Source organism: Manis javanica, chromosome X (assembly GCF_040802235.1).
Source record: "Manis javanica isolate MJ-LG chromosome X, MJ_LKY, whole genome shotgun sequence".
NCBI lineage: Eukaryota > Metazoa > Chordata > Mammalia > Pholidota > Manidae > Manis > Manis javanica.
This window is the reverse complement of record NC_133174.1, coordinates 106,909,255-107,051,471: the sequence shown is the minus strand read 5'-3', so window position 1 is coordinate 107,051,471 and position 142,217 is coordinate 106,909,255. Positions and strand designations below refer to the sequence as shown.

The 142,217-nt window shown below is 41.8% G+C and overlaps 4 protein-coding genes across 7 annotated transcripts; 2 read left to right on the top strand and 2 right to left on the bottom strand.

Moving 5' to 3' along the window:
• Window positions 1–50,628: 50,628 nt before the first annotated feature.
• On the top strand, window positions 50,629–66,237 carry LOC140847434 (A-kinase anchor protein 14-like). Its single transcript, XM_073227745.1, has 7 exons — window positions 50,629–51,214; window positions 52,642–52,711; window positions 53,835–53,997; window positions 54,089–54,180; window positions 63,008–63,184; window positions 65,508–65,560; window positions 66,100–66,237. The coding sequence occupies exons 1-7, from the start codon at window positions 51,087–51,089 to the stop codon at window positions 66,182–66,184; spliced, it is 768 nt and encodes a 255-aa protein (XP_073083846.1). The 5' UTR covers window positions 50,629–51,086; the 3' UTR covers window positions 66,185–66,237.
• A 27-nt stretch (window positions 66,238–66,264) lies between these two features.
• Window positions 66,265–96,762, bottom strand: LOC118973376 (NF-kappa-B-activating protein-like). 2 transcript variants are annotated; one of them, XM_073227740.1, is made up of 9 exons: window positions 96,257–96,762; window positions 93,853–93,933; window positions 85,524–85,594; window positions 85,186–85,335; window positions 83,631–83,694; window positions 74,415–74,524; window positions 74,245–74,320; window positions 72,570–72,719; window positions 66,265–69,267 (listed from the first exon to the last, which is right to left on the bottom strand). In XM_073227740.1, the coding sequence occupies exons 1-9, from the start codon at window positions 96,625–96,627 to the stop codon at window positions 69,093–69,095; spliced, it is 1,248 nt and encodes a 415-aa protein (XP_073083841.1). In that variant the 5' UTR covers window positions 96,628–96,762; the 3' UTR covers window positions 66,265–69,092. The 2 variants fall into 2 exon arrangements, with proteins under 2 accessions (XP_073083841.1, XP_073083840.1); XM_073227739.1 differs by lacking the exon at window positions 83,631–83,694 and adding an exon at window positions 75,725–75,788 and having other exon boundaries at window positions 96,257–96,760.
• Window positions 96,763–96,907: 145 nt separating this feature from the next.
• On the top strand, window positions 96,908–120,348 carry LOC108389686 (NF-kappa-B-activating protein-like). The gene is made up of 9 exons (XM_037003423.2): window positions 96,908–97,839; window positions 100,163–100,243; window positions 108,489–108,559; window positions 108,748–108,897; window positions 110,389–110,452; window positions 112,089–112,198; window positions 112,293–112,368; window positions 113,894–114,043; window positions 117,346–120,348. The coding sequence occupies exons 1-9, from the start codon at window positions 97,223–97,225 to the stop codon at window positions 117,518–117,520; spliced, it is 1,494 nt and encodes a 497-aa protein (XP_036859318.2). The 5' UTR covers window positions 96,908–97,222; the 3' UTR covers window positions 117,521–120,348.
• Window positions 120,349–120,375: 27 nt separating this feature from the next.
• LOC140847433 (A-kinase anchor protein 14-like) lies at window positions 120,376–141,917 on the bottom strand. 3 transcript variants are annotated; one of them, XM_073227742.1, is made up of 8 exons: window positions 138,386–139,253; window positions 135,396–137,774; window positions 133,899–133,968; window positions 132,612–132,774; window positions 132,429–132,520; window positions 123,429–123,605; window positions 121,053–121,105; window positions 120,376–120,513 (listed from the first exon to the last, which is right to left on the bottom strand). In XM_073227742.1, exons 2-8 carry the CDS (start codon window positions 135,521–135,523, stop codon window positions 120,429–120,431), a joined length of 768 nt encoding a protein of 255 aa, XP_073083843.1. In that variant the 5' UTR covers window positions 135,524–137,774; window positions 138,386–139,253; the 3' UTR covers window positions 120,376–120,428. The 3 variants fall into 3 exon arrangements, with proteins under 3 accessions (XP_073083843.1, XP_073083844.1, XP_073083842.1); XM_073227743.1 differs by lacking the exons at window positions 135,396–137,774; window positions 138,386–139,253 and adding an exon at window positions 141,643–141,917 and having other exon boundaries at window positions 133,899–133,972; XM_073227741.1 differs by having other exon boundaries at window positions 135,396–139,253.
• Window positions 141,918–142,217: the final 300 nt, after the last annotated feature.

The window sequence follows — 142,217 nt, the reverse complement described above, 5'->3', positions numbered from 1 at the left end:
GGCACAGCATGGGTTGACCTGGTTACCTAATGACCTTACATAACAAGATGTCTATAGGAAAACTTCCTCTAAATGCTAAACCACCACCTCACAAACAAATGTTAGGGATGAAAATTACCTCTAGACTAGGTTTAGCCTCAAAGATGTTGTGATTATCTGAACTGTTGCTTAAACTTCCAGTGAGGTCAGCAGCTTGACTTTCCTTTGAGGCAGGCAGTATCAGGGATAGGCCAAGAACACACCAGCAGTCTAGCTCTCAAGAAGCTGTGACAGAATTGTTCATTTGCTCTGGTCTGACCTGGATCTGTGGTAGTCCGAGGCAGGCTAATCATCGCATTGCTTGGAATGAATTTTTATTAAATATTTCTTAAACATATATTAAGTTAAAGGTTGAGTATTACTCAGGAGAAAGGTCTAAAGGAAGGTCAAAAGTACCGTCCCAGTTTGTACGCTCAATCACAAAATTAAAAGCCTTGCAATTAACTGAATATACTTTCTTTAGAAGGTACTTTATGACCTATCACTTGCTTACTTTAAGTAGCATAAAAGTGGCCCGTGGCAAGAGCCAAAGAATGTACTCTTGGCATTGTATGTGCATAATTGGCCCTTCCTCCTGGTCTGGGTAGGTCCCTGTCTTTGGGCCTTTGGATGATCAAGGAGCCCCCTGCTGGAGGTAACAGGCCTATATTCCATTTCCCTGAGGGTGGTAAAGGGGAAATCAAACAGACTGTAATTAGTTATTGATTTCTTTCTGAAGATTTTACCAAGATTCAATTTAAAAAACCAGGTCTTTTAAACCTAAATTAGTCTTCAGAAAATCCCATGAAAAGCTGTAGGCACAATAAGGGTACCTCGAGCCAAGTAATTTTCAATGGCCCCATTCCAAGTGCTGTTAGGGTGTTTCAGTACAGTGGAGAGCTCCCTCTGTTAAACTCAAAGAAATAGAAGCCAAATGCCATGATTCTCAAACTTTAGCTTGCACCAGACTCAGCTGGACTGTTTATTAAAATACAGATTGCTGGGCCCCATTCGCAGAGTTTTCAATTCAGCTGGTGTGGGATAGAATCTGAGAAATGGCATTTAGAGCAAGCTCCCATGTGATACTGATTAAGACTGCATTTTTCTCTGCCGCCTATTAATATTTTAATATTTCCCTGCCTCCTTTTAATATTTGTCTTCCTCTTTAAGATGTGAGTCTCCTGAGGGAAAGAACTGAATATGTTTTGTTCATTACAATAACCCTAGTGCAGGGGAAAATGGAAGTTCCTATGACCAGAATCCTCACCTGACCCTAAACTACTTGATGATGTAATTGGCCTACTGCTAGGCTAGTGCTTCCACACTTGTAAGCAATGAGCTGTTGTGGACTGAGTTATATATAAAGAGCTCCACCCAGTGATCTGGGTGGAGGTAGAGATGGAGGATTACAGACCAGCAGACTGCAGGATGTAGATATGTCTGGATAAAATGAGAGTTCCTGTGACCAGGATTCTCACCTGGCCCTGGTTGACTAGCTCACTGCACACCTGTGGGCAATACATGGCTGTTGACTCTATATAAAGAGCTCCACCCAGTGCTCTGGGAGCCACATGGTGGCACGGCTGCAAGACTGCAGGAGAGCAGAGCAGAGGCTGGAGTGGTGGCAGCACCGAGGACAGAGGCTCAGAGGACGGCTGTGCGGGAAGACTGTGTGGGATGTCTGTGCGTGCAGGCAGAGAGGCCCAGAGAATGGCTGTGTGGACAGAGGGGCCCAGAGGCAGAGACTGGCTTGCTGCATGCAGACCCCCTCTGAGTGAATGGGATTTTAATGACTGACCTGCCACCCATGGAAAAGCATAACCCTTTCACCCCAAGAACGTTTCACTGTCAATTTCTTTGGTCACATTGAATCCATAGCAGACTTTTCCGGGGCTGAAACCCATTAGCAAGACAATATGATTCTAGTGCTCGACCTGCCAGTGTGAGAATAAAGCCAGGTATAAACTCTTTTACCCCAAGAATGTTCCACTGACATTTGTTGGTCTCACCAAATCCATAGTGAACTTGCCCAGGGCTGAAACCCTCAGGCAAGACAACTAGTTACTTACAGTGTCTCAAATATCTGTTAAATGAATAAATACTGTGATATTTGTTACTTTTCTGTTTGCTTCCATCTCTCTCAAAATCTCTCTCTTAATAAGAATAGTAGTTAAAATAACAAGGGCAAGGGCTGATGTTCATTAAGTGCTTAAAACATACTAAAAATTGTGCCAAGTGCTGACATGCATAATCTCTTTTAATTATCGCAACAGTCTTCCAAAGATTTTATATTATTTTCCCCTACCTTTCGTAATTGAAAAAACTGAAATATGGAGAGATTAAGTAATTTGAGACAGGTTATATTAGTAGTTATTGCAGATCCAGGATTTAAACCAGGAAGTCTGATTCCAGGTTCCTAACCACTGTATCCCTGTACTTTCCTCATACCTCCCTGTAAAAAATCACCATTTGCTGTTTATTATGATCTGCTCCTGCCTTCTTTTTTACCCATTCCTTTACCTCCACACCCAATAGCCCAGACATATAATGCTGTTTTACCAAGCATTTTTGACTTTTAATGGTTTTCCCTCTTTATGGGTCTGGAAAAACTCAACTTTCAAGACTCAACTCAAACATCTCTAATTCTATCTACAAAGCTTTTTCTGATGGCTCTGGATAGAGCCATTATCACTGGATGGAGCTCTTTATGTAGTGACTCAAGCCAGTGGATAGGCTTGACCACTCCCACTTATATACCCTATGGAGGGAAAATGGAGGTTCATATGGCAGGATCCTCACCTGACCCTAATCTACTTGCCCATTATGTACATGCAATGATGTGACTGGCCTACTGCATAGGCACGTGCTTACACACATGTTGGCAATGAGCCATTATCGTCAGTGTTACTGTATAAAGAATTGCTCCCAGTGCTCTGCCTGGAGGTGGAGAGGTGCAACTGATGGAGTTGGATTGCAGACTTGCCAGATTTGGATGGGGTTCTAGCACTCGATTGGCCACCATGAACAAAGCTTGGTATAAGACCTTTTACCCCCAATGTTCATTGTTGTTATTTGGTGTCAGGAAATCCAGAGTGAACTTGTCCAGAGCTGGAAACCTCCAACACAACATCTTAACTGTAACCTAGTCTGTGACAACACTTTATTGCTATTTTTGTGCTACTCTGGTCTGCCCTAGAATATGAGCTCAAAAAGGTCAGGGCCTACATCTTAACTGGGTTTTGTATCTCCAGAACTTAATATAGATTTTCATAGTGGACATTAATAAATATTGCATAAAATACCCTCATTCTCAAAATATTTATTATTATTGTATGAAATAAAAACATCTATTTCTGATGTATAACCTCTCATCATACTAATACTTATCCTTTTAAGCATTTACAAATTTTAATCTTTATGATTTTCATTCCCAGAAATTCTGTTTAATTCTTTCAAAAATAGTCTCATATTTATTATGTTCAAGACTTGGATTAGCTAGTTTTCATTTGTTTTTATGTCTTGACTCTCCTTCATGGTGATTCGTTTCCTCACGCGGTTTGTAATTTTTTAATTTGTGAAACTCGCTACGTTTCCCTGGAGATCCTAATTGCTCTGAATGTGGGAGAAAAAAGTAAAGCACTTTTGAGGCCCTTTTGGATGTGTTTCACTGTGTATTTTAAGCCATTTGATAGTCCAAAATCAGCTTCTAATGCTAATTTCATGGTTTAAGTTTTCTGTACCACCCTGGTAGATTAAATTCAACTCTACGCCAACATTTGGCACAACTCACATGTGGCTTTAAATTTCTCATAAGCAACTCTACCCTTTCCCTAGGGCATTGGACAAATAGTAAGTTTATTTCTGTTTTTCTGAGCTGATAGGGAAACTTTTTCTAAATTTCTGACAAACAGAGCAGCTACTTTAAGACTCCAAGCTCTATGCACAGAGTTCTTTTTCAGCCCCAGCCTCACACAGATGCAAGACCATGTCTCTGTTCCCCAACCTCTGGATTCCAGGTTTATTTCTGATCTGAAGCGCACTTGGGAAAGTGATATCAGCTCCTACTTATTGTTCTGGTTTTGCTTTCTCAGTTGTTGCCACTTGGGATTTCCTTTGCATGTCTTGAATGAACATATGCATTAAATAATTGCCAGAGAAATATTTTTCCAGCATGTGAATTTGCATCCTTGTCTTCAGTCTTCCATGTTGTTGAAAGTTCCACTTTAGATTTTTAGGGTATTTTCATATGCTTTCTCATGTGATCCACCTAAGAAATCTCAAGAAAGATTAGTCACGTAGCAGGTCCTCTTAGATTAGGTGACTCTGTAGATTAAAATAGTTTAAGAGACTTACCTGAGTGCTCATGGGTAGTAAGTTGCCTTGCCAGTTTGAAGACTCAGGTCTTCTACTTTGAGTCTAATGCAGTGCAAACTGAGGCCCAAGGAATCAATCAACACCTGGTGAAGGCGAAGAGGGCCTTTTGGCAGGTAGTCCTAAAAACTTGCTCTTTTGTGGGCTCTACACTAGGTTTATTCCCTTGGACCCTATCTTGCTCCACTCCTCCCTCCCATATCTCCATCCTTTCTCCTTAGTATTTAAAGGAATATCGACCATTCTAAAATACACTAAGTGATATTTTCCACTAAGCTGTATTCTAAGCCATCTCTCAAGCCTCAGGAATTTACCCAAAGCTGCCTTTGTCCATAGGAATCACTCTCCCTTGCCTAATTGCAGTGAAGATGCCCATGTCCACACTACATCTTTCTGCCTCATCTCCATCCTTTTGTGCTCATACATCATTCCCCACACATGCAGTGAATGGGGGAAATTAGGAAGATGAGACAAATTTAAACTGCAAGAAAATGACTTAAAGACCTGTGGGTCTATGAAGAATTCTATGTCCATCACAGAAATTCTGTCTTTGTCAACCCATATTATTATACTGTAGGCTTTCCACAGGGTGAAAACTGTCCCTAAGTGCAGGTGCTGAGACCTTTGGGTCCCATATGAAAATAATAAAGCCCACATATGGAAGACAGTCATGTCACCCACTTGGAATTGGCCCCTTCCAATTCACCCAGCCAAGGGGCCTTAGGTGCCCTTAAAAAGCAAGAGTGAAGATCTTATCAGAGAGTTCACGTGCCTCACCTACCTTTCTCCACTCAGATATTTTCTCATTTTCTGAAATGATTTGAATTGAACCCTCTTAATTTCTGAAATATTTGGTTTTGCATCAAACATTTAGCTGTTTTTCTCTTAGACTTGTTAGACTCTCTTAGATTTGGTGAGTTGCTTCCAATTGTTTTCTTTGGTCCTGACTACAATCCCTTTGAGAAGACGTTCTGGAAACATTTTTTATCACCTTGAATAACTCAAGTGAGAATAAGAAACACTCTGTCAGCTGGACCTCAAATGACTCCCTCCCCATCTTCCACATAGGAAGGGAGATCAAACCCTTTTAATCCTTGAACACCAATGCAATACTGACGGAATAGATAGTGCAGATGTATATATAAATCCCACACTAAATGTTTTATAATGCATCCTGAATAAACTAAGAGCAAATGTCAGATCCTCACATTAGACGGAAGGAAATTTTGCACCACCAAAAAGCCCTCCTAAAGCCAATCAAAAGTCTTGCTAAAGCCAATCAAAAATATTTACAAGTGAAAATCAGAAAGATAGGTGCCCCTGAGTATTACTTTGAAAACACCTTGTTAATTAGCCTTTGGTGTTCCTTGCCTTAGGTCAGTGTATGCAAGGGAAATCTACATAGAAGCACTTGTTTTTCTCGGGTTACTCATTGCTGATAAAAGATGTCTGTGCCAAAATGGAATGTTAAGGTTATTTTCTTGTTGAAGATGACACTTGTCACAGCATGATTGCCAGCAACAAGAAGGAGTTGATGGAAAGAGTTTAATATTACCATGTCTGAGATGTATTCAATTAGTGTCACAGTGTGTTGGGTTAAATACATTCTTCTAGCATGTTATATCTCTATTGTCCCTTCATGCTTATGGGCTGCTGCACCAGAAAGAATAAAAGGGTTACCTAGCTGTGACCTGAAGAAATGTTAGGTAGGAAGCTATTCTTTTAACTTACTATCATTATTATTATTATCAGCAAAAAGCACTCAGACAGCTTAGATTAAGCAATCGGTTACTCAGCTTTTGACTATGTACGTCCTCAGGGGCAGAGGTGGCTTACATGATTCTACCCTACTGCCACAATCTCCCTGAAGTTCTCATGTAGCTCCTTCAGATGGACAGTGTTAGGGAAACCAGCTTGGGGCGTAAAGGTTGTTTTTCTTTCCCTTTGGCTCTTCTACAGAACTATTGCCTCCTGAAAATTTGACTGCTTTGGGGGCTGACTCTGGCCAGTCAGTGCAGCCTGAGAACCTGACATTTGTGTGGAGAGAGAACTGAATGTCACAGAACATGACAATCTTGTCCAGCAGGAGTCCACGTATGTGAATCTACTGGAGGCGGCAAAGAATGTTGTTGATGAATGTTAGTGCGGCTGCCGCTGAAATGACATGCTTTCTTAGGGGTATAATATTGCTTTATTCTGGGGCTCTGCAGGGTTTCTGTGGCATTGGGCTTTGTTTGAAAATTCAAAGAATTCTTCTGTGGCAAGCGTGGCTATTCTAAAAAATAATCAATTAAAAGCCCAAGTGCTTTAGACACTATAAAAGCAAGTCACAAGTGTCCCTGGTTTGCATCTGAAAAAAAGAAGAGAAATTGAATGTTATTTTAGTATCAAGGACAGCTGTCACCTAATGGGGTGAATTCTTTCCACAAAGAAACTATAAGCAATGGAAACGCCAAGGTCCACCATTGTGCTAGCACATTAAACTAAATAATACGTTCTAAATATTTCATTGTGCAAATGGCTTGATTTTATTGCTTTTTTAGGGGTGTAGCAATGTGGAGGGAAAGGTGACTGCCTTTTTTCAGGTACCATAGTCCTACCAGGTATACGTTAGTATTTTTTCCACTTGGTCCCACTGATTTCCCAAAGAGGTTTTCCCCAAGTGTAATATGTTTTGTTCTTATGCATTTGGATATATCATCCTCATCTAGCTGTCTTATTTTTCACTGCACCAGCTTTATCAGTATCTGGCAACAGCATGACCCACACCACACAGTCAGATTTCTGTCGTCTGCTCTGGATGAGAACTGTCAGACACATTCTTCCTGGCAAATCTCCGTGGGAAATAAGCATGGAATAAATATATCACCTCAGATAGCCTGGAAAGTGGAAGGGAGGGGAAAGGCCGTGAGCTGTACATTTGAATCAAGTCTTGCTCTTGCCAGGAGAGGTGAGGATGTTGTGGAACCCCAGGAAGATTACAGCTCTTGCCTGGAGCAGGAAATGTGGCTCCAGAGCTCCAGAAAGGAGGGTCTCTGACGAGGCAGAGAGGAAGGTCAACACTAATAATAGCTGACATTTATCAAGTGCTCAATACCAAGCATTTTAAGTGCTGCATGTATATTAGCCCATCTAATCCTCACAACAACCTGTCTGTGGACGGAGCAACTGAGGCAGAGAAAAGTGTAGACACGTGTCCAAGGCTGCAGAGTTGGCAGCAGGGTATTTGAGTTCAAGCAGTACGCCCCATGCTCATTACTTGTCAAATCGTATTTAATCTGCTTTGAATGTCATTATCAGTGCAGAACATAGGTACTAAAAGGAAGGGGGGGGGGGTCACAGATTGAGCTAGTATTTTGAAAACACACCCCAAATACTAGACGCCACAACAAACAGAGACGCCGAAGAAAAAGAAAGACTTTGATCTCTAAGAGCAGCTGTCTAACAGAACACATCGGGCAGGCTAGAGTACTACTGTCAAGATTGTTGCTGGCAATGGTGGTGGTGGTTGGAGGCGGTGTGTGTGTGTGTGTGTTTAAGTGAGAAAGACAATGCTGGCAATGGTGGTGGTGGTTGGAGGCGGTGTGTGTGTGTGTGTGTGTGTGTGTGTGTGTGTGTGTGTTTAAGTGAGAAAGACATAGTCCAGTGCTCGTCAGTTCTGTTTTCCAGTAGAGTCCCAGCTTCTCCTTCACAATGGGCCCTTAAGTGCAGATGGCAGTTAACATTTCAATCAGTTGTATACTCACAGGAGATCTTTCCTGTCCCCTTCCACTTAGTGTGCATACATATTCATAAGTGATGAACATGTGCCTCTTCCTTAGACCCAATTATTTTGTAATCCCTGTTGATTCTCTTATCACCCTTTAATCACTTTCTTTCAAAGTGCTTGTTTCCGTCTCTTCCCCTCAGACCATCTCTTGGTTGCGGCTGCTAGACAACTCTGCAGCCACTATCAGGAAAGCCTTTTTCAGGCCATGCTTAACATTTGAGCTCAGAATTTAGGTCCACAGGTCCTTAGCTGCCAGGTCCACTGTCTCTGCCGTTAAATCCCCGAGCTCGGTCACCCCTGACAACCTGATCGGGATGAACCTGCTGGAGGAGGGCAGGATGAGACGAAGTCCAGGTGAGCAGTTCTAGGAGGAGAAAGACTGAGGTCAAAGACCAAGAAGAAGAACATGCTGGAGAAATGTCACTCGGCGCTCTAGGAGACCCAGAGGAGCTTCGGGCAGAAAGGCGGCACGACGGGGCAAAGTTCCTAGGGTGGAAGAGGCCTGCCGCATCCTCTTCCTCGAATAATGGTAAACACCAAGGGCCCAGCCCCATCCCTTTGACTTCGCATGGGGCCCCCAGTCCTGCAAATAGAAGGAAGAAGCAACTCCTACCGAGGAAGCAGGACTGATGATGTAACTGTGGTGCCAGGTGCAAAGTGAAAATGCAGTCCACTTGTTACAGAGTCATTCAGAGTTTCAAGACTGTGACAGCAAAGGGTTAAACCAAGTGTATGGGACCCTGTGTGACTCCACAGGTCATGGGCCCGTGGACAAGTCCCCAGTGGGAAGGGGGCTGTTTATTTCACAATTAGTAATTGGGTTTTGCCTGTGGGCCTGATAAAGAAGATGCGTGATGATGACAGAAACACTGCTGGAGAACTTGAGGAAAAATAGAAATTTCACAAGCAACTGTCAGAGATAAAAAAAATTCTGCGATGAAGTCATATGAGCAGTTAATAATCTCCCCAGCAGCAGAAAGCTATCCTGTCCATGTGGGTATTTGGAGATAACTTCAAATTGAAAGAGACTGCCCTTGAGGCCACTGAGTTAAATTGAAAGGTAGTAGAAAAAAGGAAAAAAGAAAGGCATAATTTTGAAAGGCTAGATGAAAAGGAAGAGAGAGCTGGTAGAAAAATGGGAAAGAAAGGGTGCGGATGTGTTTGTATCTTGTGCACATGGGTGTTGTGGGAGAGGGAGAAAGAGAAAACTGTGAAAAATGCAGATGTATAAGCAAGTGAGAAATTACTATTAGTTAAGGAATCAAAACAAATATTTAGCTGCAAATGACATTCTTATGAAGAAAAATGCTTGATCAGTGGAATGCCTGGGGGATGCGCTGGAAGAACTCTGATTAATCAGCTTAGAATTCCTTAAATTAGTAACTAATGAAAAACAAATTTGCTTTTTCTCTCCTCATTAATTTGTATTATGTGAAGGAAATTACATTGACAATAAAACTTAAGTAAAGAACCAAACATTTTGTTAAAACGAAAGATACAACTGTATTATTAAATAAATGCACAGCAGTCCCTCTCCACTTAGTTCCTATTTATAAAAGTACAGTGAAATTCTTAGATGAAGGGTGCTATAAAATTGTGTATTATTTAGATCTGATTACTGGTAAAATGACCACAAATGAAAGGGTACACATGTTACATAGGAATGTGTGAGAAAGATGTCTCGTAAAGAAAAAAAATGATACTGATGATTGTTTCCTGATTCAAAGGGTCTGAAAAATCTCCACTGGAAAAATGACAAATGCATATGCTAGTTCTGCACAGTGCACCTCTATGGACTGTGTTCTGGGGTCAGTGAGGGCCAGAAGGGGTCAGAGGGAACTGGTTAACAACTGCTTTTCACTTTGGAATTTGTCTACCTCCTGCCCCAGTACCTGAATCTGACAGGATCGGATAAATGCACCAAGAGGATAAGACAGTTTGTCAGTGTCACTGGGCTGCTCATCACCTAGGAGGCTCAAAAGGGCAACTCCTGTAGATTCCTGGAAACTGGGCCTTGAAAGACCTTGGAAAGAATCTGGTGCTTGGAAAGGCTGAGTCTTCCTGGATGAGCTATAAGAGTAAACCTCCAAAAATAAAGTAGCCAGAAAAGCAAGATGAGTGGGGTGTAGAAAACAGATGCAGGCAGATGGGAGAGACCCCTGGAGCAGGTGGACACAAACGCATTTTTGCCTTTGCAGAAAGCTATGATTTAGGGGTTGTGTGTGTGTGTGTGTGTGTGTGCACGCGCACACGCGCACACATGCGTGTGGCATGTCCTGTGAGTTGTGGGATTTGGGCAGGAACTTGCCTTCCTTGGGAACTTGGCCTAAGGACAACATGAGAGGAGATGTGGCCTATTTGTTTCATGAAAAAATAAAAAATGGAAACCAAGTAATGACCTCATAAAGTTGAATGTGGAGTGGGAGGCAACTCTGGACATTTGTAGAGCAAGGCATTGAGCAGTTGTCGTCATCCAAGACAAGGAATCGATAATCAGGACTTTAAAAAGCCTGAATAATTTTACACCCATAGCTTCAGGGTCACACGGCGATGTGAAGTCATTGGTTCACATGGTTGCCCCACCCCCACCCCTTTCTCTTTGCGTTTGGGCAACACGATGCCCTTTTGGCTGGCCTGAGCCCATGCCGTTTGTGCGCCAGAAAATACGGTCACAGTGATCAAAAATTGCTTCGTTTTGGATTAACACTAGCATGGCTCTAAGCACAGCCACCAGGTATTGGCGGGCTACAGTCTGCACCCGCAGGCTGGCCTCTCACGAACGGTTGTTCCCAGGGCTTTGCAGTGAATAGTGGGCCGGCCTTTGGGTGTCCTCTGGGTACCAAGAAACAGAAATGACTCCTTGGTGCAATCTGGTGACCAAACAGAATATGTAAAGGAAGAGGCTATTAGAAGTGGAATTGGGAGAAGGAGTCAGGGCAAAGTATATAGGGTCCTGAGAGGCAATGAATGGAGGCGGAGATGGGCCATGCACCCTGTTATCCACAGGCCCTTTTACTCTGAGATTTCATAATGCCATGATTTCCTGGGGAATAGGGAGAAAAATTAAAAAGTGTGTGAGGAAAGCAAAGCAAAAAATAATGTGAAATTTAAAATTAGCTAAACTTTAAATTGCATGTTCTATAAACTAGGCACTAGGCTAAGAATTTTACATGATTTTTTTCTTGAATTCTTACCACTACCCCAGGAGAGTGGATCTATCTCCAGTAATAAAGTAACCATGAGAGGCAACTGGTGCTCAAAAGAGGTAAGTAACTCAGCCCAGCATGTACAGCTGGACAAAATACCCGAGTCTGTCTAACTCTGTAGTCTTCACCACACCACTGCACTGTCTCCTCCAAATACTGACTGGAAAAGAGACTGAAGGGTCGCATGAATCAAAGCACCAGAGAGAAAAGGATCAGGGGGAGAATGTTCTCAGCCTCTGAGAGTTTTAGAAGAGACTGAAGGTAGGAGATAAAGTAAAATGTTATTTATTAGTAAGAAAGGACCTCATCATTGTCCAAACAAACCATCAGGGAAAATGTTTTCCAGCTCAGGATCTGTTCCCCCCAAAGTGGAAATAACCAGCTTTGTAGGCTGATACCTTTCCTGAAGGTTTAAGGGAGTATAAGCAGGTAAAATTGTGTCCTCACAACTTGAGAGGCGGCCATTGATGGAAATATGTATGGTCTTTCTTTAAATACTGTTCCCTCTTGAGTCATCCCCCTGTGGATCACAGAGCTCCATCTTTAGAAAACTAAATGTAGCGCATAGTCCACTTTCCTGGTAGTATGCGACTCCCATGATGGCTGTTAATCACTTTTTATTTTTTACTGTCTATGCTTTGAAATGGAGAAGAGTATGTTAAGTACTTGACAAAATGCCTAAAGCAGAGAGGCCTTAAGCAACGTTGGATTACCTACTCTGCTTTCCCTCAGCCATTCTTCTGATCCAGGGGTCTCTAAAGATTTTTAAATAGCACTCTCATCAGTTAAAAAAGGCAAAAAAGGAGGAAGAGAGGAAGAAAGAGTGCAAAATCCAAGAGTGTGTCATTGTAGCAGATACTGTGATGCTCCACTTAAATCCCCTCTTCAGGGCTGATCCACATAATCCTCTGCTGCTGGAAATACGCCTGCTGCACCCTTCACTGGGAACTGCCCTCAGCTTGAGCCTGGCTCAAGGTACTGTCCTCCCAGAGGGTGGCCCAGGGCTAATGACTACCAGTGGGGAGGTAGGGAGGCCCAGCCCCCTTAACCTCAATTCAGAAAGACTCTGAAAGGCCTTCTCAGGTCCACAGCTCACACTAGGATCTGCTGAGGCATCAGCTGCAAACACCTTGCCAGTCCCCTTCTCCCTCCACCCTACCTGACAGGTGAATCTCCCAGGAGACCGCCCAATCAACCTTCTGAATGCAGCTCTTTCTCTCAGAGCCTGATTCTAGTGAATACAATCAAAGACAATTCTCAGTAATAAATAAATATGCCCAAAGATTGTCATAACAGGAAGGACTAAAATATGATTGGAGTTTCTGAGAACCCTGGCTGGATTGCCTGTAAATAATTTGTAGGCTGTTAAATTATTTGTAAATGGCTGAGACAACAAAAACGTGTTGGTACTTGTCTTCATGCACTTTTGGCAAACTCTCCACACATTTCTGAAAGAAGGCAGGATGCAGGCAGGGAGGGCTAAGAGAAAGATTAGAGTGTTCCAGATGTGTGGCCCCAAAGGCACAAAAAAAAACAATGTAGTCATGAGCTGGAGAGACAGGGAATAGAATGAATGGCATCACACTGATTCCAGCTGAAGAATCTATCTTGGTTATGAACTTGAAGGAACTTGAGAGGCAATGAGTCACCACATCCCATTTCACATGCACAGAAAACTTGGAACAAAATCAATTCCGTGCTGGAAACTAGCCAGTTACCTGGAGAATGTCGAAGGAATGTTTCTTATTCAAAAAGCAACTGAGGTTATGCTCCAAAAGCCAGACACAGACAAGGAAAGGCAATTAAATCTCTCTGTGCCCTCTGGACACTCCTGTGGACTCTGGCTAACTTAGTCCCATAATTTGCTGCAACTGCTGCTAATATATTTCACTCGTAACTGAACAAAGATAGCATAGCTCCGACAGTGCGCATTATTTGAAGCCCACACAGGCACACTGACACACACCAGCTTGCATCCACATAGATAACCCATGCTCACCAGAAGTATGCTAGGAATATGCTTTGGGAAGGTGGAGCAGAAATTGGGACCACACAGAAAGGAGACAGGACAAGGAACTTCCCTCCTTTCCGTCACACCATATCTCTTCTTCCCATTCAAGTTGCATCTCCTATGCCTCCCCTAATGTGGCCTAAGGAAGTGGTTTGGTGAAGTGTGCGAGTGTCTAGAGGATCTTCCTGATTTATGCCCAGCCACAGGTTTGGTGACCGGCCTACTCATACCAATGTAGAAATGCTCCTGAAGAGAGAGAAATCCAGCCACCATCCTCCCCCACTTCCTCCGCTCCAAAGCAGCACAGCCGATCCTGCCCTGAGACACAGAGACACATATACTGAATCTAATACTATCTTGATTGGGCAAAGAACTCATGACTTTTATCCCTGGCAACCTTGGCAAGTCCTGGGGCCAGGAAAGGAGCCATTCCCAATATTATAGCATACTTTCCTGACTGTCACTTGGGTCCCAAGGACCTGGGACAGAAATACTTCAAACAACATCTATAACAAAGATGTCCTGTCTTGGAAAAAGTAGTGGTAATTAACAACAACAGTAATTCCACTCAGAGTAATAGCCAAAGTCCGTATAATAGCCTACGGTGCCCTATAAGAACAGTCCCTTGGCCCAGCCACAGCCCCTCACACGATCTGCCCCGACCACACGGGCCTCCTTGCTGCATTGCCCTTTGAGCTCACGGAGCACATTTGGTCCAGCCCAGTTTCTTCTTACTGAAACTCTCTTTCCTCAGATATCCACTAAACTCCCTTGCCTCCTTCAAGCTGTTACTCAAATTTTACCTTCTCAGTAAGGCCCACCCTGGTCACCTTATTTGTGTCAGCTGTCTGGCCCCTGTGGGCACCCTGGCCACGCTTAGCTTACTTTGCATGTGACTTTTCCATAGTTCCCATCATCTTCGAGCATATTATATACATGACTTATTGATTTTGTTTATTGTTCAAATAAATAACAATATAAGCAAATTTGCTAGAATATAAGTAAATTCCATTAGGGCAGGAATCTTTGTTTTCTCTACTGATGTATTCCAGTGTTTATATATTCCCAAACAACACATAGTAGGTGTTCAATAAATATTAGTCAAATAGATGAAAGTGCCTAACTTGATGCCAGGTACAGTTCAAAAAGCATTGCATTTCATTTAACTCTCATAATAACTTGTATGATTATTTTTTTGGAGCTTAGAGATGAGGAAGTTGAGGCACAGAGAGGTTAATAACTAGCTCAAGGCCACCCTACTTCTAAGTAATGGAGCCAGCATTCAAAGCTATGCAGAGTGATTCCAGAACCCACACTGAACTGCCTTTCAGGAAGCCCACATTGGGAGCCCAGGACTAAAAGAAAAAGGTTCTCTCCAAAAAGAGAGGTGATATTTTCTTGCTTCCTCTATGGCAGAAGGATCTTAAACACTCACAGAGAATCTGTTACTGCATTGGGATTTTAATAATGCTTTCAGAGTCTTGTAGCTAGGATGAAACTGAATATGTTAATCGCTGTAAATAGTAGTTTCATTTACTAAGCATATTAGTGAGTCTCTACATTCAACAGGTATTAAAATATGTTAATACGGTTACTGAAGAAATTGTTGACCCCAGAGGATTCAGTTTGGAGCAGCAAACCAACTATCTCAACCAAAAGTTACCTGCAATCACTCTGGATGCTTTTTGATATGTTGATGACTTAAAATGTGAACCATCCATTTATTAATTTCTGCTTGTTACACTTGAAAAGTCTGTGCCATATTATTTTTAATTGCATCGATTAAAACGAGAGTCACATACATACCGTGGATGTCATTATATGTATGTAATTAATCAGATGCTGAGGGAAAAAAAAGGCCATGAAGATATTACCATTATAAAATGAATTAGGGAATACTGTGGGTTTTTGACCTTCAGATGGTAAAAATAACAAATAATAAAGGATAACAAATATTCTTATATATATAACCACCTAACTATCTAGATCATGTTTAAGAAGAAAACCCAAATTAGCTGCTCCTTATTTTTTGAATTATAGTACAAGGTATCTCATTTTTCATTTATTATGTAGTTTATACCTTAGGCTGCATGTTATTGCCCACACTTACAATATACCATCAATACTATGATGTAGGAATCCAGTGAATTTAATCCATTGGTGTATAGGTTTGTGTCTGGCTCCTTAAGCTCAATGTTATGTTCGCAAGATGCTACCATGTATGGTTAGTGATCATTCACTCATTCACTTTGAGGTACAGTATTCTATTTTGTGAGTATATCAACACGTATTTATCCATCTTATGGTTAATGGACATTTGGGTTTTTTCCAGCTCGGAGCATTATGAATAAACATCTATTGTCATTTCTGTACATGTTATTGGGCATACATATAAATGCATTTCATTGTATATATGCTTAGGAGAGGAATTGATGGGTCACAGTTTATACATATGGTTAGATTTAGTTGATGATGCCTGTGCCGCAAAATCGGTCCCCAAGGCAAAGACTTGAATGCCAATAGTTTCTTTAGGCAGCAATTCTAGGAAGCACTCATAGTGGAAATGCAGCATAGGAAATGAAATAAAGTCCTTAAAGAGTGCATTATCAACCAAGTTACTACTGTGAACAACTGGAGCTTAATAGGACATGTCTGAGTTATCCCAAATGAGGGGTGAGGAAAGTAGGGTATTTTTCTACCAAATTTCTATCAGTCATTGGTTAACAGGTACATTACAAGGTCATTAATTCTCTGGCATTCCTAGCTTGCCCTGCCTGTAAGCTGAGTGTGCTCACATCCAATATAAAGCTCTCAGGCAGAGACTCAGAGGTAAGGGTAATAGATAGCTTTCCACACTGTTTCACCTGAGGGTTTCAGCCCTGGACAAGTTCCCTCTGAATTCAGTGAGACAAAAAAATGACAATGGAACATTTTTTAGGTAAAAGGTATTACACCATACTTTATTCTCATGATGGCAGGTCAAGTGCTAAAATTATGTCTACCTCCAGGACAATCTGCATGCAGTAAGTCCATCTCTGCTTCAGGGCCTCTCTTCAGCCGCAGCCATAGAGCACTGGGGAGGAGCACTTTATGTAGAGTCGGTAATAGCTCATTGCCAACACGTCTACAAGCATGTGCCTGTGAGCACTGCATGTGTGCAGTGGGCGAGCAGACCAAGGTCAGGTGAGGCTCCTGGCCATGAACTCCTGCTTTCCCTATGTACATGTGGAGCTAATGCTAAGAAGGTAAGGGCCAACAGAATCTACTATAATAGCTGAGCTCAAAATAGAAATTAAAATCTCTGTCTGGCAGAAAAGAGAAATCAAAGCCAAAGCAGTAACTAGGAGTGAATTACTGCCCAAATGAGTTTCAGATTACATAAGGGCTCTAAAGTTTAGGGGCTGGGGACAAAAGACATGAATTTGGGCCCGTATGAGGCTGCAGATGAATTCCTAGTATGGAGCCCTTAGGCAGAAAATCTGCCTTATTCTTAGGATGGTGTGTGGAAAATGGAAGTTCCTATGGCCAGGATCCTCACCTGACTCTAAACTATTTGATGATGTAACTGGCCTGCTGCTAAGCTAATGTTTCCACACCCATTAGCAATGAGTTATTATGGATTGAGTCACTACGGAAAGAGCTCTGCCCAATGCTCCGGGTGGAGGCAGAGACAGAGGCAGATTACTGACCTGCAGACTGCTGGATTCTATTGCTCTAGATGTGATTCCAGTGCTCAACCTACTGCCAGGAGAATAAATCCAGGTATAAACCTTTTTACCCCAAGAACGTTCTGTTGTTTCTATGTCTCACCAAGTCCATAGTGAACTTGCCCAGGGCTGAAACCCTCAGGCAAGACAGATGGGATCTAAAAAACTATAGCTACTAGCTGAGAGAAACAAAAGGAAGCCTGCTGTTTGTCCTGGGCTTTAGCTGACGAAGGGGCCGAGTTGTCCGTGAGAAATTAAAACCCCAGGCTTGTGCCACATGTAGATGTGTCTGGATTAATAGTATATGATACAGGAATATTAAGCCAAAAAATTCACATCAGAACCTGACCCCTTGGAGCCCCTGGCAGAAATGAGTTCAAAATCATGCTAGAATTATGGGGAAGATTCTTTCTGAAGATAACTGAGCCTCTATCCCACTATGAAACTCTGGGAGGTAGTGTTGGACAAACCTCAGAGTTATCCCAACTGAGGGGTGAGGGCTAGGGATATTTATCTATTAACCCCCAACAGTCATTTATTGAGACCATTTCCCAAGGAATATCAATTCTCCAGCTCTTTAGGCATATTCTATGTGCAGGCCAAACCAGTTCTGGTACCCAAAGGGAGCCTTTAGGCAAAGTTACCTACTTTGTTGCCTGCCTTTCACACTTTTAATGGAAGCATTTGAACAGCTGTTCTTAACTTTAATTTAGTATAATTAATCAATTATTTCCTTTATGGTTGGCACATTTTGTATCCTGTTTACAAAATATTTACCTAGTCAAAGGTCATGAAATTATTTTCCTTTCATATTTATATCTGTCACTAACCTGGAATTGACTTTTATATTTGATATGAGGAAGGGGTCAAAATTTACTTTTTTCAATGTAGGCATCCAATTGTCCCAGTACCATTTACTGAAAGGATCATATTTTCCTCCACTGCATGCCCTATATTTTTAAGAAATTCTGGCTGGCAGTTATTTTCCTTCAGTACATTACTCATATCTTTCCACTGTCTTCTGGATTTCATCTTTCCTACTGGAAGGTAATGCCAAGTTTTATATGTTACAGTCTTCAAGGCAATGTGTCTTCTTTTTCTCTAGCTGTCGTTAATAATTGTCTCTGTCTTTGGTTCCCAGCACTCTTACTGTGATCTGCTTAAGTGCAGTTTTCTTCTATTTACTTTATGTGGACACTGCAAGCCTAGATAATGTTATCTGTATCTGGTGAGGATGGTTCTTTAGCTTTTGGTAGCATAGCAGGAGACAATCACCTTAATCCAGTCAGGGACAGTGCTAATGGAGGCAGGATTTTACCCATCATGAGGCTTGGTCCGTTTCCAGTTTGGCCATCCTCATAGGTCATATTCCTTCAGGGACAACTGAAAGCCTGGGTGGTTTTCCAGGACTCCTTGTAAAACTGCTGAAGTTCTACTTAAATTCCCTGTCCCTTAGCAGCTACTTTCTGTTTATCCTCCATTCCTTCCACCAGTGCCACTTAAGAATCAGAAAATTCCTAAAGGGGAAAACAATGCAGATGTTGAATTCACCTGGAGCTTCCCTTTCCTCCTAAGTCCTGGCTACATGGTAACTTTCTGGTGACTTTCAAATAGATTTAAAAATTTTTTTAATCCAGCTTTTCTACTTGTTCTTGGTGGAAGACTTGATCTCCTGTAAGCTAGTTCTTCATAGCCAGAGGCAAAAGTTACACTGGTATTTCATACAGCAGACTTTGTTAACAGACATTTTTAACCAGTACTGTCATACAGTTTCAATATAATGGCTGATGTTCATAATACCAACGTTCTAACATTCTGATCCTAATGTGTCTTGTGAATCATAACAGATTAAATGAAAATAAGTATAATTTTAGTGTTTAAGATATTTAATGACTTCACAGGTAATCTGGGAGTAGTGTGTATGAGGATTTGCCTTCAAAATATTCCTGTCGAGGTCTTTTTTTTCTTTTGCCTAATGTGACACAACCCTGAAGCATCAAGTCTGCCATATAAGCATTTGAATAAGTCTAAAGATGCTTAAGAAATGTCTTGATCCTTCTCTCTGTTCTCCAGAACTTTTTTTGCAGAAGAGGGATATTTTCCATCTGGCTAAGCAAGAATTCATGGCAAAAATTTAATTTTTATGCAAAGATATCATTTATGTTAACAAGATCCTTGGAATCTAAAGTGTGGGACTCACCTAGTCTTGAATTGTTTGCTTTAGAGTTCTCTCTAAAACCCAGCTGAGACAACTGATATTCAGGAAAAATTATCTAAGGACATCATACCAGTCATTTATTTCTAACTGCATGGTAGAGTTCATATATATATACATGTATATGCATATACATGTATATATATATATGTGTGTGTGTGTGTATATATATATATGTATATATATACATATATATATATATGCAGGTGTGTGTGTGTGTATATATAATGTAATAATGTATGCTGTATACACACACACACACTCTATAAACTTGGGCCCCTCTCCCAGATTAACTAAATAAGAACATCATCTTGGAATTTCAGAAGGATTTGTGGTGATTCTAATGGCAACTGGATATTTTAAAATACTTTTAGATGACCAAAAATCATATATCCAAACTATATTACTTTAGAGAATTCTGGAAAGTTGGTAGAGTCAGAAGACCTAAATTCACCACCTCCCATGGAAATGCCAAGATTACAACTACATATAGAGCAAGTCTCTCTGAGGACACCCTAAAGTCTAACAAAGCAGCTCTTCCATAGCTAAAGACATAAACACAAAGGCACATTGAGAAAGACAGGAGGGGCAGAGATGAGGTCTGGTTGGGAATCAAGCCTCTAGTGCAGTGACCCACCAGTGGGAGTGATATCACAAGTGCAGAGGTCTTCCCCAAGGACTGAAATGTTCAGGGTTCACATTAGAAACTCCCTGGCTATCTGCACTGGGAAGACAAGGCTCTGTAACTTCTGGCTTTGAAAATCATCAGGGCATAACTCTGGGAGAGCCTGAGGGCCAAAGGAAACTGAGACTCTTCTTAAAGAGCCCAGGCACAATGTCACTTGCTCTGAGACCCAGCACAGAGGCAGCAGCTTGAAAAGTGCTTCGGCCATACATGAAGGAGATTTATTAACTAATTGTAGGGCATGTGCCAGAGTGGCAGGATTTTATAGGAAATTTCTCTGAGAATGGAGGCACTTGAGGGGATTGTGCTTCTGGGCCACACAGGATGCCTTCTACATATGGCTACTGCCTTCAAGACTAGGAGATTTAGCTGACCTACCTAAAACATAGAAACAAACCCAGAGAGTCAGACCAAATGAGGAGTAATATGTTCCCAATGAAAGAACAATACAAAACCTCAGAAAAAGACTAAACAAAGTGAAGATAAATCATCTACCTGATAAAGAGTTCAAAGTAATGGTCATAAAGAGGCTCTCAGAACTTGGGAGAAGAGTGGATAAACTCAATGAAAACCTCAACAAAGTGATAGGAAATATAAAAAAAACCAATCAGAACTAAAAAATGACATAACTGAGATGAAAAATACCCTAGAGGGAACCCACAGCAGATTAGAAGATGCAGAATGGATTAGCGACCAGAAAGATCTGGAACAACATCAAGCCTACTGACATTTGCATTATAGGGGTCTCAGACATAGAAGAAAGAGAGAAAAGGGCAGAAAACTTATTTAAAGAAATAATAACTGAAAACTTCCCTAACCTGGGGAAGAAAACAGACATCCAGGTCCAGGATGCAGAAAGAATCCCAAACAAGATGAACCCAAAGAAGTCAATACAAAAGACACATAATAATTAAAATGTCAAAAATTAAAGACAAAGAGAAAATCTTAAAAGCAGAACGAGAAAAAGCAACAAGTTATATACAATGGAACATCCAAAAGTCTTTCAGCTGATCTTCAGCAGAACTCTGCAGGCCAGAAGGGAGTGGCACAATGTATTCAAAGCGCTGAGAAGAAAAAAACTTACAACGCAAAATATTCTACTTGGCAAAGGTATCATTCAGTATTGAAGGAGAGATAGAGTCTCCCAGATAAACAAAAGTTAAAGAAGTTCATCACCATGAAACTGGCTTTACAAGAAACATAAAAAGGACTTTTCAAAGTGGAAAAGAAAAGGCCATAACTAGAAGTAAGAAAATTATGAAAAAATTTTCACTGGTATAAGTAAACATATGTAAAGGTAGTAGATCAATAATCACTTATAAATGAACATTGAAGGTTAAGGATACACAAAATATAAAAATGTAGACTGTGACATCAATATAAAAAATCTGTTGCATTTCTATACACAAAAATGAACTATCAAAAAGAAAAACAAAGGAAACAATCTTATTTACAATTGCATCAGAAAGAATAAAATACCTAGAAATAATTTAACCAAGGAGAGGAGAGACCTGTACTCTGAAAACTACCAGATATTGATGAAAGAAATTGAAGATGGTGCTAATAAATGGAAAGATATATCATACTCAAGGACTGGAAGAATTAATGTCATTTAAAATGTGTATACTACCCAAAGCAAACTACAGATTCAGTGCAATTCCTACCATAATATCAATAGCATTTTTCACAGAACTAGAACAAATAATCCTAAAATTTGTGTGGAATACAAAAGACTCTGAGTAGCCAAAGCAATCTTGAGAAAGAACAAAGCTGGAGGTATCACACTCTCAGATTTCAAACTATACTACGAAGCTTACTAATCAAAACAGTATAGTACTGGCACAAAAATAAACACATTGATCAATGTCACAGAATAGAGGGTCCATAAATAAACCCACACTTACATGGTCAATTAATCTACAACAAAGGAGGCAAGAATAGACAATGGGGAAGAGTCTCTTCAGTAAACGGTTTTGGGCAGATTAGACAGCTACATGCAAAAGAATGAAACTGAACCACTTTCTTACAACATATACAAAAGTCAACACAAAGTGGGTTAAAGACCTAAATTTAAGACCAGAAACCATAAAACTGTAAAAGAAAACATAGGCAGTGCAATTCCTATCATAATATCAATAGCACCCAATAGAGGAGCACCAATATATGTAAAAGAAATACTAACAGAATTAAAGGAGGAAATAGAATGCAATGCATTTGTTCTAGGAGATTTCAATGTATCACTCACTTCAAAGGACAGATCCACCAGAAAGAAAATAAATAAGGACACAGAGGCACTGAACAACACCCTAGAACAGATGTACTTAATAAACATCTACAGAACTCTACACCCAAAGCAGCAGGACACACATTCTTCTCAAGTGCACATGGAACATTTTCCAGAATAGTCACATACTAGGCCACAAAAAGAGCCTCAGTAAATTCAAAAAGATTGAAATGATACCAACAACTTCTCAGAACACAAAGGTATAAAACTAGAAATAAATTGTACAAAGAAAACAAAAAGGCTTACAAACACATGGAGGCTTAACAACATTCTCCTAAATAATCAATGGATCAATGACCAAATTAAAATAGAGATCAAGCAATATATAGAGACAAATGACAACAACAGCACAACGCCCCAACTTCTGTGGGATGCAGTGAAGGCAGTTCTAAGAGGAAAGTACATAGCAATCCAGGCTTATTTAAAGAAGGAAGAACAATCCCAAATAAATAGTCTAAAGTCACAATTATTGAGATTGGAAATAGAAGAACAAATGACACCCAAAGTCAGCAGAAGGAGGGACATAATAAAAATCAGAGAAGAAATAAATAAAATTGAGAAAAATAAAACAATAGAAAAAAATCAATGAAACCAAGGGCTGGTTCTTTGAGAAAATAAACAGAATAGATGAGCCCCTAGCCAGACTTATTAAGAGAAAAAGAGAATCTACACACATCAACAGAATCAGAAACAAGAAAGGAAAAGTCACGACGGACCCCACAGAAATACAAAGAATTATTAGAAAATACTATGAGAATCTATATGCTAACAAACTGGAAAACCTAGAAGAAATGGGCAACTTCCTAGAAAAATACAACCTTCCAAGACTGACCCAGAAAGAAACAGAAAATCTAAACAGACCAATTACCAGCAATGAAATTGAATCAGTAATCAAAAAACTACCCAAGAACAAAACCCCCAGGTCAGATGGATTTACCATGGAATTTTACCAGACATATAGAGAAGACATAATACCCATCCTCCTTAAAGTTTTCCAAAAAATAGAGGAGGAGGGAATACTTCCAAACTCATTCTATGAAGCCAGCATCACTCAAATACCAAAACCAGGCAAAGACCCCACAAAAAAAGAAAATTACAGACCAATATCCCTGATGAATATAAATGCAAAAATACTTAACAAAATATTATCAAACTGAATTCAAAAATACATCAAGAAGATCATACACCATGATCAAGTGGGATTCATCTCAGGGATGCAAGGATAGTACAACATTAGAAAATCAATCAACATCATCCACCACATCAACAAAAAAAGGGACAAAAACCACACGATCATTTCCATAGATGCTGAAAAAGCATTCGACAAAATTCAACATCCATTCACGATAAAAACTCTCAACAAAATGGGCATAGAGGGCAAGTACCCCAACATAATAAAGGCCATATATGACAAACCCACACCCAACATCATCCTTAACAGTGAGAAGCTGAAAGCCTTTCGTCTAAGATCGGAAACAAAACAGGGATGCCCACTCTCCCCACTGTTATTCAACATAGTTCTGGAGGTGCTAGCCATGGCAATCAGACAAAACAAAGAAATACAAGGCATCCAGACTGGTAAAGAAGAAGTCAAACTGTCACTATTTGCAGATGACATGGTATTCTACATAAAAAACCCTAAAGACTCCACTCCAAAACTACTAGAACAAATATCTGAATTCAGCAAAGTTGCAGGGTACAAAATTAATACACAGAAATCTGTTGCTTTCCTATACACTAACAATGAACTAGCTGAAAGAGAAATCAGGAAAAAAATTCTATTCACAATTGCATCAAAAAGAATAAAATACCTAGGAATAGACTTAACTAAGGAAGTGAAAGGCCTATACCCTGAAAACTACAAGACACTCTTAAGAGAAACTAAAGAGGACACTAACAAATGGAAATTCATCCCACTCTCTTGGCTAGGAAGAACTAATATTGTCAAAATGGCCATCCTGCCTAAAGCAATCTACAGATTCAATGCAATCCCTACCAAAATACCAACAGCACTCTTCAACAAACTGAGACAAATAGTCGTAAAATTTATATGGAACCACGGAAGACCTCAAATAGCCAAAGCAATCCTGAGAAGGAAGAATAAAGCAGGGAGGATCTCGCTTCCCAACTTCAAACTCTAGTACAAAGCCACAGTAATCAAGACAATTTGGTACTTGCACAAGAACAGACCCACAGACCAGTGGAACAGGATAGAGAGTCCCGATATTAACCCAAATATATATGGTCAGTCAATATACAATAAAGGAGCCATGGACATACAATGGGGAAATGACAGCCTCTTCAATAGCTGGTGTTGGCAAAACTGGACAGCTACATGTAAGAGAATGAAACTGGATCATTCTCTAACCTCATACACAAAAGTAAATTTTCAATGGATTGAAGACCTGAATGTAAGTCATGAAACCATAAAACTCTTAGAAAAAAAACACAGGCAAAAATCTCTTGGACATAAACATGAGCAACTTCTTCGTGAACACATGTCCCTGGGCAAGGGTAACAAAACCAAGAACAAGCAAGTGGGACTATATCAAGCTGAAAAGCTTCTGTACAGCAAAGGACACCACCAATAGAACAAAAAGGCATCTTACAATATGAGAGAATATATTCATAAATGACAGATCCGATAAAGGGTTGACATCCAAAATATATAAAGAGCTCATGCACCTCAACAAACAAAAACCAAATAATCCAATTAAATAGTGGTCAGAGGAGCTGAACACAGTTCTCCAAAGAAGAAACTCAGATGGCCAACAGAGACATGAAAAGATACTCCGCATCGCTAGTCATCAGAGAAATGCAAATTAAAACCACAATGAGATATCACCTGACACCAGTAACGATTGCCACCATCCAAAAGACAAACAACAACAAACGTTGGTGAGAATGTGGAGAAAGGGGAACCCTCCTACACTGCTGGTGGGAATGTAAATTCATTCCACCATTGTGGAAAGCTGTATGGAGGTTCCTCAAAAAGCTCAAAATAGAAATACCATTTGACCCAGGAATTCCACTCCTAGGAATTTACCCTAAGAATGCAGCAGCCCAGTTTGAAAAAGACAGATGCACCCCTATGTTTATTGCAGCACTATTTACAATAGCCAAGAAATGGAAGCGACCTAAGTGTCCATCAGTAGATGAATGGATAAAGAAGAGGTGGTACATATACACAATGGAATATTACTCAGCCATAAGAAGAAAACAAATCCTACCATTTGCAACAACATGGATGGAGCTAGAGGGTATTATGCTCAGTGAAATAAGCCAGGTGGAGAAAGACAAGTGCCAAATGATTTCACTCATATGTGGAGTGTAAGAACAAAGCAAAAACTGAAGAAACAAAACAGCAGCAGGATCACAGAACCCAAGAATGGACTAAGTTACCAAAGGGAAAGGACTGGGGAGGATGGGTGGGAAGGGAGGGATAAGGGGGGGAAGAAAGGGGGCATTAAGATTAGGATGTATAGTGTGGGGGGAGCACAGGGAGGGCTGTGCAACACAGAGAAGACGAGTAGTGACTCTATAGCATCTTACTACACTGATGGACAGAGACTGTAATGGGGTATGTGGGGAGACTTGGTGATGGCTGGTGTCTAGTAAACATAATGTTCCTCATGTAATTGTAGATTTATGATACCAAAATAAAACAAAAATTAAAAAAAATTAGAATAAGGGATGGGATTGGCACCTCCTGGTTGAGTAGCAGCACCTAGGATAACCTGCCATGCTGGACAACAGTGGCTGTGGTCCAGGATCCTGGGACTGTAGCCAGAGCAGAGTGGGCTGACCTGGTCCTGAGCCCAGGAAGGTTTGAAGGGTGGGGCAGGTTGGAGCATGCAGAATTGACAACAGTGACCACGGTGTGCCTTGAGATGGTCTCGACTTTCCTTAATGCTGCAGATTACAAGAATCAAGGCAGTGCCCAAGATGTCAGCAGCTCTCAGGTCCCAGTTAGACAAGCCACACACTCCTTAGGACCCTATGACTAGGCCTCCCTAAAAAGGGGCTTCTCAAATAGGGAGCTATTCCACTCAATACGACTTTAAGTAGGGCCCACTAATTACAATGCCCAAATTCCCCCGTACACAAGCTGACACTATCCCTAGTGAGGAAGGGGCAAGAGTAGCTGGACAGCTGATGATCCACGGTCGGGATACAGGCCTTTCTTTATCCTGTTATCAGGCATGGGATCAACAGCAAGGATTGGTCCACTTTATAAGCTAGACTTCCATCCAAAACCTGGAAAAAACACTAGAATATTAAAATTGGGAGCACAGAGACAAAGTAATAAACCTATTCTAGAGCTTGGCACATAGCTGGAGCTGAGGGTGAGCTGGAGGGAGGGGGTGTGGTGCTAACTTTGCAGAGTTATTTTAGCAATAATTAAATAGTTTCTCCTGATGCAGTTTGAAATTCGAATGGCAGATATAAAGTTGCGTGCTGTGTTTTTTCTATGATGGCATCAACTGTTTCATATACTAAACCAATCCTATTTTCCCTCTGATTATAGATGTGGTTTAAGAATCAGAGGGCCAAGCGCAAGCAAAATCAGAGGGCCTCATGCCCAGGAATGCACCAGCTGACCCAGACCACCCTGCCATCGTAATGATGGAGGGGCCCTAGAATCCTAGTTCTGGAGCTGGAACAGAGATGGATGCCTCTGGTGCCATGGACCCATGGGTCACCCATGCTGCCCATGCCACCCTTATCCCCTCCACACTTGTGTTATCAGTAAAGATAACTGATACATTATCAATATATCTGTCTCTGTGTACCACATGGGGCAAGTAAGGGAAGGAGAGTAAGGTACTGTCATGCAACCCCAGTTGATGGATTGTTCTTTTATTAAAAGTTGTGATAATTTGTTCATTAGACTCTTTGCATTAATTTTTTTTAAATAGTGCATTAAAATTATTTTTCTTGAATACTGAGTTGTCAGTGCCACCTTAAATTTTGAGGGAAAGCCATCTAAAAAGGAAGCCTGGGGCTGTAAATGACAGAAAAGTTTACTTTAGCAAACAGACAATACTCAGCCCACCTTGGGGGCCCTGCAGGTGGTCTTGTTTGATATGCTCCCAGTTCAAGACACCGGTATCTCAGGGAAAAATCAGATCAGTAAATTTCTTGTGTTAAGTTAATTTTAAATATTCAGGGACCATTTAACAAGCCCTTTATCACATTCCCAACTGCCTATAAAACCCCTAGACAACGCACCACTACGGGCTCTCTTGTCCCCTCCTGACGTGAGCCAGGAGCTCTGTCCTCTCACTTTATCTCTAAATAAAAGCCTCTCCCTGGCTCTCCTACCTTGAGTGTTTGCTAAGTTCATTCTTCAACTCTGCAAACAGGAACTCCGGCATCACAGACAAGATATTTTCCAAAAACAGGCAAAATGAGGTATATGTGTCATTCTGGAACACAAAGTGGGTAGGTGTCTGGAGCTCAAAGACTAGGAAAGCAATTCACAGGAAGGTGGAAAGAGTAAATGTTTGGTAAACAAATGTTTGTTGGGTCAACCAAAAATAACCAGCAGAGAAAGGACTTTGATCAAACAGACCTAGGTCATATTATATCATAGTTCAATCTATGGTGATAGCTCCTTTCCTGGAGCAAGTCCCCTACCTAAATTCTTTTAGGCAGTTATGAGGAAGTTCAGAGGTTCTTCTTGAGACTTCTGCTTCTTAAAAACAAGCAGCTCAAAACAATCCATATGCCAGAGACACATTTTGGGGCAGCCAATTCTGCCTCCCTACCCTGGCCTCCAGAAAAAAAGTATATTAGGCCTAGAAGGAAAGATATGTGCTGAATAAAACGCAATACCAATATTGGTTCAGTAATTGTAACAAAGGAACCACACAAATGCAAGATATTAATAACAGGGCTACAAGGAAACAAAATTTGCCACCCCAAAGTGTGTCTCTTTGGCATGAGGATTAATTTAGGCTGATTATTTTTAAGGAAATAAAAATTCTTTACAAAATTAAAACTGAAGTTTTTCTTTTTACCTCCCCCTTAACTGCCTAAAAGAATTTAGATGGGGTACCTGCTCTAGGAAGGGAGCCATGACCATAAATGACTACAGTATAACATGAACTAGGTGTGGTAGACAGGAGGCACCTAGCAAAGTTTTGTTTGTTAAAATTCCTGTGTCCCATTGTTTCTGTGGGGCCCAGCAAACATTTGTTTACTGAACATGTACTCCTTTTCATCTTCCTGTGAATTGTCTTCCTTCCCTTTGAAGTTCCAGACCCTACCCCCTTCTCCTTACTTCTGGAGGGTATGTAAGCCTCAACTGCCTGACTGCCTAGGTTCTTATATTTGGAACTACCTTACATACATAATTAAATTTGATTTTCTTTTGATAATCTGTCTCACATCAATTTAATTCTTAGGCCAGCTGAAGGAACCTTGAAGGGTAGAGGAAAATATTTCCTCTCCAACAGTTTACAGAGTGATCAGGTAGAACATTTAAAATAATAATATGATTTCTATTATGAGTCCAATGAACTGCATTCTGAAAGGCAGTAGGTGGAAGGTAGGGAATGCAATGAGAACATGGAGCATCACTTCAACAAGAAAACAACATGGTTTTTACTGTGTTTAAGAGTTTCTTTGATAGATTGTGTGCATCCTGCTGTGTGCCACCTCCCACATGGCTGCCTAGGGGAGAGGTTTATTTTGGGACTCCCCACCACCAGATCTGAAGCCCATTTCCACCGCTGTACTCATACATGCTCTCTGCAGCAAAGCTAATAAACCCATTCTGGTTTTTCATTTTCCTTCCTTCCTCCCTTCCTCCCTTCCTCTCTTCCCCCTCTTCTTCCCTTCCCTTCCTCCTTCCCTTTCCTTCCTTCTTCCTTCTTTCTTTTTTTTTTTTTGTCCCAAATCATCCTTTGTTACAACTTAGGCTTTCCTATGGTCTCAAAAAAATCACTTCTTCATCCATTTGTTAGGCAGAAAGACAGAAATAATGAGCAGGATGAAAAGGAGAAAGGGCCCCCCAAAGATGACTCAGGGAGTTGATCAAATAGAACCAGAAAGCCAGAAATGACTCAGAGTTAATCAGATGAAGCCACAGGGTCCAAGAGTGACTCAAGAAATGTCCAGGGTCCCCCCAGGTAAGAAACATCAGAGGCACAAGCACAGCACAGCCCCTGTCCCCATTTCACCACTCAGAACAAGCCTAGAGAGTTGACAGCTGTCAATCAAGGACCTCTCTGTCCTGCCAAAAACCAAATAAAAGAAGCCTCAGAATGAGCATCCACGCCTGCCTGTCTTATCTTAGGCAGGCCTGCTCTGTTACTCTATGCAGAGTGCATTAAAACTTAGTTTGCTTTCTTGACTTTGGTCTCTCATCCCCCTATATCTGACTTCCCTGCAACACCGAGCCGAGTCCTTCCCTTCCCAACATATTGTGGTGCCGTGCCTCGGAGAAAGCAGTGGTAAGTCACTCTTACTTTCACTTTCTGTTGGGCAGTCATTCTGGCCAAAAGTGGGCATGGGTCAGCCACCCTAAAATGCCACGAGGGCAGACTTCCATGAGAAGTCTCCCATGACAGGGTAAGGTGGTCACAGATCAGGGACAGAGCATTAGGCTCCCCACCACCCGCAAGACAACATCTGCGCAACCAGGCACACAGTAAGTCACACCCAAGTCCAACCCCTGGCCATCTTCCCAATAGTTTTTTTTTGCTGCCTGATACTATCTCCTTTCCAGTTTCTGTTTGGTTGAGCCACCTCTGGCTCCCACAAAGACCTTCTGCCAGCCTTGATTTCCACTGTCTCCAGCTCTTGGGATCACCTCAGATCACGGTGAGCCCCCTTCAACCCTTCACTAGGAAGCCACAATACTAGTTCTCCATATCCCACTTGGAGACATCTGAGGCGGGATGCGTTAAAGTCCTGGGCAGCTGGTTGTGCCAGGACCTCTGGGACAGACTCTGGGACGCTGGGCTCTCTAACCCATTCCACAGGATTTGTCTTTCAGTCCTCTGTCCTGTTGCTGAAGACGTCCAAAACAGGAATAGATTTACAGGTCTTGGGACGCTGAGACCTCCGGGATAGACCCTGGGATGCTAGGCTCTCTAACCCATTCATTTCTTCCTAGATGAGCAACCAGGAACTATTCCAGCTACCACGCCATTGGGATGTATCCTTTCTCATTGGTCCCAAATAGATGCAGATACACTTAAAAAGAAAAGATTAATATTCTTTTGCAACACAGCCTGGCCCCAATATCAACTAGGGGACCAGGAACAGCAGCCAATTAACGGAACTCTTAACCCAAACACCCTCATACAGCTTGACCTTTTCTGCAAAAAGCTGGGTAAATGGACAGAGATCGCATATGTTCAGGCTTTCTTCTATCTCAAAAGCCGAGAGGATCTCTGCCAAACTTGTAAATTAAAAAGTCCTCCCAGCCTTCTCTCTGCTCCACTGCCTGCTTTACCTCCACCCCAGTACCCAGGACCACCCAAGGGCAAAGTGTGACTGCCAGCCCCACAGGGCCCTCAAGAACAGAGTCCTGGGTACTCAAATCTGCTCTCAAAGGCACCTGCTAAAGTTCTGCCATTAGTAGAAATGGCAGGTGGAGAATTTGGCACAGTAACTGAATTAAAGCACCTTAAAGCTGATCTTGGCAGCTAACTACCAATCCAGATAACCATATTGATCAATTCCAGCACATCAGCCTAGCTTATGACTTCCCTGAACAGATATCATGATAATCCTGGGACAGACACTCTCTGACCGTGAACAAGAGAGAGTTATTAAAGAAGCCTGTAAATTTTCCAGTAGCCTACACTTGTCAGACACTAAATTTCCCACTGGGGAAACAGCTGTCTCCTCTACAGACCCTAATTGGATTATAATAATAAAGATGATGTGTGGGGAAGAAACCACTTCCTCTTTTGCATAAAGACAGGGCTAAAAAAAGGCCAGGCAAAAAGTTATTAACTAGTCAAAGGTCGCTGCCATTAGCCAGAGGCCAGAGGAAAATCCTGTCACTTTCTTAGAAAGACTGAGAGACACCCTCACTAAATACACTAATCTAGATTTAGACACATATGAGGAACAAGTAATTCTGAGAGATAAATCCCTCTCACAGTGGACATCTGACATCAGAAAAAAATTACAAAAACAGATCCAGACAAACCCTAACGGCAGTATAGATGAACTCCTGACCACAGCCAATACTGTGTTCTATGGCTGTGATGAAGAAGAAGAGGCTGGGGCTCAGGAAAAGGAAAAGAGGAAGGAGACCCGACATACTCAGCTATTAGCTGCCCTTGCGGCTCAGTCCATGTCCAGAGGCTCACCAGGTCCTGACAAGAATTCTAAGATAGATAGTAAGTGTAACATCTGTCATTAGATAGGGCACTGGGCTAAGAGCTGTCCTAATAGAGATAAGCCTCCACAATCTCCCTGCTACAAATGCAAAGAAATGGGTCACTGAGCTGCCCTTTGCCCCATGGGCCGCAGGGCCCCTGGGCCATCGGAGCCACCCATGGTCCTTGAGCTCCTTTCACAAGAATAAAGAGGCCCTGGCCGGCCGGTCCCAATCCATGACATCAACATCACTGGACTAGAGCCTAGGGTAACCATGGGTATGGCAGGTAGGAAAATTTTCTTTTTAATTGACATCAGGGCCTTCTACTCTGTCCTTAATTCCTATTCTGGACCCCTATCCTCTCAAACTTGTACAGTACTCAGAGTGACAGGGACCCCTACTACTCGGCCCTTCACTCCACCCTTAGGTGTCTCCTCCATAGCCATTATTTTTCACATCCATTTTTAGTTGTAAAAGAATGCCCTATTTCCCTCCTGGGACAAGAAATACTAGAAAAATTACACACCAGGATAATTTTCAGCTTTCTGCCAGCCAGTCCGAATCCTCTCCAATTTCTGGTTTTTCCCAAACCCCTCTTGTCAGCTTTTCAGGACTGGGAACAGTCTATTAATCCTGATGTTTGGGATAAGGGAATCCTAGGAAAGGCTAAATATGTCACCCCACTAGTCATCCAGCTCAAAGATTCAGCTAAGTTTCCCAGCCAAAAACAATATCTTATGATGCCCGAGGCTCATAAAGGCCTCCAGCCTCTAATTTCCAAATATCTTAAACATGGGCTGCTAGTTCCAACTAATTCACTTTACAATACTCCAATCTTGGCCATCAAAAAGAAAGACCAGACTTATCGTCTAGTCCAGGATCTAGGAATTATCAATGAGGTCGTTGTGTCTCTCCACCCAGTGGTCCCTAACCCACATACACTATTAGGAGCTATTCCACCTGACACCTCATGATTTACAACTCTAGATCTCAAAGATGCTTTCTTCTGCATCCCCTTAGGAAAACAGTCACAGTCACTATTTGCTTTTGAATGGACCACTCCAGAAAACACCTCTGGCCAACTAACTTGGACTGCTCTCCCCAAGGAGTTTAGAGCCAGTCCTCATCTATTTGGACAAGCCTTGTCCCAAGACCTAGCCCACCTGCACCTGAACGAAGGGGGCACACTCATACAATAGGCAGATTATCTTTTAATCTGTTCCACCACAAAACAAGACTCCATCAATCACACCATTCAAATCCTTAATTTCTTAGCTGAGCGAGGATATAAAGTTTCAAGGGCCATAGCTCCCTTAGTACAACAAAAGGTCACTTACCTGGGAATAATCCTTACCCAAGGAAAGAGAGGCCTTCCTCCAGACTGAGTTCAGGCCATTATTTCTCTACCCCAGCTTACTACCCACAAACAACTCAGGCTTCCCTAGGACTAACAGGATACTGCAGGTTATGGATCCCAAATTATGGACTCATTGCACAGCCTTCCTATGAAGTCCTAAAAGGCAAAGATGACTCTAAACCTTTAGACTGGGGACCATCACAACAAAGAGCTGTAGATCTGCTTAAGGCCCTGTTAACACAGGCCCCTGCCTTAGGACTCCCAAACCCAGCCAGGCCATTCCAATTGTACTCACATGAAAGACAAGGAGTAGCCCTCGGAGTTCTAACTCAAAAATTAGGCCTAACTCACGAACCTATGGACTATCTGTCAAAATGACTCGACTGCACAGTGCAAGGATAGCCTTCCTGTTTTGGGGCCCTTACTCTTTTCCTAGAAGAAACCCTCAGACTAACCCCAGGGGCTCTCATTCAGGTTTATACCTCTCACAATATCCCTAACCTCTTACAGTATAATGGATTCCCATGGCTGTCTGACAAAAGACTTCTCAAATGTCAAGTCATGCTGTTAGGAAACCCTGATATCTCAATAGCTACATGATCAACTCTTAATCCAGCTACCTTGCTCCCAGATACCCAGAAAGAGCCCATCCATTCATGTCAGGAAGCACTATTGCTCTCTTTTGGCCCTAGGCCTGACCTTACAGACCAACCATTAGATAACCCAGATCTCATCTGGTTCACTTATGGGAGCAATTTAGTTCTTAATAGGCAATGAAAAGCTGGGAATGCTATTGTCTCCCTACATTAAATAATAGAGGCCCAGCCTGTGTCTCCCAGGACTTCAGCTCAACTAGCCGAGCTCATTGCTCTATCTCAGGCCTTAGAACTGGCATAAGGGAAAAAGCTTACTCTCTACACTAACTCCAAGTAGGGATTTCTTGTTCTCCATGCCCATGTGGACATCTGGAGAGATGGAGGATATTTAACTACTAAAGACAGCCCTATTAAATATAAAGATCAGATCTTGAGGCTGCTTGAAGAAGTACATGTCCCCCAACAGGTGGTTGTAGTACAATGCAAGGGACACCAGAAGGGAAATGCTGAAATAGCAAAAGGAAACCATCTAGCTGACCAGGCAGCCAAACAGGCAGCTATTTGAGATCCCTCAGCCTCAGGATACTCTTTTGAGGGTGGCCTCTTTCCCTCCACTAGCCTTCCAACACCTCAGTACACTGAGGAAGAGAGAACTTGGAGATAGCGACAGGTATATACTTTACAGGCTAATGGGTGGCTCACCAGAGACAGCCTCCTTTTCCTACCCCAAAGTTTGCAATGGAAAATCATCAAATCACTACATGATGCCACCCATATTGGACAGCCAGCTTTTACTACACTAGTCAGCTGCCTGTTTACCAGTAGGAGGCTAACAAATACCATCAAACAAGTAGCCAAGGCTTATTCGTCTCTGTACAGTTAACAATACACAAGGAAAGCCACAGCCCCATCTAGTACAGCCTCTTCAATGGCAAGGATCTTATCCAGGAGAAGATGAGAAATTAGACTTTACCCAAATGTCTCTATGCCAAGGATATAGATTTCTCCTGGTATATATAGACACCTTTACTGGGTGGATAGAAGCCTTTCCTACATGGACAGAAAAGGCTAGGGAAGTGGCAAAAACTCTACTACATGAAATCATTCTATGGTTTGGGCTCCCAAAATCACTCCAGAGTGACAATGGCCCTGCCTTAACATCCCAAGTTACCCAACTTATTTTACAAGCTCTGGACATCTCCTACCACTTACATTGTGCCTGGAGACCCCAATCTTATGGGCAAGTAGAATGAGCTAATCAAGACCCTTAAGGCTACTATTCAAAAGTTAGTACAAGAAACCTCCCTAAATTGGGTCAGAGTTCTACCCACAGCCTTATTAAGAGTTCAAGTAGCTCCAAAGGCCCATCTTACTTTCAGTTCATTTGAAGCCATCTATTGACAGCTTTTCTTATACACTGACCTTTTATTAGATCCTAAGGCCAGTGCCTTATTATAATATGCTACTCTATACATCAGTTCCAACAGGCTCTGAGAGAATTTGGACTTACCCAAGTCCCAGTCTCTAATCAATCAGAGGACAATCCTCTGTACAGCCCAGGGATCCAGGTCCTCATCAAAGTCTGGAAAGATGGGTCACCTCAATCTTAGCTACAGCCCATTTGAAAAGGACCCTACCCTGTCCTTATGTCCACCCCTTCAGCTGTCAAGGTCCCTGGAGTCGCCAGCTGGACACATCACTAGCGAGTGAAACCTTGGAAAGAAACCACCACAAAGGACAGTATTACCCGGGACCCCAGCTCTACCTGCAAACCACTAGAAGACTTAAGATTTCTTTTCAGATGACAGCTACCCAAATAAGATCAGTCACTCATGACTGAACTCACAAATTGTCAGTTAACTTTATTTGCCTTATTGTTTTTTTCTTTGGGCATTTTCCCTCCCTTGGGCTCTTCTGTCTCATGTCTGTGGAGATACAGCTTGGTCCCTGTGCTTAAGCTTAGCTCTTCAAAAGTGGAATAAAACTAATTATACTATAACCAATACTACTATACCATAATCAATACTTAAGCTATGAAACTCCCAAGACTTCCCCTTTGGGCAAACTCACCGGCCTTTGCTTTCAAACTTACTCTCATTCCCTGGCACATAACCAGCCATGGGCTACCCCTAAAATAATTTATGGATATAGGATACCTCCATAAAACCCTCAACTTAACACCTCACCTTTTAAATATTACCAATCCTCAATGAGCATGTGACTGCTGGATATGTCTCTATCTACCAAGTACACAGCTGCTCCAGTTCCAATTCGCTTATGGCCTAACCTTACTATGACCCTCCATTACAAGTACCAAGGGGGAAGCCCCTTCCAACTAATAAATTTAAATAGTCTTTATGACTTCCAAATTAGTGAATATACAAAAATAACAATTACAGGAAGAGCAGTCCAACTCTTCTGACCCTATTTAGACAATTTAACTCAGGCCTCCACTACTGACCTGCCTGTCTGGGGACCAATAACGTCCCACACTAAACTTAATTTTCAGGCACCACTTTGCATCAAAAGATTTCGAACTTCAGGCCAAAAGTTAGGAGAGTTTGAGGAGCACCTTTGTAACCTCACCTTAGAGATCAAGCCCTCAAGCAGCCATGCCAATTATCAAGCCACTCAAGCAGCCCCCTTTTTTTTTCATGAAAACCTTCCTTATGGACCAATACATCAAAAAATATGCAGTCAGGATATTGCCAAGGCAGACCTGCCTCTTGTATCGATCTTTTTCCTTGGGAAATATGTTCCTACCTCACTCAACATGAATGCCTACTAGTCCCCACTTATGAAAATTCTTCTGAGTGGGTTCTAATAGATACCAAAAGGAATTTTATACAATGGGAAAACAAAACTTCTGGAGCAATCCACTACACACCTCAGGATCCTTTTTAATCCTTAACTTGAGTTGTATTAGTGGGGGCCCTATCCACCTGGGAAAATGAAAATAACAAGCTCACCCACTTATTTTCCATCAAAACCAACTTCTGCCTCAAAAAGCACAGAGTCTTTTTGTTATGCAGATTAAATACCTATTTGTGCCTCCCAGCTAATTGGACTGGGACCTGTACCCTAGTCCACCTGGCCCCAGACATTGACATAATCCCTAATAACCAATCACTGACCATTCCTCTGTCCTTTCATGTAAGAGCTAAATGAGCTGTACAGCTCATTCCTCTCTTAATAGGCTTAGGAATCACCATGGGACTAAGCACTAGCATAGCTAGACTAACTATCTCACTGTCATGTTACCAAAGTCTGTCCAAAGATTTTTCTGACACCTAGAATAAATTGCCCAGAGTATTACACCTGTTCAAATCAGACAGACTCCTTAGCAGCAGTCACTCTTCGAAACAGAAGAGGATCGGACCTCCTGACCACTGAAAAGGGAGGCTTGTGCCTCTTTCTAGATGAAGAATGTTGTTTTCATGCTAACCAATCTGGCCTAGTTACACTGTCCAAAAGCTTTCTGACTGTGCCTCCAGAATCTGACAACAACTATTGGAATCCTGGGGTCAACTGGTCCCAAATTTGGAACTAGGCATCCTGGCTGCTTCCCTTAGCAGGACCCTTGCTGATGCTTCTAGCCCTACTGTTTGGACCATGCTTACTAAATCTCTTAAATAAATTTGTTTCTTCCAGACTAAAGTCCATTGAGGCCAAAGTCCTGTTGTCACGAGGATTCAAACCATTACCAACTGATGAATTAGCTGTCTTCCTGGGACCCCTAGATGGGCACCCTTACTATCCTAATCTCCACTATCCCAACAGTCAGCAAGCAGAAGGACCCAAATTACCACACTGTCCCTCACTAGCAGGAAGCAGCCAGAGCGGTCATCACCCCTCATCCCAGTAATTTGGGTCCCAGATGCTTGAGGGGGGAATGTTAGGCAGAAAGACAGAAATGAGTGGGATGAAAAGGAGAGAGCACCCTCCAAAAATGACTCAGGGAGTTGATTAGATAGAGCCAGAGAGTCAGAAATGACTCAGAGAGTTAATCAGATGAAGCCACAGGGTCTAAAAGTGACTCAGGAAGTGCCCAGGGTCTCCCCAGATAAGAAACATCAGAAGCACAGGCACAGCACAGCCTCTGTCCTCATTTCACCAATCAGAACAAGCCTAGAGAGCTGACAGCTGTCAATTACAGACCTCTCTGCCCTGCCAAAACCACATAAAAGAAGCCTCAGAATGAGGATCTGGGCCTGTCTCACCTTAGGCAGGCTCGCTCTGTTACTCTCTGCAGGGTGCACTGAAACTTACTTTGCTTTCTTGACTTTGGTTCTCGTCTCACTATATCTGACTTCCCTGAGACACTGAGTCTAGTTCCTTCCTTCCAAATACATCCACCACATGACAATCCAGAAAGCCATCACTTGTTGGCATAGGAAGAGATGAAACTTCATCTAGATAATGGTAAGGAAACTTAGGCCTTTACACCCACATATTTGGATCTTGGCTCAGCCCATTGCAGCCTGTGTGTTCATTTTCTATTGCTGCATAACAAATTACCACAAATTCAGCTGCTTAAACTTAACAAAAATTTATTATCTCATGGGTTCCCTGTGTCAGCAACCTGGGCATGGCTTAACTGGTCCTCTGTTCAGTCTCATAGCCTGTAATCAAGGTGTCAGTTAGCCATAGCACGGAGAGCACAGAAACTCAACTGGGGAAGCATCCACTCCCAAGCTCACTCAGGTTGTTGGCAGAATTCATTTCCTTGTGATTTTAGGACTGAGGTCCCCATTTGCTAGCTGCCTGTCTGCCAAGGGCCCCTCTTTGCTCCTAAGGGCTGCTTGAAGTTCCTTGCCATGAGGCCCACAGCACAGGCAATCTCACATCATGGGCACTTACTTCTTCTGAGCAGCAAGGGGGTCTCTTTCCCCAGTGTGCTCACGCAGAGTCTTGTATAAGGCAACATAATCACAGCAGTGACATTCCCATTACACTTGCCATATTCTGTTGGTGAGAAGCAAACCATAGGTCCCACTCACTCTCAACCTGGGGATGGTACAGGGAGCTATAGGTATCATGACAACTGTAACTTATTTTTGAAAGGTTCAGGAGACAGATTAGAAATATGACAACACTAACATCTCTTTAACCACAATGCTATTAGTACATCTAACCTATATAACTACAATGCTATTACCTCATCTAAAAAATTTTTTTAATAATGTAATAATATCATCATCTATCTGGTCCATATTCAGATTTCCCAATTGTTGCAAGTGTCTTTTATGGTTATTTTTAGAATAGGTATCTAGTTCATGCTTTGTATTTGTGTTGCATTTAGATATTATGTCTCTTCAAGTTATTTTGATCTACAACACATCTGTTTCCCACCTTGTTTCCCCATGACACTGGCTTTTTGAAAAGCTGTCTTGTAGATTGTCCCACCCCCTGGATTACTCTGTTAGTTTTATTATGGTGTCATTTAATTTGTTCCAATGTCCCCTGCTCAAATCAACTGCAGGGTAGACCTAGAAATGTAATTGAATCAATTGAGATTACACATTTTGACAAGAATACATACTAAATACTGATGTTGTTTCTCCTTTATGTATTTACAAGTTGGTATTCTTTTAAAAAGAAATCTTTCTTTTTATCTCTCCCCATATTTTCTCTCCCTTCCTCTCCCTCTCTTTCATTATGGACTCATGTGTTTTTAAGCCAGTGTATTACATATTGATTGGGTTTTTTAATTCTTTATTTCTATTCTTTTTGGTAGTCAAGTTGTCCCAGATTTTGCTAACAGAAACCCCTTTAAACTGTTTCTGATTCCTTTTGGCATGACCGCATTGGTCTTTGAGCATATACTTGTTTTCTGGAACAGAAAAATTTCCTGAGTAACTCTTACACTTTTCTTGCCCTCAACCTGAAATCAGCCATTTCACCAAGGAACCCTGATTCTTTCAGTAGGAAATAGTATCTTGAAACCAATACCTTGGCATAAATAAATTACTTTAGATCATGCCAGTACTCATATTTTAATTATATGTATTTTGAAACCAAAATACACAGCACTCTTTGGTGCTGTGACCCAGGTGCTTTCCAACGTGCTGGTAAATGACATTGCCTAGACATGTAAGGCCCCTACCTGATCCCCTTCTGCCTCAGGAGTTAACTTACATTCCTTCCCTTCCAAAAGTTGGCACCCACGAGCCTTAGCCTCTGGACAGCCTGACGCTGTGAAAGACTTGGCCACGCAAAGCTGTCAAAACCTCACCCAAATAAAACTTGTATGTTCTACCGCCACCTTGTGGTCATATATTTTTCCTTGGTCAGCCCAGAAATCCCTTGAAAAGGTACCAACTCATTTTTCTGGTTTACTTTAGGTAGCTCTAGTTAACAAATTACCTAGATCCCACTGGATAGCTGTACAGTTAACTTATTATTAGAATAAGAAATAAGAATTTACACATAAAATGACTGTGGTCTTCACCTTCCTGGTTTGGACTGACTATTCAAGGTATCACTAATTATCTATAGTTAATCATCTAGGTCCCCCTATATATCTATAGTACTAGCTCATTATTGCAAAAGAAATAAGAATTTAGATTTAAGAAGGTCTTTTTTAGCTTCCAAATATTCCTAATACATCTAGTATTCATAGTTATTTCTAGATATCTCCTGTAAACTAATTACCTGTGTGCCACTATTCATCTCAGGTTTATGAATTCTTTCAGCATGAAATAAAAAGTTAGGTTGAGATGTATATGTTTTCCAATTCAAGGATTCATCTCCTTACACTAATATTCTTTAGGTAATTACTTACCTAAGTACATTATTCATCTACATTATTAACTCATTCACCCACCAGGAGAAAAAGAATTTACTGTCCAAAAGACCCTACATTTAAGCTCCTAACTTGAATTACTTATTCTATATATCTCTACATAAGGATACTGAGTGCCAATATCCATAGCACAAAATCATGATTCCAACAAGAATTAAGACTAATATTATTTTGTCAAAAAATACACATAAATAACTGCTTTGTAAACCACTTTTAAGCATACAGTTCAGTGGCATTAAGTACACTGATACTGTTTTGCAACCATCACCACCATCCATCTCCAGAACTCTTTTACCTTCCCAGGCTGAAACTCCTTACCCATTAAATACTAACTCCCCAGCACGACTTCTCCCAGCCCCTGGGAACTACCATATTCCACTTTCTGTCTCTATAAATGGAATCATACAATATTTGTCCTTTTGTGTCTGACTTATTTCACTTAGCTTAATGTCTTCAAGGTTCATCCCTGTGGTAGCATGTGTCAGAATTTCCTTCCTTTTTAAGGATGAGTAATATTCTATTGTATGTATATACCACATTTTGTTTACCCATTCACCTATCAATGGACATTTGGGTTGTTTCCATCTTTTGGCTGCTGTGAGTACTGCTGCTATGAACATGTTAATACAAGTATCTGCTCAAGTCCCTGCTCTCAGTTGTTTAGGTTACATATCCAGAAGTGGAACTGCTGGATCATATGGTAGCTCTGTTTCATTTTTTGAGGAACCTCCATACTGTTTTCCACAGTGACTGTACCATTTACATTCCCACCAGTAATGCACAAGGTTCCAATTTCTTCACTTCCTTGCCAATGCTTCTCATTTTCTATTTTGTTGCTAATAGCCTTCCCTACTAGGTGTGAAGTGGTATCTCATTGTGGTTTTGATTAAAACCAGCATTTAAGGAGAATGTTTTTAGACTTCTGGCTTCAAGTATTTATTCTGCTTTTACATGGTTATTCCTATTTTACTCTTACCTAAGTAAACTGTCATTATCTACATTGCTAACTGAATATTCAAAAAATAAGAAGTGAAAAGAGCATGTTTTCCAGTGTCCTACAGTCACTGTTCTAGATATCTGGTAAACTAGTTACCTGGTACTACTAATTATCCATACTAATGATGCATAATTTCCATGAGAAATAAGAATTTGGGGTTGAAAATATTGCACTTTCCATATTTTGGCTACAGCTACTTATCTACAGTTGTCTGTAGTTAGCTAGTTATCTGGTTACCAGTAGTTATCCATAGTACTAAATCTTTATTCCTACAAGAGATAAGAATTATTGTTGTGAGGAATGGTTTTTCAACTTCCAGATTTATAGATTCCTGATTTTCTCTAGCAATCCACAGTAAACAAATTACCTAAGTCCTATAGTTATCTATGGTCTGACTCATTATTGCAAAAAGAAACAATATTTAGTGTTGAGACAATGGATTTTCAGCTTCATGGCTTCAAATTACTGTTTTAGGAATATCTAGTTGCCCCAGTTAAATAAATAGGTGCTACTACTTACTGATAATAACTCATTATTATCACAAGAAATAAAAGTCACAGTTGAGAATAATGTTTTTCTTAGCAGCTCCAGTGCCATGATCTCTTTTGTCCTCTACAGATACGAAGTCTACCATGGTATCAGTAACTGTAACCGGGGGGAGCCCTCGAAGAGGGTCAATGGTCCGAACCTGAGCAGGAAGCTGCTGAAGGAGAAGGCCACGTTGGTGCCGGGACCCTGGCCCCATGGACGACAAGAACCAGAAGGGCGGCGGCAGCAGGGACAAGGAGTCCCCACAGCAGCAGCTGGAGCTGGCCCACACGGCCACCGAGGGTCCGCAGCCCAAGGACATGCAGCAACACTTCTACCGAAACCCGTTCACCGGGTTGCAGCTGAAGGAGCTGGGAGAGCGTCTTCCAACGCACTCAATACCCCGATGTGTTCGCTCAGTAAGTGGCTTGCTCTGGAGGCACCCAGTTGTCTAGGACCCAAGGGCTAGGCCTCGGCCGTCCTGGGACGCCTTTTGCTCTCTCCCAGGTCTCTTTCCCTCCCCTCCAGAGCCAAAGCTACCGAGGGGGCTGTAGGCCGCTGGGATCTGCCAGCCTGTGAACTCTGAGGTGGGGTTCGATGCCTACGGGGCGTCAAGGTAAATATTTTCATGCAGTATATAAATGAATCCTGTCAGGAGACTTTGGCAACGCTCCTGTTTTTGTTAAGTAACGTTGTATTGGATCAGAATTGAATCATGGTGAGGCACCATTGTGCAAGTGCAGGTTTAGATCTTGCCCTTATTTAAAATGTTGGTAATTTTGGTTGTGGAATGTTTTGTGCATTAGTCTTGATTTTTAAATAACATTAAAATGATTAATCTTGAGTACTGAGTTTTTCAGCACTCCCTTAAATTCTGCACAAAAAGGGAAATTGTTGCTAAAAGCCTGGAGCTGGGTATTACAGAAATGTGTGCTGGGGCATATAAAATTGAAAACAAGCATGAGATGAAATGTTCATTGTAATCTCATTTCATCCACAACTCTGAATACTGGATGTTTGTGGTTTTTCTCCCTCAGAAAGGAGCTTGCAATACCTATGGATGTGACTGAAGCCAGCAAGGCCAGCAGTAAACCTGAAAAGAGTGATTAAGCAGGCAGGGCAGCAATTCTAAAACCTGCTGTAGTATTTGGGCACTTTTGTTCTAGATGTTCTCAAGTTGTTGTTTTTGTTTTTTCCATGTTTGGGAACTAAGTTTTGAACTTTGAGAACTTCGGTGAATGGAAATAGAATAAACCTCAGTTTATGGAACCTGCCCATTATCAAAAGGAACATGATTTCCTAAAGGAAACAAAATGTTGGGAACCAAACTGCTTCTCCTATACCTTGTGTAAAATTAAATATAAATAAAGTTCAACTCCTTCTAACACTGGTATGTATGTTTCACAGAGCCTTTTTGTGTTGAGTCTTGGTGGGGCTCAGTCTGATCTGGGAAGTGACTGCACATTAAAACTCCAAGGACCTAGGTTATGATAGGGTTCAACTGTATTAAATTATTTAAAATATTCAAAACTAGGCATAAGTTAGCTCAATAAGTGAATTTATCAAATTCAGGCACGTGTTTAGGGAATAATTCACACACAGAGAACACACTATGTGAGTGACTAAAGTCTGTTCAGTTATGCTGAGACTGATGCAGGGTCTTAGTGCCTGGTGCAAAGTTCAAGTGCCTTGTTTAGTCTGTAGTAAAGAGTAGCATCCCCACATTTAGGTTTTCTGCAATTCCTTGATGTGCTGGTCTGAAAACATTGCTAACATACTTGCATTATAGTCAAGGGTGGGAAGGAAACTGGAAATTTTTCTAAAAATCAAAACAAACGAACATATTTTTGGTGCTGAAACTCGGGAAATGAACAACTTGGACAAAGTTCCACTGAGCTAGGAAGGATGAAAAGGTTAGAGAAGAACTGCATACAAACATGCACCTTGCAGATGGAGCACAAATTGAACTTTATGAGTGAATATTGTCTTGAGAAATTCCTAACACCTAAGGGTATATTTTTTTGGTGGTGGGGAGAGGCTTTCAGTTTAAACCAGATTCTTACCTGTGATAATTTTTAATACTTTTGCTCAGGCAATGATGACTAATTTGTAGGTCAAAAGACTACTATTTGAATTTGAAAACACAGAAAACTGTGAGTTGAATTAAGAGAGTATTTGTCAAAAACAAAAATTCCAGGATGAGTTTATTAGCTTTGCTCCATGGCTTGTATGTGAGTGTAGTGATGGAAATGGCTCCCGATCTGGTGATGGTGAGTTTTGGTGAATTTGGACGCAGTTTGGTTAAATTTTCCTTAACTCTATAGGCTAAACTATCCAAGGCAATATCCAGGGCATTGGCAATTCTTATGTCCCAGTAAGACAAGCCACAACCCCCTGGGCCTCAAAAACCAGGTTTTCCTTGTCAGACCCATCTTTTTAATTATCAAGAGGTTTCAGAGGATGAATGACTGCTTAGATATCCTTGAGGGGAAACTTACTTAAAAATCCAACCTAATCCTATTGAACATTTACTTTAGATTGGAGAGCTTTTACCATGCTTAGCTTCCCCCACAACAAGGGTGACACTATCCATAGACAGTAGAGAGATCAGTTGGATAACTGATGATCTGCTGTTGGAGTGATACCTGCATTTCTTCATCCTCTTATCAGACATAGCATTAACTGCAGGCACTGGATGCAGTTCATCAGCTAGACTTGCAGCCAAGAGCTGGAAAAACATTACAGAATTTTAAAGGTGTGAGGAGAGAGACAAAGTAAAAAGTCTAGTTGAAAGTTTGGCATACAGTAGATGGTTACTAAGGGTGAACTTAAGGGAAGGGGCTGCAGTGTTAACTTCACTAAAATATATTACTGATAAAGAAATAGCTTCTCTCAGTGGAGTTTACAATCTCAATGGCATGAAGAGTGGTATGTTGTGAGGCTTTTTTATCATGACATTAATTGCTCAATACACTAAACCCATCCTTTTTTTTCTCTCTGATTGAGGGCTTGGTTTAAGAATAGGAGAGTCTATGGAAGGAGGGAGAAGGTGATTAAGGAGCACTACAATTAGCAATCACAATCTAGGTAGATCACAGGGAAGGCAATACAATACCGAGAAGACAAGTAATGACTCTATAGTATCTTACTATCATGATAGACTGACTGCAATGGGGGCGGGGGATGTGGGCTTGATAATATGGGTGAGTGTTGAAACCATAATGTTGTTCATGTGAAACCTGTATATCAATGATGCTTAAAAAAAATAATAGGAGGGTAAAGTGGAGGAGGCATCAGAAGGCATTAACTAATTCAGAAATATAGCCCCCATGACCCTGTGGGTATAATCTTGGATGGGCCCTAAAATGCCATCCTTGTTCTGGAGTCTAATTGGAGATGTATTCTTCTGGAGCCACCATTGCCTGGCCAGCCTATGCTGCCCATTCTTCCTCCACCCCTGCCTCCCTTTGGCTTGGAATGGACGCCTATCATCAGTGGCCACTTCCTAGTACCCCCCTTTTTTAAATTTATTGTATAGGAATTTTTTATTGAGAAGACAATAATAACAAGATGAAAAACACTTCATCCCCAAATAGAAGCTATTTTTTTAAATTAAAGTATCATTGATACACTATCTTTTTTTATTAAGGCATCATAGATATACAATGTTATGAAGGTTTCACATGAACAATATTGTGCTTACTACATTCACCAATATTATCAAGTCCCCACACACACCCCATTACAGTCACTGTCCATCAGTGTAGTAAGATGCTCTAGAGTCACTACTTGTGTTCTCCATGCTATACTGCCTTCCCTGTGATCCCCCTACATTATGTGTGCTAATCATAATGCCCCTTAATCCCCTTATCCCTCCCTTCCTACCCACCCTCCCCAGTCCCATCCTCTTTGGTAACTATTAGTCCATTCTTGGGTTCTGTGAGTCTGCTGCTTTGTTCCTTCAGTTTTTGCTTTGTTCTTATACTCCACATATGAGTGAAATCATTTGTTACTTGTCCTCCACTTGGCTTATTTCACTGAGCATAATACCCTCTAGCTCCATCCATGTTGTTGCAAATGGTGGGATTTGTTTTCTTCTTATGGCTAAATAATATTCCATTGTGTATATGTACCACATCTTCTTTATCCATTCATCTACTGATGGACACTTAGGGTGCTTCCATACCTTGGCTATTGTAAACAGTGTTGTGATAAACACGGGTGCATACGTCTTTTTGAATCAGGGATCTTGTTTACTTTGGGGAAATTCCTAGGAGTGGAATCGGTGGGTCAAATGGTATTTCCACTTTTAGTTTTTTGAGGAACCTCCATATTGCTTTCCACAACAGTTGTACCAATTTACATTCCCACCAACAGCGTAGGAGGGTTACTCTTTCTCAACATCCTTGCCAGCATTTGTTGCTCCTTGTCTTTTGGATATTGGACATTGTAAGTGGTGTGAGGTGATATCTCATTGTGATTTCAATTTGTATTTCCCTGATAATTAGAGATGTGGAGCATCTTTTCATGTGCCTGTTGGCCATCTGAATTTCTCCTTTGGAGAAGTGTCTGTTCAGATCCTCTACCCATTTTCTATAGGGTTTTTCATTTGTTGGGTGTTGAGGTGTGTGAACTCTTTATATATTTTGGTTGTTAACCCCTTATCAGATATGTTGTTTATGAATATATTCTCCAATACTGTAGGATGCCTTTCTGTTCTGCTGATGGTGTCCTTTGCTGTACAGAATCTTTTTAGTTTGATGTAGTCCCATTTGTTCATTTTTGCTTTTGTTTGCCTTGCCCAAGGAGATGTATTCAGTAAAAAGTTATTCATGTTTATTTGTAAAAAATTTTTTTATTAAGGTATTACACTCTTATGAAGGTTTCACATGGAAAAACAATGCGGTTACTACATATACCCATATTATCAAGTTCCCACTCACACCCCAATGCAGTCACTTTCCACCAGTGCAGTAAGATGCCACAGATTCACTGTTTGCCATCTCTGTGCTACACTGTTTTCCCCGTGACCCCCCACACCATGTGTACTAAACATAATACCCCTCGATCACCATCTCCTCCCTCCAAACCTGCCCTCCCACACCTCTGCCCTTTGGTAACCGCTAGTCCCTTCTTGGAGTCTGTGAGTCTGCAGCTATTTTGTTCCTTCAGTTTTGCTTCTTTGTTATACTCCACAAATGAGGGAAATCATTTGGCATTTGTCTTTCTCCGCCTGGCTTATTCACTGAGCATTATATCCTCCAGCTCCATCCATGTTGTTGCAAATGGGAGGATTTGTTTTTTTTCTTAAGGCTGAATAGTATTTCAATATGTATATGTACCACACCTTCTTTATCCATTCATCTACTGATGGACACTTAGGTTGCTTGCATATCTTGGCTTTGTAAATAGTGCTGCAATAAACATAGGGGTGCATATGTCTTTTTGAGTCTGAGAAGCTGTATTCTTTGGGTAAATTCCTAGGAGTGGGATTTCTGGGTCAAATGGTATTTCTATTTTTAGTTTTTTGAGGAACCTCCATATTGCTTTCCACAATGGTTGAACTAGCTTACATTCCCACCAGCAGTGTAGGAGGGTTCCCCTTTCTCTGCATCCTCGCCAACATTTTTTGTTCTTCGTCTTATCGATGCTGGCCATCCTAACTGGTGTGAGGTGATATCTCATTGTGGTTTTAATTTGCATTTTCCTGATGATTAGTGATGTGGAGCATCTTTTCATGTGTCTGTTGGCCATCTGAATTTCTTCTTTGGAGAACTGCCTCTTCATATCCTCTGCCCATTTGTTAATCGGGTTACTTGCTTTTTGGGTGTTGAGGCATGTGAGTTCTTTATATATTTTGGATGTTAACCCCTTATAGGGTAGGTCATTTACAGATATATTCTCCCATACTGTAGGATGCCTTTTTGTGCTGCTGATGGTGTCCTTTGCAGTACAGAAGCTTTTAAGATTGATATAGTCCCATGTGTTCATTTTTGCTTTTGTTTCCTTTGCTTGAGGAGATACACTCAGGAAGAAGTTGCTCATGTTTACTCAGGAGATTTTTGCCTATGTTGTCTTCTAAGAGTTTTATGGTTTCATGACTTACATTCAGGTCTTTGATCCATTTCGAGTTTACTTTTGTATATGGGGTTAAACAATAATCCAGTTTAATTCTCTTGCATGTAGCTGTCCAGTTTTGCCACCACCAGTTGTTGAAGAAGCTGTCATTTCCTCATTGTATGTCCATAGCTCCTTTATCTTATATTAATTGACCATATATGGTTGGGTTTATATCTGGGCTCTCTAGTCTGTTCCACTGGTCTATTGTTCTGTTCTTGTGCCAGTACCAAATTATCTTGATTACTGTGGCTTTGTAGTAGAGCTTCAAGTTGGGGAGCATAATCCCCCTAGCTTTATTCTTCCTTCTCAGGATTGCTTTGGCTATTCAGGGCCTTTTGTGGTTCCATATGAATGATTTGCTCTAGTTCATTGAAGAATGCTGTTGGTATTTTGATAGAGATTGCATTGAATCTGTAGATTGCTTTAGGCAGGATGGCCATTTTAACAATATTAATTCTTCCTATCCATGAGCATAGGATGTGTTTCTGTTTAGTGGTATCTTTAATTTCTGTCATGAGTGTCTTGTAGTTTTCAGAGTATAGGTCTTTCACTTCCTTGGTTAGGTTTATTCCTAGGTATTTTATTGTTTTTGATGGAATTGTGAATGGAATTGTTCTTCTGATTTCTCTTTCTGGTAGTTCATCATTAGTGTATAGGAATGCAACAGAGTTCTTTGTATTAATTTTGTATCCTGCAACTTTGCTGAATTGAGATATTAGATCTAGTAGTTTTAGAGTGGAGTCTTTATGGTTTTTTATGTACAATATCATGTCATCTGCAAATAGTGACAGTTTAACTTCTTCTTTACCAATCTGGATTCCTTGTATTTCTTTGTTTTGTCTAATTGCCGTAGCTAGGACCTCCAGTACTATGTTGAATAACAGTGGGGAGAGTGGGCATCCCTGTCTTGTTCCCGATCTTACAGGAAAAGCTTTCAGCTTCTCACTGTTAAGTGTGATGTTGGCTGTGGGTTTATCATATATGGCCTTTATTATGTTGAGGTACTTGCCCTCTATACCCATTTTGTTGATAGTTTTCAACATGAATGGATGTTGAATTTTGTTGAATGCTTTTTCAGCGTCTATGGAGATGGTCGTGTGATTTTGTCCTTTTTGTTTATGTGGTGGATGATGTTGATGGATTTTTTGATGTACCATCCTTGCATCCCTGAGATGAATCCAACTTGGTCATGGTGTATGATCCTCTTGATGTATTTTTGAATTTGGTTTGCGAATATTTTGTTGAGTATTTTTGCATCTACATTCATCAGGGATATTGGTCTGTAATTTTCTTTTTTGGTAGGGTTTTTGCCTGGTTTTGGTATTAGGGTGATGCTGGCTTCGTAGAATGAGTTTGGGAGTATTCCTTCCTCTTCTATTTTTTGGAAAACTTTAAAGAGAATGGGTATATGTCTTCTCTGTATGTATGATAAAATTCCACAGTAAATCCATCTGGCTCGGCAGTTTTCTCTTGTGTAGTTTTTTGATTACTGCTTCAATCTCGTTGCTGGTAATTGGTCTGTTTAGATTTTCTGTTTCTTCCTTGGTCAATCTTGGAAGGTTTTATTTTTCTAGGAAGTTGTCCATTTTTTCTAGGTTTTCCAGCTTGTTAGCATACAGGTTTTCATAGATATTCTCTAATAATTCTTTGTATTTCTGTGGGGTCTGTCATGATTTTTCCTTTCTCGTTTCTGATTCTGTTGATGTGTGTTGATTCTCTTTTTCTCTTAATAAGTCTGGCTAGAGGCTCATCTATTTTGTTTATTTTCTCAAAGAAATAGCCCTTGGTTTCATTGATTTTTTCTATTGTTTTATTCTTCTGAATTTTGTTTATTTCTCTTCTGATCTTTATTATGTCCCTCCTTCTGCTGACTTTAGGCCTCATTTGTTCTTCTTTTTCTAATTTAAATTATTGTGACTTGAGATTATTCATTTGGGTTTGTTCTTCCTTCTTTAAATATGCCTGGATTGCTGTATGCTTTCCTCTTAGAACTGCTTTTGCTGCATCCCACAAAAGTTGGGGCTTTGTGTTGTTGTCATTTGTTTCATATATTGCTTGATCTCTCTTTTAATTTGATTGTTGATTTATTGATTACTTAGAAGCATATTGTTAGGCCTCCATGTGTTTGTGTGTCTTCCAGGCAGGGAGTTCAGCATTTCGTTCTGGATAAAGAGGACACTTAGCAAGAGGACACCTTCCTCTCTTGACTGGGATTGAGACCCAGTGTCTTTGGGTGAGGAGCCAACCACTCCATATGCAAAGCAAGGTGGGTACAGGCAGGGGCTCTGAGACTTAGGGATTTGTGGCCTAATAAAATTACAAATTAAAACTGGGTCCTAACATAGGGCCAACAACTTTTGATTTCACCACTTAAAAGAACATTTTATAATACTCCTATTAATAATAATACAAGAAAGAAGATCTAACCATTATAAAGAGAACTTATGATGGACCAGGCACTGTTTGTTATGTCTTTCATGAATTATTTGATTTGATTCTCATAATAAAAATCCCTACTCTGTAGGCGCTATTATCCCCATTTTATACACAAGGAAACTTCTTATGTTAACTAAATTGTTCCCGGGCCTGTGCTGATAACTAGTGTAATATAAGCTCATCTTCGAAAACAAGCACACAAGGCAGGTCCTAACCTCAAAATTTGGGCATAAATGAGTGAGAAGCCCCGTCAGTGAAGCTGGATGGCTCTGATGTTGAGTTTTAGGGCACTTATTTAACGTTCACTGTGCCTCAGTTTGTTCACCCGCAATGAAAATAAGAATACCCACCCCATGGGCTGTTGGGCAGAATGAATTTCACACGTGCTCCTCAGAAAGAGCCCCTCGCACAGCGACTGACAGTGGTAAGGACCCAGTGCGTGCCAGCCACGGGGCTCATCACTGCTATTCCTCTGGCAGGGCCCCGCAAGCTTACCTCTTGCTAGGAGGAAACTGGGCGTGGATACCACAGCGTGGCTCTGCTTTGGCCGTCAGATGGTTGCTGGGACTGACTGTCCCCTCCTTCACTAACAGAAGCAGGCAGAAACATTTGGGCTTTGCTTCCCATTGGTTGAAATGGGTGCTGCCATGGCAGCCCTTGTAAACATTCAGTCTGGGAATCCTGGGGGAAAGCTGCAGAGAGGCTCTTTCCGCGGCTTCCCAGGCTACTACGGTTCCAAACAAGGATCTGTCTGGTCACTCAGGTATCGGGTGTTGATAAGGGTGGGAGGGCTCCACAAAAAGGCCCTGCACTGGTTCTCCCCAGGCATCACCCAGACTCCAAACTTGACCACACCCTGACCCTTCTCACCCATTCTGCCCATCTGACCTCTCATTAGGAGCAGAAAGGGACAAAAGGAACGAGAGGCCAGTGGGAGGGACGCTGAAGAATGGCTGGTACCCACAGATGGGTGAGGGCAAGATCTGAGCTGCTTCCAGAGCCCTGTTCTGCACCTTCCCTCTCCTCTTGGAGCACAGGGCTCCCCAGGGAGGCCTCAAGGAGGTCCTTCCATGGGTGAAGCCCCCACTTCATTTCCTTGGTGTTGAAGGTCAAAGATTTGGCTTCCAGTCAATTTACCAAGAGGCAATTTGCTGAAAGCCAAGTCACTGAATGACCGAGTCACCAAACAGGCCAGTCAGTCTCTGAAGTATCAAGTTGCTGTATGGTTAACTCACCAAAGACTAGCGAATTTACCAATTTACCAAAAAGCTCTGCAATTGTCTTTAACAACAGGACTTACAGCAAACCATTTTGGTGAAATTGGCAAAGCCGTCGGGCTGGGCAGAGCCAGTGCTGCACGGCTGAGGGCCGCCAGACTCCCTCACCCCCCACCCTTCAGTGTCCTCACTCTGGGACGGGCAGCCCGGGAAGATAACGTTTTCCCCCAGGAAAATGACCCTGTCCACCCCTGCTGCAGCAACGGGAAAATGAGGCAGATGCAAACTGAGCTTCATGCTAATATGAAGACCCAAATGAACATGAATCAGCCAGCATTATTACTGAATGTTTAAAGGCTGTTCAAACCATTCCTGGGCTGATGGCCACAGGGACCCGGGTTGCCTTGTGTAGCACCTGCCACACCTGGCAACCCACAGTGACGCCAAGAAAGGGAACAAGGGCGACTCTTTCCTTGAAAGAGGCTCACAGAAACAGAGTGAGCACAGTCTGGACTCCAGATGGAAACCTGAGAACAGGGCCCCACAACTCTTTGTGAATCTTAGAGGGAGGAGGGCAGGGTAGTTAAGAGTACGGGCCGTGGAGGCAGACCGTTGGAGTGAGCTTGGCTTCCTCATTTCACATAGTAACAAGAGACCCTCTTTCTACGACTGAGAGTCCCAGCAGGAAACTGCTGGCATACTGAGGTAGGACAGGTAGGGAAGGGTTAAGTGGAGGGAACGTTTACAAAGGTGTGGGCAGACAGTGGGGAAATGGGGCAAGTGCAGCTCCCTGGGGCTGGTAATGGGCCACAGGGCTGAGGGGAGAGAGTGGCTGCCCTTATCAGCCTGAGAAGTTGTGAGAAGCTGCCCTGGGAGAAGTGGGGGCCTCCTCCATTCAGCGAGCCACAGGGACCCCAAGGAGAGAGCCCCTCGGGAATATATACCTTGCCCTCACTCTCCTCCCTTCAGCCAGATCTTCCCATCGTGTGGAACCTCCTGGGAGCCAGAAGGCACTGAAGAGACCACTGCTGTGGTCTGGTCAGGTCAGTCCTCCAGGGCAGAGCGCAGGGGGTGGTGTGGCAGAGCGGATCTGGAAGGGCAAGTGAGGTCTCATGGGGCGGTGCGGAGTTCACTGAAATGAGCCCACTGAATAGCCCACAGCTGCTACTTAGAGAAAAAGAAAAGGTTCCCTTTGGAGAGGGATCCACTTTCCTGCAACACTCCAGTGCAAGGAGTATCTGTGAGCAGTTTTTAACTCTGCCACAAGTGACGGAGTTGTCATAAGAGACTTAAGCAACGAAAAAAAGAGAATTCAAGACCCAAGCAAAAAGATGGAGGATATACAAAGACTCCTAGCCCTGGGATGTACCTTTGTTTGTAGCTCTGATAACTCTAGTTTTCACAATCTCAACAGATGTTAAAGGCATTTGGAAAATTTTAGCTATCACTTAGGATAAACATCTTACTAAACTAGGAGCGAATAATTATTTTCTTGATGAGATCAATCTCAAGCCATCAACCAGCCTCATACTTAATGGTGGTAACACCGGAAAACATGCCCACTGAAGTCAGGCACCAAAGGATGCTCACTATCTCTACTTTTACTTGACATTTTTCTGGAAGTGTTACCCAAAGCTAATACTTATAAGAGATATATATTTCAGGAAAGAAGATGGTAAAAAAAAAAAAAAAACAGTCTCTGGCAGATGATACAATTGTATACTAGAAAATCCAAGAGAAAAAAAAAAAAGAAAACCCAACCCCTCCTATGCTGTATTGCCTCTAAAGATTTTAATTTCACTTCACTTTTCAAGAGCTGTGTGCCCTCACCTAAATCAGGGATTGAGGTTCTATTAAAGACTCAACTAGAAATCAATATTGTTAGAACTCCAAAGAAGTTAGGAATCATTATACTACATCTTTACTTAAGTCTTCATGGTTTGCGAATCTGAAAATCCTAAGATGTGTGGGAAAGTAGATCTCAGACGCCAGGCACAATGGATAAACAGTGAGGCCTCACTCCTACCCCAACACTTAAGCCCGTCCGTAGATGGAACGACCATTTCCTGTGTCTTGTGATTCCTCCAGAGATTGTCTGTACTTATACGAGTGCATACACACACAGGCACACGAAAGGTAACTTCCTGAACTTCTTTTCCCCGGCAGAGGAAAATGGATGTGACTAAAAGTGTCAAAACTCAGACGAAAATAGATGTGGATGAAAGTCCTACAGGCCGGACGACAGCCACAGAAGACTACAGCAACCTGACGGAAACAGCTCTGGCTTCAGTTAACAGGGCCGTCACTGATGCTGTTAAGGCTGTAGAAGGTAGGAATCCTGTTTGGGCACCTAGAGGATGGCCTCATATAACGAATGCCACACGACCCCGATAACTAACAAATTCACACCTTGTTTGCAGAAGCTGAAAACCCCATCAGAAACATCACCTGGATCACACACAGTGAATTCACAGAAGAAAGAGGCCGTGAACAAATTGAAGAGTTCATTTTGGTAAGTCAGTTGACTAACTCCAGCTTGGCAAACAAGGGGGAAGAACAATGAAAAAGGCTCTTGTTTGACGAAAAGTTTGAAGTCCAGAAACCCTAGGAGACAATATCAAAGGGGATGAGAATAAGTAAACACTGCCTTCCCCTGGGTTCCAAAATCAAACTCTAATAGTCTTTGAAGGTGAAAAGCACAATCGTATTTTCCAGTGTTTGTCCATTTCCCTAGGAAAATCTGATATTCCCAGTTAAGCAGTTTTTCCCTGCTGGCACTCTATTGGAGGGACACCTAGCTGTCTAAGGAGGATGCTGCTCTCCCAAAACAGGAGCTGCCCATCACTGACATATAAACAGAGGGGATGTGGATGGATCAAAACTCTTTTTTCAGCTTTGGAAGGAAGTGCCCACACATGAAGATGTAAATGCCTATGAGTTCCTTTTCCTTTTCCTCCTGTGCCTGGCTTTGACCCATCTGTGTGGCTTATCCTGGCAACTTTGGTGAAAAGGCTCTGGGTGGCTTTGCATAACAGGCAAGGTGGGTGAAGGCGTGTAACTTGAAATCCCTACTCGTTGTATTTTCTCAGAAGAGAGACCAGTTGAAATTGGCAGAGGCAAACTCCTGACCCCTGGAGAAGTTTCCTGCTGTCTGTTTTCCGGCTAGCCCCTCAAAGCCCTAAGGACCCTACACTCTAGGAAGCCCAAGTCAGTGGGAATGAGGAAAAGTCACGGATTTCTGGTTCCACACCCTCTACTTATACTCCAGTGGGCACAACTCACCATTCCCATTACAGGGGGTCTCTAGTGAAGGTGAGTGGTGCAAAGTACTCATTACTTTCGGGCCGTCTTGCTCTGGAGCATGTCTACATTTGAGGTTGGGCAAAAGCCCCTGCCTGCTGCACGCAGGGTTTGTGAATCAGATGGGACTGGGACACAGAACAAACGGGAAAAGTTTCCCCTGAAAATCTCACTGGTTATTCTGAGTAAAAGGCAAAAGTTAAGTCCTGACAGTGGCCTACAGGGCCGGACATGATCTGAGTCCCCTTCTCTTTCCTAACTTACAGCTTAGACTCCATGACCTGCTGCTACCTTCTCCCCTTTCACCTTCCTCACTCCAGCCACACTTGCCTTCTTGCTGGTCAGCTGCCAGGTATGCTCCCAGGGCAAGGCCTTTGTTCTTGTGATTCTGTCTGCCTGGAACCCTCTCCCCCTGAGATCTTTTCTCATGGCTCAGGACTTATCTCTCTTCGGATCTTTGTTAAGATGCCACCTGCTCATTCACTCTGAGAACGACCTGAAGACTGACTAGCAGAACAGCTCTTCCATTACTAAAGACAAAGATAAAGTCACATCGAGAAGGGTAGGAGGGGTAAAGACATAGTTAGGAACCAAACCCCTGGCGTGGTGACCCACAAGGAGGCATATTATAGGCATGGACGTCCTCCTTGAGGAGGGAGGGCTTCAAGCCCCACATTGCGCATCCCCCTCCTGGGGATCTGTACCAGGAGATGAGCCCCCATAATGTCTGGCCTTGAAAATCAGCAGGGCTTAACCCCGGGAGCTTTGAAAATCATCAGGGAGGCTTAACTTTAGGAGAGCTGCAGGGCTATAGAAACCATCTCTGCTCTTAAAGAGCCAGCATACGGTATCACTCTCTGACACCTAGCTCAGAGGCAGCAATTTGAACAGCACCTGGGCTATATGTGAAGGAGATTTCTTGACTAATTTTAGGGTGTGTACCATTTTTCTTTCCCTCCTTCACCCTATCTGGCTTGAGGCTGGTGGAACGCCAGTTCTCACGCTCTCCATCTACCTTGCTAGTACTGCTCACCTTGGCCCAGGGTTCCCCTGTGCACCTACCCTGCCCCAGAAGGCACCCTTTTAGAGCAGCTCTGTGCTGCCAACGGGTTTCAGCCCCGGGCAGGTTCACTCTTGATTTGGTGAGACCAAAAAATGACAGTGGCACATTCTTGGGGTGAAAGCGTTTATACCCAACTTTATTCCCACGGTGGCAGGTCAGTCACTAGAATCCCATCCACCTCAGAGCAAGTCTGCATGCAGCAAGCCGGTCTCTGCCTCCAGGCCTCTCTGCACCCCCAGCCGTCTCGGTCTCTGTCCTTGGCACTGCCACCACTCCAGCCTCTGCTCTCCTGCAGCCGTGCAGCCCAGAGCACTGGGCGGAGCTCTTTAGAGTCAATAATAGCCTATTTCCCACATGTGTGCAGTGAGCAAGCCGACCAGGGTCAGGTGAGAATACTGGCTGGCCATAGGAACTTTCATTTTCTCTACACTCCACCACTCCAGGATTCTCGCCTCTCAATCTATGCACCCTCAATCTTCTGCAATAGTCCCTGTGCAAGAAAGCTGGAACATTGCAACCAAATTCCACAATAAAAACAGAGGCTATGGCAATATACAAATAAGAAAACTTATGATACAGATAAAAGAAATTATATTATAAAAACCCTCAAGCCTGAGGAGATCCATTGCCACGGAGCGGTCATCCCAGCTCTATTCAGACCAGTTCTACTCAGAGGAGGTAACCACAAGGACCACGGGTGAGCCTTACAATACCCACCTTCCCCAGCCCCTAGAGGGCTTCACCAACCTCTCCAGCAGACACAGAAGCCGGTCTTGTACACGCTCTGTCTCTGGCTTCCATTTCTTGGCCCTCGCTTTAGCCAACTGCTGAAAACTGTGCTCCCGCTTCAGTTGCTGTCACAGCTCCGGTAAGAGTTTATTTGACTTCCCTTCTAATTTCCCTCTGTCTGCACCTGCCCCTATTAAATCAACGCACATCTGGGTCCTTGTGACCTTCACGGGCCCTTTAAATTCTCCCTCCGAGTAGTGGACCGTATTTCTTTCTGTGCTCTCATTGCTTCAGCCTCTCCCAAGTCTGCTCTGCTACTGTAAGGGAAACCTCACTTAGGGGTCACGCTAAGTGAGGGGCAAGAATGGCTACTAGGGACCCAAAGAAGGATGTGGGAGCCATCTGAAGCTCCACATTTCTCATCCCCACAGTTAAAGTGTACTCATCGGGGCCATAATTCTCTGGACTGCACGATGGCATCTTTCACGCCTACCTCCCCAAACACCTGTTGGAGCTCAGCATACATCTGCCATCTAGTGGGAAAGGATGGCAAATCACCCTAATCGGGCCAGACACTGTGACGAGTGGCCATAATCCAATCAAGGAGGGAGTGATTTTCTAGGGTCTGAAGTACATTTTGCAGTTGCTGCCTCAAGGCAGGCTAAGTCATCAGGGAAGACAGTTTTCCCATTTCTAAACCGGGCAGACGAATTCCATCAACAACTACATCCTTAAGATGCAAGAGACAGCCAAGCTGATACCCGACTCAGAGGACTTCTCCCTAAAGCGGAAGCCAAAATCCACCAGCTCAGCCTGAGTGTAGTGGCAGAGCATACAGTACTTCCACGACCTGCTGCGGAGGGGGCTGCACCTCTCCTGGAGGAACCCGTGGCTGCTGCATCTTCATTTGATTTTCTACAACCAGTGGGGCGGGGGGGGGGGGGGGGGGGGGGGGGGGGGGACGGGCTCTCCACCAGCTTTCAACCGGGTTGGCGCTTTCAACAGAGGAGGGGCTGATGCCTCCAGCACTGGCACGGCCCCCACCCCCACCTGTTTGTAAAACCTCGGCTCCTCCTTCATTTCTGGGGCTGACAGGCTCCACTATACCCTTCACCTCCCCCACAGCCGTTCACACTCTCATGCTGCTGCTTCTTGTGCTGCCATGACATCCTTTATCATTTCCACAGCACCTTGTAGTGACGCCATTTCAGTTATCAACAATTTTTTTACCTCCTCTAGAGCACCTCGCAGTTCATGTTCTCGTGCTGCCGCCTCTTCTCATGCTTCTTGCAGGAGGACGTCTTTCTCCCTTATGGCCTTTCTTAACACTGTGAGAAAAAGCCAGCCCACAGTTTCTGCCGCCTCATGGGCACTGTTTAAGGAATTCCCTACTTTGCTGAGGGCCAAAGCTCCACTGCCTCGGGTGTCACCTCCACCTCTCCCCAGTCTTGGGGTGGGACCCAGTCCTCTAGGAGGCAAGCTATGTCAGACCGTCCGTCCTTTGGGGGACACTCAAATGTCTCCCCATCCATAGATGCAGCCCGCTGAAGCGCTCTTCCCACGAGGGCAGCCTGTTTCATTCTTTGGTCCTGCAGTGAATCCTGCCAACATCACCAATGGTCTTGCCCATGGGTTTCAGCTCTGAACAAGTTCACTGTGGATTCAGTGGGACCGAAAAAATGACAGTGGAACATCCTTGGGGTGAAAGGGTTTATACCCAACTTTATTCCCATGGTGGCAGGTCAATCACTAGAATCTCATCCACTCAGAGAGTGGGCCTCTCTACCACCCACAGCTGTCTCAGTCTCTGTCCTCGGTGCTGCAACCACTCCAGCCTCTGCTCTCCTGCAGCCATGCAGCTCACAGCACTGGGCGGAGTTCTTTATATAGTCAGTAATAATGTATTGCCCACACGTGTGCAGGGAGCAAGCCAACCAGGGTCAGGTGAGAATCCTGGTCATAGGAACCTTCATTTTCTCTACAAGCTCCCACCGTGCCACCCTGGTAGGCAGCCTTGGTTGGGACCAATGTCCCCCCATTGTGGCTCCTACCCTACTACACCTGGTGGGCAGCCTTGGTCAGGACCAGTGCCCCCAAAGTGACTCCTGCACCTGGGAGGTGGGGGCGAGCCATGCCTACCAGCATGCCGAAAACAATCATGGCCAGGCCTTGCAGCCAGCTACACAGAGGGCTAACCGCACTAACCAGCATGCCCCCGCCACCTGTAGCCAGGTCCCTCAGCCAGCTGCACCTGGGGCCAGCCCTGCCCACCTCTCAATCTATGCAGCAGTCGTGGCCCAGTCACAATAGGAGGGCACAGGCAGCCCACACAGGGCACACTTGTGGACTGCTTGATTCTGGTGACCAGGCATGATTGTGCTACTGGCTCCCACAGGATGCCTTCCACAGAAAGGCACTACTTTCAAGACCAGGAGATGCAGCTGGCCTACCTGATGAATAAAAACAAACGCAGAGAGCCAGGCAAAATTAAGGGACAGAGGAGTGTGTTCCAAAAGACAGAAGAAGACAAAACCTCAGAAAAAAAGAGAACTAAATGGAGATAAAGAATCTACCGGATAAAGAGTTCAAAGTAATGGTCATAAAGATGCTTACCAGAGCTGGAAGAACTCAGAACTTCCAACAAAAGAAAACACAAGGAAGAATCAGAGCTGAAGAATACAGTAACTAAAATGAAAAATGCATGAGAGGGAATCAGAAACAGATTAGAGGGTACAGAAGAACAGATAAGTGATCTAGAGGACAGGACAGAGGAAATCATTCAAGCTGCAAAGAAAACAATGAGGATTGGTTAAAGGACCTTAAAGGACATCGCAGGAGTTCTTGTGTACTGTTGGTGGGAACGTAAATTGGTGCAGTTACTATGAAAAGTTCCTCAAAAGATTAAAATCAGAAATATCATACAACCCAGCAATTCCGCTTCTGGGTATTTACCCGAGGAAAATAAAAACACTAATTTGAAAATGTATGCGAACCCCGTATGTTTAACTGCAACATTATTTACAACAGCAAAGATACGGAAGCAACCTAAGTGTCCACTGATAAATGGATAAAGAAGATATATATGTACGCACGCACGCACGCACACACACACGAGTATTATTCAGCCATAAAAAGAATGACATTCTGCCATTTGCAACAGCATGGATGTGCCTACAGGATATTATGCTAAGTGAAATAAGTCAGGGAAAGACAGTATCATGTGATTTCACTTGCATGTGGAACCTAAAAAACAAAAATAACAAACCCAGAAACAGACTCATAAATACAGAGAACTGGTAGTTGCCAGAGGGGAAAGGATCGGGGGAATAGGTGAAATAGGTGAAGGGGATTAAGAAGTACAAACTTCCTGTTATAAAATAAAGGTCATGGATATGAAAAGTACAACAGAGGGAATATAGCCAATAATACTGTAATGCCTTTGTATGGTGACAGATGGTAAGTACACTTATTGTAGTGAGCATTTAGCAATGTATATAAACATCAAATCACCAGTGTACACCTAAAACTAATATATATATTTCAACTACAGTCCAATTAAAAATAAATACACGTTTTTAAATGTGCCATCTGTTCATTAAGGCCTTTCCTGGTCACCTCACCTAAAACTGCAACCCTCTCTCCTTCTCTTGATTTTTTATCCCTTAGCATTTAGCTCTACCTAAGATACTAGATTTTACATATTGACCCTATTGCCTTTCTTCCATGACCAGATCATATGGTCCATGAGGCAAAGACTTTTCATTTCTCTGTTTCCAGTCCCTAGAAAGGTCAGGTATACGCAGAGATGCTCTATAAATGTGTTAAATACATGAACAGATTTATTCTCTCCATACCACTCTGTCTTCACAGATGAAGAGCTTATCTTTTTTTTGTAGGGCTGTTATTGAGGACAGAGGTGATTAGAAAGCAGGTGACTGACAAGCTAAAAGCTCGCTCTATAAGCATAACTCCTCACATAAAATCACCTCATTCCTAGCCCTACTAATGCAGCAAGCCCTTGAAGTGAAGTCTGCCGTCTAGGTGCTAGGCATTTCTGATAGAAAGTTTTCTCAAGCTCAGTGCAGATTTCCCAAAGTCCACCATACCCCCAGGGGATGGCAAATTAGCAGTTCCCGTTGACGAAGCATTGTGATGTGCCCAGCACTGCTACGCATTCCACGTGCATTATCTCATTTAATCCTCACAAGAAATGTGTGTGTAGGTACATCAGCATACCAGTTTTACAGATGAGGAACCTTGAGGCTCAGAGGGGTCTGACAATTTGTCCAAAGTCTTTCTGAATTAAGCAGCAGAATGAAGTTGTGAGCATAGGTTTGTCTGATACACTTTTTCCACCATAGTAGGAAGAAGACTTTTGTGTTTCTGGGGAGGAAATAGGCACATTTATACATCTGCCAGTGGGCACAATAATTGGTTTTTTCTCCTTAGGAATGAAACCTGGCAACAAGAATACACAAATAAGGTCTTTATGAGGGAAAAAAATCAGAAAATCCCCAATGCCTAGCAGAGTTAAAATTATTTTTATAATGAAAATAAGACATCATTATTAAAAAAAAAAAACCCAGTGAGCAAAAAGACACAAAGTACAAAATGAAAGTTCCCCTGCCGCCTCCACAGTACCCAGTTCTAGTCCCTCAGAGGCCACTTACCATTGGTAACAGTTTTGTGCCCATAATTCCAGGTGCCTGTTGATTTTGAGTTGTTCAATAATATGTAATTGGCTAAGCCATCCATGGTAGAGTAGCACAATGAGATACTGCTTCCTGGAAGTGAGTGTATGAAGCAATGTTACGTAAAAATTACAAAACACAAGGACTAAGACACGTTCACTGGAGCTACATAAAAGTCGGCAGCCTGCACAGTGGTAAAAATGGGAAGACTGGCCTGATGGAGACTGTTGAGTTTAATGTATCTAAGGCTGCCTTAGTTAAAAGGGGGGAAAAAAACCTCCACTAAGACACCAAGTTGAGAGGACGAAAATCTTGGAATTGAGAATTCTGTGGGGGTGGCGAGAGAGCACTTAACTGGCTGCTTGGGAGCCCTGTGTCCCGGTCCCAGCTGTTGTTTTGGACTGTCCCGTCCCAAGCTAGGCCCTAGTATCCTCATCTGCAAAGTAAGGGCCTTTGTTATACGATCTCTAGGGACCATTCCGATGCTACAAAGTCTGTGATTGAGTGACAGATTAAACATTGGGGCTGAAAAAATATGCTGAGTCATATAGAAAGGATGGAAAGAAAGACATGCTCCAGTGGGCCTCAAGGGTCTGACTGTCAGACTCCTTCATTAAAAGGAATAATGATCTACATAAGCCATAGTCCCTGATCTCAAAGAATCTTGAGTCTGGTGCTCCACTCTGGCTGACTGAGACAGCCAATTGGGTGTTGTTTGAAATAAAGTAAGCTGAGGCAGAAGACCAATCTTTTTTTTTCTTCTTTTTTTTAAGAGGGCCACAAATCTTTTTACCATCTCCTCCCACTCTCCTTCCTCATATCACTGGGATTGTTAAGACAATCCTACTTCCTTCTGTGAACCTTCATCTTCTGGATATTTTTTGATTTGGAAGCTTCCTGTGCTCCAATAGCCAGCCCAAGGGGGTTCAGTTGAACTGACCTTGTTTAATACCTACAGTATTCAAGGCCCTTGCGCTAAAAATCAGGGCTGCATTATGACTTCTGTGGGACCCAGATGCTAGCAAGACTGTGCCTTGCAGGGGGAGGCTTCTCCCAGGGTGGAGACACAGGGTGTGAGGGATCTAGGTGATCCTATTGCCCGACTCACTCCTTTTCTGACCTTATTTGATCAGCCACCTATGGCTGCAATGAAGTGAGTCTGATTTTCAAAAGCAGCTTGTGAAACCAGCCTTATTACTTTCTAGTCACACCTGCGGGTCTCCCTTGCCTCCCAAGTAAGGGTCTGGAAGGTCAGTGTGTGTGCGGTGTGTATGTACACATACACATCTGAGTGTGCACCTCTGCATTCAAAGCCCAATCTTTAGTCATGTCTGCATTACTCATTTCATTTCAGCTCCACCTTTTCTCTCCTTCATTTGTGGAAATAATTGGGATGTGCCTCCAGCTTGAATCTCAATAAAAAATGTTAGAAATGGACTCCAGAAGCAAGGCTGTAACTCCTACTGTTGTGACTGTTGTGCACTGCCTTTATCTAGAGGATGTGAACGCAAGTCTGCTTTGGTTTCTCTGTGTACTTTCTTTTTTCTATGAAACAGACTTGGGAGCATCAAGACAACTGGCTGCACTACACAGAACTCATAGAGAGGAAAGACTTGATTCACAGCTTCCACTACATCTACTGTGTACGCTGGAGCAGTCCAACTGCTTCAAGACCCATGACACAAGTTGGTGCTGCTGCCTTCTTCACCATCAAGGTCTTCAAAAGCAAACCAGTAGGTGCTCCTTTCCTGCCCTGTCCCCTTTGACGAGCCTCCAATGAGAATGCAGACCTCTGCTGAGGTCACTGATGACCCCTTCTTTGTAAAACTTGAGTCATATTTCTGTCCTCATCTCGCTTGGCTTATCTGCAGCACTTGCCATAGCTCATCACTCACTCCTCCACGACACATTCCATTTTGCTTCTAGAGCAACGTACCCTCCCGGTTTTCCTTCTGCCTCACCATTGCTCTTCAGTCTCTACTGGTTTCTCCTCCTCCCATTAACCTCTTCATGTTGGAATGTCCCAACACTCGGGCCTTGGACCACCTCCTCCTTACTCATACTTCCCTGATGATCTTATCTAGTCTCTTGACTTGAAATGCCACCTTGAGATTATGATCCCCAAATTTGCATCTCCAGCCCAGATCTCTGAGCTTGGATGTTTGACGGACATCTCACTTACTGTATCCAAAACCGAACCTCTTCTGATTTTCCCTTCCAAACCTGACCTACCTGCATCTTTCTCACCTCAGCTGATGGCTGACATCCTTGGCATCATCCCTGACGCTCTCACATCCCTCATTCAATCCATCAGGAAATCCTGTCGGCCTTACCTTCAAAAATAGGTCCCGAACCCAACAATTTCTTTCCACTCCACTTCTACCTCCCTGGTCCAAGACACCAACATGTCTCACCAAGATTATTCCAATAGCCCTCTAACCCATCTTTCTGCCTCCACCTTTGCCCTCATCACGTGTCTTTTCAACACAGTAGTAAGCCAGAGTAAGCCTTATAAAATGAATTTATGTCACTCCTCTGTTTAAAATGTTCCAACGTGTTTCCCAAACTTCAGCATGCATACACATTACTTGGTGATCTTGTCAAAAGGAAGATTCTGTTTCAGCAGGTCTGGGCTGGGGCTTGAGATTCTGCATTACTAAGAAGCTCCGAGGCAATGCTCATGCTGCAGGTCCACTGACTAAGCTTTGAGTAGTGAGACCCACAAGGCCTTCTATGATTTGGCCTTTGTTATTTCTGCTTTCCCACTCCTCCTCCCTCACTTACTGTGCTCCAGCCACTCTGATCTTGCCACTCGTTAATAATCCGGTTATAGTCCTGCCTCAGGGCCTTTGCACTTGCTGTTGCCGCTGACTGGAACACGCCCCTAGGTATCTGCGTGGCCTGCTCTCCCACCTCCTACACCACACTTTCTGTTCTCACCCCACGTTTTTCCACATAACATTTTATCACCTTCTGGTATTCTGTGTAATTTGTTATCTTGTTACTGTCCGTTCCCTCAACCAGAAACTAAGCACCACAAAGGCAGGGATTTTTGTCTTGCTGTAAAACAAGGCCTGGCAAACAGGCCCTCAAGAAATACTTGAAGCAATGACTGCATGTAGCCACTAGATAGACCAAAATTATGAAATATGTTGGTAGCTGGTATGAAAGGAAATAAAATAACATCTATGAATCCTGCGTCAGGGTCCTCAGAGGAGCAGGGCCGGTACCAAGCATAAAGCCTCGAACACAGCAGACATAAAAACGCTACTTCCCCCCTTGTTCTTTATATTCTCTCACAGAAGTTATTTGAGGCTTTGCCTGACTCTAAGGCTTTATTTATACGTGACCACACAGTGAGCCAACCACACCCTATATTCATCCCATCCTAGTACAAACTTACCTATTCAGAGTTTGTAACCTGGAATAGTCCAAAGAGGTAAAACATGTGGAGCTCTCACTTCTCCTGATCACAGATCCTGTCATCGGCTGTCTTGCTAACTGGCAGGGTTAGAAATCAGTAGTAAGGCTGGTGGAGGTAAGCAAGACCATGACCAGAGACCACACAGAGAGAGGGCTTAGGAGAAGGGCTCTTGCTCACAATGGCAAGTATAATTTTGAAGGGGGAATGGGTGGGGACCACTGAGATAATACTACAACTTACATTTTGATGCTGCTTTGTAAGTGTTTTTGAACCTTGTTCACCTATATTATTTCATTCTTATGCCATTCCTAAGAGGTAAAGTAGATACTGTCAGTTGAGCCAACTGAAACATGGAAAGAAGGTGAATGACTGACTTACACTCCTGTTAACAAGGAGCACAAGCCTCTCCTGACTTGTTTCTAAGTTTGTGGAGATTTTTAAGGTGTCTGTTGCCAAAAAGATCTTTTGGGAAACAAAAGTTTGAAGTGACAAAGAACTACCATCTAGAGACTCCCAATTCGTAAGGAAGACGAATTGCAGAAATGTAAGAGTAAACGTACGGACAAGTGTAGGCATGGAGGTAGTTAGGAGTTGGTAAGACCTACGTTGACAGTTGTCCTTTCCTCTCGTAGGATATACCCATTGAAGTCTCTTACATCTTTGAGGACCATTCATTAGTTCACAGGTAATGAACATTTGGAGACTTATTTTGAAAGGGTGGTTGGAAAAAGGTCATCACACTCCAGGAATCGAGCAGGCCTACAGCCAGAGATAACTCACATCACGGTCACCTCTCTTCTTTGGACCACCTTCCCCATTAGGATGGCTGAAAGGATTCTGCATTTTTGTGGGGTTTTTTTGTTTTTTTTGATGTCTCCTCTGTCGGTGGTTAGAAACTTGAGGATTGGCTGTTTGGAGCAGGGTGGGGCAAAAATGGGTCACATCTGCTGTTTCTATGGGAAACTTCACAATCGTACGGTATCAGCTTAGATAACAATCCCTTTTATTTGTAGAGCACCTCTCTTAAAAATCTTTACATATAAGCTCACTAATCCTTTTCTCGACTGAGCCTAAGAAATTGAGACAACCTTCACCTCCGAACCCCTAAAAAGCTTCCTGCTCACAGAGAATGTAACAGAGAAAATAGGGAATTAATGCCTGGCTCAATATTTTGTTTCATTTTTAAAACTTTTGGTGTGTTTGTTTTTCTTCCTTCCTCTGCAGACCAGGAATGACTTGCTTTCAAGGAAAATGGCCGAAGGACATTACTGAGTCCAAAAACACTCTAATGGAGTCAATTGACTTCTAACGCGATTGTGTCTGATTCTCAGAGAATGTTTTAGGATTGGATTTCTAGTCAGAATGTATTAAAAAATACAATACAGTACATCAAACCACAGAATATTTATTGAATAATAAAACTTGTGGCACATTAACCAGCTGTGTTTTTTTGTATTCATTCACTTTCCATTTGGCAACTTCTGTCACATTAGCACAGTAACCAGTAAGTTGTTTTCTGCTTTCTAAAAGGTTTTTACCATCACTGTCTGTATCACTCAGCCTTAGAGAACAGAAACTGAGCTTAGACAGTTACTAAAATTTACCTATCAGACCAAACTGAAATGGTACTTGGCTGCTTGTTCCCCCATCTGAGCCCAATTCTCCAGCCCAGACACATCTCTTTACGGGAATAGCTGGGGAAAAGAAAAATGGCAACAGTTCTATAGCTCTTAATACAACCAGTCTGAAGGGTTTCCCTACTCACAGACCCCTTCCATTTATTGCAAGCTCAGCCTCACTGTCCAACAATACTTTCTGAAACTGAAGTGGGCCATGCTGCCTCACACCACAGCACCACACTGTGACGGCAGCAAGGTGACTTGAGGATTGGAGGCAATGAAACTGGGAAGGTTCAGTCGCCACCCTTACTTATTTTTGTCTTCTTTCCATCTTCGCACAGATCGTCACTTGTCCCTGCCATCCCTGTGAGGCTGCCTTGCCTGGCTGCAAAGTTTTAAAACACCAAAGACTAAATTACATTACAAGCAGTTACTTGCGGGCATGTCAGAATATATATTTATGTAGACCAGCACTGGAAGGGAACACAGAACACTAAAGACACTTGATGTGGTGAGACTGCGGGTAATTATCCTTTCTTCTTTTTTTAACTGTTACATTTGTACAGTAAATATAAAAGTAGGGAAAATATTATTAGAGCAACAGGTGAGGGGGTGGAAAACTAGACACGTCTCTTTGGAGAACAAAAAAATATATCTCAAATACAACAGCCCTCCTAATTTGACTTCTGGCTCAGATGACTGAACAGTTCCAAGCAGTAACTCTCCGAACTGAAAATACTTACTGCCAGCCCTTTTACTCTTCCTTCCTCTTTCCCAAAGAATGTGCTCCCAAAGCTATTCTTTGACAGATCTTTGCTGAACAAACCCTGATGAAAGAAATGTTAGACGTTCTGAAATAATACATTTTCACTGACTCAACAAGCATCTCCTCTGTGGAGGACATAGGAGAACCCACTGAAAATCCGCAATATTCATATATCATGAAGTTGTTGCATATAAACTGCCTTGCTTACTGAAAGTAAGAGAACAAACTCATTCAGTCCCCAGGAATCCTTAACAAAAAAACTATGTTCTTAGAGAACAAAATTTTTAAGTAGCGATTATAAGTTTAGTTTTTATTACACAGGGAACTAGATGGATTACGATTCATAAATTTGGGGCCTAGTTTTCTTCTAACTTTTGGAAATGAGAGATTTATGAGGCTAGGCAGCAACAATGATAAATAGAAATCACTTCAAATTCAGGGGTCCTAAGTGTTATTACATGCCAACTGGGTTTTTAGTTCATTAGTTGTGGGTTAAAGGTAGACATTTCCCTACAACATACGTCAACCAGTAAAACTTTTGACCTATACTTTGAAATATGACTGCTGTATTTTAAAACTTTGAAAAAAACCACATTGAACTATTACAAAAGGAGGGTATTTTATAACAGCAGTGTCCGAATTTCCCCATCACTCAGGTAATTTAAATTTATCCTAGGCACATAATAATAAGACAACTCAAAACAATCTTAACACAAACAGCCAAAACTTCCACTGTCCTCCTCCCTTTTCATTCTTGTGATCTACCAACTCAAGTTGAACAAATAAAGGATGGAAACAGATCACAATTTCATAGTTCCGGGATTTTTCCTTTCTCCCAAATTTAAGTCAACAGCAGCCATAAAAAAGTGATAAAGTGAGGGGGTTCTATACAAAGTATAAAAGATTAAACCGTGACGGATACAAAAAATAAACTGAAAGGTTTAATAATGTTTGAAATGAAATACGCTTATTACATAACAGACAGACTTAAAATATGTTCAACATCATTGTAGCTTCATCCTTACAAAACGTGATCGCAGTTCACTGTCAATCGTTTCCAGTATTCAAACAGTGACTTAAGCACAGCTTAGATGGAAATAATGTACTTACATTGGCACAACAGTAGTCCCAATAGTTTATATTTGAAAACCATTTTTAAGTAACCTATTAAGAATCTTTAGAACTAATGTTCACATTTTCAACTCAATAAGTCTACGGGTTAGTTTGCTTTTTGGTTTGTTTGTTGGTTTGGGGGTGGAGGTAGGGACCAAAACCAACATACATAATTTCCAGAGCAGACTATATATGGTATTACACAAGTCAATTTTCAAATTCCAGATTTGCTTTTTTCAGCAATGCCTTCATTCTGTTAACAAAAGTGGCCTCCTGTATATTTCTACAAGTCCATTTATAACATAGTCAACGTACAGGAATAATAATTTCCCATGAGTGCAGTTGGGGTGGGGGTGAGGGTGGGCATCCTTATGGAGCTAATAGTAGTACTGTCCCATGGTGTGAGAGTAAAGTTTCTCTCTCACTGACACTTTCTCTCAATTTCACCTCCCCCAGTACGATTTCATTCATAATCTGGATTTTTAAGCCGGAAAGTTATTATGGGCAATCCAAAATAACCCAAGGAACTTGCTAAAGTTCTATCAGTGAGCAGCTTCTTACTGAAGGGCTGAAGGAATTAAATAGAAGGCACAGTAGCACTGAAAGCTTTCAGATCACAGTAATCTGTTTGTGTATATATTTGTGTGTGTGTGTGTGTGTGTATATCCCACACTTTCTTTCTTGTTGTTAAAAATGTCTGCTGAACGATTAGAAAATCCTTATTTCTCATCTTTCCCTTTAGTTTTTCTGTATATCATCTCTCGAAAACTGGCCAGAATCTTGTTTTCTCTCTTTCGCCTCTCTTCTTGGTTAAAGGATGCCAGGGCTCTCTTCTCATCAGCACTATAGATCTGGTTTTCTTTCCGCAGTCGCACAGCCTCCATCCGGCGATGCCTGGAGATAATTTTATTTTTGGCTTAATTTCTCAGTAATTATCCTCATGGTACTTCCACACTAATCCTTTTTAAATAAAGGGTGCTCTATTTTGAAAGCTGACAAATAGAAACTGTTCTTGTTATGGGTTCAATTTTTAAAAGATCATTTATTTGTTTGACCAACTGATGCATCCTTTGATTCATTTCTAGTACTCAAATAACGATTTCTGATGCTCTGTCAACATCAGGAATGTCATTAATTTCAGATACTACAGGCATAAGTCTATTTCTGTTGTTTCCAGTAGAACAATCAGAAATGGGCAAATGATTAAACTTTCTAGATGATATGTAGCATTTGCCTTTGTGGAATTAATAGCAGGACAGATGAAAGACTTAAGCTGATGATCAGCTGGAACTTTTTCAAGGTTCTAATTTATCACATAACCAAATGAACCAAGTCTAAATCGATAGCTGAGTTTCTGGTGAGTTTTATGAATGGATTTAACTTCCTTAGAATCCAGTAGTAGCTCAGAAAGAAGAAAGAAGAAGAGATTTAGCACAAGGGCCAAATAAGGGAGTATAAGGGCAGAGGCAGAGGGAAACCATTACATTACTTTCAAAAGGCCTACTGATTTGGAGGGAAAATTTCATGAAAACTTGCCTCCTCCTTAATGTACAGTTGACGCTTGAACAACATGGATTTGAAGGTCCACTTATATGCAGATTATTTTCAATAAATATACTTAAAAGTTCTTTGTAGATTTGTAACAATTTGAAAGAACATTTTCTTTCCTTTAGCTGATTTTATTGTTAAGAATACAACGGTATATAATATGCATAACATACAAAATATGTGTTTATGTTATCAGTAAGGCTTCCGGGCAACAGGAGGCTACTCATATAAAGCTTTTCGGGAATCAAAAGTTATATCATCTCCGACTGCATGGGGATTGGTACCCCAACTCCCGCACTGTTCAAGGGTCAACTGTGTATGTAACTCAATCCTACACAACCGGTTCAAAATGAAGCTTTAGCTATGTCTAGGAAAATAGAGAAAACCAAGTAAGGGCAAGAGGGGAAAATCATTTTAAGTTAGTGTGAAGCTCGGGGAGTGACAGGATGGAGAGCTAAAGAGATGACAATGCATTCAGGTTGCTCAGGGTACAGTGAGCAGGGCAGTTAATTTGGAACAAGAAGTGCTACGTGAACGACGCTGTAATAAACATCTATGCTCACATCTCCTAGTACATGGAAAGATTTTCTCCTGAGTTTCTAGGTATGGAGTTGCTGGGTCAGAAAGCATATGAATGCTCAACTTCCCAAGACAATGTCACACTGTTTTTCAAAAATGACTGTACCAATTTACACCACCATTGGCAATATTTAAGAGATCCTGTAGATCCACATCCTCTCAAATGCCTGGTATTGTCTGACTTTTTGTCTCTCAAATGGGTGTAAAACGGTACATCAGTATGCTCTTGATCTTCATTTGCCATGATAATGAGTATTTTTTGTATATGTGTAGGCCATATATATTTCTTCTTCTATCGAATGCCTGTTTGTGTCTTTCTCTCATTCTTCTTTTGAGTTATTTACAGGTACTCTTTAAAGATTCTCAGTACTAACTCTTTATCGGTTGTGTGTACTGCAAGACGTTATCCTAGCTTGGAACTCATCTTTTTACTTAAGATGTGTTTTGATGAACAAAGTTCTTATTTTTAACGTAGGTAAATTCATCAACATTTTATTTTGATCAGTATATGTTTTATTGTCTTCCTTAAGAAATGCTTTCCCACCCCAAGATCTAATAGATATCTGCTCATATTTCATACTAAGAGTGTTACAGTTGTTTTGACATTTAAGTCCTTCAGCTGTACTGATTTTGGTGAGGGTTCTACTTTGTTTTCCATATGGATAACCGTTTTTTCCTCCTCCATTTACTGAACATACCTTTCTTTCCCCACTGATCTGACACGCCATCTCTTTCATACAACGATGTTCCATACACGTATGGCTCTGCCTCTGGGCTCTGTATTTCATCCCACTGAACAATTCGTTTGTTCCCTCCATGCTTTCTAAAGTGCCATGTTTCATAATAGATCCTCATGTCTGGTAGGGCAAATCTCATCTTCCTATTCTTCTTCAGAAGTGACCTGGCCAATCTTCTTGACTCTCTGGTCTGATGTATCAATTTTAGAGCCATCTTATTAGTGCTTTATAGTTTTCCCTACAGAGGCGTTGGATGTCTTTTGTTAAGGTTTATTCCTCAATCCTTCATATTCTCTGATCCTATTATAAATGTTTTCTTTTTACTTAATTACATTTTCTAGTTGTTTGCTGGTGCACAGAAATGCAGCTGATTTTTGCGTTGGATAACCTTATCCTTATACCCAACCATTTGTTACTCCCTTCTATTATTTATAATTCATCTGAAGATTCTTTAGGATGTGTCTATGAAAAAATCCATACTTCCTACGTAAAATCATTTTTCTATGCAAAAAATCATTTTCACAAAAAATGAGTGTTTATATCGTCCTTTCCAATCCTTATGGCTCTAATTTATTTTCTTATCCTACTGTGCTGCAACTCAGATGTAACATTTTCAAATATTGTTCCTCAGAATTCCAAGATTCTGGGGTTGCTCCACGGGTTCTGCACACATTTGCCTCCAACGTCATTTAAAAATAGTTACCTACTTTAAAAGCTCATAAAAATTTTAAAAATCCAAAATTCAGTTTGATTTTGGTCCTGATGCCCCATCAGTTCATTCTTCCTGTCCCTCCTGGTACTTTGCTTTTTCTTCCATAACTTTATATTCATTTCCCCATGCTGAATCTGATGTCTGTCATTACCATTTTCTGCTCTCCAGTCTCAGTGTCCACAGACAACTACAGGGTCCATGTTCTCTGACTCCACAGAGGACTGGAGGCAAACTCAGAAAACAGGAACACTGACTTACGAAAATGCTTTCCTAACTACCAGAATGCCACATTCCTCATAGGGCAGTGACAAATACCTGAATTTAACTATATCCTCAGAGGATAAACTGTCTAAACTAAAAGACAAACTAGGAAAGGACACTGGAAAGACTGATTCTTTGAAGCTGGAGATACAGCTGAGTTTGAGGCAGAGGGACATACATATTTGGAATTTTAGACAACCACGTTTGTAACGATAAAACCAATACTAAACTAATATCTATGTTCTACTTTTCATTTGGAATGGTCACTTAATGAAAATCAATCACCAAAATATAATTCTGGAAGTAAGAAAGAGGAAAAGATCTAATCATGGAAACTGACCTCAATGGCAAGGACATACCTGCTACCACTCATTACATAGCCCGAGCGCTCAAATGATGCAATCTCTTCACTTGTCAAGCCAATTTCACCTCTTCGTGGGATACGTTTTCCAGCTTTTACATATTCAGCCATAGCTGCACCTTCACCAGGTAGCAGGGCATGGCCATAGCTACAAAGTAATTCAGAATTCAGAAAAGGTTCATTACAAAAAGGTGATCTTCTACACCAAAAAATACCCCCACTTTCTCTCACAAAACAGTAGGAATAACTTGCTGAGAGGCAGCATGCTGGGAAACCCAATATTACTTTACTTTAATTAGTGAACATTGCACTGTGACCTATATAACTATCCAGAAATACAGACATACTTTGGAAGAACAAAAGAACTATGGTAGTGAGAGTACAGATTCATGGTTTACAATTGTGGATCAATTTATCCCTACAGACCATGAGTTTATGGCTTCTGCCTCTAGCGAATTCCTTTTCCCTTAAAAAAAAAAAAAAAAAAAAAGTAAAGAAATAATATATCTCTGGAAGCAACCAAAGTGTCCATCAACAGATGAATGAATAAAGAAGATGTGGTACATATAGACAATGCAATATTATTCAGCCATAAAAAAAAAAAAGAAAGAAACCCGGCCATTTGCGACAACATGGACAAATAAGCCAGGCAGAGAAAGACAAATACCATACGACTTGTCTGTGGTATCTAAAAACAATACAAAACAAAATGAACAAAACAGCAGTAGACTCAAGAGACACAGAGCTAAGTGACTGGTGGTTACCATGGGGGAAGGGTTGGGGTGGGTGAGTGGGGAGGGTGAGAGAGAGAAAGGGGCACAAAAATCTCGATCATAATGTAAGTAGGTCACGGGGATGGAAGTGCAGCATGGAGAATACAGTCAATGATTCTGTAACATCTTCCTATGTTGACAGATAGTAACTGCACTAGTTGGGGTGGGGATTTAATAATGTGTGTAACTCCTGAAGTACTGTGCTGTATACTTGAAACCAACATAATATTGTGTATCAACTATACTTCAATAAAAAAAGAAAAAATATATCTCAAATCTACATACTTTTTAGACTTATAACCAATAATAATGCTATATAATAACAACTATCTATTAACGTTCATTCAAGGGGACTTTAAAAACTACCATCCCTTCATTTAATTCATTGAACACTTCTTGAATACCTATTAAACTCAAAGCTTGTAATACAAAAGTAATCTCTGTTCTTGTGGAATTTACATATTAATAAGGATATTAACAGCAACACAAAATAGAATATACAATACACTGCACAAAAGAAATAGAAAATGCCGTGAAGACTACAGGATTGAAGAGGGGTAGGAATCCCACCTACTTGTGGAGGAAAGGTACTGGGAATCTGCACATGCCCCCTCCTTTTGAAAAGGGCTTTGAAGGAAGGTAAGGATTTTAACAGGACGAGATTGGAGGCAGCAAAGAATCCAGGGGCCGGGAATAGAAGGGAAGGCATGTTGGGAGAAGAAATAAGGTGAACAAGGCACAACGTGGGAAAGTGAACAGTAAATACAGGGAAGTTTTAGTTCTGCTCAGTTGGAACCTGGGGTATAAATAAAGGAGTAGAAGGAGATAAGCTCAGAAAAGTAAGTTAGGTGGTTATCTTGGGGAAGGTACTTTAGATGTTATAAATACACTGTTACTTACTTCAAAGGTTTATCATCTTGAGAGGCAAGTGTTTTTGGAGCCTCTGGGCCAATTAAATCTGAGGGTTCTTCAGGCTCTGCATGAAAGATGTTCAGAAACATACTCACACTTTGATTACTCAGTTAGTATGCTTTCTGGGTTTTGAATCTGGGTCTATTAGAAGTACCTACTTGATCGATCCTTCCAAGGATACTCCAGAAACTCTTCTTGAGAATCTTTAGAGCTTGAATCACTGGAATCTTTTCTGCTCTTCTTCGATTTCTTTTTCTTGTATTTCTTCCTGTAATGATTATAATTTGATAGAAATTGACTTAATATTCCCATGTTAAAGGCCATTTCATTTTTTCAAGGCAATGAAAAGACTGATTAACATGATTTAAATTCTCATCTTATTCAAACTTGTTAAAGAATTTTGCTTAAAAAATTTTTCTATTATTTAACTAAATCATGTTTCCCTATTAAAAAGATCCCTACAGGGACAAAGGAAATACAATTTTCATGTTACAGAGAGATAATACAAATAAAGTGTTTGAAAAACAGCTTTTACCAATTTGAGCATCAATAATTTTAAGTGTAATAGCTTAAAAATATATCAAATGTGTGTTCATAATGATATTGAAAAAACCCAAGTCGCTATTTTGAAAACTCATAAAAGAAAAAAATTTTTGAAGTAAGCCAGTATCCTGCCCTTCTTTTATAAACTATTATTTCGAGGTAACCAAATAGCCGAGGGTAGGCTCCTCTTATAGAATTATGCTACCTAATAAATGAAGAATGCAAGCCAGAACTAGACCACCACCGTTTTGCAATCCCACTTAGGCAATGACCATCAATGGCTGTTAATATGACAAAAAGAGACAACCAGACATTATTTTCCTCCTGATAGAAGTATACAATACCACCCAAAAAGTATTCCTGCCAAAAACTCACATCTGAACCTCATCAAGTCTCTAGACCTAACTATCAATCTATAGGAAACACAAAAGACAGAGAACGTGTTAAAAGGACACTATAAGAATACGATCAGCAAAATCCATACTGCAGGAAATTCTAAGGTAAATGATTTGGTTTCTTCAATGAATACAGTGCAGGAACAAAAAGGGTAGGGGAACTTATTGATTTAAAGAGATGTACAAGATACATCAACCAATGGCAATTTGGATCCTGATTTGAATAAACTGGACAAAAAACTGATAACTGACAAATTACTGTTAAATATCTCAGGCATGATAATAGTACTATGGTTATGGTTTTTTAAAAAAAGAATGTCTATCTTTTAAAGAAACATGCTGGTTTATGGATGAAATGATAATCTGGGATTGGTTTCAAAATAATGGGGGCAGTGGAGACTTCCCATGAGTTGATAATTATCAAGCTGGGTGATAGTTACATGGGGGATCATCATATTATTTTCTGATATCTTACATAATTTTATATATATTTGAACTTTTTATAACAAAAATTGAAGGAGAAAACTGACGATTTGTGTTTCTTCTTCTTTTCCTTTTTCTTGGCTTTCTTTGCTCTCCTTTTTGCATTTTCATCTGCAAATTAAACCACATTATAGTTAAAAAAACTAAACTCTAAAACCCAAAAACTTCTGAGTAGATAAATATCCTACTGCCCTATTTGTTGAAATAAGAAATTATTTCAAACATTTATTGCTACTCATCACGAAATGTGTTAAGTATTGGGGACACAGAATTAAAGTCACACTAAGTTTTCAGTGATATAGCACGTTATTATTAATTTTATCGTATGAGATAATAGTATTGTGATTAAGTAGGAAATGTCCTTGTTTTTTAGAGGTGTTTATAGAAATATTTAGGATGGGATAGTGATATTTGTAATTTACTTTGAATATCTCCACAAAAAACTCACATTTGAAACAAATATGGTAAAATACTAACAAATGTTAAACCTTGGGTGCTTTGGGCACATAGAGGAGTCTCAAAAGCAGGCTGATTTGGGGAGGGTGATTGAGGAATGGTTGCCCAGGAAAAGGCGATTCTTAAGGTAGTTCTTTTAAACATCAGTTGTTTTACAAAAGCAACACACGCCCATTGCCAAGATGAGTAAGCCAAGCCACATGCAGGGAGGGTCTGGTGTCATAGGCAGACAGACTCCCTGTACCAAGTAACAGAATCAAGAGAAAGGCCATGGAATATTGAGGAGACAGAAAGTAGTTCTCAGGCTACAGGATGCTGCAAGAGAGAGACCCAGGTCCATGTGATTACTGAGGCATCGGTCGGGGCCCAACTTCACCCTGACGGCTATGGAGAGCTCCTGAAGGACTTTAAGTAGGGGACTGACCTGCTCAGATGTGTGCTTTCAAAAAGTTCAGTCAAGAGAGGGAGACAACATGGCAGTCTGCGTAGAGCAGCAGCAATTTCCTCCGAAAACCACATATATTTTTGAAAATACAACAAATAACAACTCTTTCTAAAAGAGCGACCAGAAGACACAGGACAATAGCGAGACTACATCCACATCTGCGAGAACCCATCGCCTCGTGAAGGGGCTAAGATATAAGCCGCGGCCCAGAGGGACCCAAGCGCCCCTCACCCCAACTCCCGGTGGGAGGACAGGAGTCGTAGCGGGGAGGGAGAGGGAGCCCAGGACTGCTAAATAGCGAGCCCTAGCCATCCGCACCAGAGCGCAGACACAGTGCATGCGTGGGGTGCTGGAAACTAGGGAAACAGGACAGTAAGACCTGTGAGCGGGTCCCTGCAGCCGGCGACCCTGGGACAAAGAAAACCGAGTGCTTTTTGAAAGTCTTAAAGAGACAGGGACCCCACAGCTGGATGGAAGCATCTTGGGATACTTAGCCTAGCAGCTGGGAATCCCGGGAAACTCTGGGCACCCTAACACCCTGTGCAGCAGGGAGGCTCGGAGACTCCTCACGGATATAAACAGCCTCCCGGCCTTTTCCACTCCGACGCAGCTCTGCCAGATCGGAACAGCAGACCCAGGCAGGCCATGCCAACAGCAACCTCGGAGCTAAACTCCACAGCGGCCCGGCAACAATCAGAAGCCCTGTCTGTATGCAGCTGCTGAGCACAAGCTGCTAGAGGTCACTGTTCTCCCAGGAGAGGAAGGCCACAAACCAACAAGAAGGGACGTTCTCCCAGCCATCACTTGCGACAGCTCCGCAAACTATCTCTATCGCCATGAAAAGGCAGAAGAATTTGATAGAGACCAAAATCACAACCCCTGAAAAGGAGATAGACATAACCAGTTTTCCTGAAAAAGAATTCAAAATAAAAATCATAAACATGCTGACGGAGATGCAGATAAATATACAAGAGCTAAGGGATGACGTCCAGAGGGAGATTACAGAAGTGAAACAATCCCTGGAAGCATTTATAAGCAGAATGGATAAGATGCAAGAGGCCATTGATGGAATAGAAACCAGAGAACAGGAACACATAGAAGATGACGCAGAGAGAGATAAAAGGATCTCCAAGAATGAGACTTTATTAAGAGAACTGTGTGACCAAACCAAAAGGAACAATATCCACATTATACGGGTACCAGAAGAAGAGAGAGAAAAAGGGATAGAAAGTGTCTTTGAAGAAATAATTGCTGAGAACTTTCCCAAACTGGGGGAGGAAATAGTTGCTCAGACTACGGAGGCACACAGAACTCCCAACAGAAAGGACCCAAAGAGGACAACACCAAGACACATGATAATTAAAATGGCAAAGATCAAGGACAAGGACAGAGTAATAAAGGAAGCCAGAGAGAGAAAAAAGGTCACCTACAAAGGAAAACCCATCAGGCTATCATCAGACTTCTCAACAGAAACCTTACAGGCCAGAAGAGAATGGCATGATATATTTAATGCAATGAAACAGAAGGGCATTGAACCAAGGATACTATATCCAGCATGATTATCATTTAAATATGAAGGAGGGACTAAACAATTCCCAGACAAGCAAAAGTTGAGGGAATTTGCTCCCACAAACCACCTCCACAGGGTATTTTAGAGGGACTGCTCTAGATGGGAGCACTCCTAAAAAGAGCACAGAAAAAAACATCCAACATATGAAGAATGGAGGAGGAGGAATAAAAAGGGAGAGAAATAATCATCAGGCTGCGTTTATAACAGCTCAATAAGTGAGTTAAGTTAGACAATAAGGTAGTAAAGAAGCTAACCATGAACTTCGGTAACCACGAATCAAAAGCCTGCAATGGCAATAAGTACATACCTTTAAATAATCACCCTAAATGTAAATGGCCCGAATGCACCAATCAAAAGACAAAGAGTAATAGAATGGATAAAAAAGCAAGACCCATCTATATGCTGCTTACAAGAGACTCACCTCAAACCCAAAGACATGCACAGATTAAAAGTCAAGGGATGGAAAAAGATATTTCATGCAAACAACAGGGAGAAAAAAGCAGGTGTTCCTGTACTAGTATCAGACAAAGTAGACTTCAAAACAAAGAAAGTAACAAGATAAGGAAGGACACTACATAATGATAAAGGGCTCAGTCCAACAAGAGGATATAACCATTATAAACATATATGCACCCAATACAGGAGCACCAATATATGTGAAACAAATAGTAACAGAATTAAAGGAGGAAATAGAATGCAGTGCATTCATTTTGAGAGACTTTAACACACCACTCACTCCAAAGGACAGATCCAACAGACAGAAAATAAGTGAGGACACAGAGGCACGGAACAACACACTACAACAGCTGGACCTAATAGACATCTATAGAATTCTACATCCAAAAGCAACAGGATACACATTTTTCTCAAGTGCACATGGAACATTCTCCAGAATAGACCACATACTAGGCCACAAAAAGAGCCTCAGTAAATTAAAAAAGATTGAAATCCTACCAACCAACTTTTCAGACGACAAAGATATAAAACTAGAAATAAATTGTACAAAGAAAGCAAAAAGGCCCACAAACACATGGAGGCTTAACAACATGCTCCTAAATAATCAATGGATCAACGACCAAATTAAAATGTAGATCCAGCAATATATGCGAACAAATGACAACACAAAGTCCCAACTTCTGTGGGACACACAGCAAAAGCAGTCTTATGAGGAAAGTATACAGTAATCCAGGCATAATTAAAGAAGGAAGAACAATCCTAAATTAATAGTCTAATGTCACAATTATCAAAATTGGAAAAAGAAGAACAAATGAGGCCTAACAGCAGATGGAGGGACATAAAAAAGATCAGAGAATAAATAAATAAAACTGAGAAGAATTAAACGATAGAAAAAATCAATGAAATCAAGAGCTGGTTCTTCAAGAAAATAAACAAAATAGATAAGCCTCTAGCCAGACTTATTAAGAGAAAAAGAGAGTCAACACACATCAACAGAATCACAAACGAGACAGGAAATTCACAAGAGACCCACAGAAATACAAAGAATTATTAGAGAATACTATGAAAACCTATATGCTAACAAGCTGGAAAACCTAGGAGAAATGGACAACTTCCTAGAAAAATACAACCATCCAAGACTGACTCAGAAAGAAACAGAAAATCTAAACAGACCAATTACCAGCAACGAAACTGAAGTGGTAATCAAAAAACTACCCAAGAACAAAACCCCTGCGCCAGATGGATTTACTTAGGAATTTCATCAGACATACAGAGAAGACAAAATACCCATTCTCCTTAAAGTTTTCCAAAAAATAGAAGAGGAGGGAATACTCTCAAACTCATTCTATAAAGCCAACATCACCCTAATACCAAAACCAAGCAAAGACAACACCAAAAAAGAAAACTACAGATCAATACCACTGATGAATGTAGATGCAAAAATACTCAACAAAGTATTAGCAAACCAAATTCAAAAATACATCAAAAGGATCATACACCATAACCAAGTGGAATTCATCCCAGGGATGCAAGGATGGTACAACATTCGAAAATCCATCAACATCATCCACCACATCAACCAAAAGAAGGACAAACACCACATGATCATCTCCACAGATGCTGAAAAAGCATTCGACAAAATTCAACATCCATTCATGATAAAAACTCTCAACAAAATGGGCACACAGGGCAAGTACCTCAACATAATAAAGGCCACATATGATAAACCCACAGCTAACATCATACTGAACAGCGAGAGGCTGAAAGCTTTACCTCTGAGATCGAGAACAAGACAGGGATGCCCACTCTCCCCACTGTTATTCGACATAGTACTGGAGGTCCTAGCCACAGCAATTACACAAAACAAAGAAATACAAGGAATCCAGATTGGTAAAGAAGAAGTCAAACTGTCACTATTTGCAGATGACATGATATTGTACATAAAAAATCCTAAATACTCCACTCCAAAACTACTAGAACTAACATCGGAATTCAGCAAATTTGCAGGATACAAAATAGACACAGAGAAATCTGTGGATTTCCTATATACCAACAATGAACTAATAGAAAGAGAAATCAGGAAAACAATTCCATTCACAATAGCATCAAAAAGAATAAAATACCTAGGAATAAACCTAACCTAGGAAGTGAAAGACCTATACCCTGAAAAATACAAGACACTCTTAAGAGAAATTAAAGAGGTCACTAACAAATAGAAACTCATCCCATGCTCCTAGCTGGGAAGAATTAATATCGTCAAAATGGCCATCCTGCCCAAAGCAATATACAGATTCGATGCAATCCCTATCAAATTACCAACAGCATTCTTCAATGAACTGGAACAAATCGTTCAAAAATTCATATGGAACCACCAAAGACCCCGAATAGCCAAAGCAATCCTTAGAAGGAACAATAAAGTGGGAGGGATCTCGCTCCCCAACTTCAAGCTCTACTACAAAGCCACAGTGATCAGGACAATTTGGTATTGGCACAAGAACAGAGCCCACCAGTGGAACAGAATAGAGATTCCAAACATTAACACAAACATATATGGCCAATTAATATACAATAAATGAGCCATGGACATACAAAGGGGAAATTACAGCCTCTTTAACAGCTGGTTTTGGCAAAACTGGACAGCTACATGTAAGAGAATGAAACTGGATCATTGTCTAACCCGATACACAAAAGTAAATTCAAAATGGATCAAAGACCTGAATGTAAGTTATGAAACCATAAAACTCTTAGAAAAAACATAGGCAAAAACCTCTTGGACATAAACATGAGTGACTTCTTCATGAACTAATCTCCCCAGGCAAGGGAAACAAAAGTAAAAATGAACAAGTGGGACTATATCAAGCTGAAAAGCTTCGGTACAGCAAAGGACACCATCAATAGAACAAAAAGGAACCCTACAGTATGGGAGAATATAGTCATAAATGACAGATCTGATAAAGGGCTGACATACAAAATATATGAACAGCTCACACACCTCAACAAACAAAAAGCAAATAATCCAGTTAAAAAATGGGCAGAGGAGCTGAAAAGACATTTCTCTAAAGAAGAAATTCAGATGGCCAACAGACACATGAAAAGATGCTCCACATTGCTTGTCATCAGAGAAATGCAAATTAAAATCACAATGAGATATCACCTCACACCAGTAAGGATCGCCATCATCGAAAAGACAATCAACAACAAATGTTGTTGAGGTTGTGGAGAACGGGGAACCCTCCTACACTGCTGGTGGGAATGTAAATTAGTTCAATCATTGTGGAAAGCAGTATGGAGGTTCCTCAAAATCCTCAAAATAGAAATACCATTTGACCCAGGAATTCCACCTCTAGGAATTTACGTTAAGAATGCAGCACTCCAGTTTGAAAAAGACAGATGAACCCCTATGTTTATCACTGCACTATTTACAAAAGCCAAGAAATGGAAACAACCTAAGTGTCCATCAGGAGATGAATGGATAAAGAAGAGGTGGTACATATACACAATGGAATATTACTCAGCCATTAGAAAAAAACAGATTGTACCATTTGCAACAACATGGATGGAGCTAGACGGTATTATGCTCAGTGAAATCAGCCAGGCAGAGAAAGACAAGTTCCAAATGATTTCACTCATATGTGGAGTATAAGAACAAAGGAAAACTGAAAGAACAAAACAGCAGCAGAATCACAGAACCCAAGAATGGACTAATAGTTACCAAAGGGAAAGGGACTGGGAAGGATGGGTGGGAAGAGAGGGACAAGGGTGGGGAAAAAGAAAGGGGGCATTATGATTCGCATGTATAGTGTGTGAGGGGCACGGAGAGGGCTGCACAACACAGAGAAGACAAGTAGTGATTTTACAGTATCTTACTACGCTGATGAACAGTGACTGTGAAGGGGTATGTAGGGGGGACTTGGTGAAGGGGGGAGCCTAGTGAACATGATGTTCTTCATGTAATTGTACATTAATGATACCAAAATAAAAACTAAATAGAAATAAAAATAAAAGATCCTTACAGGGACAAATGACATACAATTTTCATGTTACAGAGAGATAATACAAATAAAGTGTTTGAAAAAAGCTTTTACCAATTTGAGCATCAATAATTTTAAGTGTAATAGCTTAAAAATATATCAAATTTGTGTTCATAATGATATTGAAAAAACCCAAGTCGCTATTTTGAAAACTCATAAAAGAAAAAAATTTTTGAAGTAAGCCAGTATCCTGCCCTTCTTTTATAAACTATTATTTCGAGGTAACCAAATAGCCGAGGGTAGGCTCCTCTTATAGAATTATGCTACCTAATAAATGAAGAATGCAAGCCAGAACTAGACCACCACCGTTTTGCAATCCCACTTAGGCAATGACCATCAATGGCTGTTAATATGACAAAAAGAGACAACCAGACATTATTTTCCTCCTGATAGAAGTATACAATACCACCCAAAAAGTATTCCTGCCAAAAACTCACATCTGAACCTCATCAAGTCTCTAGACCGAACTATCAATCTATAGGAAACACAAAAGACAGAGAACGTGTTAAAAGGACACTATAAGAGTACGATCAGCAAAATCCATACTGCAGGAAATTCTAAGGTAAATGATTTGGTTTCTTCAATGAATACAGTGCAGGAACAAAAAGGGAAGGGGAACTTATTGATGTAAAGAGATGTACAAGATACATCAACCAATGGCAATTTGGATCCTGATTTGAATAAACTGGACAAAAAACTGAGAACTGGCAAATTACTGTTAAATATTTCAGGCATGATAACAGTACTGTGGTTACGGTTTTTTTTAAAAAAAAAAAGAACGTCTATCTTTTAGAGAAACATGCTGGTTTATGGATGAAATGATAATCTGGGATTGGTTTCAAAATAATGGGGGCAGTGGAGACTTCCCATGAGTTGATAATTATCAAGCTGGGTGATAGTTACATGGGGGATCATCATATTATTTTATTTGATATCTTATGTAATTTTATATATATTTGAACTTCTCATAATAAAAATTGAAGGAAAAAACTGACGATTTGTGTTTCTTCTTCTTTTCCTTTTTCTTGGCTTTCTTTGCTCTCCTTTTTGCATCTTCATCTGCACATTAAACCACATTATAGTTAAAAAAAAAATTAAACTCTAAAACCCCAAAACTTTTGAGTAGATAAATATCCTATTGCCCTATTTGTTGTCACATAGAAATTAATTCAAACATTAATTGCTACTCATCACGAAATGTGCTAGGCATTGGGGACACAGAATTAAAGCCACACCGAGTTTTCAGTGATATAGGGCGTTATTATTAATTTTATTGTATGAGATAATAGTATTGTGATTAAGTAGGAAATGTCCTTATTTTTCAAGGTGTGTATAGAAATATTTAGGATGGTACAGTGATATTTGTAATTTACTTTGAATTATCTCCACAAAAAACTCACATTTGAAACAAATATGGCAAAATACTAACAAATGTTAAACCTTGGGTGCTCTGGGCACATAGAGGAGTCTCAAAAGCAGGCTGATTTGGGGAGGGTGATTGAGGAATGGTTGCCCAGGAAAAGGTGATTCTTAAGCTAGTTCTTTTAAACATCAGTTGTTTTACAAAAGCAACGCACGCCCATTGCCAAGATGAGTAAGCCAAGCCACATGCAGGGAGGGTCTGGTGTCGTAGGCAGACAGACTCCCTGTACCAAGTAACAGAATCAAGAGAAAGGCCATGGAATATTGAGGAGACAGAAAGTAGTTCTCAGGCTACAGGATGCTGCAAGAGAGAGACCCAGGTCCATGTGATTACTGAGGCATCGGTCGGGGCCCAACTTCACCCTGACGGCTATGGAGAGCTCCTGAAGGACTTTAAGTAGGGGACTGACCTGCTCAGATTTGTGCTTTAAAAAAGTTCAGTCTTCCGGCGGGGAGGAAGGAGAGTGACAAGGGGGGCCAGGAAACCCTGGTGACATCAGAGGAAGGAGCACCTTTGTGTCATGTGTCCCCAGTGGAGGCACCCTCTGGTCCAGCATCAGCCCGGAGAGGGCACAAAAGGGTGGCTTTTTGTGATGTGCCGCCCCACAGGAGGTGTCTTTCATAATCAGCTGCCGGGAAGGGGTCTTATATGATGTGCCTTTTTGAAAACTGCACAAAGGTGCCCACTGAGTGTGAGAATTTCACAGAAGAGCTGCTCCGCTGGGCAGATGCAGCCTGTACGGTTTGGTTCAGCACCACACGTCTCATAACCCAACCCCAACTTGCTCCGGTGCCACATGCCTTGTGCGATTACACACAACCAATCTGGCTGGAGCCATACTGCTTAGAGGTGTGAATCCCAACTGTGTGTCCCTGAGTGTGGTGCTTAGAACCTGTTCTGTGCCTCCATTTCCCATCTCTGAGATGTATCCTACAGTTACCACTGTGTGGACTGAACAGCAATAACGAACGAATATCAAGCACTTAGCAGGGTGGCTGGCACTGTGAGCGAGTGCTCAGAAACTCTTGTCCCTTATTGTTGTTTTTAAGAACCTTCCTCTAAAATAAGCTTGAAGAAGTACAACTTGGTTTGAAGCAAGGCTTGCAGAATGATGCTGCCTTTCTTACCACTGGAGTCTGTTTCAGAATCAGAGTCACTGTCACTATCGTCAGAATCGTCAGAAGACTTCTTGTGTTTTCTTTTAGATGATTTTTTCTTTCTCCTTTTCTTGGACCTTTCTTTTGAATGACTGGATTTCTTCTTCTTCTTCTTTTCTTCTACAGAAAACAGAAATAAAAAAATAACTTCTAAAGAAGAATTTCTGAGTATCAATTTTATTATATTTGAAATACTGAAAAGGAATAGACGACAGGCAATTTGAGTAAAAGCAAAGTCTAATGTTCAACTATTTATAAATGTATTTTGTAACTCCTCAATAAAAAAAAGCTCTGTATTTAAAGAATACCTCCTGAGGTAGAAGATGAAGTGGTACTTTTCTTTGGCTCTTCATCCTCTACTGGTGTATGTTCATCAGAGCTGAATTTAAAGAAAACAGTTATAAGCATCAGAAAAGTGATGAAATGGAGTATAAAGTACAGACTTGACAATTTTCAGGAACAAATTGATTGAGAAGCATTAAAAGCAAACACTGGACTGCATTTGCAATTGTACAGTTCAAAGTTCTACCACCTTCACAAAAATATAATAATCGTTTACATTGCATAATGCTTTAGAGGTTACAAAGTGCTACTTACTGAAAGCAGCACATAAGATTAGTATTTTCAGAAGAAACCACCGGGTAAAGGTCATGAACCACAAGGAAAGTCAAAGAACTGGAGTCAAGAAGGCTGCGGGAGGACTTCCCAACTGTGTTCTCTGTGTGCAAAGGCCACACGGCAGAGCAGCACCTGTCTGTCTCCCCAGAGCACGAAGCACCTGACAAACTACAACAGAAGATTTCATTCTGTTGCAAAAAATTCTGAAAATGAGCGTCATTAAAATTCTACAATAATTTAAAAGGGAATTTCTATAGCATATAATCTTTTCCTCTGAAGATCACATCTGGAATAATTCAGGTATTGCCTAGAAATTATTTTTAGGGTTCCTTCCAACTCTAATTCTTCGAGTGCAGATTCTCTGAGTGTTTTCCAAAGGCTTCTATAGGAATAACTTCAGATAATAATGCTTTATCACCCTGTCACAAATGACAAGTTTACCTGTCAAACTCACTGTATCAACTCAACCTAAAGATGACACAGAAAGGGAAGAGAGCGAAGAACCTCATGAATAGCACACCAAAGAGAAAAAAAAAAAACAGGAGAAAGAGAAAGCATTAGGCCTTCAGATAATTGGATATAGGAAAATCATCTGAACAAAACCATATCAGTATATTCATTTAAAGAAATGCCTCTCGGAATAGAATAGAGAGCTCAGAAAAAAACCTACTCATATACGGTCAATGAGTTTACAACAAAGGAGGCAAGAATATACAATCGGGAAGGACAGTCTTTTCAGTAAATGGTACTGGGAAAACTGGACAGCCACATGCAAAAGAATGAAAATGGACCACTATCTCACACCATACGCAAACATTATTCAAAGTGGATTAAAGACTTGAATTTAAGACCTAAAACCACAAAACTCCCAGAAGGAAACACAGGTGGTTAGTTCCTTCACATAGGTCTTGGAGATGATTTTAAATCTGACACACCAAAAGCATAAGCAAAGGAAGCAAAAATAAGCAAGTGGGACTGTATCAAGCTAAAAACTTCAGAGCAAAGGAAACCATCAACAATGAAAATACACTGGGAGAAATTATTTGCAAATCATGTATCTGATAAGGGGTTAATATCCAAAATATATAAAGAACTCATACAATTCAGTGGTAGAAAACAAAAGTAAACTAATCACGAGGATAAAACTACAGGATAGGGAATATAGTCAATAATAGTGTAGTATCTTTGTGTGACAGCTTATCAGAGTGAGCATTTAGTAATGTATTTCATTTCTGAATCACTGCGTTTTATGCCTGAAACCAATGTAATGTTGTCTATCAACTACACTTCAATAAGAAAAAATAGCAATAGCAAAAAACCAGGCAATCCAATTAAAAAATGAGCAGAGGATCTGAATAGACATTTTCCCAAAGAAGACATATCGATGGCAAACAGGTACACGAAAAGATGCTGAACTTCAGTAATTATCAGGGAAATGCAGGTAACATCTCACACCTGTTAGAAGAGCTATTACCAAAAACCCAAGAAGTAACAAGTGTTGGTGAGAATGTGGAGAAAAGGGAACCCTCATGCACTGTTGGTGGGAATGTAAATTGGTACAGCCACTCTGGAAAACAGTAAGGAGGTTCCTTAAAAATTAAAAATAGAACTACTATATAGTCCAGCAATTCCACTTCCAGGTATTTATCTGAAGAAAACAAAACACCAACTTGAAAAGATATATGCACCCCCATGTTCACAGCAGCATTATTTACAATAGCTACGATATGGAAACAACATAAGCGTCCACTGGTGGATGAATGAATGAAGAAAATGTCGTATAGGAGAGGGGATCAACATGGCAGAATAGGAATATCGTGAGCCTATTTCCTTCCATGGACACACCAAAATCTTCAACTACCTGTAGAGCTACTATCCCTGAGAAAAAACCGACCACTAGCAGAACAGACCTTACACCACTAAGGACATAAAGAGAAAGCCACAGTGCGACAGGTAGGAGGAATAGAGACATGGTCTAGTCAGAATGCACACCCCTGGGTTGGTGACCCACAAGGAGGAGGGATATCATGACCACAGAGGCCCTCTCTGAGGAACAAGAGGTCCAAGCCCAACAGCCAGGTGGACCTGCACTGGGAAGATGAGCACCCATAATGTCTGGCTTTGAAAACCAATAGGACTTATGTCTGGGATACCCAGAGGGCAGAAAGAAACTGAGACTCCACTCTTAAATGGTGTGCATACAATGTCCCTTGCTCCGAGTCTCAGTGCAGAGGCAGCATTTTGAAAAGTGCCTGGGTTACACATGAAAGAGACCTATTGGCTAATTTTGGGGCATGTGCTAGCAGGGCAGGGATCTGTTGGAATTTTCTCAAGGGATGGAAAGGTTGATGGGACACCATTTTCTTTTCACTTCCCTTCTACCTAGCTGGCCTGGTGCTGGCAGGTGCCATTTCTGACCTCTCCATCGACTGTAGTGGAACGGCTTGCATGTCCTTGGTGTTCCCCTGCAGACTTGTCCCACTAACCTGCCTGCCCTGGCACTCCTCCCAATTAGCTCTTCACCCTGCCACACCAGGTGGACGACCCTGGCCAGCACCAGTACAGCCGCTAAGTGGCTAAGTGTTCCCACCCCAGAGTATCAGCCCTGCACACTAGAACACCTGCAACATTCATAGCTGGACCTCGCAGCCACCCACACACCAGAGGCCTGTCCCACACACCAGTGCCAGTAGCTATCGCAGATGGGCCTCACAGCCGGTTGCACTGAAGGCCAACCCTGCCCACCAGTGGGCTGCAGCAACTGCAGATGGGCCAGGTGCCAGCCCCACACCCCAGCATGTTGTAGCACTCACAGTCAGGCCTAGCAGACAGTGGACCAGGGTACAGCCCTGTGCGTCAGCACATGTCTACACCAGCTGTGACCCAGGCAGAACAGGAGGGTGTACGCAGCTGACACAGGGGACTCCCCTGTGCCACCTGACTCAAGTGACCAGGGAGGTCTGCACTGGCAGGCCCCATAGGATATCTTCTGCATAAAGCCACTCCTTTAAGACCAGGAAATATAACCGATCTACCTAATACATAGAAACAAAGACAGAGAATCAGACAAAATGAAGAAATGAGTATACTCCAAAGGGAAGGTAAGACAAAACCTCAGAAAAAGAACTGAATGAAACAGAGGATAAGCAATCCACCAGATAAAGAGTTCAAAGTAATGGTCATAAAGATGCTCACCAAACTCAGAAGGAGAATGGATGGACACAGTGAGAACTTCAATAAAGAGATAAAAAAACATATTTAAAAAAAAAACATTCAGAGCTAAAGAGTAACTAAAATGAAAAACACATTAGAGATGATATTTATATTAGAGCACATATATACATACATATATATATATTTTTATATATATATACGTGTGTGTGTGTATATATATGTGTGTGTGTATATATATGTGTGTGTGTGTGTGTGTGTGTGTGTGTGTGTGTGTGTGTGTGTGTATGTATGTATGTATGTATATATATGCTGTATGGGAAAATATATTTGCAACTGATATATCCAATAAGGGATAAATATCCAATGTATTGGTGGAACTGAATAGACATTTTTTTGTCTATTTAGTTGGCCAACAAACACATGAAAAGATGCTCCACATCACTAGTCATCAGGGAAATGCAAATCACAATTACACTGAGCTATCACCTCACACCTGTCAGAAGGGCCACTATCCAAAAGACAAGAAACAGCAAGTGTTGGCAAGGATGCGGAGAAAAGGGAACTCTTGTGTACTGTTGGCGGGAATGCAAAATGGTGCAGCCGCTGTGGAAAACAGCATGGAGATTTACTCAAAAAATTAAAAACAGCAATATCATACAATCCAGTAATTCCACTTCTGTATTGACCCGAGAAAAATGAAAATACTAATTTGAAAATGTACATGAACCTATATGGACAATAGCCAAGATATGGAACCAACCTAAGTGTCCATCGATAGATGAATGGATAAAGATGTGGCACATATACACAAAGGAATATAACTCAGCCATAAAAGAGAATGAAATCTTGCTATTTGAGACATCATGGATGGACCTAGAGGGTATTATGCTAGGTGGAATAAGTCAGACACAGAAACACAAATACCATATGATTTCACTTACACATGGAATCTAAGAAACAAACAAACAAACAACAAACCTAGAAACAGACTCATACATACAGAGAACAAACTGGTGGCTGCCAGAGGGGTGGGCAGTGGGGAAAGTGAAATAAATGAAGGGGATTAAGAAGTACAAATTTCCAGTTACAAAATAAATAAATCATGGGGAATACAGCCGATAATAGTGTAATACATTTGTATGGTGACAGATGGTAACAACACTTCTCATGGTGAGCATTTTGTAATGCATATAAACGTCAAATCACTATGCTGTACACCTGAAACTAGTGTGTCGACGATACGTCAATAAAAAATATTTTTTTTAATTAAGAGGGTTATCAACAGCAGATTAAATGATGCAGAAGAATGGCTCAGTGATCTGAAAGGTACAGTGGTGAACCAGGAAAAAGAAAAAAAATTTTTTAAATGAGGATATTAAGCTTAAGGGACCTTTGGGACATCAAACATACTAACATTCATATTGTCAGGGTTTCAGGAGAAGAATGAAAGAAACAGAAAACCTACATGAAGAAATAATATCTAAAGGCTTTCCAAACTTGATGAAGGAGATATCCAAGTCCAGGAAGCAAAGAGAGTCCTAAATAAGATGGACCAAAAGTGATTCACACCACCACACACTATAATCAACATGTAAACAGTTGAAGACAGAGAATCTTAAAAGCAGTAAGAGAAAAACAACTAGTTACACGTAAGTGTACCCCCAAAAACACTAGGAACTAAGTAAAAAAAAATTTTTGGATGTACTTTGTTGTATAGTTGACATACAATATCACAATGGTTTCAAGTATACAATGCAGTGATTCAACAGTTATACACATCATTAAATCCTCACCCCAACTAGTGTGATTACCATCTGTCAACACAGAAATGTTACAGAATTGACTATATTCTCTATGCTATACTTTCATCCCTGATTTTGTGTCTCTTTATCTCCCCCCACATATTTCACCCCACCCCCCACCCCCAACCTTTCCCCCATGGTAACCACGAGCCACCTCTCAGTGTCTCAGAGTCTATTGTTTCGTTTGCTTTGTTTGGTTTTTAGAGTCCACATACAAGTGAAATCATATGGCATCTTTTTCTGCCCGGCTTATTTCACTCAGCATAATACCCTCTAAGTCCATCCATGTTGTTGCAAATGGAAGGATTTCTTTCTTTTTTATCGTTTGAGTAATATTCCATTGTATATGTGTACCATATCTTCTTTATCCATTCATCTATTGACTGACACTTAGGTTACTTCCATATCTTGGCTACTGTAAATAACATGAAACAAACATGGGGTGCATATATCTTTTTGAATCAGAGTTTGTGATTTTTTTCAGGCAAATTCCTAGAAGTAGAATTACTGAGTCATATGGTATTTCTACTTTTAGTCTTTTGAGGAACCTCCATACTGCTTTCCACAATGGCTGCACCAATTTATATTCCCACCAGCAGTGTAGGGGGGTTCCCATTTCTCCACATCCTCACCAATACTTGTTATTTCTTGAATGAGCTGAATTCTCAGCAGAAACTTTACAGGCCAGAAAGGAGTGGCATGATATATTCAATGCACTGAAAAAAAATTCACAACCAACAATATTCTACCCAGCAAGGTTCTCACTCAGTATTGAAGGAGAATAGGGAGTTTCCCAGACAAGTAAGAGCTAAAGGAGCTCATCAACACCAAACCAGTCCTTTAAAAAATGTTAAAGGGACTTATGTAATGGAAAAGAAAAGGCCATACCTAGAAACAGAAGAATTATGAAAGGAAAATCGCAATGGCAAAGGTAAACATACAGTAAAAAATAGTGCATCAACCACCTACAAAGCTAGTACGAAGGTTAAAAGACAAAAGTAGCTGAGTTAATTATATCTACAGTAATTACTTAAGAGACGCACAAAATAATAAGATGTAAAATATGACACCAAATACATAAAACATGGGTGGAGTGGGGCAAGTAAATTTGTAGTGCATTTAGAATGTGTTGGAACTTAAGGGACTATCACCTTACAATAGACAGCTCTATACATATGATGTTATATATGAACCTCATGGTAACAACAAACCAAATACCTATAATAGATAAACAAAAATAAAGAGAAGGAACACAAACATAACACTGAAGAAAGCCATCAAATCACAAGGGAAGAGAGCAAGAGAAGAAAAGAAGAAAGAAGAACTACAAAAACAATGGCAATTAGTACACACCTACAAGTAATTACTTCCAATGTAAATGGACTAAATGCTCCAAGCAAAAGACACTGGGTAACTCAATGGACAAAAAACAAGACCTATCTATATGCTGCTTACAGGAGACTCACTTCAAACCTAAAGACACAAACAGACTAAATGTGAAGGTGCTGAAGTGATAGAACTTTCAATCTGAATGTGTAAAGCTGAGGTAGCAAGACTTACATCAGACAAAACAGACTTTGAAACGAAGACTGTACGTAACAAGGGACAAAGAAGGGCCTTACATAACTAACGATAAGGGGGCCGATCTAAGAAGAGGTTATAATAACTGTAAATACCTAGGAATCCAACATAGGGGTAGCTAAATATATAAATATTAACAGGCATAAAGGAAGAATCTGACAGTAATACAGTAATAGTAGGGGACTTTAACACCCCATTTACATCAACAGACTGATCATCCAGACAGAAAATCGGTAAGGAAACACTGGCTTTGAACAACACATTCGACCAAACGGACTTAACATATACAGAACATTACATCTCAAACAGCAGAACACACATTCTTCTCAAATGCACATGGAACAGTCCCCAGGACAAATCACGTGTTAGGCCACAAAACCAGTCTCAGTAAATTTTAAAAAATCGAAATCACTGAAATAAACTTAGGAAGACTGAAAATTTTCTGACCATGATGGTATGAAACTAGAAATCAATTACAAGGAGAAAAACTGGAAAGAACACAAACAGATGGAAGCTAAACAGCATGTTACTAAACAACCAATGGGTCAAAGAAAATATCACAGGAAATTAAAAAATACCTGTAGAATAATGAAGACAGAAACACAACGGTTCAAAATCTTTGGGATGCAAAAATAACGGTTCTAAGAGGGAATAGCAATACAGTCCTACCTCAAGAAACAAGAAAAATCTCAAATAAACAATCTAACCTTACACCTAACTGAATTAGAAAGAAAAAGATCACCCAAAGTTAGTAAAAGGAAGAAAAAAGGAAAGATCAAAGCAGAAATAAATGAATTAAGAGACTAGAAAACAACACCAAAAAAAAAAAAAAAAAAAATCAATGAAACTAAGAGCTGGTTCTTTGAAAAGATAAACAAAATTGATAAACTTTTAGCTAGGTTCATCAAGAAAAGAGAGAGGACTCAAAATCAGAAATGAAGGAAGAGAAGTTACAACTGACACCACAAAAGTACAAATGGTTATAAGAGATGACTATAAAATTATATGCCAGCAAATTGGACAAACAATCAAGAAGAAATGGATAAATTCCTAGAAACATGCAATCTTCCAAGTCTGAACCAGGAAGAAAAAGAAAATCCGAACAGACAGACCAATTACTAGTAACGAAATTGAATTGGTAATCAAAAAACTCCCAAGAAACAAAGAACCAGATGGCTTCATAGGAGAATTCTACCAAACATTTAGAGAGTTAACACCTATCCTCCAAGTATTCCAAAAACTTGAGGAAGGAAAGCTTCCACATTCATTCTACGAGGCCAGCACAACCTTGATACCAAAACCAGACAAAGACACTACAAAAAAGTTACAGACCAATATCCCTAGTGAACAGATGCAGAAATCCTCAACAAGAAATATCAGCAAACTGAATTTAAAAATACATTGAAAAGATCACTCATCATGACCAAGTGGGATTTATTACAAAAAACTTTTAATCACTTACTCTGGTTCTGGATTCTTTGGAGAAAGTCCCCATACTTCAGGAGCTCCCAGTTCTCCAATCCTCTCTCTCTCACTTAATCTCCTAGAAGATACAGGTGTGTAAATTATAACTCCATGGCCTAAGTTCTGTTTACTAAATATATCATCAAATTCAAAGAAGTCCGGTTAAGTCCTATTTTCCCTTTACATTTTAAGCTTTAAATTAAAAAAAACTTGGTGTAAATGTAAACTCAGAGAATTTGATGTTTTGATAGTATTGTCAAATGGTACAGACTACAAAGAGCCTGGGAGGCTGTCAAGTGTGTCCCTTCTGCTGCATGACGGCAGAGCTCCTAATTGCCCATTTCATCTTCTGCAATATGCGACAGAAACAGTTTTACATTTGGAAGTAACGTCATTTGCTTATACACATTCATGAGAGTAAAGAGAAGTCTCTACTTGTGATTTGGTCAAACATTCCACTTAAAGAAATTCAGGAATTAAAGGAAAGATAGCTAAAAAATAAAGCATTAGAAGTATAAAATTAAGGGAGCACTGAAAATGAAAGAAACTTTTTAACAAAAATTGTACTCACCAGGATACAGGGTTCGTTTTCTCTGTTTTCCCTAATTCCTTTTTGGAAAAGGAATACATTCTCTATCCGCTCTTGGAGGACATGGAAAATTTTTCTCGTTTTAGTTGTTATTTCTTCTCTTAATTTTTGCTATCTCTCATAGTAAACAAACACCAAAAACTAGGGCTCAATTCCACAGTTTAGCTGCTTGTGACTCTATTTGCTTAAAAAACACCTTTACAAAATAAATGTAATTTATTCTGGTTTGATTGTTTGAATTAACTAGTTTTTACTTCTTTATTCATGGGAAAAGGTGGTATAATCACACAGTTAGACTCAGGTTTCCCCCTTGAGGAAACAGTCTATAAGGGGACATACTTAAAAACCTGAACCTGGGACATGCATACCGGGGGAAGAATGCCTGACAGGCAGTAAAGAGCAAGCAGTCAAGGTCTCATCCCTGCTGCCACCTGGCTTTATCTGTACTGTTAAGATAAATTACTTATCTTATATATATTAAATGTACAAATGCAAATTTCACCTGAGAGGTTCCGAACATCGTTTGGTGAGGATTGTCCCTTAAGAAGCTGGCGGCTTTTTGGTTGACACAGCCTGGGGGTAACTTCCTGAAAAATGTTGTTTGGAGAGGTATGTCTCCAAACCTAACTCAGCCCTCTTTTTACTTTTTCTGCTCCCATGCACCAAACCCTAACAGTTAACACTTTAAGGACTATTTATTATGTTCCAGGCCCTAAATCATTACAATAGCTCTGACAGACTTTGTGCTCATTTTATCCCTTTTTAAGTGGTTAAACAATTAAGCCCAGAGGGGTTAAGTAACTTAATACTATTAAGTAGTAAAGCACTGATTCAAACTTGGGCAATCTAATTCTGGAGCCTGTCCTCCTCATCACTATGCTTTATTACTTCCCACTTCTGGAGGGAAAAAGATTCATGAAGACATCTCCCAGCTACTGGAACATTAACCTGACCCTCAATGCCTGTAATACTTTTAGATTTCTTGTTTGTTTTTTTTTTAACACATAGTACATGTAAAAGCACTTACTACAGTGTCTGACAATTTAACACTCAAATAAGCTTTAGATATTAAGACTTACACAGCAATAATTATAACCCTTTTCCTTTCTGCTTCTTAATCTATCCGTTTTTCCACTCCAGTACTCACTCTCCTTATAGGAGACCTGAACACCCTGACCTCATTTTTCATAGTCAAGACTGACAAGGTCTTTCTCAATGAAGGCTGATCTCAACAAGACCTTTCTCAATTTAGGCTAACTTACAGTTTAGCAGATCAGATTTTCTACATTCAATCATCTTCTCTCAGAGGCTTTTCTCCCCTCCAATTTAAACCCCTTATCTCAGTCTTTCCCAACTCGCTAAAAAAATATTGCCACTTACATATCCCGGTATCTCAAACTTGTCTGACCATTCAACAAGTTGCTAGGCACTGTTAATTTTATGATCGATTAAATAGTGCTCCTCCTTTCCATGAACTCGTGGGGCATAAAAACATGATCACGAATTATGGCACAACCAAGTAAATGCTTCAATTCCCGTAGGTCTGGCTCTTGGCCATGTCTGCTACAAGTAAGGAGGCAGAAGAGAGTAGGGAGAGACCAGGGCACTGAATGATGGGGCCCTAGGGTGGGTGAAAGTCTAAGGGAAGAAAAGGGCGAATAAGGCGTTGTCGTGGGTAGACTGAAGGAAGGGAAGAAAATGGGCACAAGGCAGGCCGAGAGCGCGAAATGCCAATAGTCGGAAAGATGAAAGATGAAGCGGACTCCGAAGGCAGGTGGGCTCCTCACAGCGAAGGTGCGCCCGTGTCACTCACTTCCGCCGCAGGCTCTCCTCCCTTTCCTTGTCCAGAAGGCTAGGCCACGGCTTGTCGCCCCCGTAGGGGCGCGAGTAGCCGCCGTAATGGGCGGACGAGGAGGCAGAAGCGAAGGGGGTGCCCCGTGGCGCAGAGGGCCGCTCTCGAGAGCGTGACCGCGAGCGGGAGCGATAGGACTGGTTTCGGGAGCCTTGGCTGAGGCCATTCCGGTCTCCGGACCGAGAGCAAGAACGCGAGCGCGAGCGCGAGCGGCGGCCCCGCGGGGAGCGGGCGGCTTTACTGGGCCTGGGGCTCCTCGACGAACTGCGACGTTTCCCCCCGAAGCCCGAGGCCTCCCGCTCCGGCCTGCGCGAACCAGACACCGGAGTCATCACTGCCGCTCGTTGTCCGAAACGGCAGGAGTAACGGGCGGCTCCGTAGCTGAAGAAGCTCTCAGCGGCCGGACTGCCGGAACCTTGCAAACAGTTCCGGGTACTTCCGAAAAATCCCTCCCCGGACCTAGGCGGTCCCCCAGAGGAACAGGATGTGTGTATCGGCATAAAGAAGCCGGTGGAGCAGTTCTTTCTTCAGCCTCTAATTGAGCTACCTGAGGAGCGACGATTGATCCCAGGACACATTTCAATGAGCATCGGTATGAACAACAAAGCCAGTGTCATTATATGTATATATCTGTGCGTATGTGTATGCGTGTAGGAGTGTATATGTAGGCATGCCTTGTTTTAGTTCACTTCGAAGATGATGCGTTTTTACAAATTGAAGGTTTCTGGCAACTCTTCCTCCAGCAATTTTATTTGCGCCATTTCTGCAACAGCATTGCTCAAAATTGTGTCTCTGTGCCAGGTTTTGGTAATGCTTGTAATGTTTCAAACGTTTTCGTTATTACTATAACGAACAGATTTCTGTGTATTAAAAAACTCATCATCTTGGAAGTGAACTAAAACAAGAGTTGCCAGATACATACATATAATGACACTGTGCAGTTTAGACGTGAGCAGCCTCACTAACCGGAACGATCGACGGATCCGCTGCTCCACCGGCTTCTTTATGCCGATACACACATCCTGTTCCTCTGGGGGACCGCCTAGGTCCGGGGAGGGATTTTTCGGAAGTACCCGGAACTGTTTGCAAGGTTCCGGCAGTCCGGCCGCTGAGAGCTTCTTCAGCTACGGAGCCGCCCGTTACTCCTGCCGTTTCGGACAACGAGCGGCAGTGATGACTCCGGTGTCTGGTTCGCGCAGGCCGGAGCGGGAGGCCTCGGGCTTCGGGGGGAAACGTCGCAGTTCGTCGAGGAGCCCCAGGCCCAGTAAAGCCGCCCGCTCCCCGCGGGGCCGCCGCTCGCGCTCGCGCTCGCGTTCTTGCTCTCGGTCCGGAGACCGGAATGGCCTCAGCCAAGGCTCCCGAAACCAGTCCTATCGCTCCCGCTCGCGGTCACGCTCTCGAGAGCGGCCCTCTGCGCCACGGGGCACCCCCTTCGCTTCTGCCTCCTCGTCCGCCCATTACGGCGGCTACTCGCGCCCCTACGGGGGCGACAAGCCGTGGCCTAGCCTTCTGGACAAGGAAAGGGAGGAGAGCCTGCGGCGGAAGTGAGTGACACGGGCGCACCTTCGCTGTGAGGAGCCCACCTGCCTTCGGAGTCCGCTTCATCTTTCATCTTTCCGACTATTGGCATTTCGCGCTCTCGGCCTGCCTTGTGCCCATTTTCTTCCCTTCCTTCAGTCTACCCACGACAACGCCTTATTCGCCCTTTTCTTCCCTTAGACTTTCACCCACCCTAGGGCCCCATCATTCAGTGCCCTGGTCTCTCCCTACTCTCTTCTGCCTCCTTACTTGTAGCAGACATGGCCAAGAGCCAGACCTACGGGAATTGAAGCATTTACTTGGTTGTGCCATAATTCGTGATCATGTTTTTATGCCCCACGAGTTCATGGAAAGGAGGAGCACTATTTAATCGATCATAAAATTAACAGTGCCTAGCAACTTGTTGAATGGTCAGACAAGTTTGAGATACCGGGATATGTAAGTGGCAATATTTTTTTAGCGAGTTGGGAAAGACTGAGATAAGGGGTTTAAATTGGAGGGGAGAAAAGCCTCTGAGAGAAGATGATTGAATGTAGAAAATCTGATCTGCTAAACTGTAAGTTAGCCTAAATTGAGAAAGGTCTTGTTGAGATCAGCCTTCATTGAGAAAGACCTTGTCAGTCTTGACTATGAAAAATGAGGTCAGGGTGTTCAGGTCTCCTATAAGGAGAGTGAGTACTGGAGTGGAAAAACGGATAGATTAAGAAGCAGAAAGGAAAAGGGTTATAATTATTGCTGTGTAAGTCTTAATATCTAAAGCTTATTTGAGTGTTAAATTGTCAGACACTGTAGTAAGTGCTTTTACATGTACTATGTGTTAAAAAAAAAACAAACAAGAAATCTAAAAGTATTACAGGCATTGAGGGTCAGGTTAATGTTCCAGTAGCTGGGAGATGTCTTCATGAATCTTTTTCCCTCCAGAAGTGGGAAGTAATAAAGCATAGTGATGAGGAGGACAGGCTCCAGAATTAGATTGCCCAAGTTTGAGTCAGTGCTTTACTACTTAATAGTATTAAGTTACTTAACCCCTCTGGGCTTAATTGTTTAACCACTTAAAAAGGGATAAAATGAGCACAAAGTCTGTCAGAGCTATTGTAATGATTTAGGGCCTGGAACATAATAAATAGTCCTTAAAGTGTTAACTGTTAGGGTTTGGTGCATGGGAGCAGAAAAAGTAAAAAGAGGGCTGAGTTAGGTTTGGAGACATACCTCTCCAAACAACATTTTTCAGGAAGTTACCCCCAGGCTGTGTCAACCAAAAAGCCGCCAGCTTCTTAAGGGACAATCCTCACCAAACGATGTTCGGAACCTCTCAGGTGAAATTTGCATTTGTACATTTAATATATATAAGATAAGTAATTTATCTTAACAGTACAGATAAAGCCAGGTGGCAGCAGGGATGAGACCTTGACTGCTTGCTCTTTACTGCCTGTCAGGCATTCTTCCCCCGGTATGCATGTCCCAGGTTCAGGTTTTTAAGTATGTCCCCTTATAGACTGTTTCCTCAAGGGGGAAACCTGAGTCTAACTGTGTGATTATACCACCTTTTCCCATGAATAAAGAAGTAAAAACTAGTTAATTCAAACAATCAAACCAGAATAAATTACATTTATTTTGTAAAGGTGTTTTTTAAGCAAATAGAGTCACAAGCAGCTAAACTGTGGAATTGAGCCCTAGTTTTTGGTGTTTGTTTACTATGAGAGATAGCAAAAATTAAGAGAAGAAATAACAACTAAAACGAGAAAAATTTTCCATGTCCTCCAAGAGCGGATAGAGAATGTATTCCTTTTCCAAAAAGGAATTAGGGAAAACAGAGAAAACGAACCCTGTATCCTGGTGAGTACAATTTTTGTTAAAAAGTTTCTTTCATTTTCAGTGCTCCCTTAATTTTATACTTCTAATGCTTTATTTTTTAGCTATCTTTCCTTTAATTCCTGAATTTCTTTAAGTGGAATGTTTGACCAAATCACAAGTAGAGACTTCTCTTTACTCTCATGAATGTGTATAAGCAAATGACGTTACTTCCAAATGTAAAACTGTTTCTGTCGCATATTGCAGAAGATGAAATGGGCAATTAGGAGCTCTGCCGTCATGCAGCAGAAGGGACACACTTGACAGCCTCCCAGGCTCTTTGTAGTCTGTACCATTTGACAATACTATCAAAACATCAAATTCTCTGAGTTTACATTTACACCAAGTTTTTTTTAATTTAAAGCTTAAAATGTAAAGGGAAAATAGGACTTAACCGGACTTCTTTGAATTTGATGATATATTTAGTAAACAGAACTTAGGCCATGGAGTTATAATTTACACACCTGTATCTTCTAGGAGATTAAGTGAGAGAGAGAGGATTGGAGAACTGGGAGCTCCTGAAGTATGGGGACTTTCTCCAAAGAATCCAGAACCAGAGTAAGTGATTAAAAGTTTTTTGTAATAAATCCCACTTGGTCATGATGAGTGATCTTTTCAATGTATTTTTAAATTCAGTTTGCTGATATTTCTTGTTGAGGATTTCTGCATCTGTTCACTAGGGATATTGGTCTGTAACTTTTTTGTAGTGTCTTTGTCTGGTTTTGGTATCAAGGTTGTGCTGGCCTCGTAGAATGAATGTGGAAGCTTTCCTTCCTCAAGTTTTTGGAATACTTGGAGGATAGGTGTTAACTCTCTAAATGTTTGGTAGAATTCTCCTATGAAGCCATCTGGTTCTTTGTTTCTTGGGAGTTTTTTGATTACCAATTCAATTTCGTTACTAGTAATTGGTCTGTCTGTTCGGATTTTCTTTTTCTTCCTGGTTCAGACTTGGAAGATTGCATGTTTCTAGGAATTTATCCATTTCTTCTTGATTGTTTGTCCAATTTGCTGGCATATAATTTTATAGTCATCTCTTATAACCATTTGTACTTTTGTGGTGTCAGTTGTAACTTCTCTTCCTTCATTTCTGATTTTGAGTCCTCTCTCTTTTCTTGATGAACCTAGCTAAAAGTTTATCAATTTTGTTTATCTTTTCAAAGAACCAGCTCTTAGTTTCATTGATTTTTTTTTTTTTTTTTTTGGTGTTGTTTTCTAGTCTCTTAATTCATTTATTTCTGCTTTGATCTTTCCTTTTTTCTTCCTTTTACTAACTTTGGGTGATCTTTTTCTTTCTAATTCAGTTAGGTGTAAGGTTAGATTGTTTATTTGAGATTTTTCTTGTTTCTTGAGGTAGGACTGTATTGCTATTCCCTCTTAGAACCGTTATTTTTGCATCCCAAAGATTTTGAACCGTTGTGTTTCTGTCTTCATTATTCTACAGGTATTTTTTAATTTCCTGTGATATTTTCTTTGACCCATTGGTTGTTTAGTAACATGCTGTTTAGCTTCCATCTGTTTGTGTTCTTTCCAGTTTTTCTCCTTGTAATTGATTTCTAGTTTCATACCATCATGGTCAGAAAATTTTCAGTCTTCCTAAGTTTATTTCAGTGATTTCGATTTTTTAAAATTTACTGAGACTGGTTTTGTGGCCTAACACGTGATTTGTCCTGGGGACTGTTCCATGTGCATTTGAGAAGAATGTGTGTTCTGCTGTTTGAGATGTAATGTTCTGTATATGTTAAGTCCGTTTGGTCGAATGTGTTGTTCAAAGCCAGTGTTTCCTTACCGATTTTCTGTCTGGATGATCAGTCTGTTGATGTAAATGGGGTGTTAAAGTCCCCTACTATTACTGTATTACTGTCAGATTCTTCCTTTATGCCTGTTAATATTTATATATTTAGCTACCCCTATGTTGGATTCCTAGGTATTTACAGTTATTATAACCTCTTCTTAGATCGGCCCCCTTATCGTTAGTTATGTAAGGCCCTTCTTTGTCCCTTGTTACGTACAGTCTTCGTTTCAAAGTCTGTTTTGTCTGATGTAAGTCTTGCTACCTCAGCTTTACACATTCAGATTGAAAGTTCTATCACTTCAGCACCTTCACATTTAGTCTGTTTGTGTCTTTAGGTTTGAAGTGAGTCTCCTGTAAGCAGCATATAGATAGGTCTTGTTTTTTGTCCATTGAGTTACCCAGTGTCTTTTGCTTGGAGCATTTAGTCCATTTACATTGGAAGTAATTACTTGTAGGTGTGTACTAATTGCCATTGTTTTTGTAGTTCTTCTTTCTTCTTTTCTTCTCTTGCTCTCTTCCCTTGTGATTTGATGGCTTTCTTCAGTGTTATGTTTGTGTTCCTTCTCTTTATTTTTGTTTATCTATTATAGGTATTTGGTTTGTTGTTACCATGAGGTTCATATATAACATCATATGTATAGAGCTGTCTATTGTAAGGTGATAGTCCCTTAAGTTCCAACACATTCTAAATGCACTACAAATTTACTTGCCCCACTCCACCCATGTTTTATGTATTTGGTGTCATATTTTACATCTTATTATTTTGTGCGTCTCTTAAGTAATTACTGTAGATATAATTAACTCAGCTACTTTTGTCTTTTAACCTTCGTACTAGCTTTGTAGGTGGTTGATGCACTATTTTTTACTGTATGTTTACCTTTGCCATTGCGATTTTCCTTTCATAATTCTTCTGTTTCTAGGTATGGCCTTTTCTTTTCCATTACATAAGTCCCTTTAACATTTTTTAAAGGACTGGTTTGGTGTTGATGAGCTCCTTTAGCTCTTACTTGTCTGGGAAACTCCCTATTCTCCTTCAATACTGAGTGAGAACCTTGCTGGGTAGAATATTGTTGGTTGTGAATTTTTTTTCAGTGCATTGAATATATCATGCCACTCCTTTCTGGCCTGTAAAGTTTCTGCTGAGAATTCAGCTCATTCAAGAAATAACAAGTATTGGTGAGGATGTGGAGAAATGGGAACCCCCCTACACTGCTGGTGGGAATATAAATTGGTGCAGCCATTGTGGAAAGCAGTATGGAGGTTCCTCAAAAGACTAAAAGTAGAAATACCATATGACTCAGTAATTCTACTTCTAGGAATTTGCCTGAAAAAAATCACAAACTCTGATTCAAAAAGATATATGCACCCCATGTTTGTTTCATGTTATTTACAGTAGCCAAGATATGGAAGTAACCTAAGTGTCAGTCAATAGATGAATGGATAAAGAAGATATGGTACACATATACAATGGAATATTACTCAAACGATAAAAAAGAAAGAAATCCTTCCATTTGCAAGAACATCAATGGACTTAGAGGGTATTATGATAAGTGAAATAAATCAGTAAAAAAATGATGCCATATGATTTCACTTGTATGTGGACTCTGAAAACCAAACAAACAAGACAAAACAATACACTCTGAGACACTGAGAAATGATTTGTGGTTACCATGTTGGAAAGGTTGGGGTTGGTGGGTAAAATATGTGGTGGGGGACAAAGAGACACAAAATAAGGGATGAAAGTATAGCATAGAGAATACAGTCAATTCTGTAACATTTCTGTGTTGACAGTAATCACACTGGTTGGGGTAAGGATTTAATGATGGTATAACTGTTGAATCACTGCATTGTATACTTGAAACCATTGTGATATTGTATGTCAACTATACAACAAAGTACATCCAAAAATTTTTTTTTACTTAGTTCCTAGTGTTTTTGGGGGTACACTTACGTGTAACTAGTTGTTTTTCTCTTACTGCTTTTAAGATTCTCTGTCTTCAACTGTTTACATGTTGATTATAGTGTGTGGTGGTGTGAATCACTTTTGGTCCATCTTATTTAGGACTCTCTTTGCTTCCTGGACTTGGATATCTCCTTCATCAAGTTTGGAAAGCCTTTAGATATTATTTCTTCATGTAGGTTTTCTGTTTCTTTCATTCTTCTCCTGAAACCCTGACAATATGAATGTTAGTATGTTTGATGTCCCAAAGGTCCCTTAAGCTTAATATCCTCATTTAAAAAATTTTTTTTCTTTTTCCTGGTTCACCACTGTACCTTTCAGATCACTGAGCCATTCTTCTGCATCATTTAATCTGCTGTTGATAACCCTCTTAATTAAAAAAAATATTTTTTATTGACGTATCGTCGACACACTAGTTTCAGGTGTACAGCATAGTGATTTGACGTTTATATGCATTACAAAATGCTCACCATGAGAAGTGTTGTTACCATCTGTCACCATACAAATGTATTACACTATTATCGGCTGTATTCCCCATGATTTATTTATTTTGTAACTGGAAATTTGTACTTCTTAATCCCCTTCATTTATTTCACTTTCCCCACTGCCCACCCCTCTGGCAGCCACCAGTTTGTTCTCTGTATGTATGAGTCTGTTTCTAGGTTTGTTGTTTGTTTGTTTGTTTCTTAGATTCCATGTGTAAGTGAAATCATATGGTATTTGTGTTTCTGTGTCTGACTTATTCCACCTAGCATAATACCCTCTAGGTCCATCCATGATGTCTCAAATAGCAAGATTTCATTCTCTTTTATGGCTGAGTTATATTCCTTTGTGTATATGTGCCACATCTTTATCCATTCATCTATCGATGGACACTTAGGTTGGTTCCATATCTTGGCTATTGTCCATATAGGTTCATGTACATTTTCAAATTAGTATTTTCATTTTTCTCGGGTCAATACAGAAGTGGAATTACTGGATTGTATGATATTGCTGTTTTTAATTTTTTGAGTAAATCTCCATGCTGTTTTCCACAGCGGCTGCACCATTTTGCATTCCCGCCAACAGTACACAAGAGTTCCCTTTTCTCCGCATCCTTGCCAACACTTGCTGTTTCTTGTCTTTTGGATAGTGGCCCTTCTGACAGGTGTGAGGTGATAGCTCAGTGTAATTGTGATTTGCATTTCCCTGATGACTAGTGATGTGGAGCATCTTTTCATGTGTTTGTTGGCCAACTAAATAGACAAAAAAATGTCTATTCAGTTCCACCAATACATTGGATATTTATCCCTTATTGGATATATCAGTTGCAAATATATTTTCCCATACAGCATATATATACATACATACATACATACATACACACACACACACACACACACACACACACACACACACACATATATATACACACACACATATATATACACACACACACGTATATATATATAAAAATATATATATATGTATGTATATATGTGCTCTAATATAAATATCATCTCTAATGTGTTTTTCATTTTAGTTACTCTTTAGCTCTGAATGTTTTTTTTTTAAATATGTTTTTTTATCTCTTTATTGAAGTTCTCACTGTGTCCATCCATTCTCCTTCTGAGTTTGGTGAGCATCTTTATGACCATTACTTTGAACTCTTTATCTGGTGGATTGCTTATCCTCTGTTTCATTCAGTTCTTTTTCTGAGGTTTTGTCTTACCTTCCCTTTGGAGTATACTCATTTCTTCATTTTGTCTGATTCTCTGTCTTTGTTTCTATGTATTAGGTAGATCGGTTATATTTCCTGGTCTTAAAGGAGTGGCTTTATGCAGAAGATATCCTATGGGGCCTGCCAGTGCAGACCTCCCTGGTCACTTGAGTCAGGTGGCACAGGGGAGTCCCCTGTGTCAGCTGCGTACACCCTCCTGTTCTGCCTGGGTCACAGCTGGTGTAGACATGTGCTGACGCACAGGGCTGTACCCTGGTCCACTGTCTGCTAGGCCTGACTGTGAGTGCTACAACATGCTGGGGTGTGGGGCTGGCACCTGGCCCATCTGCAGTTGCTGCAGCCCACTGGTGGGCAGGGTTGGCCTTCAGTGCAACCGGCTGTGAGGCCCATCTGCGATAGCTACTGGCACTGGTGTGTGGGACAGGCCTCTGGTGTGTGGGTGGCTGCGAGGTCCAGCTATGAATGTTGCAGGTGTTCTAGTGTGCAGGGCTGATACTCTGGGGTGGGAACACTTAGCCACTTAGCGGCTGTACTGGTGCTGGCCAGGGTCGTCCACCTGGTGTGGCAGGGTGAAGAGCTAATTGGGAGGAGTGCCAGGGCAGGCAGGTTAGTGGGACAAGTCTGCAGGGGAACACCAAGGACATGCAAGCCGTTCCACTACAGTCGATGGAGAGGTCAGAAATGGCACCTGCCAGCACCAGGCCAGCTAGGTAGAAGGGAAGTGAAAAGAAAATGGTGTCCCATCAACCTTTCCATCCCTTGAGAAAATTCCAACAGATCCCTGCCCTGCTAGCACATGCCCCAAAATTAGCCAATAGGTCTCTTTCATGTGTAACCCAGGCACTTTTCAAAATGCTGCCTCTGCACTGAGACTCGGAGCAAGGGACATTGTATGCACACCATTTAAGAGTGGAGTCTCAGTTTCTTTCTGCCCTCTGGGTATCCCAGACATAAGTCCTATTGGTTTTCAAAGCCAGACATTATGGGTGCTCATCTTCCCAGTGCAGGTCCACCTGGCTGTTGGGCTTGGACCTCTTGTTCCTCAGAGAGGGCCTCTGTGGTCATGATATCCCTCCTCCTTGTGGGTCACCAACCCAGGGGTGTGCATTCTGACTAGACCATGTCTCTATTCCTCCTACCTGTCGCACTGTGGCTTTCTCTTTATGTCCTTAGTGGTGTAAGGTCTGTTCTGCTAGTGGTCGGTTTTTTCTCAGGGATAGTAGCTCTACAGGTAGTTGAAGATTTTGGTGTGTCCATGGAAGGAAATAGGCTCACGATATTCCTATTCTGCCATGTTGATCCCCTCTCCTATACGACATTTTCTTCATTCATTCATCCACCAGTGGACGCTTATGTTGTTTCCATATCGTAGCTATTGTAAATAATGCTGCTGTGAACATGGGGGTGCATATATCTTTTCAAGTTGGTGTTTTGTTTTCTTCAGATAAATACCTGGAAGTGGAATTGCTGGACTATATAGTAGTTCTATTTTTAATTTTTAAGGAACCTCCTTACTGTTTTCCAGAGTGGCTGTACCAATTTACATTCCCACCAACAGTGCATGAGGGTTCCCTTTTCTCCACATTCTCACCAACACTTGTTACTTCTTGGGTTTTTGGTAATAGCTCTTCTAACAGGTGTGAGATGTTACCTGCATTTCCCTGATAATTACTGAAGTTCAGCATCTTTTCGTGTACCTGTTTGCCATCGATATGTCTTCTTTGGGAAAATGTCTATTCAGATCCTCTGCTCATTTTTTAATTGGATTGCCTGGTTTTTTGCTATTGCTATTTTTTCTTATTGAAGTGTAGTTGATAGACAACATTACATTGGTTTCAGGCATAAAACGCAGTGATTCAGAAATGAAATACATTACTAAATGCTCACTCTGATAAGCTGTCACACAAAGATACTACACTATTATTGACTATATTCCCTATCCTGTAGTTTTATCCTCGTGATTAGTTTACTTTTGTTTTCTACCACTGAATTGTATGAGTTCTTTATATATTTTGGATATTAACCCCTTATCAGATACATGATTTGCAAATAATTTCTCCCAGTGTATTTTCATTGTTGATGGTTTCCTTTGCTCTGAAGTTTTTAGCTTGATACAGTCCCACTTGCTTATTTTTGCTTCCTTTGCTTATGCTTTTGGTGTGTCAGATTTAAAATCATCTCCAAGACCTATGTGAAGGAACTAACCACCTGTGTTTCCTTCTGGGAGTTTTGTGGTTTTAGGTCTTAAATTCAAGTCTTTAATCCACTTTGAATAATGTTTGCGTATGGTGTGAGATAGTGGTCCATTTTCATTCTTTTGCATGTGGCTGTCCAGTTTTCCCAGTACCATTTACTGAAAAGACTGTCCTTCCCGATTGTATATTCTTGCCTCCTTTGTTGTAAACTCATTGACCGTATATGAGTAGGTTTTTTTCTGAGCTCTCTATTCTATTCCGAGAGGCATTTCTTTAAATGAATATACTGATATGGTTTTGTTCAGATGATTTTCCTATATCCAATTATCTGAAGGCCTAATGCTTTCTCTTTCTCCTGTTTTTTTTTTTTCTCTTTGGTGTGCTATTCATGAGGTTCTTCGCTCTCTTCCCTTTCTGTGTCATCTTTAGGTTGAGTTGATACAGTGAGTTTGACAGGTAAACTTGTCATTTGTGACAGGGTGATAAAGCATTATTATCTGAAGTTATTCCTATAGAAGCCTTTGGAAAACACTCAGAGAATCTGCACTCGAAGAATTAGAGTTGGAAGGAACCCTAAAAATAATTTCTAGGCAATACCTGAATTATTCCAGATGTGATCTTCAGAGGAAAAGATTATATGCTATAGAAATTCCCTTTTAAATTATTGTAGAATTTTAATGACGCTCATTTTCAGAATTTTTTGCAACAGAATGAAATCTTCTGTTGTAGTTTGTCAGGTGCTTCGTGCTCTGGGGAGACAGACAGGTGCTGCTCTGCCGTGTGGCCTTTGCACACAGAGAACACAGTTGGGAAGTCCTCCCGCAGCCTTCTTGACTCCAGTTCTTTGACTTTCCTTGTGGTTCATGACCTTTACCCGGTGGTTTCTTCTGAAAATACTAATCTTATGTGCTGCTTTCAGTAAGTAGCACTTTGTAACCTCTAAAGCATTATGCAATGTAAACGATTATTATATTTTTGTGAAGGTGGTAGAACTTTGAACTGTACAATTGCAAATGCAGTCCAGTGTTTGCTTTTAATGCTTCTCAATCAATTTGTTCCTGAAAATTGTCAAGTCTGTACTTTATACTCCATTTCATCACTTTTCTGATGCTTATAACTGTTTTCTTTAAATTCAGCTCTGATGAACATACACCAGTAGAGGATGAAGAGCCAAAGAAAAGTACCACTTCATCTTCTACCTCAGGAGGTATTCTTTAAATACAGAGCTTTTTTTTATTGAGGAGTTACAAAATACATTTATAAATAGTTGAACATTAGACTTTGCTTTTACTCAAATTGCCTGTCGTCTATTCCTTTTCAGTATTTCAAATATAATAAAATTGATACTCAGAAATTCTTCTTTAGAAGTTATTTTTTTATTTCTGTTTTCTGTAGAAGAAAAGAAGAAGAAGAAGAAATCCAGTCATTCAAAAGAAAGGTCCAAGAAAAGGAGAAAGAAAAAATCATCTAAAAGAAAACACAAGAAGTCTTCTGACGATTCTGACGATAGTGACAGTGACTCTGATTCTGAAACAGACTCCAGTGGTAAGAAAGGCAGCATCATTCTGCAAGCCTTGCTTCAAACCAAGTTGTACTTCTTCAAGCTTATTTTAGAGGAAGGTTCTTAAAAACAACAATAAGGGACAAGAGTTTCTGAGCACTCGCTCACAGTGCCAGCCACCCTGCTAAGTGCTTGATATTCGTTCGTTATTGCTGTTCAGTCCACACAGTGGTAACTGTAGGATACATCTCAGAGATGGGAAATGGAGGCACAGAACAGGTTCTAAGCACCACACTCAGGGACACACAGTTGGGATTCACACCTCTAAGCAGTATGGCTCCAGCCAGATTGGTTGTGTGTAATCGCACAAGGCATGTGGCACCGGAGCAAGTTGGGGTTGGGTTATGAGACGTGTGGTGCTGAACCAAACCGTACAGGCTGCATCTGCCCAGCGGAGCAGCTCTTCTGTGAAATTCTCACACTCAGTGGGCACCTTTGTGCAGTTTTCAAAAAGGCACATCATATAAGACCCCTTCCCGGCAGCTGATTATGAAAGACACCTCCTGTGGGGCGGCACATCACAAAAAGCCACCCTTTTGTGCCCTCTCCGGGCTGATGCTGGACCAGAGGGTGCCTCCACTGGGGACACATGACACAAAGGTGCTCCTTCCTCTGATGTCACCAGGGTTTCCTGGCCCCCCTTGTCACTCTCCTTCCTCCCCGCCGGAAGACTGAACTTTTTTAAAGCACAAATCTGAGCAGGTCAGTCCCCTACTTAAAGTCCTTCAGGAGCTCTCCATAGCCGTCAGGGTGAAGTTGGGCCCCGACCGATGCCTCAGTAATCACATGGACCTGGGTCTCTCTCTTGCAGCATCCTGTAGCCTGAGAACTACTTTCTGTCTCCTCAATATTCCATGGCCTTTCTCTTGATTCTGTTACTTGGTACAGGGAGTCTGTCTGCCTACGACACCAGACCCTCCCTGCATGTGGCTTGGCTTACTCATCTTGGCAATGGGCGTGCGTTGCTTTTGTAAAACAACTGATGTTTAAAAGAACTAGCTTAAGAATCACCTTTTCCTGGGCAACCATTCCTCAATCACCCTCCCCAAATCAGCCTGCTTTTGAGACTCCTCTATGTGCCCAGAGCACCCAAGGTTTAACATTTGTTAGTATTTTGCCATATTTGTTTCAAATGTGAGTTTTTTGTGGAGATAATTCAAAGTAAATTACAAATATCACTGTACCATCCTAAATATTTCTATACACACCTTGAAAAATAAGGACATTTCCTACTTAATCACAATACTATTATCTCATACAATAAAATTAATAATAACGCCCTATATCACTGAAAACTCGGTGTGGCTTTAATTCTGTGTCCCCAATGCCTAGCACATTTCGTGATGAGTAGCAATTAATGTTTGAATTAATTTCTATGTGACAACAAATAGGGCAATAGGATATTTATCTACTCAAAAGTTTTGGGGTTTTAGAGTTTAATTTTTTTTTTAACTATAATGTGGTTTAATGTGCAGATGAAGATGCAAAAAGGAGAGCAAAGAAAGCCAAGAAAAAGGAAAAGAAGAAGAAACACAAATCGTCAGTTTTTTCCTTCAATTTTTATTATGAGAAGTTCAAATATATATAAAATTACATAAGATATCAAATAAAATAATATGATGATCCCCCATGTAACTATCACCCAGCTTGATAATTATCAACTCATGGGAAGTCTCCACTGCCCCCATTATTTTGAAACCAATCCCAGATTATCATTTCATCCATAAACCAGCATGTTTCTCTAAAAGATAGACGTTCTTTTTTTTTTTAAAAAAAACCGTAACCACAGTACTGTTATCATGCCTGAAATATTTAACAGTAATTTGCCAGTTCTCAGTTTTTTGTCCAGTTTATTCAAATCAGGATCCAAATTGCCATTGGTTGATGTATCTTGTACATCTCTTTACATCAATAAGTTCCCCTTCCCTTTTTGTTCCTGCACTGTATTCATTGAAGAAACCAAATCATTTACCTTAGAATTTCCTGCAGTATGGATTTTGCTGATCGTACTCTTATAGTGTCCTTTTAACACGTTCTCTGTCTTTTGTGTTTCCTATAGATTGATAGTTCGGTCTAGAGACTTGATGAGGTTCAGATGTGAGTTTTTGGCAGGAATACTTTTTGGGTGGTATTGTATACTTCTATCAGGAGGAAAATAATGTCTGGTTGTCTCTTTTTGTCATATTAACAGCCATTGATGGTCATTGCCTAAGTGGGATTGCAAAACGGTGGTGGTCTAGTTCTGGCTTGCATTCTTCATTTATTAGGTAGCATAATTCTATAAGAGGAGCCTACCCTCGGCTATTTGGTTACCTCGAAATATAGTTTATTTGAGAATTAGGCTTGGGGTTGATTAATGATTGTGCATTGAGTCCCCTATACAGAATTTTATTGTTGTTAACAACCATTTGATCAATAAATATGAGAGATGCCCTCTCAAAAAAAAAAAAGAAAAGAAAAGAAAAGATAGGTAATTGGCTAGTAAATCAAATCGAGTTATGCTGAATTGTAACCATATGAATCTATTTTTTAATAATGACTGTAATTAGAACTATGGCATTGCTGATATATTTATATTTAATATAGTGCCTCAGAGCTATGTAGTAGAACCTGTATTTATGATCTAAAAATCAAACAAACTAGAATTAACATTGGGTTCATTTCACCAAATTTGTCCCACTTACTTTACCTTGAATATAAGTTGTTTAATATAGTTTTAACCTACTTAAAAAAAAAAAAAAGAAGAAGAAATATAGTTTATATAAGAAGGGCAGGATAATGGCTTACTTCAAAATTTTTTTTTTTGTTTTATGAGTTTTCAAAATAGTGATTTGGGTTTTTTCAATATCATTATGAACACACATTTGATATATTTTTAAGCTATTACACTTATTGATGCTCAAATTGGTAAAAGCTTTTTTTATACACTTTATTCGTATTATCTTTCTGTAACATGAAAATTGTATTTCATTTGTCCCTGTAGGGATCTTTTTAATAGGGAAACATGATTTAGTTAAATAAGTTAGAAAAATTTTTTAATTAAAATTCTTTAACAAGTTTGAATAAGATGAGAATTTAAATCATTTTGATCAGGCTTTTCATTGCCTTGAAAAAATGAGATGGCCTTTAACATGGGAATATTAAGTCAATTTGTATCAAATTATAATCATTACAGGAAGAAATATAAGAAAAAGGAATCGAAGAAGAGCAGAAAAGATTCCAGTGATTCAAGCTCTAAAGATTCTCAAGAAGAGTTTCTGGAGTATCCCTGGAAGGATCGATCAAGTAGGTGCTTCTGATAGACCCAGATTCAAAACCCAGAAAGCATACTAACTGAGTAATCAAAGTGTGAGTATGTTTCTGAACATCTTTCATGCAGAGCCTGAAGAACCCTCAGATTTAATTGGCCCAGAGGCTCCAAAAACACTTGCCTCTCAAGATGATAAACTTTTGAAGTAAGTAACAGTGTATTTATAATATCTAAAGTACCTTCCCAAAAGTATGGCCCTAACTTACCTTTCTAAGCTTATCTCCTTCTACTCCTTTATTTATACCCCAGGTTCCAACTGAGCAGAACTAAAACTTCCCTGTATTTACTGTTCACTTTCCCACGTTGTGCCTTGTTCACCTTATTTCTTCTCCCAACATGCCTTCCCTTCTATTCCCGGCCCCTGGATTCTTTGCTGCCTCCAATCTCGTCCTGTTAAAATCCTTACCTTCCTTCAAAGCCCTTTTCAAAAGGAGGGGGCATGTGCAGATTCCCAGTACCTTTCCTCCACAAGTAGGTGGGATTCCTACCCCTCTTCAATCCTGTAGTCTTCACGGCATTTTCTATTTCTTTTGTGCAGTGTATTGTATATTCTATTTTGTGTTGCTGTTAATATCCTTATTAATATGTAAATTCCACAAGAACAGAGATTACTTTTGTATTACAAGCTTTGAGTTTAATAGGTATTCAAGAAGTGTTCAATGAATTAAATGAAGGGATGGTAGTTTTTAAAGTCCCCTTGAATGAACGTTAATAGATAGTTGTTATTATATAGCATTATTATTGGTTATAAGTCTAAAAAGTATGTAGATTTGAGATATATTTTTTCTTTTTTTATTGAAGTATAGTTGATACACAATATTATGTTGGTTTCAAGTATACAGCACAGTACTTCAGGAGTTACACACATTATTAAATCCCCACCCCAACTAGTGCAGTTACTATCTGTCAACATAGGAAGATGTTACAGAATCATTGACTGTATTCTCCATGCTGCACTTCCATCCCCGTGACCTACTTACATTATGATCGAGATTTTTGTGCCCCTTTCTCTCTCTCACCCTCCCCACTCACCCACCCCAACCCTTCCCCCATGGTAACCACCAGTCACTTAGCTCTGTGTCTCTTGAGTCTACTGCTGTTTTGTTCATTTTGTTTTGTATTGTTTTTAGATACCACAGACAAGTCGTATGGTATTTGTCTTTCTCTGCCTGGCTTATTTGTCCATGTTGTCGCAAATGGCCGGGTTTCTTTCTTTTTTTTTTTTATGGCTGAATAATATTGCATTGTCTATATGTACCACATCTTCTTTATTCATTCATCTGTTGATGGACACTTTGGTTGCTTCCAGAGATATATTATTTCTTTACTTTTTTTTTTTTTTTTTTTTTAAGGGAAAAGGAATTCGCTAGAGGCAGAAGCCATAAACTCATGGTCTGTAGGGATAAATTGATCCACAATTGTAAACCATGAATCTGTACTCTCACTACCATAGTTCTTTTGTTCTTCCAAAGTATGTCTGTATTTCTGGATAGTTATATAGGTCACAGTGCAATGTTCACTAATTAAAGTAAAGTAATATTGGGTTTCCCAGCATGCTGCCTCTCAGCAAGTTATTCCTACTGTTTTGTGAGAGAAAGTGGGGGTATTTTTTGGTGTAGAAGATCACCTTTTTGTAATGAACCTTTTCTGAATTCTGAATTACTTTGTAGCTATGGCCATGCCCTGCTACCTGGTGAAGGTGCAGCTATGGCTGAATATGTAAAAGCTGGAAAACGTATCCCACGAAGAGGTGAAATTGGCTTGACAAGTGAAGAGATTGCATCATTTGAGCGCTCGGGCTATGTAATGAGTGGTAGCAGGTATGTCCTTGCCATTGAGGTCAGTTTCCATGATTAGATCTTTTCCTCTTTCTTACTTCCAGAATTATATTTTGGTGATTGATTTTCATTAAGTGACCATTCCAAATGAAAAGTAGAACATAGATATTAGTTTAGTATTGGTTTTATCGTTACAAACGTGGTTGTCTAAAATTCCAAATATGTATGTCCCTCTGCCTCAAACTCAGCTGTATCTCCAGCTTCAAAGAATCAGTCTTTCCAGTGTCCTTTCCTAGTTTGTCTTTTAGTTTAGACAGTTTATCCTCTGAGGATATAGTTAAATTCAGGTATTTGTCACTGCCCTATGAGGAATGTGGCATTCTGGTAGTTAGGAAAGCATTTTCGTAAGTCAGTGTTCCTGTTTTCTGAGTTTGCCTCCAGTCCTCTGTGGAGTCAGAGAACATGGACCCTGTAGTTGTCTGTGGACACTGAGACTGGAGAGCAGAAAATGGTAATGACAGACATCAGATTCAGCATGGGGAAATGAATATAAAGTTATGGAAGAAAAAGCAAAGTACCAGGAGGGACAGGAAGAATGAACTGATGGGGCATCAGGACCAAAATCAAACTGAATTTTGGATTTTTAAAATTTTTATGAGCTTTTAAAGTAGGTAACTATTTTTAAATGACGTTGGAGGCAAATGTGTGCAGAACCCGTGGAGCAACCCCAGAATCTTGGAATTCTGAGGAACAATATTTGAAAATGTTACATCTGAGTTGCAGCACAGTAGGATAAGAAAATAAATTAGAGCCATAAGGATTGGAAAGGACGATATAAACACTCATTTTTTGTGAAAATGATTTTTTGCATAGAAAAATGATTTTACGTAGGAAGTATGGATTTTTTCATAGACACATCCTAAAGAATCTTCAGATGAATTATAAATAATAGAAGGGAGTAACAAATGGTTGGGTATAAGGATAAGGTTATCCAACGCAAAAATCAGCTGCATTTCTGTGCACCAGCAAACAACTAGAAAATGTAATTAAGTAAAAAGAAAACATTTATAATAGGATCAGAGAATATGAAGGATTGAGGAATAAACCTTAACAAAAGACATCCAACGCCTCTGTAGGGAAAACTATAAAGCACTAATAAGATGGCTCTAAAATTGATACATCAGACCAGAGAGTCAAGAAGATTGGCCAGGTCACTTCTGAAGAAGAATAGGAAGATGAGATTTGCCCTACCAGACATGAGGATCTATTATGAAACATGGCACTTTAGAAAGCATGGAGGGAACAAACGAATTGTTCAGTGGGATGAAATACAGAGCCCAGAGGCAGAGCCATACGTGTATGGAACATCGTTGTATGAAAGAGATGGCGTGTCAGATCAGTGGGGAAAGAAAGGTATGTTCAGTAAATGGAGGAGGAAAAAACGGTTATCCATATGGAAAACAAAGTAGAACCCTCACCAAAATCAGTACAGCTGAAGGACTTAAATGTCAAAACAACTGTAACACTCTTAGTATGAAATATGAGCAGATATCTATTAGATCTTGGGGTGGGAAAGCATTTCTTAAGGAAGACAATAAAACATATACTGATCAAAATAAAATGTTGATGAATTTACCTACGTTAAAAATAAGAACTTTGTTCATCAAAACACATCTTAAGTAAAAAGATGAGTTCCAAGCTAGGATAACGTCTTGCAGTACACACAACCGATAAAGAGTTAGTACTGAGAATCTTTAAAGAGTACCTGTAAATAACTCAAAAGAAGAATGAGAGAAAGACACAAACAGGCATTCGATAGAAGAAGAAATATATATGGCCTACACATATACAAAAAATACTCATTATCATGGCAAATGAAGATCAAGAGCATACTGATGTACCGTTTTACACCCATTTGAGAGACAAAAAGTCAGACAATACCAGGCATTTGAGAGGATGTGGATCTACAGGATCTCTTAAATATTGCCAATGGTGGTGTAAATTGGTACAGTCATTTTTGAAAAACAGTGTGACATTGTCTTGGGAAGTTGAGCATTCATATGCTTTCTGACCCAGCAACTCCATACCTAGAAACTCAGGAGAAAATCTTTCCATGTACTAGGAGATGTGAGCATAGATGTTTATTACAGCGTCGTTCACGTAGCACTTCTTGTTCCAAATTAACTGCCCTGCTCACTGTACCCTGAGCAACCTGAATGCATTGTCATCTCTTTAGCTCTCCATCCTGTCACTCCCCGAGCTTCACACTAACTTAAAATGATTTTCCCCTCTTGCCCTTACTTGGTTTTCTCTATTTTCCTAGACATAGCTAAAGCTTCATTTTGAACCGGTTGTGTAGGATTGAGTTACATACACAGTTGACCCTTGAACAGTGCGGGAGTTGGGGTACCAATCCCCATGCAGTCGGAGATGATATAACTTTTGATTCCCGAAAAGCTTTATATGAGTAGCCTCCTGTTGCCCGGAAGCCTTACTGATAACATAAACACATATTTTGTATGTTATGCATATTATATACCGTTGTATTCTTAACAATAAAATCAGCTAAAGGAAAGAAAATGTTCTTTCAAATTGTTACAAATCTACAAAGAACTTTTAAGTATATTTATTGAAAATAATCTGCATATAAGTGGACCTTCAAATCCATGTTGTTCAAGCGTCAACTGTACATTAAGGAGGAGGCAAGTTTTCATGAAATTTTCCCTCCAAATCAGTAGGCCTTTTGAAAGTAATGTAATGGTTTCCCTCTGCCTCTGCCCTTATACTCCCTTATTTGGCCCTTGTGCTAAATCTCTTCTTCTTTCTTCTTTCTGAGCTACTACTGGATTCTAAGGAAGTTAAATCCATTCATAAAACTCACCAGAAACTCAGCTATCGATTTAGACTTGGTTCATTTGGTTATGTGATAAATTAGAACCTTGAAAAAGTTCCAGCTGATCATCAGCTTAAGTCTTTCATCTGTCCTGCTATTAATTCCACAAAGGCAAATGCTACATATCATCTAGAAAGTTTAATCATTTGCCCATTTCTGATTGTTCTACTGGAAACAACAGAAATAGACTTATGCCTGTAGTATCTGAAATTAATGACATTCCTGATGTTGACAGAGCATCAGAAATCGTTATTTGAGTACTAGAAATGAATCAAAGGATGCATCAGTTGGTCAAACAAATAAATGATCTTTTAAAAATTGAACCCATAACAAGAACAGTTTCTATTTGTCAGCTTTCAAAATAGAGCACCCTTTATTTAAAAAGGATTAGTGTGGAAGTACCATGAGGATAATTACTGAGAAATTAAGCCAAAAATAAAATTATCTCCAGGCATCGCCGGATGGAGGCTGTGCGACTGCGGAAAGAAAACCAGATCTATAGTGCTGATGAGAAGAGAGCCCTGGCATCCTTTAACCAAGAAGAGAGGCGAAAGAGAGAAAACAAGATTCTGGCCAGTTTTCGAGAGATGATATACAGAAAAACTAAAGGGAAAGATGAGAAATAAGGATTTTCTAATCGTTCAGCAGACATTTTTAACAACAAGAAAGAAAGTGTGGGATATACACACACACACACACACACAAATATATACACAAACAGATTACTGTGATCTGAAAGCTTTCAGTGCTACTGTGCCTTCTATTTAATTCCTTCAGCCCTTCAGTAAGAAGCTGCTCACTGATAGAACTTTAGCAAGTTCCTTGGGTTATTTTGGATTGCCCATAATAACTTTCCGGCTTAAAAATCCAGATTATGAATGAAATCGTACTGGGGGAGGTGAAATTGAGAGAAAGTGTCAGTGAGAGAGAAACTTTACTCTCACACCATGGGACAGTACTACTATTAGCTCCATAAGGATGCCCACCCTCACCCCCACCCCAACTGCACTCATGGGAAATTATTATTCCTGTACGTTGACTATGTTATAAATGGACTTGTAGAAATATACAGGAGGCCACTTTTGTTAACAGAATGAAGGCATTGCTGAAAAAAGCAAATCTGGAATTTGAAAATTGACTTGTGTAATACCATATATAGTCTGCTCTGGAAATTATGTATGTTGGTTTTGGTCCCTACCTCCACCCCCAAACCAACAAACAAACCAAAAAGCAAACTAACCCGTAGACTTATTGAGTTGAAAATGTGAACATTAGTTCTAAAGATTCTTAATAGGTTACTTAAAAATGGTTTTCAAATATAAACTATTGGGACTACTGTTGTGCCAATGTAAGTACATTATTTCCATCTAAGCTGTGCTTAAGTCACTGTTTGAATACTGGAAACGATTGACAGTGAACTGCGATCACGTTTTGTAAGGATGAAGCTACAATGATGTTGAACATATTTTAAGTCTGTCTGTTATGTAATAAGCGTATTTCATTTCAAACATTATTAAACCTTTCAGTTTATTTTTTGTATCCGTCACGGTTTAATCTTTTATACTTTGTATAGAACCCCCTCACTTTATCACTTTTTTATGGCTGCTGTTGACTTAAATTTGGGAGAAAGGAAAAATCCCGGAACTATGAAATTGTGATCTGTTTCCATCCTTTATTTGTTCAACTTGAGTTGGTAGATCACAAGAATGAAAAGGGAGGAGGACAGTGGAAGTTTTGGCTGTTTGTGTTAAGATTGTTTTGAGTTGTCTTATTATTATGTGCCTAGGATAAATTTAAATTACCTGAGTGATGGGGAAATTCGGACACTGCTGTTATAAAATACCCTCCTTTTGTAATAGTTCAATGTGGTTTTTTTCAAAGTTTTAAAATACAGCAGTCATATTTCAAAGTATAGGTCAAAAGTTTTACTGGTTGACGTATGTTGTAGGGAAATGTCTACCTTTAACCCACAACTAATGAACTAAAAACCCAGTTGGCATGTAATAACACTTAGGACCCCTGAATTTGAAGTGATTTCTATTTATCATTGTTGCTGCCTAGCCTCATAAATCTCTCATTTCCAAAAGTTAGAAGAAAACTAGGCCCCAAATTTATGAATCGTAATCCATCTAGTTCCCTGTGTAATAAAAACTAAACTTATAATCGCTACTTAAAAATTTTGTTCTCTAAGAACATAGTTTTTTTGTTAAGGATTCCTGGGGACTGAATGAGTTTGTTCTCTTACTTTCAGTAAGCAAGGCAGTTTATATGCAACAACTTCATGATATATGAATATTGCGGATTTTCAGTGGGTTCTCCTATGTCCTCCACAGAGGAGATGCTTGTTGAGTCAGTGAAAATGTATTATTTCAGAACGTCTAACATTTCTTTCATCAGGGTTTGTTCAGCAAAGATCTGTCAAAGAATAGCTTTGGGAGCACATTCTTTGGGAAAGAGGAAGGAAGAGTAAAAGGGCTGGCAGTAAGTATTTTCAGTTCGGAGAGTTACTGCTTGGAACTGTTCAGTCATCTGAGCCAGAAGTCAAATTAGGAGGGCTGTTGTATTTGAGATATATTTTTTTGTTCTCCAAAGAGACGTGTCTAGTTTTCCACCCCCTCACCTGTTGCTCTAATAATATTTTCCCTACTTTTATATTTACTGTACAAATGTAACAGTTAAAAAAAGAAGAAAGGATAATTACCCGCAGTCTCACCACATCAAGTGTCTTTAGTGTTCTGTGTTCCCTTCCAGTGCTGGTCTACATAAATATATATTCTGACATGCCCGCAAGTAACTGCTTGTAATGTAATTTAGTCTTTGGTGTTTTAAAACTTTGCAGCCAGGCAAGGCAGCCTCACAGGGATGGCAGGGACAAGTGACGATCTGTGCGAAGATGGAAAGAAGACAAAAATAAGTAAGGGTGGCGACTGAACCTTCCCAGTTTCATTGCCTCCAATCCTCAAGTCACCTTGCTGCCGTCACAGTGTGGTGCTGTGGTGTGAGGCAGCATGGCCCACTTCAGTTTCAGAAAGTATTGTTGGACAGTGAGGCTGAGCTTGCAATAAATGGAAGGGGTCTGTGAGTAGGGAAACCCTTCAGACTGGTTGTATTAAGAGCTATAGAACTGTTGCCATTTTTCTTTTCCCCAGCTATTCCCGTAAAGAGATGTGTCTGGGCTGGAGAATTGGGCTCAGATGGGGGAACAAGCAGCCAAGTACCATTTCAGTTTGGTCTGATAGGTAAATTTTAGTAACTGTCTAAGCTCAGTTTCTGTTCTCTAAGGCTGAGTGATACAGACAGTGATGGTAAAAACCTTTTAGAAAGCAGAAAACAACTTACTGGTTACTGTGCTAATGTGACAGAAGTTGCCAAATGGAAAGTGAATGAATACAAAAAAACACAGCTGGTTAATGTGCCACAAGTTTTATTATTCAATAAATATTCTGTGGTTTGATGTACTGTATTGTATTTTTTAATACATTCTGACTAGAAATCCAATCCTAAAACATTCTCTGAGAATCAGACACAATCGCGTTAGAAGTCAATTGACTCCATTAGAGTGTTTTTGGACTCAGTAATGTCCTTCGGCCATTTTCCTTGAAAGCAAGTCATTCCTGGTCTGCAGAGGAAGGAAGAAAAACAAACACACCAAAAGTTTTAAAAATGAAACAAAATATTGAGCCAGGCATTAATTCCCTATTTTCTCTGTTACATTCTCTGTGAGCAGGAAGCTTTTTAGGGGTTCGGAGGTGAAGGTTGTCTCAATTTCTTAGGCTCAGTCGAGAAAAGGATTAGTGAGCTTATATGTAAAGATTTTTAAGAGAGGTGCTCTACAAATAAAAGGGATTGTTATCTAAGCTGATACCGTACGATTGTGAAGTTTCCCATAGAAACAGCAGATGTGACCCATTTTTGCCCCACCCTGCTCCAAACAGCCAATCCTCAAGTTTCTAACCACCGACAGAGGAGACATCAAAAAAAACAAAAAAACCCCACAAAAATGCAGAATCCTTTCAGCCATCCTAATGGGGAAGGTGGTCCAAAGAAGAGAGGTGACCGTGATGTGAGTTATCTCTGGCTGTAGGCCTGCTCGATTCCTGGAGTGTGATGACCTTTTTCCAACCACCCTTTCAAAATAAGTCTCCAAATGTTCATTACCTGTGAACTAATGAATGGTCCTCAAAGATGTAAGAGACTTCAATGGGTATATCCTACGAGAGGAAAGGACAACTGTCAACGTAGGTCTTACCAACTCCTAACTACCTCCATGCCTACACTTGTCCGTACGTTTACTCTTACATTTCTGCAATTCGTCTTCCTTACGAATTGGGAGTCTCTAGATGGTAGTTCTTTGTCACTTCAAACTTTTGTTTCCCAAAAGATCTTTTTGGCAACAGACACCTTAAAAATCTCCACAAACTTAGAAACAAGTCAGGAGAGGCTTGTGCTCCTTGTTAACAGGAGTGTAAGTCAGTCATTCACCTTCTTTCCATGTTTCAGTTGGCTCAACTGACAGTATCTACTTTACCTCTTAGGAATGGCATAAGAATGAAATAATATAGGTGAACAAGGTTCAAAAACACTTACAAAGCAGCATCAAAATGTAAGTTGTAGTATTATCTCAGTGGTCCCCACCCATTCCCCCTTCAAAATTATACTTGCCATTGTGAGCAAGAGCCCTTCTCCTAAGCCCTCTCTCTGTGTGGTCTCTGGTCATGGTCTTGCTTACCTCCACCAGCCTTACTACTGATTTCTAACCCTGCCAGTTAGCAAGACAGCCGATGACAGGATCTGTGATCAGGAGAAGTGAGAGCTCCACATGTTTTACCTCTTTGGACTATTCCAGGTTACAAACTCTGAATAGGTAAGTTTGTACTAGGATGGGATGAATATAGGGTGTGGTTGGCTCACTGTGTGGTCACGTATAAATAAAGCCTTAGAGTCAGGCAAAGCCTCAAATAACTTCTGTGAGAGAATATAAAGAACAAGGGGGGAAGTAGCGTTTTTATGTCTGCTGTGTTCGAGGCTTTATGCTTGGTACCGGCCCTGCTCCTCTGAGGACCCTGACGCAGGATTCATAGATGTTATTTTATTTCCTTTCATACCAGCTACCAACATATTTCATAATTTTGGTCTATCTAGTGGCTACATGCAGTCATTGCTTCAAGTATTTCTTGAGGGCCTGTTTGCCAGGCCTTGTTTTACAGCAAGACAAAAATCCCTGCCTTTGTGGTGCTTAGTTTCTGGTTGAGGGAACGGACAGTAACAAGATAACAAATTACACAGAATACCAGAAGGTGATAAAATGTTATGTGGAAAAACGTGGGGTGAGAACAGAAAGTGTGGTGTAGGAGGTGGGAGAGCAGGCCACGCAGATACCTAGGGGCGTGTTCCAGTCAGCGGCAACAGCAAGTGCAAAGGCCCTGAGGCAGGACTATAACCGGATTATTAACGAGTGGCAAGATCAGAGTGGCTGGAGCACAGTAAGTGAGGGAGGAGGAGTGGGAAAGCAGAAATAACAAAGGCCAAATCATAGAAGGCCTTGTGGGTCTCACTACTCAAAGCTTAGTCAGTGGACCTGCAGCATGAGCATTGCCTCGGAGCTTCTTAGTAATGCAGAATCTCAAGCCCCAGCCCAGACCTGCTGAAACAGAATCTTCCTTTTGACAAGATCACCAAGTAATGTGTATGCATGCTGAAGTTTGGGAAACACGTTGGAACATTTTAAACAGAGGAGTGACATAAATTCATTTTATAAGGCTTACTCTGGCTTACTACTGTGTTGAAAAGACACGTGATGAGGGCAAAGGTGGAGGCAGAAAGATGGGTTAGAGGGCTATTGGAATAATCTTGGTGAGACATGTTGGTGTCTTGGACCAGGGAGGTAGAAGTGGAGTGGAAAGAAATTGTTGGGTTCGGGACCTATTTTTGAAGGTAAGGCCGACAGGATTTCCTGATGGATTGAATGAGGGATGTGAGAGCGTCAGGGATGATGCCAAGGATGTCAGCCATCAGCTGAGGTGAGAAAGATGCAGGTAGGTCAGGTTTGGAAGGGAAAATCAGAAGAGGTTCGGTTTTGGATACAGTAAGTGAGATGTCCGTCAAACATCCAAGCTCAGAGATCTGGGCTGGAGATGCAAATTTGGGGATCATAATCTCAAGGTGGCATTTCAAGTCAAGAGACTAGATAAGATCATCAGGGAAGTATGAGTAAGGAGGAGGTGGTCCAAGGCCCGAGTGTTGGGACATTCCAACATGAAGAGGTTAATGGGAGGAGGAGAAACCAGTAGAGACTGAAGAGCAATGGTGAGGCAGAAGGAAAACCGGGAGGGTACGTTGCTCTAGAAGCAAAATGGAATGTGTCGTGGAGGAGTGAGTGATGAGCTATGGCAAGTGCTGCAGATAAGCCAAGCGAGATGAGGACAGAAATATGACTCAAGTTTTACAAAGAAGGGGTCATCAGTGACCTCAGCAGAGGTCTGCATTCTCATTGGAGGCTCGTCAAAGGGGACAGGGCAGGAAAGGAGCACCTACTGGTTTGCTTTTGAAGACCTTGATGGTGAAGAAGGCAGCAGCACCAACTTGTGTCATGGGTCTTGAAGCAGTTGGACTGCTCCAGCGTACACAGTAGATGTAGTGGAAGCTGTGAATCAAGTCTTTCCTCTCTATGAGTTCTGTGTAGTGCAGCCAGTTGTCTTGATGCTCCCAAGTCTGTTTCATAGAAAAAAGAAAGTACACAGAGAAACCAAAGCAGACTTGCGTTCACATCCTCTAGATAAAGGCAGTGCACAACAGTCACAACAGTAGGAGTTACAGCCTTGCTTCTGGAGTCCATTTCTAACATTTTTTATTGAGATTCAAGCTGGAGGCACATCCCAATTATTTCCACAAATGAAGGAGAGAAAAGGTGGAGCTGAAATGAAATGAGTAATGCAGACATGACTAAAGATTGGGCTTTGAATGCAGAGGTGCACACTCAGATGTGTATGTGTACATACACACCGCACACACACTGACCTTCCAGACCCTTACTTGGGAGGCAAGGGAGACCCGCAGGTGTGACTAGAAAGTAATAAGGCTGGTTTCACAAGCTGCTTTTGAAAATCAGACTCACTTCATTGCAGCCATAGGTGGCTGATCAAATAAGGTCAGAAAAGGAGTGAGTCGGGCAATAGGATCACCTAGATCCCTCACACCCTGTGTCTCCACCCTGGGAGAAGCCTCCCCCTGCAAGGCACAGTCTTGCTAGCATCTGGGTCCCACAGAAGTCATAATGCAGCCCTGATTTTTAGCGCAAGGGCCTTGAATACTGTAGGTATTAAACAAGGTCAGTTCAACTGAACCCCCTTGGGCTGGCTATTGGAGCACAGGAAGCTTCCAAATCAAAAAATATCCAGAAGATGAAGGTTCACAGAAGGAAGTAGGATTGTCTTAACAATCCCAGTGATATGAGGAAGGAGAGTGGGAGGAGATGGTAAAAAGATTTGTGGCCCTCTTAAAAAAAAGAAGAAAAAAAAAGATTGGTCTTCTGCCTCAGCTTACTTTATTTCAAACAACACCCAATTGGCTGTCTCAGTCAGCCAGAGTGGAGCACCAGACTCAAGATTCTTTGAGATCAGGGACTATGGCTTATGTAGATCATTATTCCTTTTAATGAAGGAGTCTGACAGTCAGACCCTTGAGGCCCACTGGAGCATGTCTTTCTTTCCATCCTTTCTATATGACTCAGCATATTTTTTCAGCCCCAATGTTTAATCTGTCACTCAATCACAGACTTTGTAGCATCGGAATGGTCCCTAGAGATCGTATAACAAAGGCCCTTACTTTGCAGATGAGGATACTAGGGCCTAGCTTGGGACGGGACAGTCCAAAACAACAGCTGGGACCGGGACACAGGGCTCCCAAGCAGCCAGTTAAGTGCTCTCTCGCCACCCCCACAGAATTCTCAATTCCAAGATTTTCGTCCTCTCAACTTGGTGTCTTAGTGGAGGTTTTTTTCCCCCCTTTTAACTAAGGCAGCCTTAGATACATTAAACTCAACAGTCTCCATCAGGCCAGTCTTCCCATTTTTACCACTGTGCAGGCTGCCGACTTTTATGTAGCTCCAGTGAACGTGTCTTAGTCCTTGTGTTTTGTAATTTTTACGTAACATTGCTTCATACACTCACTTCCAGGAAGCAGTATCTCATTGTGCTACTCTACCATGGATGGCTTAGCCAATTACATATTATTGAACAACTCAAAATCAACAGGCACCTGGAATTATGGGCACAAAACTGTTACCAATGGTAAGTGGCCTCTGAGGGACTAGAACTGGGTACTGTGGAGGCGGCAGGGGAACTTTCATTTTGTACTTTGTGTCTTTTTGCTCACTGGGTTTTTTTTTTTTAATAATGATGTCTTATTTTCATTATAAAAATAATTTTAACTCTGCTAGGCATTGGGGATTTTCTGATTTTTTTCCCTCATAAAGACCTTATTTGTGTATTCTTGTTGCCAGGTTTCATTCCTAAGGAGAAAAAACCAATTATTGTGCCCACTGGCAGATGTATAAATGTGCCTATTTCCTCCCCAGAAACACAAAAGTCTTCTTCCTACTATGGTGGAAAAAGTGTATCAGACAAACCTATGCTCACAACTTCATTCTGCTGCTTAATTCAGAAAGACTTTGGACAAATTGTCAGACCCCTCTGAGCCTCAAGGTTCCTCATCTGTAAAACTGGTATGCTGATGTACCTACACACACATTTCTTGTGAGGATTAAATGAGATAATGCACGTGGAATGCGTAGCAGTGCTGGGCACATCACAATGCTTCGTCAACGGGAACTGCTAATTTGCCATCCCCTGGGGGTATGGTGGACTTTGGGAAATCTGCACTGAGCTTGAGAAAACTTTCTATCAGAAATGCCTAGCACCTAGACGGCAGACTTCACTTCAAGGGCTTGCTGCATTAGTAGGGCTAGGAATGAGGTGATTTTATGTGAGGAGTTATGCTTATAGAGCGAGCTTTTAGCTTGTCAGTCACCTGCTTTCTAATCACCTCTGTCCTCAATAACAGCCCTACAAAAAAAAGATAAGCTCTTCATCTGTGAAGACAGAGTGGTATGGAGAGAATAAATCTGTTCATGTATTTAACACATTTATAGAGCATCTCTGCGTATACCTGACCTTTCTAGGGACTGGAAACAGAGAAATGAAAAGTCTTTGCCTCATGGACCATATGATCTGGTCATGGAAGAAAGGCAATAGGGTCAATATGTAAAATCTAGTATCTTAGGTAGAGCTAAATGCTAAGGGATAAAAAATCAAGAGAAGGAGAGAGGGTTGCAGTTTTAGGTGAGGTGACCAGGAAAGGCCTTAATGAACAGATGGCACATTTAAAAACGTGTATTTATTTTTAATTGGACTGTAGTTGAAATATATATATTAGTTTTAGGTGTACACTGGTGATTTGATGTTTATATACATTGCTAAATGCTCACTACAATAAGTGTACTTACCATCTGTCACCATACAAAGGCATTACAGTATTATTGGCTATATTCCCTCTGTTGTACTTTTCATATCCATGACCTTTATTTTATAACAGGAAGTTTGTACTTCTTAATCCCCTTCACCTATTTCACCTATTCCCCCGATCCTTTCCCCTCTGGCAACTACCAGTTCTCTGTATTTATGAGTCTGTTTCTGGGTTTGTTATTTTTGTTTTTTAGGTTCCACATGCAAGTGAAATCACATGATACTGTCTTTCCCTGACTTATTTCACTTAGCATAATATCCTGTAGGCACATCCATGCTGTTGCAAATGGCAGAATGTCATTCTTTTTATGGCTGAATAATACTCGTGTGTGTGTGCGTGCGTGCGTGCGTACATATATATCTTCTTTATCCATTTATCAGTGGACACTTAGGTTGCTTCCGTATCTTTGCTGTTGTAAATAATGTTGCAGTTAAACATACGGGGTTCGCATACATTTTCAAATTAGTGTTTTTATTTTCCTCGGGTAAATACCCAGAAGCGGAATTGCTGGGTTGTATGATATTTCTGATTTTAATCTTTTGAGGAACTTTTCATAGTAACTGCACCAATTTACGTTCCCACCAACAGTACACAAGAACTCCTGCGATGTCCTTTAAGGTCCTTTAACCAATCCTCATTGTTTTCTTTGCAGCTTGAATGATTTCCTCTGTCCTGTCCTCTAGATCACTTATCTGTTCTTCTGTACCCTCTAATCTGTTTCTGATTCCCTCTCATGCATTTTTCATTTTAGTTACTGTATTCTTCAGCTCTGATTCTTCCTTGTGTTTTCTTTTGTTGGAAGTTCTGAGTTCTTCCAGCTCTGGTAAGCATCTTTATGACCATTACTTTGAACTCTTTATCCGGTAGATTCTTTATCTCCATTTAGTTCTCTTTTTTTCTGAGGTTTTGTCTTCTTCTGTCTTTTGGAACACACTCCTCTGTCCCTTAATTTTGCCTGGCTCTCTGCGTTTGTTTTTATTCATCAGGTAGGCCAGCTGCATCTCCTGGTCTTGAAAGTAGTGCCTTTCTGTGGAAGGCATCCTGTGGGAGCCAGTAGCACAATCATGCCTGGTCACCAGAATCAAGCAGTCCACAAGTGTGCCCTGTGTGGGCTGCCTGTGCCCTCCTATTGTGACTGGGCCACGACTGCTGCATAGATTGAGAGGTGGGCAGGGCTGGCCCCAGGTGCAGCTGGCTGAGGGACCTGGCTACAGGTGGCGGGGGCATGCTGGTTAGTGCGGTTAGCCCTCTGTGTAGCTGGCTGCAAGGCCTGGCCATGATTGTTTTCGGCATGCTGGTAGGCATGGCTCGCCCCCACCTCCCAGGTGCAGGAGTCACTTTGGGGGCACTGGTCCTGACCAAGGCTGCCCACCAGGTGTAGTAGGGTAGGAGCCACAATGGGGGGACATTGGTCCCAACCAAGGCTGCCTACCAGGGTGGCACGGTGGGAGCTTGTAGAGAAAATGAAGGTTCCTATGACCAGGATTCTCACCTGACCCTGGTTGGCTTGCTCCCTGCACACGTGTGGGCAATACATTATTACTGACTATATAAAGAACTCCGCCCAGTGCTGTGAGCTGCATGGCTGCAGGAGAGCAGAGGCTGGAGTGGTTGCAGCACCGAGGACAGAGACTGAGACAGCTGTGGGTGGTAGAGAGGCCCACTCTCTGAGTGGATGAGATTCTAGTGATTGACCTGCCACCATGGGAATAAAGTTGGGTATAAACCCTTTCACCCCAAGGATGTTCCACTGTCATTTTTTCGGTCCCACTGAATCCACAGTGAACTTGTTCAGAGCTGAAACCCATGGGCAAGACCATTGGTGATGTTGGCAGGATTCACTGCAGGACCAAAGAATGAAACAGGCTGCCCTCGTGGGAAGAGCGCTTCAGCGGGCTGCATCTATGGATGGGGAGACATTTGAGTGTCCCCCAAAGGACGGACGGTCTGACATAGCTTGCCTCCTAGAGGACTGGGTCCCACCCCAAGACTGGGGAGAGGTGGAGGTGACACCCGAGGCAGTGGAGCTTTGGCCCTCAGCAAAGTAGGGAATTCCTTAAACAGTGCCCATGAGGCGGCAGAAACTGTGGGCTGGCTTTTTCTCACAGTGTTAAGAAAGGCCATAAGGGAGAAAGACGTCCTCCTGCAAGAAGCATGAGAAGAGGCGGCAGCACGAGAACATGAACTGCGAGGTGCTCTAGAGGAGGTAAAAAAATTGTTGATAACTGAAATGGCGTCACTACAAGGTGCTGTGGAAATGATAAAGGATGTCATGGCAGCACAAGAAGCAGCAGCATGAGAGTGTGAACGGCTGTGGGGGAGGTGAAGGGTATAGTGGAGCCTGTCAGCCCCAGAAATGAAGGAGGAGCCGAGGTTTTACAAACAGGTGGGGGTGGGGGCCGTGCCAGTGCTGGAGGCATCAGCCCCTCCTCTGTTGAAAGCGCCAACCCGGTTGAAAGCTGGTGGAGAGCCCGTCCCCGCCCCCCCCGCCCCCCCCCCCCGCCCCACTGGTTGTAGAAAATCAAATGAAGATGCAGCAGCCACGGGTTCCTCCAGGAGAGGTGCAGCCCCCTCCGCAGCAGGTCGTGGAAGTACTGTATGCTCTGCCACTACACTCAGGCTGAGCTGGTGGATTTTGGCTTCCGCTTTAGGGAGAAGTCCTCTGAGTCGGGTATCAGCTTGGCTGTCTCTTGCATCTTAAGGATGTAGTTGTTGATGGAATTCGTCTGCCCGGTTTAGAAATGGGAAAACTGTCTTCCCTGATGACTTAGCCTGCCTTGAGGCAGCAACTGCAAAATGTACTTCAGACCCTAGAAAATCACTCCCTCCTTGATTGGATTATGGCCACTCGTCACAGTGTCTGGCCCGATTAGGGTGATTTGCCATCCTTTCCCACTAGATGGCAGATGTATGCTGAGCTCCAACAGGTGTTTGGGGAGGTAGGCGTGAAAGATGCCATCGTGCAGTCCAGAGAATTATGGCCCCGATGAGTACACTTTAACTGTGGGGATGAGAAATGTGGAGCTTCAGATGGCTCCCACATCCTTCTTTGGGTCCCTAGTAGCCATTCTTGCCCCTCACTTAGCGTGACCCCTAAGTGAGGTTTCCCTTACAGTAGCAGAGCAGACTTGGGAGAGGCTGAAGCAATGAGAGCACAGAAAGAAATACGGTCCACTACTCGGAGGGAGAATTTAAAGGGCCCGTGAAGGTCACAAGGACCCAGATGTGCGTTGATTTAATAGGGGCAGGTGCAGACAGAGGGAAATTAGAAGGGAAGTCAAATAAACTCTTACCGGAGCTGTGACAGCAACTGAAGCGGGAGCACAGTTTTCAGCAGTTGGCTAAAGCGAGGGCCAAGAAATGGAAGCCAGAGACAGAGCGTGTACAAGACCGGCTTCTGTGTCTGCTGGAGAGGTTGGTGAAGCCCTCTAGGGGCTGGGGAAGGTGGGTATTGTAAGGCTCACCCGTGGTCCTTGTGGTTACCTCCTCTGAGTAGAACTGGTCTGAATAGAGCTGGGATGACCGCTCCGTGGCAATGGATCTCCTCAGGCTTGAGGGTTTTTATAATATAATTTCTTTTATCTGTATCATAAGTTTTCTTATTTGTATATTGCCATAGCCTCTGTTTTTATTGTGGAATTTGGTTGCAATGTTCCAGCTTTCTTGCACAGGGACTATTGCAGAAGATTGAGGGTGCATAGATTGAGAGGCGAGAATCCTGGAGTGGTGGAGTGTAGAGAAAATGAAAGTTCCTATGGCCAGCCAGTATTCTCACCTGACCCTGGTCGGCTTGCTCACTGCACACATGTGGGAAATAGGCTATTATTGACTCTAAAGAGCTCCGCCCAGTGCTCTGGGCTGCACGGCTGCAGGAGAGCAGAGGCTGGAGTGGTGGCAGTGCCAAGGACAGAGACCGAGACGGCTGGGGGTGCAGAGAGGCCTGGAGGCAGAGACCGGCTTGCTGCATGCAGACTTGCTCTGAGGTGGATGGGATTCTAGTGACTGACCTGCCACCGTGGGAATAAAGTTGGGTATAAACGCTTTCACCCCAAGAATGTGCCACTGTCATTTTTTGGTCTCACCAAATCAAGAGTGAACCTGCCCGGGGCTGAAACCCGTTGGCAGCACAGAGCTGCTCTAAAAGGGTGCCTTCTGGGGCAGGGTAGGTGCACAGGGGAACCCTGGGCCAAGGTGAGCAGTACTAGCAAGGTAGATGGAGAGCGTGAGAACTGGCGTTCCACCAGCCTCAAGCCAGATAGGGTGAAGGAGGGAAAGAAAAATGGTACACACCCTAAAATTAGTCAAGAAATCTCCTTCACATATAGCCCAGGTGCTGTTCAAATTGCTGCCTCTGAGCTAGGTGTCAGAGAGTGATACCGTATGCTGGCTCTTTAAGAGCAGAGATGGTTTCTATAGCCCTGCAGCTCTCCTAAAGTTAAGCCTCCCTGATGATTTTCAAAGCTCCCGGGGTTAAGCCCTGCTGATTTTCAAGGCCAGACATTATGGGGGCTCATCTCCTGGTACAGATCCCCAGGAGGGGGATGCGCAATGTGGGGCTTGAAGCCCTCCCTCCTCAAGGAGGACGTCCATGCCTATAATATGCCTCCTTGTGGGTCACCACGCCAGGGGTTTGGTTCCTAACTATGTCTTTACCCCTCCTACCCTTCTCGATGTGACTTTATCTTTGTCTTTAGTAATGGAAGAGCTGTTCTGCTAGTCAGTCTTCAGGTCGTTCTCAGAGTGAATGAGCAGGTGGCATCTTAACAAAGATCCGAAGAGAGATAAGTCCTGAGCCATGAGAAAAGATCTCAGGGGGAGAGGGTTCCAGGCAGACAGAATCACAAGAACAAAGGCCTTGCCCTGGGAGCATACCTGGCAGCTGACCAGCAAGAAGGCAAGTGTGGCTGGAGTGAGGAAGGTGAAAGGGGAGAAGGTAGCAGCAGGTCATGGAGTCTAAGCTGTAAGTTAGGAAAGAGAAGGGGACTCAGATCATGTCCGGCCCTGTAGGCCACTGTCAGGACTTAACTTTTGCCTTTTACTCAGAATAACCAGTGAGATTTTCAGGGGAAACTTTTCCCGTTTGTTCTGTGTCCCAGTCCCATCTGATTCACAAACCCTGCGTGCAGCAGGCAGGGGCTTTTGCCCAACCTCAAATGTAGACATGCTCCAGAGCAAGACGGCCCGAAAGTAATGAGTACTTTGCACCACTCACCTTCACTAGAGACCCCCTGTAATGGGAATGGTGAGTTGTGCCCACTGGAGTATAAGTAGAGGGTGTGGAACCAGAAATCCGTGACTTTTCCTCATTCCCACTGACTTGGGCTTCCTAGAGTGTAGGGTCCTTAGGGCTTTGAGGGGCTAGCCGGAAAACAGACAGCAGGAAACTTCTCCAGGGGTCAGGAGTTTGCCTCTGCCAATTTCAACTGGTCTCTCTTCTGAGAAAATACAACGAGTAGGGATTTCAAGTTACACGCCTTCACCCACCTTGCCTGTTATGCAAAGCCACCCAGAGCCTTTTCACCAAAGTTGCCAGGATAAGCCACACAGATGGGTCAAAGCCAGGCACAGGAGGAAAAGGAAAAGGAACTCATAGGCATTTACATCTTCATGTGTGGGCACTTCCTTCCAAAGCTGAAAAAAGAGTTTTGATCCATCCACATCCCCTCTGTTTATATGTCAGTGATGGGCAGCTCCTGTTTTGGGAGAGCAGCATCCTCCTTAGACAGCTAGGTGTCCCTCCAATAGAGTGCCAGCAGGGAAAAACTGCTTAACTGGGAATATCAGATTTTCCTAGGGAAATGGACAAACACTGGAAAATACGATTGTGCTTTTCACCTTCAAAGACTATTAGAGTTTGATTTTGGAACCCAGGGGAAGGCAGTGTTTACTTATTCTCATCCCCTTTGATATTGTCTCCTAGGGTTTCTGGACTTCAAACTTTTCGTCAAACAAGAGCCTTTTTCATTGTTCTTCCCCCTTGTTTGCCAAGCTGGAGTTAGTCAACTGACTTACCAAAATGAACTCTTCAATTTGTTCACGGCCTCTTTCTTCTGTGAATTCACTGTGTGTGATCCAGGTGATGTTTCTGATGGGGTTTTCAGCTTCTGCAAACAAGGTGTGAATTTGTTAGTTGCCGGGGTCGTGTGGCATTCGTTATATGAGGCCATCCTCTAGGTGCCCAAACAGGATTCCTACCTTCTACAGCCTTAACAGCATCAGTGACGGCCCTGTTAACTGAAGCCAGAGCTGTTTCCGTCAGGTTGCTGTAGTCTTCTGTGGCTGTCGTCCGGCCTGTAGGACTTTCATCCACATCTATTTTCGTCTGAGTTTTGACACTTTTAGTCACATCCATTTTCCTCTGCCGGGGAAAAGAAGTTCAGGAAGTTACCTTTCGTGTGCCTGTGTGTGTATGCACTCGTATAAGTACAGACAATCTCTGGAGGAATCACAAGACACAGGAAATGGTCGTTCCATCTACGGACGGGCTTAAGTGTTGGGGTAGGAGTGAGGCCTCACTGTTTATCCATTGTGCCTGGCGTCTGAGATCTACTTTCCCACACATCTTAGGATTTTCAGATTCGCAAACCATGAAGACTTAAGTAAAGATGTAGTATAATGATTCCTAACTTCTTTGGAGTTCTAACAATATTGATTTCTAGTTGAGTCTTTAATAGAACCTCAATCCCTGATTTAGGTGAGGGCACACAGCTCTTGAAAAGTGAAGTGAAATTAAAATCTTTAGAGGCAATACAGCATAGGAGGGGTTGGGTTTTCTTTTTTTTTTTTCTCTTGGATTTTCTAGTATACAATTGTATCATCTGCCAGAGACTGTTTTTTTTTTTTTTTTTACCATCTTCTTTCCTGAAATATATATCTCTTATAAGTATTAGCTTTGGGTAACACTTCCAGAAAAATGTCAAGTAAAAGTAGAGATAGTGAGCATCCTTTGGTGCCTGACTTCAGTGGGCATGTTTTCCGGTGTTACCACCATTAAGTATGAGGCTGGTTGATGGCTTGAGATTGATCTCATCAAGAAAATAATTATTCGCTCCTAGTTTAGTAAGATGTTTATCCTAAGTGATAGCTAAAATTTTCCAAATGCCTTTAACATCTGTTGAGATTGTGAAAACTAGAGTTATCAGAGCTACAAACAAAGGTACATCCCAGGGCTAGGAGTCTTTGTATATCCTCCATCTTTTTGCTTGGGTCTTGAATTCTCTTTTTTTCGTTGCTTAAGTCTCTTATGACAACTCCGTCACTTGTGGCAGAGTTAAAAACTGCTCACAGATACTCCTTGCACTGGAGTGTTGCAGGAAAGTGGATCCCTCTCCAAAGGGAACCTTTTCTTTTTCTCTAAGTAGCAGCTGTGGGCTATTCAGTGGGCTCATTTCAGTGAACTCCGCACCGCCCCATGAGACCTCACTTGCCCTTCCAGATCCGCTCTGCCACACCACCCCCTGCGCTCTGCCCTGGAGGACTGACCTGACCAGACCACAGCAGTGGTCTCTTCAGTGCCTTCTGGCTCCCAGGAGGTTCCACACGATGGGAAGATCTGGCTGAAGGGAGGAGAGTGAGGGCAAGGTATATATTCCCGAGGGGCTCTCTCCTTGGGGTCCCTGTGGCTCGCTGAATGGAGGAGGCCCCCACTTCTCCCAGGGCAGCTTCTCACAACTTCTCAGGCTGATAAGGGCAGCCACTCTCTCCCCTCAGCCCTGTGGCCCATTACCAGCCCCAGGGAGCTGCACTTGCCCCATTTCCCCACTGTCTGCCCACACCTTTGTAAACGTTCCCTCCACTTAACCCTTCCCTACCTGTCCTACCTCAGTATGCCAGCAGTTTCCTGCTGGGACTCTCAGTCGTAGAAAGAGGGTCTCTTGTTACTATGTGAAATGAGGAAGCCAAGCTCACTCCAACGGTCTGCCTCCACGGCCCGTACTCTTAACTACCCTGCCCTCCTCCCTCTAAGATTCACAAAGAGTTGTGGGGCCCTGTTCTCAGGTTTCCATCTGGAGTCCAGACTGTGCTCACTCTGTTTCTGTGAGCCTCTTTCAAGGAAAGAGTCGCCCTTGTTCCCTTTCTTGGCGTCACTGTGGGTTGCCAGGTGTGGCAGGTGCTACACAAGGCAACCCGGGTCCCTGTGGCCATCAGCCCAGGAATGGTTTGAACAGCCTTTAAACATTCAGTAATAATGCTGGCTGATTCATGTTCATTTGGGTCTTCATATTAGCATGAAGCTCAGTTTGCATCTGCCTCATTTTCCCGTTGCTGCAGCAGGGGTGGACAGGGTCATTTTCCTGGGGGAAAACGTTATCTTCCCGGGCTGCCCGTCCCAGAGTGAGGACACTGAAGGGTGGGGGGTGAGGGAGTCTGGCGGCCCTCAGCCGTGCAGCACTGGCTCTGCCCAGCCCGACGGCTTTGCCAATTTCACCAAAATGGTTTGCTGTAAGTCCTGTTGTTAAAGACAATTGCAGAGCTTTTTGGTAAATTGGTAAATTCGCTAGTCTTTGGTGAGTTAACCATACAGCAACTTGATACTTCAGAGACTGACTGGCCTGTTTGGTGACTCGGTCATTCAGTGACTTGGCTTTCAGCAAATTGCCTCTTGGTAAATTGACTGGAAGCCAAATCTTTGACCTTCAACACCAAGGAAATGAAGTGGGGGCTTCACCCATGGAAGGACCTCCTTGAGGCCTCCCTGGGGAGCCCTGTGCTCCAAGAGGAGAGGGAAGGTGCAGAACAGGGCTCTGGAAGCAGCTCAGATCTTGCCCTCACCCATCTGTGGGTACCAGCCATTCTTCAGCGTCCCTCCCACTGGCCTCTCGTTCCTTTTGTCCCTTTCTGCTCCTAATGAGAGGTCAGATGGGCAGAATGGGTGAGAAGGGTCAGGGTGTGGTCAAGTTTGGAGTCTGGGTGATGCCTGGGGAGAACCAGTGCAGGGCCTTTTTGTGGAGCCCTCCCACCCTTATCAACACCCGATACCTGAGTGACCAGACAGATCCTTGTTTGGAACCGTAGTAGCCTGGGAAGCCGCGGAAAGAGCCTCTCTGCAGCTTTCCCCCAGGATTCCCAGACTGAATGTTTACAAGGGCTGCCATGGCAGCACCCATTTCAACCAATGGGAAGCAAAGCCCAAATGTTTCTGCCTGCTTCTGTTAGTGAAGGAGGGGACAGTCAGTCCCAGCAACCATCTGACGGCCAAAGCAGAGCCACGCTGTGGTATCCACGCCCAGTTTCCTCCTAGCAAGAGGTAAGCTTGCGGGGCCCTGCCAGAGGAATAGCAGTGATGAGCCCCGTGGCTGGCACGCACTGGGTCCTTACCACTGTCAGTCGCTGTGCGAGGGGCTCTTTCTGAGGAGCACGTGTGAAATTCATTCTGCCCAACAGCCCATGGGGTGGGTATTCTTATTTTCATTGCGGGTGAACAAACTGAGGCACAGTGAACGTTAAATAAGTGCCCTAAAACTCAACATCAGAGCCATCCAGCTTCACTGACGGGGCTTCTCACTCATTTATGCCCAAATTTTGAGGTTAGGACCTGCCTTGTGTGCTTGTTTTCGAAGATGAGCTTATATTACACTAGTTATCAGCACAGGCCCGGGAACAATTTACTTAACATAAGAAGTTTCCTTGTGTATAAAATGGGGATAATAGCGCCTACAGAGTAGGGATTTTTATTATGAGAATCAAATCAAATAATTCATGAAAGACATAACAAACAGTGCCTGGTCCATCATAAGCTCTCTTTATAATGGTTAGATCTTCTTTCTTGTATTATTATTAATAGGAGTATTATAAAATGTTCTTTTAAGTGGTGAAATCAAAAGTTGTTGGCCCTATGTTAGGACCCAGTTTTAATTTGTAATTTTATTAGGCCACAAATCCCTAAGTCTCAGAGCCCCTGCCTGTACCCACCTTGCTTTGCATATGGAGTGGTTGGCTCCTCACCCAAAGACACTGGGTCTCAATCCCAGTCAAGAGAGGAAGGTGTCCTCTTGCTAAGTGTCCTCTTTATCCAGAACGAAATGCTGAACTCCCTGCCTGGAAGACACCTCATGCCTAGAGAGCCTGCTGCTGAGGTGACTCAGTGAGGCTGGACCAGGAGGGGTGTCGGGGAGGGAGAAGGGTGGAAGGTAGTGCAGCGTGGTCAGAGGAACTCAGACTCCAACCACAGACAGAGGGTTTCCAGGCCCAGCTCTGCCACGGACTGGCTCTGTGACTGTAGGCAGGTGGTTGTACCTCTCTAGCTCCATGTGTAGAATGGGGATCTTAAAAGGAGTTACTTCTTAAGGTTGATAATAGGTGAAATGAGGTGATTCATACAGAGCGCTCAAAACAAGGACAGGCACACTTGTAAGTGCTCAGTACACATTAGTTACCACAATCACGATGAAGAGACTAACCACAACAGACAGAATCAAAAGTAGAGGAGTCAGTATTTGCAATAGCCAAGACATGGAAGCAACCTAAGTGTCCATCAATAGACGAATGGATAAAGAAGATGTGGTACATATACACAATGGAATATTATTCAGCCGTAAAAAAGAAAGAAGTCCTGCTACCTGTGACAACATGGTGGGCCTAGGGGATATTACGGTAAGTGGAATAAACCAGGTGGAGAAAGACAAGTACCAGATGATTTCACTTATTTGTGGAATAAAAAGCAAAGCAAAACAGAAGGAAGAAAACAGCAGTAGACTCATAGACACTAAAAAGGGACTGTTGGTCACCAAAGAGGAGGGGTTGGGGTGAGTTGCAGGGGGAGGGTGAAGGAGATAAAGGGGCACAATAATTCACAATCACATATAAGTTGGTCACCGGGACAGTAATACAGAACGGAGAATACGGTTAATGATTCTGTAAATCTTCTACCGTTGATAGTGACTGCTAGACTAGAGGGGGTGAGGATTTAATAATATGGGTAACTGTTGAGCCACTCTGTTGTATATTTGAGACCAACATGAGATGAGATTGTGTATCAACGATACTTTAATGAAAAAAAAGCCAAACAAACACTGAAGGAGCCAGAAAGAGCCACCGCTTCCCCAAAGCTGGGAGAATTTGCCTGGGACAAATTCCAGAGGGGCAGGTGTGTCTTGAGCTCTCACTGTTGAGGCCCAGTGCCTAGCAGCAAAGCCAGGACTTGTATGGTCACTGTCATTGGTGAGTCCGCAGGTTCCAGATCTACAAATGCTGTTGATGGTGACTGGCCTCCTGGTCACTGGTCTGACTCCCACACAGCCCATCAGACCAACTGCTGTGAACCTTCTGGCACCAGGGCAGGCTCCCATCCACACCCTGCCCTCCTCCTGGATTCTCTGTGGGGAGCGGGGAAGGTGGAAACACAGGGCCCCGCGGTAGCTGCATCCAAAAGAGCAGAGCTTCAGCCTTCTTTGTGTCAAGGTTTTGTGGGCAAGGGCAGCAGAAACTTTCCTAAGAAGCCCTGGGGCCACTGGTGAGAGGCCTGGGGTGAGGACCTGGCCTGGGAGGGTGGGCAGTGGCAATATTAATCACGTAGATAGATGGAAGACACATGTGGCAAGCAGGAGACACTCCTTGCGGGCAAAATATCTTCCTCAGGGGGAGCTGGGAGAGATTGCCCACTGGGTTAGAGAGGAGCTTAAATCGCGCGAGCCGGAACTTGACCTATCCCCAACCAAACCCCTCATCAAGGCAACAAATTCTGGCCTCTGGGCTGTACAGATAGAGAATTTTGGATTCTCAGGCAGCACCGAGAACAGGTTCCATCCATCAAAGCATGCCCTAGGATGCTTGTGCTCTTCCCACACAGGTAAGTGTGGAGAAGGGGCTTGGAAGTCCCAAGATGGAAGTGACAGGTAAGAGGAGCAGGTGCCACAGGGGAGAGGGCTGGCCACAGGCTTGCCAAGCCCAGCCCCTCCCTCCCCAGGAAGGAAATGGAAAGCTGGGAAGCCCTGAGCCCAAGTCTCTACTGTGCCCCGCCCCCACCTCACCGTGAGCCTCTCCTCACACTGGGCGCCCTGCCTCCTTGGAGCTCCAAGCCCTTGCTCCTGGCGCGGATGCTGGCGCATGGTCCTGCAGTGCTCGGGCGTTCACCTGAGGGAGCATGCAACGTGTGCACAAGGACGTGCTGCCAGGTTTCCTTCCAGACCACGCTGAGGGAGCCCCTTCCTGATGGCCGCTTGATGGTGAGTATGCGTGGCATCTGCTGCCAGAAAGACCGACAGGCAGGGCTGGTTGGATGGCCCTGCCCTGCCCACCTGGGCTTCCTGAGGCTGCCAGGGGAGAGTGAGTGACCGGTGCCTCATTTGCCCCGCATGTGGCAAGTGGGAGTAAATTTGTACCGAGGATATGGTGCTCACTAGAGAGTTGCTTTAGTGACCTGGAAGGTAGCTGGCTGTCAGCTTCTTCCTGAGTTGAGGGTAGCTGGCTTAGACATCAGGGCTAAGGTCAAGAAGAGGGGCCAGGGCTAAGGTCAGGGGCCCTCTCTTGAGGACTCCACACTCTGGACCTTGAATGATATTCTTTCCTACCGGTGTCCCTTAAGTCATTTTCATTCCCTCTCAGTTTCTACCCCCTTCTCCCCTTACACCCTCATGCTCACCCTGTCACCCCCTTTCCTTATTTTTCTTCTTTCTCTTTCTCCTTCTCCCTCCTCTTTCCTCCTCCCTGCCTGTGCCTAGCAAGGCTGTCAGCTCTCAGCAATGAAGCTCTGGCTAAATTCTGACCTTCTCGTCAAGTGAACCCAAGTCAGCTAGTACATATCTCTCAAGTACCTGCCAAGTGTACAGGTGGCAGGCGCTGTGCAGAAATGAAGCTGAATGTAAGACAAGGCCCCACCCTCAATGCACTTACAATCAAGTTGGGAAGATGAGGAGGCGTGCTCGCGTGAAAAGGTCACTAGCAAGTCAGAGGCAGCAAGGCATGTTGGATTTAGGTAGGTTCTAAGCAAGTGGGGCTGAGTAACCTTGCTTTAAGTCTAAAAGGGCACCAGACTATCCCAGGAAGGGGGAGGAGGCAGTAGGAGCTCAGGTCATTTCCCCAGCTGAGGCCCATCCTCCAACAGTAAAGGCCAGGGCCCCTGCTTACTGTGCATGTGCCACAGGGTGAGTACCTCACTGAACAGTGTCTTTCTTGCTCAGAACAAAAGCACTGTGGCAGAGTTGTTGTGGAATGGCTGGACTCTTTTGATGGTGGTGCCTTAAGGATTCGGGTCCACAGTCATAACTACAGTGAGTGGGCTGCTCTTACAGGCCCTGGATGAAAACTCAGGATTGCCCTAGAGACCTGACCCACCCACCCCAAAGACTAGGCCCTTAAGAGAGTGGGCTTCTGGGGGCTGTGCTGTTTTCTGGCCTCTAGAAACAAAGGGTATTTGGCCTAGAAGGGAAAATCTACCTGCTGAGTGAAACAGACACTGCCAGCCACGTGTACGTGGCACACAGGGATAGGCAGGGTATACCAGAGAAATTTGAACACATGGGAAGGATTTTTGTTTTCTTAAGGCAGTAATGCTCAGTGCTTTTATTGCCTTCCCTACCTGTTTTCTCCTGCCTTTGGAAGTACAGTTCTTTGCTGAATGCCAGTCTCGCTAGATAACCTAAAATCTGCATCAGCGTACTTGGGAGAGAAAAAATTCTGGGACTGTCCCATGTGTCTCGTCTCACAGTAGAATAATTTGAGTATCACAAAAGTGTCAGGGAAATCTTGGTAAGTTCTCACCCCCTCTACCCTCTACCCTCATCTAGAAGCCTCCTGTTGAGGGCAGCTGGTTTCAGTCCCATCCACTTACGTTCCTTCAGAAGAGGACAAGTGGCAACTGCTGAGACAGGTAACCAAGCACTAGGTTCTCACAGTGGCTCTAAGCTGGATTTTCCTCTCTGCTCTCAGAAAATACCTTCAGAGCAATTGGTATCTCTATGGAGATTAGTATTGTCTGTTGTCTTTTGTTTGCAGGGCTCTGTTAATAACCTTAGGCGTGATCATTTTCTAAGAGGGAACCTAAGATGGCTGCTGTCACCTATTTGGTTTTGCACTGGGCCTGATGCTCCTCCCGGCATCACATTTGGGTAAGTGCCTTTGGGCGGCCTGGGGGTGGACTGGACAGCTGTTCAAGGGGTGCTTAGCAATGATCCCTTCCACACGCACAGGGTTGTGTGTACAGTTGCAAACCACTTCGCATACACGACTTCATGAGTCTCAGACACCCAGGGACGTATGTGGAGCACATACTATCCTTACTTGAAAGATGGGAGACCCGAGTCTCAGAGCAGTGAAGTGACCTGCCTAAGGTCACACAGCTGACAGGTGATGGAGCCTCCTGACATGATGGTCCTCCCCACACTCCAAGTCTCCACATCGCATATCAACTCTTCAGAAAATAAACTGTCCTGGGAGGGCCTGTGCTGCGCACTTTATGACACTGAGAAGCATTGCTGGCATCTATCCACTAGAAGTCAGTAGCGCCTTTCCCAACCCTTCATGCGGTGACAATGAAAAAATGTCTCCAGACTTTCCAAACGTGCTCCCAGAGTTGGGGGCAAACTCACCCTGGTTGAGACCCACTGCTTTCAGTCCTTCAGCTGGGCAGAGGTATGGAAGTCACCACCTCCCTCTCCTGCTTCCTGCTCTGCAGGGGCTCCTGATTACCCTCAGGAGAAAGTCCAAAACCCTGGAGACGTTCCAGGTCCTTCTTGTTCTGGTCCCTGTCCACTTCACCAGCCCCCTTTCCCTCTCCATCCTGTCTCGCTCTGCTCTACTTCTGCACAACTGCTTGTAGATCTTTCCCACACAGCCATTCTAGTTTGTGTCCCCAGACGCACGCTGTTTTCTCTTGGTGGAATGTCCTCCACTCCATTGTTTATCTCATAAATCCTACCCAATCTTCAAGACGCTGCCTATTGTGGGCACCACCCGGAAACTTTCCCTAAGCCCTTTCCCTTTCCTTCCCACCAGAGGTTTGGGTCAAGCCCCACCTGTGTTCCCAACAGCACCTTCTGCAAACTTTTGTCATAGCATTCATGACCCACTCTGTAATTGACTCTGCCACTCACACTGAGCTCCTAAAGGGCAAAGCTGTCTTAGTCAAATCTGAGGAGCAGCACCTGGCATGTACCATGGAGACATTCCGTGACATGTTTTAGATCACTTTCTTCCTTTGCCTTTCATTGGCTGTGTATGCTCCTGTTTCTCCATCTGCCTCTGAAGTGTCCTCAGTAAGGTTTCTTCTATGACCGTTTCTTTGTCTTACCTCTTAAATGCTGTTTCCCAAGACCTTTTCCCAGTAGGCTTCTCCTGTGTTTCATGTCTCCCTAATGTACTTTGTACCTTGTTATCAAATGTGTTGCAAAAGTGAGTTTTTGATTCACACTAACCCATAATTTATTGCATCTGTTTCCTGGGATCAGCCCAAATTCCAGTCAGACTGATAAAAATTAACTAATCATTTGATCTAACTGGCCGCCCGGCCTCTTGTCTTCCATCTCCCTGCAGACTACAGTAACATAAAAAAGGAAGTGTTTGTGTTCGCCTCCCCAAACTTTTGTTATCTCCTCATTACCAACAGAATACAGTCAAAACTCCTCAGCTTGGATTCAAGACTCCAGGCTTTGGCGTCAGTCTCCCTTTTCATACTTCTCTGGGCTTATTTATTAAGTGCTTATTATATGCCAAGCTCTGGGCTAGTCACTGAGGAATTCACAAACTAGTTGGGATGATTGGTACACAGATTAAGAGACTGTGATTAGCTGTTTGTAAGAACAGACAGTTTCAGACAATGGATTATAAAATATTAGGTTTTTGCCCTTTACAGATTCATACTGCCAA

Coding starts and splice junctions, on each gene's coding strand:
- LOC118973376 (XM_073227740.1), bottom strand. CDS start 96,627: ATGACTCCGGTGTCTGGTTCGCGCAGGCCGGAGCGGGAGGCCTCGGGC. Junction 85,595..93,852: donor CCAAAGAATCCAGAACCAGA/GTAAGTGATTAA, acceptor CTTTAAATTCAG/CTCTGATGAACATACACCAG. Junction 72,720..74,244: donor CAAGATGATAAACCTTTGAA/GTAAGTAACAGT, acceptor ATTACTTTGTAG/CTATGGCCATGCCCTGCTAC.
- LOC140847433 (XM_073227741.1), bottom strand. CDS start 135,523: ATGGGTGCTGCCATGGCAGCCCTTGTAAACATTCAGTCTGGGAATCCT. Junction 123,606..132,428: donor AAATTGAAGAGTTCATTTTG/GTAAGTCAGTTG, acceptor TCTATGAAACAG/ACTTGGGAGCATCAAGACAA. Junction 121,106..123,428: donor AGGTCTTCAAAAGCAAACCA/GTAGGTGCTCCT, acceptor TTCCTCTCGTAG/GATATACCCATTGAAGTCTC.
- LOC140847434 (XM_073227745.1), top strand. CDS start 51,087: ATGGGTGCTGCCATGGCAGCCCTTGTAAACATTCAGTCTGGGAATCCT. Junction 52,712..53,834: donor CACTGCTGTGGTCTGGTCAG/GTCAGTCCTCCA, acceptor TTTCCCCGGCAG/AGGAAAATGGATGTGACTAA. Junction 65,561..66,099: donor GACCATTCATTAGTTCACAG/GTAATGAACATT, acceptor CTTCCTCTGCAG/ACCAGGAATGACTTGCTTTC.
- LOC108389686 (XM_037003423.2), top strand. CDS start 97,223: ATGACACTGTGCAGTTTAGACGTGAGCAGCCTCACTAACCGGAACGAT. Junction 108,560..108,747: donor TTCATCTTCTACCTCAGGAG/GTATTCTTTAAA, acceptor TGTTTTCTGTAG/AAGAAAAGAAGAAGAAGAAG. Junction 112,199..112,292: donor TCCCTGGAAGGATCGATCAA/GTAGGTGCTTCT, acceptor TCTTTCATGCAG/AGCCTGAAGAACCCTCAGAT.